The sequence below is a fragment of the Jaculus jaculus genome, chromosome 19 (genome assembly GCF_020740685.1).
Source record: "Jaculus jaculus isolate mJacJac1 chromosome 19, mJacJac1.mat.Y.cur, whole genome shotgun sequence".
Taxonomy (NCBI): Eukaryota; Metazoa; Chordata; class Mammalia; order Rodentia; family Dipodidae; genus Jaculus; species Jaculus jaculus.
Window position 1 is genome coordinate 18,168,826 of NC_059120.1, and position 144,179 is coordinate 18,313,004.

Below are 144,179 nucleotides of genomic sequence, written 5' to 3' on the forward strand. Positions count from 1 at the left end.
TTTTCAATTTTTTTGTTTATTTATTTGACAGTGACAGACAGAGAGAGAAAGAGAGAGAGAGAGAGAATGGGCGCGTCAGGGCTTCCAGCCTCTGCAAACGAACTCCAGACGTGTGCGCCCCCTTGTGCATCTGGCTAACGTGGGACCTGGGGAACCGAGCCTTGAACCGGGGTCCTTAGGCTTCACAGGCAAGCGCTTAACCGCTAAGCCATCTCTCCAGCCCCCCTTGACAGTTTTTAAAACTCTGGCATTAGAAGACAGAATACAGAGGATGACAGGAGGGCGAGCTTTAGCGTTGGGCTGTCAGGGCACCACTCCCGCTGCTGCCACTTAGTGGCAGGATGACTTTGGGCAGGTGACATTACAGTCTACCTTAGGTTCCCTGCCTGCAAACCAGAGAGCGCACTAGTACCTGCATCATAACTGTATGTGAGTGAAGCGAAATAACACATGTAAATGTTGAAAGCCAGCTGGCCTTTAATCCCAGCACCCAGGAAGCCTAGACAGGAGAATCACAGTGAGTCCGAGGCCGGCGGGAGACGACACAGTGAATTCTAGATCAGCCTGGGAGAGAGCGAGACCCTACCTTGCGAAACAACAACAAAATGTTGAAAACCATATCGGACAGGGAGAGAGTCCTTAACAACGCTTGCCAGGTTACCCTGCACCCCTAACGTCACCGTGGCAAGCTGCCAGCCTACCTCCTGGACCCCCCGTAGTGGGGTTCCCAAACCACGATGGTATTCAAAGTCTCTGGACACTTTTCTTTTAAATCAGAACACGTTTCTTTCAAAGCAACTTACCAGAAGCATTCTAACAGAAAGAGCAATTCTGTGTCCTGGCTTAACTAATGAAGGTAGCAGTTTGTTAACTGAGATGAATCAGAACGAGGTGTGAACTGACTGCAGGGTGGCTCTTTCACAAGCTGGAGGACAGTGCGGAGGTGTGAGCGATCAGGTTGTCTTCAGGCTCCTAATGTGGGACCTCAGCTCCTCCCTCTGGTGACACTCTGGTCTTTTCCTTCTTTCTATATTTCTTCTGGAAACTACCGCGACTCAGTGTACATACACACCCTAAGTGCCAATCTCCATTCCTTAATGTAACATGGTACTTTCTTTTAATTGAGGACTTTCAAATTTTTTTTTTTTTTTGAGAACTCTAATATGTGAACATATTGCAAATTGGTCAAATTCCTGTGAGGTTGTACTCTCACGCTGCCTCTCCCCGACCTCCATTCCAATGATGGTCCTCGTCAGTGGGATTCTTAGTAGTCACTCTAGGGTCACGAATGCATCGGTCAGTCTTGGAGTAGAAGAACAAGGCCAAATTGAGTATTCTTTTTTAGTGCATGAATATGTCATATACAGTGGTGTGTCTCTTTTTTTCATTTAAATTTGATTTTATTTATTTGAGAGAGAATGGGTGCACAGGGGCCTTCAGCCACTTCATCTTGTGCCCCTTGGCTTATGTGGGTCCTGGCAAATCAACCCTGGGGCCTTTGGCTTAGCAGGCAGATGTCTTAACTGCTCCAGGCATCCCTCCAGTCCTATGGGATGTGTTTTTGTTTTAAAACAGGACTTAATTAAGTTGCCAAGGTAGGCTTTCAAGCTTTCAGTTTTGTAGCCTGGTTGGTCTTAAACTTGTGTTCTTCCTCTGCCAGCCTCCCTCGTAGCTAGGATTCCAGTCCTGCACCACCAGAATGAACTCGTGCTTTTCTTTGAAATCACATAATCAGAACGTCTTACTGCCTGTGGTCCTCCACTGAATCTTCCTGAGAAATAAGGATGGCGAGCTATCAATGCCACACGTGGTCCGGAAAAGCATTTGGGGGAAGAATGTTCATAGGAAAGAATGAGTAAGACAGGAAGAAAAGATAAGGATACAGTTATCAATGTCTAAGCAGAAGGAAGGAAGAAGCGCGGCATTGTTAAGAAATGTGTTCTGGGACTGGAGGGATGGCTTAGCGGCTAAGGCATTTGCCTGCAAAGCTAAAGGACCCAGGTTTGATTCCCCAGGACCCACGTTTGTTTGCAATGGTTGGAAGTCCTGGCATGCCCATTCTCTCTTTCTCTCTAATAAACAAATAAATAAAAATATTTTAAAAAAACAAATATGTTCTGGGGAGCCGGAGAGATTGCTCAGTGGTTAAGGTGCTCTTGCCTGCAAAACTAACAACCTGAGTTTGATTCTGCAGTACCCACATAAAGCCAGACGCACCAAGTGGTCCATGCATCTGGAGTTCGTTTGCAGTGGCTAGAAGCCCTGGTATGCCCATTCTCTCTCCATCTCTCTACCCTTGCAAATATATAAATTAAAAAGGGAAATGTTTTATGATCAGAATACACTGTGTGTATATATATGGAGGTTGTCAATCAATTTTAAAAAATGTGAAGTCTGCAATTGTACTGATCTTTGAAGATTAAAAAAAAAAAAACCTAATAATCAAGCTTCCACACTTTCTTAGATGCTGGTAGAAGTCATGAGACCCCTGAGTCAAGGAGAGAAGAAAGTTATCTACCCCTACCAACAGCAGTGTCCAGGGGACTAGGATTTTTACATCAGTTCTTAGAGGCTCCAATTCCCACAGAGAGATACAATGAGGGCCAGAAAGTACCTGGTGTACAGGGGATATGTCACAACAGAGGAACTCTGTCTGCACTCAGGGACTATGAACCTTCTAGAATGTGCCTGTCTTTGACTCTGGAAGGAAACAGTGTCCTTGTTATACTGGGCAGCAGATGTGAGATTTCTGCACCAGAGAGAAGGTATCTGACTTTTAAGGACATTCTCAAGTGCTTGAACATTCACTGGGAGATAGGACAGCCAGGGCTGGTTCAGACCTGCAGAAATTCAGAAGACTCACAGTCTTCCAACAGCTGTCTGTAAGCCATTTTACTCCATCCATTTGGGGGCTCAGAATCTCCGTGCTTATCCTGAATGAGTTTTAGCTACATGTTTCCATAGAACCTGGAGGCTAAGAATATGCAAATGCAAGGATCTAGAGAACAAGGCTTCATTCTTCCAACAAGGATGGTGGTTTTTCTTATAGCTGTTGTATAAGAAAAAGAGCTCAAGAAACATCTACCAATGTGCTTTTTCATAGGAGACATTCAAGAAGTTGACAGAGCCTCTAATTCAATATTTTCTTCTTCTTTTTGTTGCCTGTGTGAGCGTACGTGCGCACACGGGTGTGGGCACATATGCAGATGCCCATGCCCACATGTGCATGGAGGCTAGAGATCAACAGCTCCGCTTGACTTCTTTATTTGGTTTTCTGAGGCAGGGTCTCACGCTAGCTCAGGCTGACCTGGAATTCACTATGTAGTCTCAGGATGGCCTGGAATTCACTATGTAGTCTCAGGATGGCCTTGAACTCATGGTGATCCTCCTACCTCTGCCTCCCAAGTGCTGGGATTAAAGGCGTGTGCCACCACGCCTGGCCTTAGTCCCAAATTTTTAAAATTCACATTTTATTTTTGTTGACATTTTCATACATATGCATATTTTTAATTTATTTTATTTGAGAGGGAGAGAAAGAAGCAGATAGATGATAGATAGATTAGAGAGAGAGGATGGGCATGCCTGGGTCTATGGCCATTGCAAACAAACTCCAGATGCATGTGCCACCTTGTGCATCCAACTTTACATCGGTACTAGGGAATTGAACCTGGGTCCTTTGGCTTTGCCACCAAGCACCTTAACCACTCAGCAATATCTCCAGCCCTACGATCACACTCCCCACCCATTGCCTTCTTTGGTCTCCTTCCCCTTCCCCCTCCCCCATCCATGGTGTGTCCCTCTTCTATGTCTTCTTTCTCCTTCTCCGTTACCCCTGATGACACCTCAATGGAACCAATATCATGCAGACCTTGGGCACTATCAACAGCCACTGTGAAGTCATGGATGCAATGCTAGCCTCTAATTCATTTCTAATTTTATTTATATTTATTTATTTGACAGAGAAAAAGGGACAGAGAAAGAGAGAGAGAGTGGGCGCACCAGGGCCTCCAGCCACTGCAGACGAACTCCAGACACATGCGCCCCCTTGTACATCTGGCTAACGTGGGTCCTGGGGAACCAAACCTAGGTTCTTTGGCTTTGCAGGCAAACGCCTTAACCGCTAAGCCATCCCTCCAGCCCCTCTAATTTTTTTTTATTCACTTCTTTCCAAAAAGACAATCTTAGAATGGTTCTGAGGTCGTTAACTCTAGAAAATGGATTCAAACATATTCTGAAGGATTTTGTCTTGGAATGTTGATTGGTATGACAAAAGAAATAGTTCTCTGTCAAACGAGGTTCAGCAAAGCTAGATTTTTTTGTCGTTGTTGTTTGGTTTTTCAAGGTAGGGTCTCACTCTGGCCCAGGCTGACCTGGAATTCACTATGTATATTCAGGGTGGCCTTGATCCTCCTACCTCTGCCTCCCGAGTGTTGGGATTAAAGGTGTACACCACCATGCCCAGCTTAGATAAGTATTTTTAATGCAAAACTTACTTCACATAGAGCTCTAAATATATCAGTGGGCATATGAATCTCAGGGGTGGGGATACAGTATTCTCTAACCCAATTGGACCACCAAGCCCAACTTCTCAGACTCTGTCAAGGATCAGATTTCTACAGCAACCTACCTAGAAATGGGCTCTACCTCACTGGCCACTGGTGATGGGGGTCAGAGGTCCTTTGAGATGGTATTGGGTCACTTGTCTGTCTGCTCCAAACAGATTTTTTTTAAAGATATTTTTAATTTATAAGCAGTGAAAGAGTAAGTATAGGAGTGAGAGAGTGTGTGAGAGGGAGACAGAGAGAGAATGGGTGCACTAGGGTCTCCTGCCACTGCCAACTCAAAACACATGTGCTCCTCTGTGCATCTGGCTGTACATGGGCACTAGGGAATTGAACCCAGGGCAGCAGGCTTTGCAAGCAAATGCCCTTAATCACTGATCCCTCTCCTCAGCTGTCCCCCCCAACAGATTTCTTATTGTTAATAACTACTAGAAATGATGGCTTCCTGGGACTACCTGCTTGGGAACTTTCCCAGATCAGGGAGCTTTTCTGCTTTATTTTCCTAAAATAAACCTTCCTTAATATACAAAGACACACACACACACACACACACACACACAGAGAGAGAGAGAGAGAGAGAGAGAGAGAGAGAGAGAGAGAGAGAGAGAAATGATGGCTTCTTGTTTTCAAGACAAAATGTAGGTGACTATATCTATTACTGACTGAAACTTAGGCAGAAGAAATATATGCTATTTTAAGATCTACATGTGAAATTTTAGCAACAAGCTCTAAGAAATCTCCTAGGCTGCTCCTTCATTTTCAGATGAAGACTGAGGCCACAAAGTAGTAGCAAACTTGTCCCACGTCACAGAAGTGGTCAATGAAAAAAGTCTCTTTCATGTCTATTTCTGCTCTTTTCACTATCAACAATAAAAGTGGCCAGAAATAGTTGTTGTCAAAGGTGCTGAGGAGCAAACTAGTCCTTCATGTTTGTCCCTAGGGACAAATGAGTGAATTCAGTAAACGAGGAAATGAATTCTACAGAGGTTCAAGAAAACACCTCATACAGCAAGATGGAGGCCGTAGGAGACAGAAAATCTGAGCTTGGCCATAGCATTTTCTTTCCTCCCTCCCTTCCCCACTTACCTCTCTTCCCTCCCTCCTTTCTTTATTTCTTTCTTTTAAATATTTTATTTCTATTTATGTATCCAAGAGAGAGAGAGAGAGAGAGAGAGAGAGAGAGAGAGAGAGAGAGAGAGAGAGAGAGACAGGGATGGAGGGAGGGAGGGAGAGAGAGAGAGAGAATATGCACACCAGGGCCTCCAGCCACTGCAAACAAACTCCAGATGCATGCGCCACTTTGTGCATCTGGCTTTTGTGGGCACCTGGAGAATTGAACTGTGGTCCTCTGCTTTGCAGGCAAGCACTTTAACAGCTAAGCCATCTCTCCAGCCAGGCCATAGCATTTTTTTTAACTCTACAGAGCACATGATCATTCTGCAATTCTGCAGAGAGAGAGAGAGAGAGAGAGAGAGAGAGAGAGAGAGAGAGAGAGAGAGTTATACCTATTTGGGTAACAAGAGTGTCTTCAATTTCATGACTCTGGTAAGGTACCTTGAGCACTGATACTCCCAAGAGAAAGGGCAGCGTATCAGGAGAAGAAACAACTCCTCGAGCTTCAGGTGAGATGTTCTTGGGGTCAATGCCACTGAAATGTGAAGTAATTCAATGTTAAGCTGTAATCTGTAAGATTCTCTGGAAAACTAAGAATATAATACCTAATGAGGCAGAATTCTATCTGATGTCATGAATGAGGAAAATTCTACTTGGAATGAAGCCTTCGTACGCCTGTCTCGCTACACCCTCTCTTTCCCTCCCCACCTCACCCCTTACACTTGAGGTTCCCCTATACATTCTCAAGACAGTGCTCCTCCATCTCGGCAGGACCCACTCTTGAATAAACCTGATTCCTTCTCACCCACTCTGGTCTCTCCAGTATGAACTATCACGCAACAAGCAGCCTGGACCTAGAACAAGTAAGGATAGTGGTAACACTTAGGTATAAAAGTTGTCATGAGTGGGAGCTGAGAAGATGGCTCAGTGGTTAAAGGCTCATATCCACAATACCTGCAGGCCAGGGTTCAATTCCTGGGTACCCACATAAAGCCAAATGCACAAATGGCACACACATCTAGAATTCACCTGGCATGCCTAATCTCTCTCCTCACAAATTAATGAATGAATGAATAAATATAATCTTTAAAAAGCCATGACTGAGAATGTCAAACTACTGTTTGTACACTCAACTCTACTATTTCCATCAGTTTTCTAACCAGCAAACATGTGGGGTTTTCCCCAGAACAATTCAATTACATTCTTTAGCAAACACTGACAGGGTACCCTATAATTTACCTCTGTTCTGACACTGTCTATGCACAGATAGCATCAGAGCCCACCGTGTTAAGGGCTCAGCCTCTCAAGAATGCCCCACTCCCCGCCTCAATGTTAATTGCTAGGGACAGGTCCCCCAGGTTACCTACTAATTCTGTCTTGTGGGGCTACAAATTAAAGGTCCTTTGTGACCCCCTCGTTAGGTTCAGTCATTGGCCAGAAAGTCACACAGAACCAAACTAGCTTACCTTCTGGCCAGAAAGGATATATTAAGGGACAAATGAGCTGCCACATGAACAGGTGCACAGGGAAAATCCAGAAGATTCTGAGCATGGGAACTTCTCTCCCATGAAGTTTTCTAAGGCAATACCTTTAGGCACATGGATGTGTTTTGACTCACTAGGCTGGAAACTCTCTGAACCCCATTGTGGTGGTTAATCTTCCTTGTCAACGTGACTGAATTTAGAATCTCGTAGGAGACACATCTCTGGATGCCTATGAGAAAATTTCCAGAGAGGTTTTATTAAGAAAGTCAGACCCAAAGCTAGAGATATGTCTTAATGATTAAAGGCACTTGCTTGGCTTGCAAAGCGTGCCAGCCTGGGTTCAAGTCCCCAGTACCTACATAAGGCCAAATACACAAGGTGGTGCATGTATTTGGAGTTGGTTTGCAGTAGCAGGAGGCCCTAGCATGCCCATTCTCATTATCTCCTTGCAAATAAATATATAAGATTTAAAAATATATATATAATTACTTATTCACAAGGAGAGAAAGAGAGAAAGAGACAGGGAGCGAGAATGGGCATACCAGGGCCTCTAGCTCCTGTAAAGAAACTCCAGCTTCATGTGCCTCCTTGTGCATCTGGCTTTATGTGGCTACCGGGGAAGTGAACCTGGGTCATTAGGCTTTGCGGCAAGCACCTTAACTGCTGAGCCATCTCTCCATCCCCCCTAGATAAGAGTTTTCTGAGAAAGAAAATGTAAGATCCACCCGAATGTGGTGGTACCATCCCATGTGGTGGGAAGAGGCGGGGCTGTTGATTGAATGAAAAAGAAGAAAAAAAAGACAACGAAAAGCAGAATAAAGGGGTGAGCACCGGCATTCATCTCGCTGCCTGATGTTGCTATGGGACCAGCTGCCTGATGTTGCTATGGGACCAGCTGCCTGATGCTCCTGTAACCACAGCCAAGAGCCGCTCTCCTCACCACGCCTTCCCTGGTGAAGGGCTGTATCCCTTCAAACCATGAGCCAAAATAAACCCCTCCCTTCCTTACATTGCTTTTTGTCAGGTATTTGGGGACAATGGTGAGAAGAGTAACTTATATACCCATCCTTTCTGGTTCCTATGGAGGCCTTGCCATATGGACATGATTAGTGAAATTCTTGTCACTGGAGATGGGAGGGGCTGAAAGTTCCATCCTTATTTAAACCATAGTTTGTTGCCATGAAAATAAGCCTCCATCAGTGATTTTCTAGGAGCCTTCCAAAAGTCACCTCTTCCTGGCTAGAGAGATGGTTCCGCTCACCAGTTGAAGATGCTTTCTTGCAAAGCCTGCAGGCCTATGTTTGATTCTCCAGTACTCATGTAAAGCCAGATGCACAAAGTGGCGCATTCATCTGGAATTCATTTGTAGAGGCAGGAGGTTTTGGTGTGTCCCTTATCATTCTCTTTCTCTGTCAAATAAATAAATAAATAAATATTCAAAACACTCCTCTTTAACAAAAATTTGTTTATTATGAATAACACAAGATATTTCTCTTTCCCTTTTATGCTATGTTAGCCCTTTAAGCTATGTTAGAAACTAGGGACAAAATAACAACTTTAACAAAAGATTCCTTTATAAAGTTAATCACACAGGAGATTATAAGTTTGAGAAACTGTGAGGCAAGGAAAATGATTGAAGGCCAAAAATACAAGTTTCATACACGATACCATAAGGTGGTGTTACGTATCAGGTGGAAGTAACTTACTACTGGCTCATCTGAACAAGAATTCTAAGAATGGGCCTCTGCGCAGTAGAGTCCACATTGCGTAGGCTCTCAGAGTCACACACACTTATGCTCACTCATTAAGATCTATTAACAGGCAAGCTGTCGAACCCGGTCAAAGGCACAGCTGGGATGTGGGGCGCATTACTGGGCAAAATGCAAGGGGACATAATTTCCAAAACTACTGAAAAACGACTTGGCTGGCCTTCCTGAACATAGCTCTTTTTCAAAGGTGTGCAACTCCAGAATTTGACTTGCTCTGTCAGTTACTTGCTCATTGCTGGGATAGAATACCTGACCAGAAGCAGTTGATGGAAGGAGAAAGGTTTAATTGGGCTTACAGTTTCAAGGGGAAGTTTCATCATGGCAGGGAGAGCTTGCCAGGCCAAAAAGCTAAACGCAGTCACATGTCACCAGTCAGAAAGAGAAAACAAAACAAAACCAAAAAATAAAATAAAAGAAAAAGAAAAAGAAAAAAAAAGGGCTGGAGAGATGGCTTAGTGATTAAGCACTTGCCCGTGAAGCCTAAGGACCCTGGTTCAAGGCTTGACTCCCCAGGACCCACGTTAGCCAGATGCACAAGGGGTGCACACATCTGTAGTTCATTTGCAGTGGCTGGAGGCCCTGGTACACCCATCCTCTCTCTGTATCTGCCTCTTTCTCTGTCACTCAAATAAATAAATAAAAATGAACAACAACAAAAAAAGAGAAAACAGGAAGTGCTGGCCCACGGTGATTCACCTTCTCCAGCAAAACTCCACCTCCTGAAGGTTCCTCGGCTTTCCAGAACAGCACCACCAGCCGTGGGTCCAGTATCACACACTGCCCTGTGGAGGGGAGGGCCGTTACATGCAAACCACCACGCTTGCCTAGGTTGAAATCCTAACTTTTCCATCCACAGTCATGTGATCTTTGGTAGGTGACCTGATTTTTCAAGGGGCCTGGTTCCTTTTCTCTCAACACTGTCTCTATTTCACGGACAGCGGTGGTGGCTAAATGAGACAGCTTACAATATTCAACTCAACCCACAGGGCTAGCCCACGAGTGCAAGTTCAATATTATCAATTCCAAAGAAAATTTCAGAACATAGTAGGACTAAACCCATCTTGGAATTAGGAAGTGCAAGGTCGATTTTAGAAGAATTTGACCTAAAGATTGGTAGTATCATACATATGTTAAGGACGTTGGGGCCTAGGATCTCTTCTAATGTTATGCCCAGTTCTCGGCGCCCCCAAGTGACCACCAAGGAGAACCAAACACGCCTGCAAAGGCAAGGAGCTTTCTTTCGGGCTTAAGCTCCGACTCTTGACTTCCCCAGCACAGTGGGTCCACGCAAGAGCCCCGAGTAGCGGGAGGCGGGGCTTTTATAGGGATTTGAACAAAGAAGCAGGGGGCGGTTACGTGATTGGCTGGTTTAAACAGTAACTGCACTTTCTGATTGGCTGGGGCAGAGAGGCAGAAGGGACATGTCTTGGGCACGCCTGGACCTGTCTAGGGCTGACTCAGGTCCTCTGCCTAAGCGGGAGTTTGAAACTTAGGCCAAGCCTGGGCATCGCCTTACTGAAGCCTGTCATGGCACCAGTCTGGTTTCTGGGTCTTTCACTAGCACATTCTCCTTACTTTTCCCCATTATCTTCCAGGGACTTGGTGCTTAGAGGTGGCTTTTTAGGGATGGTTTTCTTCTTAGGGATGGTTTTCTTCTCACTCTCTCAGCATTTTATTTTAACAGCACAAACCAGGCATTTCAAAACGGGTTCCAAAGGTGGGCTTCATCTCACAGCTATGAATTCAGAAGGTGCTAATGGTTGCAACAAGCTGAGACTTAAAACCCAGGATGTTTTCTGTTAGCTGGGTTCCCACAAAGCTGGGAGGCAGCCAGGAGAGCAGATGTGCATGAGGTGGGCAGAGCCATGCAGGGCAAACTCTGCTGCTGGTTGTGGCTTAGAACGTGAATTTTACTTTCGTTATTACCAGCCCACATCAACGGACATGGTAAAACAATAACTGCAAGTTCACCGTAAAGAGTAACTCCAGTACTGAAAAATCAGTTGTTAAGGGTACAAAAATTATTTATTTATTTGTTGAGAGTGAGAGAGAGGGAGGGAGAGAATGAGCACACAGGGCCTCTAGCCATTGCAAACAAAACTCTAGACACACGCACCACCTTGTACATCTGGGTTTACATGGGTCCTGGAAAATCGAACCCAGGTCCTTAGGCTTTGCTGGCATGTACCTTAACTGCTGAGTCATCTCTTCAGCCCTTATAAATAATTTTATTATAAATTCTGTTTTAACTAAGATTTGGTTTTTAAATTTATTGTTTAAGTTAGCATTCACAGTAATGGGTTCCATTATGACATTTGCATATGTATATGTCATTAATTATAAATTCTTTCTTTAAAAAAATTGCTTATTTTTAAAATTTATTTGAGAGAGAGAGACAGGAAGAGAGAGAGAGACTGGACATGCCAGGCCCTTCAGCTGCTGCAAGTAAACTCCAGATGCATGTGCCACCTTGTGCATCTGGCTCATGTGGGTCCTGGGGAATCAAACCTGGGTGCTTTGGCTTTGCAGGCAAACGCCTTCACCATTAAGACATCTCTCCAGCCCCTATAGATTCTTTCCATAAAGAGTCAGGTAAAGGATTCAGGTTTTAGAGCTTATTGTTTGTGTTATACTGAAAGTGAAGATCCGTGCAAGAATTTTTTTTGTTTTGTTTTGTTTTTTTGTTTCTCAAGGTAGGGTTTCACTCTAGCTCAGGCTGACCTGGATTTCACTCTGTAGTCCCAGGGTGGCCTTGAACTCATGGTGATCCTCCTACCTCTGCCTCCCAAGTGCTGGGATTAAAGGCGTGCGCCACTATGCCCGGTTTAAGAATTTTTTTTTTACAAAAAAATTAGTATGTGTGGTGTGGTATGTGATTGGATGTGTGTGCAGTATATGCGTGTGTGTGTGCAGATGCACGTGCCCCGTGTGCACATGTGCAGAGGCCAGTGGATCTATGTTCTCGAGATGGAGTCTCTCGTCCAACTCAGTGCTACTGCGCTCACTTTTTATAGTTGTTGTTTCCTTCCTTCCTTCCTAACTCCTCTCTCCCTTTCTTTCTTTCCCTATTTCTTTCTTTCCCACTTTCTTTCTTCCTTCCTTCCTTCCTTCCTTCCTTCCTTCCTTCCTTCCTTCCTTCCTTTCTTTCTTTCTTTCTTTCTTTCTTTCTTTCTTTCTTTCTTTCTTTCTCAAGGTAGGGTTTCACTCTAGCTCAGGCTAACCTGGAACTAATACTACAGTCTCAGGCTGGCCTCAAATTCACAGCAATCCTACCCCTATCTCCCAAATGCTGAGATTAAAGGTGTGCACCACCATACCTGGCTTGCTGTCTTCTTTTTCTCCTCCTCCTTCTCTTCTTCTCCTCCACCCTCTCCCTTCTTCCCCCTCCCTCTTCCTCCCCCTTCCCCTTCCTCTCCCCTCCTCCCCCCTTCTTTCTTCTCCTTCTCTCTCTCCTTCTTCCTGCAGACAGCAAGCCCCACTGACTCTCTGGTCCCCACAGTACTGGGGTTATGAACTCGAGGGACCACAGCCAGATGTGCACATGGGCACTGGAGAATGGAACTCAGGTGGTCACAGGCACTCATGCTGGCCCGGCAAACACTCTTAACCACTGAGCCATCTCCTCAGCCCCCAAATCAGAAAAGTCTTAACCCGAGTCTTTCAACATTTAATACCAGGTCCCACACTGGGCGTGGACCACAGTTGCAGGGCAGAGCAACGCCACAGGCCCGCAGTGGAGAGGCTGCGGGCTGCAGGAGGCGGGTCGTGGACACAGAGACACGGCGCACCTGGCTGGCGTTGACACAGAAGCCCAAGCTGAGAACACGAAGAAGGGAGAGCGACACTTGCCTGGAAGGTGGAGAGGCCTCCCAGACAAAGTGACTTTTGAATTATGCTTTGAAGAAATGATTCAGCCTGGCCGTTTACCAGCTGCGTTCTCCTTGTCTCGTCAAAACCCTAAACTTAGCAGAAGACAATGGTCAGAGACACAGAGACTTAGCTAAGGCTGGGCTTTTAGAGATGGCAGCTGGGTGGGTGAGGGCACTCACTGCCCAAGCATGAGGATCTGAGAGGGAACCCCAGCACCCATGGAAAGTGAGTTTGCCCATACATGCCTGGGACCTTAGTCCTGCGGGAGGCACAGACAAGACACTCACTGGGGCTCAATGGTCAGTCAGTCTGACTGCCAAACAGCAACTCCAGGTTCAAGGAGAGGCTGTCTCAAGAAAGAATGACAGGGCTGGGGAGATGGCTTAGCGGGTAAGTATTTGCCTGTGAAGCCCAAGGACCGCAGTTCGAGGCTCCATTCCCCAGGACCCACATTAGCCAGATGCATGAGGGGGCGCACGTTCGTTTGCAGTGGCTGGAGGCCCTGGCACGCCCATTCTCTCTCTCCCTCTCTCTCTGCCTCTTTCTCTGTGTGTCGCTCTCAAATAAATAGATAAAAACAAAAAATTAAAAGAAAAGAAAGAATGACAGAGGAAGACAGCCGGCCCTCTCCCTTCGCTTGTCTTCCAGCCTCCACATGGGCGAGCAGTGTGCGTGTATCTGTGCGCACACGCGTTCGTACACCACACATACAAGTGATAATAATAAAAATTTTAGCAAAAGAAGCAAAGAGCTGCCTAACCAGCATCAAAGGATTTGGGTCCAGATATATAAGATATAGATGTTTCCTTCTACATGACTTTGGTCTCCTTGCCCTGTCTACAATTACCTACTTCTATCTATTGTAGATCAATCAGTACATACTTAACGTGTATCTATGCAGACTTTAAGTGTGAGAACTTTAGTTTAGACACTAGTAGGGTGTGAACTTTTGACCTAAAGAATTAAGTATAGGCCGGGCGTGGTGGCGCACGCCTTTAGTCCCAGCACTCGGGAGGCAGAGGTAGGAGGATTGCCGTGAGTTTGACGCCACCCTGAGACTCCATAGTGAATTCCAGGTCAGCCTGGGCTAGAGTGAGACCCTACCTCAAAAAACAAACAAAAAAAAGTAGAATTCAGTATAGAGCTGGAAAGCTAACTATGAATGGTAGAGGGCTGGACTAGCGTGTTTGGAACAGTGGGTTTTATCTGAAACCAGATATGATGGGGAGAGAGAAATGAATTACAGAATTGCAAACAAAGTGAAAAGTGAAGGTGTTACCTGTATACTTAGTTGTCAATACCCGCTTGTTTCTCTGATCTTGGACCAAATTTGTGGGTTTTTTTAAATGTAGGGTGTTGATTAGTCTCAGGCTGACCTCAAACTCACAGGATCCTCCTACTTCAGCCTCCCAAGTGCTGGGATTAAGAGTGTGCACCACCATGCCCAGCCACTTTCTATGTTTTAAATATTTTTTAAAATTTGTTTGTTTGTGAGAAATAGCAACAGAGAGCAAGAGGCATACAAGAGACAGTGAGCATGGGTATGCCAGGGCTTCCTGCCATTGTAGACGAACTCCATGTGCCACTTAGTGCATCTGGCTTCACATGGGTCCTAGGGAGTCAAACCTGGGCTGTCAGACTTTGCAAGCAAGTGTGTTTAGCCACTTGGCCACCACTCCAGCCCTTGGGCTAAATTAAATTTGAAAATACAAACTTCCAAATTTATGTTGAACTCCGGAATGAGCCGTGTACTTTTCTGAGATCCTTAGGGCCTAGCATTCCTGCCAGCAGACTGACTACATGTGGACTCAGCCAGGACCTTCGAGAGAGCTTCGTTCACGTGTGACTTGAGTTAGGCTAACCCTGACTGCGACAACTAGATTAAATGAGACAACCAGATTCCGTTTACATGCTATCCACCTGAGCAGCAAAGTGCAGTGACTCTCGGACTAACAACTCTCCAGTTGCAGAATGGTGGTCAGCCCTGGGTAGACCTGGAAAGCAGCGTCTAGAAGGCTTCACTTGCAAGGGATGCTCATCCCGACTCCAAACCTCCACACGGCACCTTCCTTTGCTTTGGGACAATCAATAATGATCACTACAGAACCGGCTCTCATTCAGTGAGTGCTTACGAAGTTCTGGGCAATACCTCCTGATGCCGTAAGAATACTTTTCTAATTCTCACAGCACCCTGCACCGATGACCCATGGAGAGAGGGTAAATGGAGAGGTACCGCCCTACATTTAAAGAGGAAGAGCACGGATATGAGCCTGCTTCACCCAAGTCAAGTATCTCGGGTTCTGTGGAACCTCAGTCCTGGGTAGCATTTCGCGGCTGCCTAAGATTGCACTGGAGGTGTTGATGCACAAGAAGACAGAAGTGCCCTTGGAAGATGCTTGAAGCACAAGGCCCTAGCTTGTGAGGTTGGTGCCCTTAGTAGCTGCTTCTGTAAGGATGGTGTTTGTTTCTTGCAGTTCTTGAACTCGGAACCCAGAGCCTTGTACTGTGTTGGAGCACTGAGCTACTTCCTCAGCCGGTCGCGCAGTTTTGATGCAAGTAGACTATCTGAGTTTGGAGCTAGCTCACAGAGCAGTTTGGCATCTACCAGGTGGCTTCCAAGGTACTTGGGTGTACGTACGTACATACATACATGTATGTATAGGTCTTACTGCTGGAAATGAGTCTAGCCTCTGAGTGGCTTTACATGTGCTGGGGAATTGAACATGGGCCAGCAGGCTTTGCAAGCAACTGTCTTTAATGACTGAATCATCTCCCAGCCCAACTATCTTCATGGGTCCTTTCTTTTGTGTATTCTCTCTTCTCCCTCCCTGTCTTGTCCTCCCTCCCTCCCTCTTTCTTTCTTTCATTTCTTACCAAAGTGTCAGAATCAGCCTGTGTCCTTGCCCCAGAAATGCTCTAAACATTTTCCCACCTGCTGCCCTCGTAGGAAAAAGCCTCACCTTAGGGTTGTGGCTTGATCTCTGTGAATCAGGCTTCCAAGGGAGTGATCTCCTAAAGCTTGAAGAGGGTTAAAGTTGCCTTTTAGAGCCCAAAACAGCACTCGACTTAGGAACAGTGTAACATTTTAGTAAAATTGAGCAGAGAAAACAGCTATGATCTCAAAGAGAACAATTGGACAACCTCTCTTCTCCCTGTGGGGGGGAGGTACTAGTGGAGGACACGGAGAGAGGGGCTGCTGAGGGCTTCTGTGAGATCATAAACTGCCAGTGACTACGGTTGGGCCTTCATGTTTCTGTTTCTTCCACATGGCCAGGACACAGCAATAGTTTCATGGTGATTGATCCCAGCCGGTACTGAACTTCAGACGCATGCGCCCCCTTATGCATTTTGGCTCATGTGGGTCCTGGGGAACCGAACCTGGGTCTTTTGGCTTTGCAGGCAAGCGCCTTAGCCGCTAAGCCAACTCTCCAGCCCCTGCACATCCGTTTCTTTTTCACTAGGCAGGCTTTTCTATAGAGAGAACCGCCCGCTGCAGTTTGCACTTTCCTCCTGCGTGGGGCAGGAGGCACGGGGAGGAGAAACCCAAGGTTCAGAGGGATGAATGGGAGAGGAGCCCTCCCCCATACTCTAAACAACAGGTGGTTCGGTGTGTACGGGTCGACTCCAGTAGGCCTCCGGCTCAAAACCGTAGGCGGAGCTTTCAAACCGGGTCTCCGTGGCACCTGCTGCTGGGAGACCAGAGCCCATCTGGCAGGGTCGTTGTCAAGGGTTCCGGGGCTCCGGGATCCGGGGATACTGGCTTTTGTCTTCTCGGCCTCCTCCTAGCCCCAGCGTATCTCACCTCCTCTCCATCCACCTGCTCCCCTCGGCTCTTGGCAGAGGGCTTATCTCCACCCCGAGCCTGGTCTTCCAGGAGTTCCCCGAAGGGGCTATTTATGGTGGTGGCGGCGGCTCCGTTCCAACTTACCCAGGGGAGGAGCTGCGGTGCCCGTGCGCGCTGAAGCCACCCGCGTGGGCGCAGCGACAGGGATGCGGAGGGGAGGCCGCCCTGGACGCAGGTGTCGGGGGTGAGGGGCCGGGGGATTCGATCCCGCGAAGCGACAGGAGGCTCTCTTGCCTAGTCCTCCGCGGCGGCGGATCCGGGGCGCGGGGTGGTCTCGGAAGGGCAGGAGGAAGTTCCCGGGCACGGCTCGCCTGCGTCACAGCGGGGCTGGCACGGGCGGCGACCCCGGGACCCGGCGCTGGGCGGCGCTGGCTGCCGCTGGCCGGGGTGGCGCGCGGGGCGGCGCTGGAGGCGGCTCCGTCCGAGGCCGGGCGGGCCGGGGAAGCGGGAGGAGAAGGAGGAGGAGGAGGAGGAGGAGGAGGGCCGCGGGGCTGGGGCGTTAGCTGCGTCCCGGCTCGGAGCCCGCGAAGAGGACGGCGAGGAGCCAGGCGGCGGCTGCAGAGCTCCGGACGCAACGAGCCATGAGCTGCAGCCCCCGGGCCGTCGCTGGCCGCCGCTGAACCCGACCCGGAGACAGCTCACCGATCCCCGGGGCACCCTGTCCTGTCGGCATCCCTCCCCCGCCCCACCCCGAGGTAAGGACGGGGGACCCACCCACCCACCCACCCATCCGAGGGATGGAGAGGGGACGGCCCGCGGAAGGGCCACCGCGGCTCGGGGTGCCCGGACTCAGCCGCGCCGCCTCGCCCGGGTCCCTGCCTCCTCCGGGCTCTCCGGATCCGGCCGAAGGTGGTCGCCTGCCCAGCGTGTGGTCCCAGGTCCCTGGAGCCCGCCAATCCCTTACCCCACCCATCATCAACCCACGCCGGGGGTGGGGGGGAGGGCGTGGGGGGGGGACCCGGCGACACCTCAGCCCCGAGCCGAGCTCGGCGTGGCCGCGGCAGGTTCTGGGGGGGCTGGGGGACTGGGGGAGGGGGCGCACGAGGAGAAAACGCCGCCACAGCCCGGGCGATCGGCGCTCCCCGGAAACCCCCGAGACCCCGGGGCCTGTCCTGCTCGCCCCATCACCCCCACCGCACCTCCCTCGCCATCTCTGAACGCCTGAAGTTGGCACTTTGGGGAGAAGAGAGGGGGACATTTGAACATCCTTGGGAGCAACCCCGGTCGGCTCGGCTCACCTGCAGGATCAGAGGGGCTTGGCCCGATCACCCCCCACCCCACCCCGAAGCTAGGTGTCTAGGCCAGAGGAGGAGACCCAGGACTGCTGCCCACATGCAAACCTCTTCCCTGCCTGGTGGCCAGCATCTGGGTTAGGGATGGACGTGGCTACTGAGGAGCCTTAAGGGTGTGCTCGGAAGAAAACAGGGCTTCCCTTTCCACGCGCGCCCCGCCCCGCCCGTGCCCATCAGATTTCAAGCGCTTTCTTCCAGACCTTGGACCGCTCCGAGCTGTGCGGTGGCTGATCACACACCTAGCCCACCTCTGTATGCGGGCATTTCAGAGTGTGGAGGGTCAAACTCAACTTGATTCCAAACCCCTTAAGCATTTAAAAGTTCCAGCAAACCAGTTAGGAAACATCTTCAGGTTCCCATCCTTTTTCAATTTAAAAAAAAAAAAAAAAGAATAAAGAATAAAAAAAAAAAAAAGAATAAAGAATAAAAAAAAAAAAAAGAACCATACTGTATTTGTGGGAGTGGCTGCGTTTGGCACAGAGAGACTTGAATTATGCTGTTTTAATGCAGGGTTGGTGGGGGAGGGGGTAGGTAGAGGAAATCACAGTTTATTTCTCTCACGTGTTTAGTACTGACTGTAGTAGTGTGGGAATTGTAGCCTTGGTTGATGGTCGCATTTGTGGACCGGTACACCGGTTGTTTACTAAAGCTTAAACAAGGGTTCAGCATGGGCAAGGGCATTAGGGTGCCCTCTGGGTGAGAGGGGTATGAGGGATGACTACCCTCTAGGTTGTGAATTGTATGCTGTATGCATTCTCTGTATTTTCTTTTGATTTGTAGAAAACTAGTAAACACACTTGTAATCTGAACTTCATAGACTCGATGTTTGGTGGATGTGTGGTCAAAGATAACAGAGTTTTTAGATTAGTACAACTCCAGTCTATGATGCTTGAATTTCTTGTGACCTGTCTAATGAAGGAAGGCTAAGGGAAGGTGGTGGGGGGAGAGTTTTGTAAGTTAGTTATTTTTTGTGGTTCACACATAGACTGATGGCAGTGGGCCCATCAAACCATTGACGGGATCAAGGTAGCAATCACACATACCGTTTTTCCTTGTTAGTGAAATTGTCAGAGCCTTTGTTTAAGATACTAGTCTTTGACAGTAGACGTTATTTACTGATTTTTGTTGTTTGTTTTGAAACAAGATCTCTTAATAACCCAGGTTGGCTTTAAACTTAGTATGTAGTTGTGGATTCAGCCTGATGCCTCTGCCTCCTGTGGGTCACCATGGCCAGTTTGTGGGCTGCAGGGGATTGAACCTAGGGCTTTGGACATCCTAGACAAGCATCTACTAACTAAGCTACATGCCCACGAAGTGTTTTTTTTTTTTTTTTAAAGGAAAGGCTTTTAGTGAAAAATGCACAAGGAGGGATGGAGAGATGGCTTAGTGGTTGAGGCACTTGCCTGCAAAGCCAAAGGTCCCAGGTTCGATTCCCCAGGTCCCACATAAGCCAGGTGCACAAGGTGGTGCATGTGTCTGGAGTTTGTTGGCAGTGGCCGGAGGCCCTGGTGCACCCATTCTCTCTCTCTTTGTCCCTCTTTCTCAAATAAATAAATGTAAAAATAAAATATTTTTAAATGCACTGAGTGCTGTAAGAGCAATGAGTAATTCTCCAAATATGTAAAGTTTATCTTCCAAAAATGACACGAAGGTAAAAATATTTTTAACACCTATTGTCCCAGCTTTCACCAAAATATTTTATTTTTTAAATAATCTGTAGTATGTTTAAGCACCGGCAACATTATAGTCAAGCCCAGATTTAAGAAGAAAGGAGGTGGAAATTGCACTTATTTTGGCAAGATTTGTTTTGGTGATTTACTATGGTACATTGCTGTCTGAGATAGATGTTGCTTTCCGTCCACATTTTAAGCACATTCTATGACGTATCAAAGACTATGCAGCTAATTTCTGCCTCAATGAATGAGCACTGGCCTTAGGATTTTTATTTTTATTTATTTACTTGTTTTTCCGAGACATGGCATTCCTCTGTAGCATAGCTGGCCTCAGACTGTTGGCAGTCTTGCGTCTCAGCTCCTCAGGGCTGGGGTTACAGGCTTGATCCAGTGCACCCTGCTTGCCTTGGTTTCAGTGATGTGCTTCCTTTCCCACACCCCTCATGATCCACAAGCTTCCTCTTTTTCTACCAGAATTCATTTTTTAACTAGTCCTAACAACTGCATGAGAAAGCTGAAGTCGGGAAAGGGTAGTGACCTGAATCTGGGGCTTGCCATGTTACTAGCATGTAGCAGAATTTGCATTGTGGATCAGGGCCACCCTTTTTCCAAAGCCCATCTTCTTGCATTGGATCTCCGCTGAATGAAGGATTCGAAAGTCACCCGGACCGATTGTTCCCTCCTGCGCACCAGCTATTCTCTTGGCCACAGAGGTTCTCAGGGGCTGCAACCCGTTCCTGAGATTTTTAAACTCTGTCCCTGGAACTGACGGTCTGGTTCTGAGTCACTTATGAAAGGAGGGCTGCATTACGATGGAGGTGTGTCCTTGACTCTACTTAATTGCCTTTAAAACAGAAATTATAGCCAGGCATGGTGGTACACATCTATAATCCCAGTACTCAAGGAGCAGAGGCAGAAAAATCACCAGGTTCAAGGCCAGGCTGTGCTACAGAGTGAGGGCTGGTCTCGAAACAAAGTGAGGACTGGAGAGATGGCTTAGCGGTTAAGGTGCTTGCCTGCAAAGCCAAAGGAGCCAGCTTCAATCCCCCAGGACCCATGCAAAGCCTGATGCACAAGGTGGTGCATGTGTTTCGAGTTTGCAGTGGCTAGAGGCCCTGACTTGCCCCTTCTCTCTCTATCTGCCTCTCTCTCTCTCTCAAATAAGTAAAAATATTTAAAAAAAGAATACATATCATTCTGAACTGGCAGAAGAGCTGTCCAAATAACTGTCAAATCCTGGCTGTACTACACAATAGGAGTAGTTATCGAACCTCTCCGAGCCTTGGCTACTACATGTATAGCCTGCCCAGCTATACTGCTGTGAGTTTAAAAAATTTTTTTTGTTTATTTATTTGAGAGCGACAGACAGAGAGAGGGGCAGAGAGAGAGAATGGGCACGCCAGGACTACCAGCCACTGCAAATGAACTTCAGATGCATGCGCCCCTTGTGCATCTGGCTAACGTGGGTCCTGGGGAACTGAGCCTCGAACCGGGGTCCTTAGGCTTCACAGGCAAGCGCTTAACTGCTAAGCCACCTCTCCAGCCCCTGCTCTGTGAATTAAATGTAACTTTGCAAGGAACAGACAGCTCCTATCACATGGTAGGTGCTCGGTAGGGACCAACATCTCCATATCCTCCTAGCACTGAAGGAAATTTCTTGTTTTCGCTTTCTATGCAGTTTGCAGGCATACAGTGACTCGTCAATGCTACCATGATTCAGTCTTCCTCCAGCTGTACCAGAGGGCTAAGTCACATTTTGGCACCTTTAACTTTTGAATCGTATCCTTTTTTTATTTTTATTTTTTCAATCGAGTTAGAACCACTCACCTTTGTAGTTTTGCCTTTGCCCTTCGTTGCACATTTTTAAGAACTTTAGTAGCACTGTTTCCAGTGGACTGGAATGTGTGGGGTTTGGCCAAACACACACTTTCCTGTTTTCTGCCACTCCACATCTTTCAGCCTTGCTTATCTCTCGAGGCACCATGACAATGGCAATATCTCCTTGCCACACACCTCACCCTGCCCACAACAGCACTACACGCTCAAAGTCTCCGTCTTTGAAACCCTGCTCAATGCTCCCTCCTCCCTGAGCCCGTATGCCGCCCTTTAAACCTTTGTCCATCCATTTGTAATTCAGACCACGTGGGTTCTAATGTTCCATATATATATTTATTTATTTATTTATTTATTTCATATTATTTTCCTAGGTAATATACTGTGGGAAAGTGTAAATTCTCTAAGGACAGGGATTTTGTTTGTTTGTTTTGTTTTTCAAGGTAGGGTCTCACTCTAGCTCAGGCTGACCTGGAATTCACTATTTAGTCTCAGGCTGGCCTCGAACTCATGGTGAGCCTTCTACCTCTGCCTCCAGAGAGCTGGGATTAAAGGCGTGCGCCACCACACCCAGCCACTTTGATGTTTTCTATTACCCAAATGAAAGGCAAGACCTGTGTTTCCCGAGAGATTCTTGCCACATCTAGGAAAGAAGACACCCAGGTTATTTGCTTCTTATGTGGCAGTTGACAGGCTAGTGGTATCTTTTGGATTGTCCGTCCCAGCCTTCTCCACTCGTTTAACTGGTACCACATTTACTGCAAGGTCACAGTTCTTAAATAAAGTCTGGATCCTCATGGAAGATAGCTATGTTTTACCAATCAATTCCTCCCAGGGTGATATAATAAATAATAATAATAATAAAAACCTCATTAGGCTGCCTTTCTGCTGAGCTCCTCGCCACTGGCCTTCTAGATGGGGCACGGTCCAGATGCATTTGTTCAGTTAGGAAGTGGAATTTCCTGACGGAATGGCGCACCTATCTCGGAAGATGTTTGCGGCAGTGAGCCAGGAAACTTTCAGCCACTGTTGTGTCAAATAGGACAGATCATGACGATTGTGCAGGCTACAGTTGGAAGTGACCCTCAGGAGAGAGTGAGGTCAGGCAGAAGGCCCGCAGAGTCTCACCACAAACACAAGGGGTGGAGAAAGAAAGGAACAAATGAAAGATCTGAAGCTTGGATATAGCACCGTGTGATTGAGGGAGGCCGGCGGCATAAAAATAGGAAAGAAGCTGTGGGGTCATGAAGGGCAGGAGAGCACATTCATGTACTGATCCTCACTCCCAGGGCACGCACGGAGAGACGACAGGGTAATCTCGGAACTTTCTTAAGGAAATGGAGAGTACTAACAATTTCCTAAGTATTGGAAAGATAGAGAATGACTAACGTCTTTTTAAATTTTCAATATGAGACGTGAAAAAAAAATTCTGGACCATTTAACTTAGAAGGGTAACACCCTATCATGATTTTTAAAAGTGATTTTTTTTGTTTATTTATTTATTTTTATTTATTTGAGAGTGACAGACAGAGAGAAGGAGAGAGATAGAGAAAGTGAGAGAGAGAGAATGGGTGTCCCGGGCTTCCAGCCCCTGCAAATGAACTCCAGACACGTGCGCCCCCTTGTGCATCGGGCTAACGTGGGCCCTGGGAAATGGAGCCTCGAACCAGGGTCCTTAGGCTTCACAGGCAAGTGCTTAACCGCTAAGCCATCTCTCCAGCCCGCTATCATGAGTTTTTTTTTATGCTTGCATGTGTATGGGTTTGCAGTAGATGTGTTGTATGCACATATGTGTTTCCAGATGCATGTTCCCTGTGCACACGTGTGCAAAGGCCAGACGGGTTCTCCTCTTTTTGCTCATCTGCCCGTTTCCTTGAGAGGCAGTATTTCACTGAACTCAGAGCTGCTGGATTTTAGTCTGGCTGAGCACTGAGCCTCCGTGATTCTCCTGTCTCTGCCTCCCCACTCCACCCCACCCCACCAGGACCTGGTTTGGTGGCATGAATGGCCACACCTAGCTGTTTACATGAATGATGGGGAATGTCACTCAGGCCCTTTCAGGCTTTGATGCTTGTGTGGCAAGCTCTGTTACCTACTGAGCCATTTCCCTAAGTCACCATCAAAGGTGCTTTCTTACGAAGCCTGTCAGCCCTAGCACCCAAATAAAGTGGCACATTTGCAGCAGCAAGAGACCTTAGCATGCCCATACAACCCAAATATATACATATTTATATGTATATATGTAATATCTATATGTAATTTGTAAATATATTTGATATATATATATTACAAAAAGGAGAAAGCTGGGCTGGAGAGACAGCTTAAAGGTCAAGGTGCTTGCCTGCAAAGCCTGTGGACCCATGTTTGACTCTTTAGATCCCACGTAAGCCAGACGCACACATGAGCACAAGGTGGTGCACGTGACTAGAGTTCAATTAGTGGCTGGCGGCCCTGGCGCACCAATTCTCTCTCTCTCCTTCTCTCACTCTCACTCTTGTTCTCACTCTCTCACATTACAAGGGGAAAAAAGAGGCCAGTTTGTTGAGCTTGCCTCAAAAAGAAAAAAAGGAGAAAGTTGCCATGTGTGATGGTGCACACTTTAATCCCAGCACTCAGGCAGTGGAGGTAGGAGGATCACTGTGAATTTAAAACTAACCTAGGACTACAGAGTGAGATCCAGGTCAGCCTGACCTACAGTAAAACCGTACCTCAGAAAAACTAACAAAAAAATCCAAAACAAAACAAACAAACAAACAAAGAGTAGGTTTAGGGGCATTTTCTAGTGTTGGATTAATGTCTTGTTCCTGCTACTGCTATCATTTGAACCCAGGACCTTTCACATGCTAAGCATTTACTCCTACAATGCTGCAGGCCCAGCACCTGTACGTTTTCTTTTTTTCTGTTTTTCGAGGCAGGGTCTCACTCTAGCTGAGCTGGAATTCACTATGTAGTCTCAAGGTGGCCTCGAACTCATGGTCCTCCTACCTCTGCCTCCCAAGTGCTGGGATAGAGGCGTGCACCACCACGCCTGGCTTCCTGTATGTTTTAAAAATGTGATTCCATAGGCTGGAGAGATAGCTTAGTAGTAGAAGACACTTGCCTGTAAAGCTTGATGACCCAGGTTCAATTCCCCAGTAGCCACGTAAAGCCAGATGCGCAAGGTGGCGCATGCATCTGGAATTTGTTTGAGTGGCTAAAGGCCCTCGCGTGCTCATTCTGTTTCGCTTTCATTCTCTTTCTGCTTGCAAATACATACACACATGCACACACGCGCACACATGCGCACACAAAGATTTCCATTCACAAGTAGAGTTTTGGGGAGGGTGGGGCTCCTGAAGTTGTTCTTGGCTGCTTCATGCCTGGTTCCTCGTGTGAATTCCCTAGGGAGATAAGGCTGTGTGTGCAGTGTCAGGGATGCCGGAGGAGCTCATCTTTGACAATCCTGTCAGTTTTCAGCAGTGGGAGGATGGCGTGCTCTGACATATTCCATACATGTTCCAAACAACACAGGTGACTTCTCCTCCAGGTTATTTTGCTTTTTGAGGTAGGGTCTCACTCTAGCCGAGACTGACCTGGAATCCACTATGTAGTCTCGGAGTGGCCTCAAACTCATGACGATCCTCCTACCTCTGCCTTCCAAGTGCTGGGATTAAAGGCGTGCGCCACTCTGTCTAGCTTCAGCTTTTAAAAAAAAAGTATTGAGAGAAAAAGAGAAGGGGAGAGAGAATGGGCATGCCAGGGCCTTAAGCCACTGCATCTGGCTTACATGGGTTCTGGATAATAGAACCTGGGTTCTTAGGCTTCATAGGCAAGCATCTTAGCCACTAAAGCACTCTTCACCCATCCTCCAGTTTTTATTTTAAGCACATTGTCCTCTTCCTTAGCCTTAAACCTCCAAAAATGTGTCTGGTTTCTCCCTATCTTTTTCATATTTAGAATAACAATGAACTATCTAAGAGGGCAAGGCCCTTACGTGTCATTCTCACCACCATATCCACAGAACTTGAGAAGTGCCTGGGCGTGGCTGCTCCCAAACCAGTCATGCCATAAACATATTTGAGTGTGTGTATGCGTACATGTATATATACACACAACATATACATATATGTATATAGAGAGTATGTATGTGTGTGTGTATATATGTATGTATGTGCTATTCATGGGTGAGTCAGGATCTCACTCTATCCCAGACTCACTATGTGGTTCAGGCTAGTCTTGAACTCCTACCTCAGCCTCCTGAGTGCTGGGATTATAGCAGTATGCCACTACGCCCAGATTTTCCTTAATAATATAGTAACATTTTCTTTGCCTACAGTCTTGGAGTATATCTACTCCCTTTTCAGTTATTTTAAATTCCAGTAGTAAAATTGGTAGTATAATTAAAAGTCATTCTTGGGCTGGAGAGATGGCTTAGTGGTTAGGCGCTTGCCTGTGAAGCCTAAGGACCTCAGTTGAGGCTCAATTCCCCAGGATCCATGTTAGCCAGATGCACAAGGGGACGCATGTATCTGGAGTTCCTTTGCAGTGGCTGGAAGCCCTGGCGCACCCATTCTTTCTCTCTCTCTCTCTCTCTCTCTCTCTCTCTCTCTCTCTCTGCCTGTCGCTCTCAAATAAATAAATAAAAATAAACAAAAGTCATTCTTTTTATGGAGACACATGTATATATACATATTTCTAAATGTGATTGAAAGTCAGAGGAAACATCTACATAATTATAAATTTGGAGCAAACATATCAAACATGAACAGGATGTTAAAACAAACCCTAGGTTTCAACTCATGAATCATTCAAATATAGTAGAAGTTTATGAAAGCTAGAAACATGTTAAAATATCTCCTTGTTTTGATAAATGGCAAAGATTAAAAAGTATAAACCCAACTTCTGGAAAAATACTGAATAAATCATTTAGTTGGTAATACCCTTGATTTTTCTGAAGCCTTGAACAATGACTTCATTAGGAAAACACTGTCAGGATAAATTCTATTACCTCCTTGACATGAGCAAGGTCCATTGTGAGGGGCATGCCGTTATAAAAGTGAGGAGATGCGGCCAGCACCCTTGAGTTCCCAGCTGATGCACAGGTGTGGGGATCGTTGTAAGCGAAAGAGGCTGTCAGCGGAGGAACCACCCTCTGTGAGGTTTGGCTCTGACTTGTCTAAATACCTGGATGGCATCTTAGAAAACATATATCTGATATTTCTATAAGTGACCCCCTGACGGACAGGGGGCCTTCGTGCTGAAGCAAGGATTTGAAGTAAGCTCAGAAAATGGAGTCATGGACATTAAAATGGAAGGAATTAGTGAAAAGCAAGCCAATCCGTGAATTGGAGAAAAGTGCAGGTGGTGTCGTGAAGCAAAATAAATTGTGCAAATGCCCCTGAAGCTTGTTTTGACGTTGGTGTCTCACCCAGTGGTTACTCTTTTCTTATGCTCACTGTGAGTGGAGCAAAAGATGAATGAACGCAAGATGTAGAACGTGGGTGACGCGCCATCAGCGTAAACAAACGTTCTCTTCTTAAAGGGATGCTACCAAAAAAGTTGACCAGTTTTTCAAATAACTCATGACAAAATTCAGACAAATAATTCATGTCAAAATTTTAAGTCTTAGGCTGGAGAGATGGCTTAGTGGTTAAGTGCTTGCCTGTGAAGCCTAAGGACCCCGGTTCCAGGCTTGATTCCCCAGGACCCACGTTAGCCAGAGGCACAAGGGGTTGAATACATCTGGAGTTCGTTTTCAGTAGCTGGAGGCCCTGGTGCACCCATTCTCTCTCTATCTGCCCTTTTCTCTCTGTCTGTTGCTCTCAAATAAATAAAAAATAAATAAAAACAGTTTTTTAAAAAAGATGATGAGGGCTGGAGAGATGGCTTAGCGGTTAAGTGCTTGCCTTTGAAGCCTAAGGACCCCAGTTCGAGGCTCGGTTCCCCAGGTCCCACGTTAGCCAGATGCACAAGGGGGCGCACGCGTCTGGAGTTCGTTTGCAGAGGCCGGAAGCCCTGGCGCGCCCATTCTCTCTCTCTCCCTCTGTCTTTCTCTCTGTGTCTGTCGCTCTCAAATAAATAAATAAATAAATAAATAAATAAATAAATAAATAAATAAAAATTTAAAAAAGATGATGAATTAAAAAATATTTAAGTCTTCTATACAGAAAGGTTTTGGTAGGCGCATGTAAGAATTCATTCTTAGGAACATTTGATGAGAGAAGTGGATATAGTTAGACTAAGTTCAAGGTTAGTAGTAAACTCTTAATTGGCAGCTGATGTTTTAGCGGCGGGTGCGGAGGTTAGGCATTGATTTCCAAAAGTATCTTGGCCTCCCATTGAATTTAGTTTAAAATTTGCTTAAGGAAAGGAATGCTCATTCCTTCATAGAAGGGGATTGTGAAAATACCTTGTAAATAGATTCTGTCCCAGATCAAATTTGAAACTGTTTTTCTTTTCTTTTCTTTTTTTTTAATGAGAGAGAGGTCGAGGGAACACCAGGGCCTCCAGCCACTGCAACCAAACTCAAGATGTGTGCCCCATCTTGTGCTCATGTGTGACCTTGCATCATCTTGTGCATCTGGCTTACGTGGGACCTAGAGAATAGAACATGGGTCCTTAGGCTTTGCAGGCAAGTGCCTTAATTCACTAGCCCTGAAACACCTTTTTTAAAATAAAAATTTATTTATTTATTTATTTATGAGAGAGAAAGAGACAGAGGGAATGGTTATGCCAGGGCCTCTAGCCACTGCATACAAACTCCAGACGCATGTGCTCCCTTGTGCATCTGGCTTGTGTGGGTCCTGGGGAATCAAACCCAGGTCCTTAAGCTTCTCAGGCAAATGCCATAACTGCTAAGCCATTTCCCCAGTGCCCCACTTTTTTTTTTTTTTTTTTGGTTTTTTGAAGTAGGGTCTTGCTCTAGCCCAGGCTGACCTGGAATTCACTATGTAGTCTCAGGGTGGCCTCGAACTCACGGTGACCCTCCTACCTCTGCCTCCCCAGTGCTAGGGTTAAAGGTGTGTGCCCGGCGCCCCCCACCTTTTTACAAAAGTATTTATTTACTAGAAAGAGAGTTTTGCCACTGCAAACAAACTCCAAATGCATGTGCCACTTTGTGCTTTACATGGGTACTGGGGAATCGAACCTGAGTCCTTTGGCTTTGCAGGCAAGCAAGTTACTGCTGAGCCATTTCCCCACCCCCTTTAAATGTTTTTTAAAATTAAAATTTTTAAGTTAGCATACAAAATACTGGGTTTCATTATGGCATTTTCATGTATGTGTATCATTATTCAAGAACAAAATATAATGATACTTATTTCTTTTTTCTTAAGTCACTCAACGTAGTTGGTCTTTATAGATCTGTCTTGGACAAAAAAAGGCCACCCATTTTTCTCCATTTTTGTCTTCAGATCACTGAATTTGTTACCTACTCATTCACATTTTAGAGCTCTTCATTTGTAGCATACATTTACAGTTGCGGTACAACATGAAAATACACTGGTTTTCTGAATCAATAAATAATTTCAAAGCACTGTTTAATTATTACCTACTTCATATGGTATGTGGACCTGGGCTTCTATATTCTATCCTGTTTAGCATGTTTAATTTTTCAAAATAGTATTTTTATTTATTTATTTGAGAGTGAAAGAGAGAGAGAGAATGGACACAACAAGGCTGCTTACCACTGCAAATGAACTCCAGATACATGCGCCACTTTGTGCCTCTGGCTTTACTGGGGAATCAAACCCAGGCCATCGGGCTTTGCAAACACATGTCTTTAATTGCTGAGCCGTCACTCTAGTCCCACGTTTTAATTTTAAAAAGCACAGCAAAAAGTGCTTACTAATTTATTTAAGTTGTGTGTTTTTAAGTTTACTGCCACAGGATAGTGAATAATCACCAAGACCACGCAGTTAACGTCTTTGTGGATCTCTTGTTAGATTTTTTTGTTTGTTTCTTTCAAGCTAGAAATGATTTCGGTGTCTCTACTTTCTCTTCTCCCTCGAGGATTCATATCCCCCAAAACTACACTATTGCTGGAAAAGAGGAGATTCTGACAATCATAGCATGCTATCCGGGAAGGTTAGTATAGTGGTTTAAATGTGTGGCCCCAGGCTTGAATCTTGAGTCTCCAATGGGTGCAGCCTTTCTGGGGAAGAGAAATGTCACCGGGGGCAAATGGGACCTTGGAGTCCAGCCCTAAGGTGCGCAGAGAGCAGCTGGAGCTCCGTCAGTGTTTGGTGCTGCCTGTTAGGTGATGTCTCTCTGTAATGATCTGTGGAGATGAGCCAGCTTCTTCCACCATCGATGGTGTTCCCCTGGGATCTGTAAGCCTGAAACAAACCCTTTCCTCTCATAAGCAATGCATGATTGGATGTTTGTTCCAGCAACAGTTAGTGTAGGCGGTAAGCCATATATTAAAGCGTAGCACCAGACGCTTGGTGGTGGGGTTTCCATGGCTGGGGAAATTCATCTCTAGGCGAGGCAGCATGTGAGAGTAGCCTTACTCAATTACCTGCTGTTAAGAAGAAGGACAGACTTTTAATGAACTTACACTAACTGCTGCACTGCCAGGAGCAGTTGAGGATCTCACTGTGCACAGTAATGACTATCATTCCTCATGGCTTTGTAGATGAGACAAATGTGCCCATCACATTTTGTTTTCTATTTTTTAAATTTTAAATGTTTCTCCTTTTTATTGACAGCTTCCGTACTTGCAGACAATAAGCCATGACAATTCCTCTGCATATCCCACCTCCCCCTTCACAAATCCACACTCTATCATATCCCCTCCTGCTCCCCATGAGTCTCTCTTTATCTTTGATGTCATCATCTTTTCCTCCTATTATGAGGGTCTTGTGAAGACAGTGTCAGGCACCGCGAGGTCATGGATATCGAGGATATCAGTTTCTGTCTGGTTGATTGCATCATAAGGTGTTCTATCCTTCCTTCAGCTCTTACATTCTTTCTGCCACCTCTTCTGCAATGGATCCTGAGCCTTGGAAGGTGTGATAGGGATATTTTAGAACATTACTGTGTCATGTATTCTCTGAGCAATGGTGTCTTTTGGGTCATCTCAATGGTCACCACCATCTGAAAAGAGAAGCTTCTCTAACCGAAAGTGAGAGAGTTGCATTAATTTATGGGTATGAACATTAAGTGAAGTGCTTACAGGGCAGTTTGGTGAGCATAATATATGCATTTAGCCAGACAAGAGCAGACATTACACTCCTAATGCTCATGACTTCCCCCACCATAGGCTTTTGATTAGGTTTTCAGTACCAGGCATGTATTCCCTCCCATAGAGCAGGTCTCCAGTCCAATTAGAGAGCAATTGGTTCCCCCCATAACAGACATGCCATTATTACACCCATTGGCTCATTTGGCCTGGCTGGCCAAACTGTAAGGCTTGCAGTGTCCACTGTTTTCACCACTGATGGCTTCTGTCTCCCATAAGGCTGCATGCAATGCAGCTTTTACCAGCTTTCTGTCAGCTGGTCTATAGAGAGAAGGTTTTCAGCTCAGCCCCAATTTGATTTCTCAGTGACCTTGCAGCCCAGGCATGTGGAGTCTTCAGCAGTAGGGTCTTATCATCTATTCCTGGTGGGAAACCAAGAGCCTTGGCAATAGCCTATAAAGCTTTGGGGGCATCAGGGATGTCCTTGGCTACCTCACTGGAAGGCATCCCATCCGTGGCACTGAAATGTTTCTACTAACAGTCTATGGCTTCTGGGTATGTCATTATCCAAAAAAAGTAAGTTATCATGTGGCTTATTCACAATTTCCTGAATTTTGATTACCCCTCCCCCCACACACTCCTTTTATTCAATTATTCAATCTCTTCCCCTGATCTTACTTAGGCCATTCCACCCACAGTAATCTGTCCATCTACTTACATATATACACTATCATCCCTTTACGTCCACCCCTCTGCTCCCTCCCTTTTGAGCTCTTTTCTAGCTTACTGGCCTCTGCTACCAATTTTTACTCCAACTGACACACAATTCTGACCATTTGCAACTAGGATCCACATATGAGAGAAAACATGTAACATTTAGCTTTCTGGGCTGGGTTCCTTCACTTAGTATAATCCTTTCGAGGTTCATCCATTTCATTTTTTTAACCTCTGAATAGAACTCCATTGTATAACTGTATCACATCTTTATTATCCATTTATCTGTTGAGGGACATCTAGGCTGGATTCATTTTTTAGCTACTGTGAATAGAGCAGCAATAAACATGGATGTACAGGTATCTCTAAGTTAGTGAGAAGAGTCCTTAGGATATATGCCTAGGAGTGCTATAGCTGGGTCATACGGTAAATCTGTTTTTAGCTGTCCCAGGAGCCCCCACACTGATTTCCACATGGCTGTACCAGACTACATTCCCACCAACAGTGTAAAAGGGTTCCTCTTTTTCTGTATCCTCGCCAGCATTTATTGTCATTTGATTTCTTTTTTTTAAAATTTATTTATTTATTTATTTGAGAGTGACAGACACAGAGAGAAAGACAGATAGAGGGAGAGAGAGAATGGGCGCGCCAGGGCTTCCAGCCTCTGCAAACGAACTCCAGACGCGTGCGCCCCCTTGTGCATCTGGCTAACGTGGGACCTGGGGAACCAAGCCTCGAACCGGGATCCTTAGGTTTCACAGGCAAGTGCTTAACCGCTAAGCCATCTCTCCAGCCAGTCATTTGATTTTTTTTTTTTTTTTTTTTTTTGAGAGCGACAGACACAGAGAGAAAGACAGATAGAGGGAGAGAGAGAGAATGGGTGCGCCAGGGCTTCCAGCCTCTGCAAACGAACTCCAGACGCATGGGCCCCCTTGTGCATCTGGCTAACGTGGGACCTGGGGAACCGAGCCTCGAACCGGGGTCCTTAGGCTTCACAGGCAAGCGCTTAACCGCTAAGCCATCTCTCCAGCCCTCATTTGATTTCTTGATGACAGCCATTCTGAGAGGACTGAGATGGATCTCAAAGTAGTTTTAATTTGCATTTCCCTGAGGCTATTTTTTTTTTAACCTTAACACATCACACTTTCTAGGGGATCATCGATTCCATGATAGCCCAGTCATCTACGGATCTGCTTTCTGTGCCTTCAGGTGTCATTAGAATAAAGTTTGTGCAAGTGATTGGTCAGGAAACCCAGCTGTGCTCGGAGGGAGTTTCCCTTTGAAAAGGGCATTTGAAGGATTGTGGGCAGGTTTATTTTGACGGTGTTCTCAGCAGTCATTAGTTTGTGATCACAGTGGTCCCTAGGGCCACGTCATGCAGGGTATTTTCCTGCGTGGTGACAAAGCTCTGGAAATGTTACGAGTTCTAAAGAGCGTGCTTGTGCTGGCCAGGAGAATTCCGAGGAGTGCTACCGACCCCTCAGTTTGGGTTCCTCACTTACCTGGTGTTTGTTGGTCTTATGCCAATGACATGGAGCTTTGAGTGCTGATGTGTGCGCATTAAGCATACGTAGTAATCACAGGTGTTTACAGAAGGCTGAGTTAAGGTTTTTTTTTTTTTTTCTAAAAAATATTTTATTTATTTATTTGCAAGGAGAGAGAGAGAGAGAGAAAGAATGGGTGCTTCAGGGCCTGTGGCCACTGGATGCATGCACCACTTTGTGCATCTGGCTTTATGTGAGTACTGGGGAATTGAACCCAGGTTGTTAGGCGTTGCAGGCAAGTGTCTTAACTGCTGAGCCATCTCTCCAGCCCTGCATTAAGGTTTTTAAAAACAAGATTCCCTAGCACTAAATAAACTTTTAATTTAAGGATTAGAAATAATCAAAGGGGAAAAAAAAGAGGACTTAACTGTCTTTGAAAATACAAGAAGTTAGTTGAGAAATAGCTTGTATCAATTAACTTTTAAAATTTTCTATTTATTTATTTAACCTACTTACTAGAGAAACAGAGAGATAGTGGGAGAGAGAGAGAGAGAGAGAGAGAGAGAGAGAGAGAGAGAGAGAAAATGGGTATGCTAGGGCCTCTAGCCACTGCAAACAAGCTCCAGACATGCCCCACCTTGTGCATTTGGCTTACATGGGTTCTGAGGAGTTGAACCTGGGTCCTTAGGTTTCACAGGAAAGTGCTGTAGCCTCTAACCCATCTCTCCAGCCCATAACTTTTGAATACATAAACTCATAAATATTCTTTAATATTTGTATGAAACCAACTCTTGCTAGGTAAAGGAAAGCAACCAAAAGTAAATAGGGAGCTGGGCATGGTGCGCACGCCTTTCTTCCCAGCACTGGGAGGTAGAGGGAGGAGGAATCACCGCGAGCTTGAGTCCTGCCTGGGACTGCAGAGAGAGCCCCAGGTCAGCCTGGGCTGCAGTGAGATCCTACCTTGAAAACAAAACAAAGCAAACAACATCAAAAACAATAAAAGGAGAGGTGGAAGGCACTGATTCTTAGCAAAGGCAAACTATGAACTGGGGAGGTTGCTCAGTGGCTAAAGTGTTCACTGGGCAAACACGAGGGCCTGTGTTCAGATCCCTAGAACCTAGGTAAGGCCGTAGGTGGTATCGTACGTCTGTAATCCTCAACTCCCGTGGTGAGATGGGAGGCAGAGACAGGAGAATGTCTGGAAGCCTGCAGGCCAACTAGCCTGGTGTATGCAGTAGTAAACAAGAAGACAGCTTTCCTCCAAGTGGAAGGCGAGGCCAATACCCGAGGTTATCCTCCGGCCTCCGCACATGCACCGCCCGCCCTCACGCACACACAGGCACACATGCAGCACACACAGGCACACATGCAGCATGCATGCAGACAGAGATTAAAAAAACAAGGCAACTGCTCCAGGGGAGCGTAATCAAGCCACCGTCCTTCTGCAGCTGTCATCAGTACAAAGAAGACACGCTTTAGAGCTTCTATAATTATCATCAGAATATCCTGCGTAAAAATCAATTAACTGATGTGCAAATACACAGGAAAATGTAACCCAACAATAAGATTAAGAATAGACACTAGACATTATCTTCAAGGTGAGCCAAATGCTGAAAAGAGGTGATGACAGTTTTACAGCTGTCGTGACAGCAATGTGAATGGAAGTGGAGTCATAATGAGTTAACAGATGAAAACTCTCGCGAAGAAATGGAAACCGTAAATAAATAACAAAATAGAAATGAGCATTAAAAAAAAATCTATGAATTGCTTAGCAGCACATTGGAGAAAGCAGACAACCTGGAGAATATAGTGATAGGGATTTTTTGTTTATTTTTATTTATTTACTTGAGAGTGACAGAGAAAGAGGGAGAGAGAGAGAGAGAGAGAAAGAGAGAGAGAGAGAGAGAGAGAGAGAGAATGGATGCACCAGGGCTTCCAGCCACTGCAAACGAACTCCAGATGCGTGCGCCCCCTTGTGCATCTGGCTAACATGGGTCCTGGGGAATGGAGCCTTGAACTGGGGTCCTTAGGCTTCACAGGCAAGCGCTTAACCGCTAAGCCACCTCTCCAGCCCAGTGATAGGGATTTTGTAATTGGAAGAATAGCAAAAGGATGGAGGAACTTAGCCAGAGCCACAGTGATCCACAGGACAGTATCAGGTGACCCTTCCTGCAAGTGGCCTGGGGTGATCCGCGAAAATGTCTCACTACTCTCCTGACCCAGAAAAGCACCCCCACAAAAGTCATGAAGCCAAGAGGGTCAAATCTGTGTGTTCTGTTTTAGAACACCCAGAAACTGCCCTGCTATCCAGGGCACGCCTCTTCCCAGAGCTCCAAGTTTCTGAGAGTTGTCACTCTAAGGAGGCATCATGTACCATTGGACATTACAAAGGTGAAGCTGGGAGGTATGCACACAGGCCAGTGAGGCTGGACACAGAGCCAGTGGCCCAAGAAGTATGCTGGACTTTTCAAGATATTTATTTATTTTATTTGTGAGCAGAGAGAGGGGGAAAGAAAGAGACGGAAAGAGAAAGAGTATGGGTACACCAGCGCCTCTTGCTGCTGCAAATGAACTCCAGGCACCTGTGCCACTTTGTGCATCTGGCTTTATGTGGACACTGGGGAATTGAACCCACCTCTGGCAGGCTTTCTAAACAAGCGCTTTTAACTGCTGAGCCATCCCCAGTCCAAGAGCGCTGAAAAAAATATCTATATATTTTTGCTGTGTCTGCTTAAAAACCGGAGAGTCATGCTGAGCCCGCAGGCTTGGATGTCGCTGCTTCCGTCCTTGAACGTATGCAGGTGAGCCCAGCTCCCAAGACGAGACCCACACCGGCAGGGCTCCGGGGTGCCCACGCTCGTGCCCAGGGGTGGGGGAGACATGGAGAAAAGGAACACATTGTTCCTAAGCCTGAGAAGGAGGCTGCAAGGAGAGACAGGCATCCCACCAGCAACTGACTGTGCAAATAAATAAAGAAAGAAAAGAAAAGAAAGGAAAAGACAGGGCTTGGGAAGTGGCTCAGCAGCGAACGGTATTTGCCTGCAAAGCTTGGCCAGCACAGGTTTGATTCCCTAGGGCCCACATAAAGCCAGTTACACGGTGACCCATGTATCTGGAGTTCATTTACAGTGGCAAGAGACCCCGACATGTCCATAGTAACTTTCTCAAATAAATATTTTTAATTTTTTTAAGTAAAGAAAAACGTATAACCATGCCCGAGGGAAAAAAAAAGAGACAGGAAAAATGAAAAAAAGAAAAGAGAAAACAATTGAAGAAATAATGGACATACATTTCTCACATTTGGTCAAAACATGAACTTACCAATCACATATAAGCATATCATGTTAGAAGGTGGTTAGGCACAATGAAATTATTATTAGGTACGTTACTAAACTCTAAGACCTAGTAAGCCAAGAAAATAAATAATAACGTAATAAAAGCACTTGGAGAAAATAAAAATATTCCTATAGGATCACAACAGTGTGGCTAAAGGCTAAGTTTCCTCAAGAAAAAAAAAAGATTTAAGAGGACAGAACGTTATTTAAATGGTAGAGGGTATTCTGTGATCAGAATAAGTTTAATTAGAACTATGTAAGAATAAGATATCTGGAAGATTATCAAATATTTGTATATAAAATGAATAACATCTATGTATTTTGAATTAAAAACAAATTCAGGGAAATTAAAAACACTTCAAATTGAATGATAAAAATATAACATTAAGGGCTGAAGAGATGGCTAAATAAAAATAAAAATATAACGTTAAGGGCTAAAGAGAGTTAAGGTGCTTGCCTGCAAAGCCCAAAGATCCATGTTTGGTTTCCTAGTACCCACATAAGCCAGATACACAAGGTAGCGCATGCATCTGGAGTTGTTTGCAATGGCTAGGGGCCCTGGTGTGCCCATTCTTCTCTCTCTCTCTCTAAATCAATAAATATATAAAATAATAAAGAAATAACATCATAAGCAATAGGAAAATCATGAAATATAGCTGAAGTGAGCTATTTGTGGTTTGGTACATAGTAGATAGATAGGTAGATGCATGCAGTAGCTCTGTAGAGTTCAATGTGCTTAAATCAGAAAAGAATGAATTAGGGATGCAGCTATAGCTCAGTGATAGAGCACTTGCCTGTCATGAGGTCCTGGATTCAATTCCCAGTGACACACACACACACACACACACACACACAAATTGTGCAGGGATCTAGTTTATACCACAGAAAATGAGATTAAACAACCAAAGAAGGGAATAATAGAATCAATAGCAGAATCAATAAACAGAAAAACAGATGGATGATTAAAAAAAAGTAAATAAGCCAGATGTCAGCTGTTTGAATCAATGCTAAGCTATTAGTTGACATCTTAATGGAATGTAACAAGATAGTTTAATTAGATCAATTATTCATCATTATCAGCAACAGTAATTAAATTTAATTTTTTATGTATTTTATTGTTGTTTTCAAAGTATTTTGAAATCTCTACATTTTGGATCAAAACCTGTAGTTTAAGAAATACAGAAGACACTAGGTGTGGTGGCGCACACCTTTAATCTCAGTACTCGGGAGGTAGAGGTAGGAGGATGGCTGCGAGTTCGAGGCCACCCTGAGACTACATATGAGTTCCAGGTCAGCCTGGGCCAGAGGGAGACTCTACCTCCAAAAACAAGAAAAGAAAGAAAGGAAGAAAGAAAGGAAATATAGAAGACAGAGGCAGAGAATTGTGAATTTTAGCCTAACTTTGGCTATTTCAAAAAGCCAAGGCCTGGGAATTTAGCTCCGTGGTAAAGTGCTTGCCTGGCATGCGCAAGGCTCTGACTTCCAGCGCCCCCTCCCCCCCCATAGATAGACAGGTGCTAGACAGATAAGTAGAAAGCAAGCAAGCAGAGGAAAGGAGGGAGCGAGAGAAGGAAAGAGAGGGAGGGAGGGACGGAAGAGTGGGGTCCTGAAAACTGACCAGAAGGCTATGCGTGTACCTTTTCTTCCTTACCCTTAGTGACCTGCACACTATCCAGTTTGGCAAATCATGCATTTTTTTCCCCTTTAAGTTGCGTGTTGAAGGAAGAGGAGTTTTCAGGTTTCCATATTCTAGATGTCTGTGTGTATCAGCCTCAGTGGAGAAACCACACCTTCCATGGGTTTGAAAGACTTTCTAGTCCAGTTTTTCTCTGGAAGGAGGAAAGGAAACTTCTAAAAGGTGAAACAGCTTCCAGGGTTGACATCCTTGTGGCCACTAACTGTGCTTTCTGCCTTGGATCATAATGGAGGAACTTGGACTCCCTTGACAAATTGTAGATTCTTTTTGGGTCTATTGAGAACACACACACACACACACACACATATGATACACACACAGTGTGTGTGTGTGTGTGTGTGTGTGTGTGTGTGAGAGAGAGAGAGAGAGAGAGAGAGAGAGAGAGAGAGAGAATGGGCACACCAGGGCCTCTAGCCACTATAAATGAACTCCAGACACATGCACTGCCATGTGCGTCTGGCTTATGTGGGATCTAGGGAACTGAACCTGGGTCATGAGGTTTTGTAGGCAAGTGACTTAACTGCCAAGCCATTTCTCTAGCCTGAGAACTGTTTTTGTTTTTTCTTTTCTTTTCTTTTCTTTTCTTTTCTTTTCTTTTCTTTTCTTTTCTTTTCTTTTCTTTTCTTTTCTTTTCTTTTCTCTCTTCTCTTCTCTTCTCTTCTCTTTTCTTTTCTTTTCTTTTCTTTTTTTTTTTTTCCCAGTCCACTGTCATCTGCAGACCTGGCAGAAATTTCCTTTAACCTTTTGTCCTACCTGGTACATTTCCCAATTTTCCCTCATTCCGAAGGGAGACAGTGTAGGTCACGAGGTGTTCTCCTGAGACACAAGACCAAGTCCTATGGCCATGAAGCGCTTCCTCTTGAATGGCTCTAAGCACGGGGGAAGCAGCTGGTCTGTTGGGTACCCAACAAACTCATTGACCAGTCTGATGGGGACACATAACTGCTGACTGGCAGGCAGATACACAGACGCTGAGCCAGTTCCTAGCTTCAGTTGTAACTGTTAGACAAAGGCAAATACTCTACGTACATACGCAGCCACAGCAGGCAAAACACAAGACATTTTTGAATAGTGTCAAAGGACAATATTCAAAACATGAACCGTGACTCTTCCACCGGTGTAGATGAGTATATCAGAAATGAACTTGACTCCCAAGGGAGGGAGCCGGCAGAATGGCAAGAGTGGTTCACGGGGTGCTCAAGGAATTCTTTTGGAAAAAAACAAAAGTTAGAATAACATTGCTAGCAAGTATACTTCAAGGAAATAAAAGTAATAAAGTGTTGCGTTTCCTTTTCTGCTGGGCATAAATACAAGTCTGGAGTTTAACTAGAACTAATTTTAGAAGTTCAAATAAGCCCCATTTCCTTAAATACTCTTATGAGTAGGATCGTTAAGCAATTCTTCAATATTGTATGAAAGGGATGGACTCCTGTCTTTGCTTTATTTATTAATTTAAGAGAGAGGAAAAAAGAGGCAGAGAGATAGAGAGATAATGGGCACACCAGGGCCTCTAGCCACTGCAAATGAATTCCATATGTGTGCGCCCCCTTGTGCATCTGGCTTACGTGGGTCCTGGGGAATTGAACCTGTATCCTTTGGCTTCACAGGCAAACGCTTTAACCAGTAAGCCATCTCAAAATCAAGCCTGTTACTTAAAAAAAAGTTTATTTATTTGTTTGCAAGCATTGAGAGGGGAGAGAGGCATCTTGCCATTGCAAACTAATTCCAGACGCATGCACCACTTTGTGCATCTTGCTTTGTGTGGGTACTGGGGAATTGAACCCTGGCTGGCAGGCTTTGCAAGCAAGTAAGTGCTTTAACCTCAGAGCCATCTCCCCAGCCCCAAATTTTGATGTTTTAAATTATAGTTCCTTGCCTTTCCTCAGCTTTATTTTAAAGGGCTTTGGTTACTTTTGAGAAATAATAAACACTTACTTGATGTCTAAATGAGAGCACTGGCCACCAGAGTCTTCATACTTAGCCAAACACAGGACGGAAGGTGAGTTCTACCCTTCATTTTTACATTTCCATTACTCATGCATCTCACTATCCTCATTCTACCCTGGGAAAGAGCTCTGTGTTAACTCCAACCTCAAGTTCAACCCATTCTAAATTGAGAGCCAAATAGCTCTCAATTTGGAGGGCAAATCATCTTAAGCCCCGTCAAGGGAAGTCTTTTCAGACGGCCTTCGACACTGACATTCCTGCGTCCACAAAACCAGAAGGCTGGAATAGAAACAATGACCCTTGGAAGGACGCATGCCCAGAAAATACCTGGATTTAAACTGCCAACAGTTCTGGTTCCCTTGTGGTCAGCAAGTCGTCCCCCCCCCCCCCCGGGACTTCTAAGAACCCTTAGAATAAGCGCTGATGAGCTATGGCATGCAGTCTGGGACTGTGATCTGTTTCTGTATGGGCCACTTGCTGACATGGGTTTTTATATTTTTAAAACCATCTTTTTGCTTTCGTAGTGCATGCAGCACAGAACACGTGACCTGTGAATCCTACCACCTCTCTTTACAAGAAAAGCTCCGAATTCCTGAATTTTTTTTTAAAGAGTGGTAGGTGGGTAGGAATGACATCTTTTTTGTCAATATGTATCTACATTTTATAACTTCCTATTGGGAGAACTTTCTCATCATTTCAGCATTTGCTTGCCTGTTTATTTCTATGTTCGCTGGTTGGCTTTGGTGATTACACCACTGAGCTCTAATACCAACCCCAAAGGTTTGCTTTGGGTAAGCGTACTGAACAGACAAAAAGAGTGTAAGAAGAAGATCATTAGATTAGACTTTGAAAGAAAGTAATATTTGGTGAATGATCGCTAAACTCCTGGTTGATAGCTGGTCAATTCTATGGTAGTTAATTTTTTTCCCCAGAAGAAGTCTCTGCTATTAAAGTTCATGAACAATAAGTACTTAAGCATTTTATTAGGATTTTTAAAAGATTTTTTTCTGGAGGAGGTTCTAGGTAGCACCACACACGCACACTGGTTTGGGTCAGAGTTTTTACAAAGCAGTGTAGTAGTGTGCTGTTGCTGATGTCATAGCTTTCTTTTTTTAAAAAAAAAAAATATTTATTTGAGAGAGTGACAGACAGAAAGAGGGAGAGTATTGACATACCAGGGCCTCCCTGACATTGCACATGAACTCCAGCTACATGGGTCAGTTTGTCCATCTGGCTTTATGTGGTGTGGAGAATCAAACCCAGAACATTAAGCAATGCATGTAAGCACTTTTAACTGCTAAGCCATCTCTTGATTTTATCTATTTATTTATTTATTTATTTGACACAGGGTCTCACTCTGTAGCCCAGGAACTTGCTATGTGGACAAGGCTAGCCTCAATTTGCATTGATCTTCCTGTCTTTACCTCCCAAGTGCTGGAATTACAGGCATGCACCACCATGCCTGGCTCATGGTGATGTGTTCTAAAGGCCTACAGTGGGTGTGACAATGGTCTTCTGAGGCCCCACCCACTCATGCAGCTTGTTTGATTCAGGGCTGCATAATAGGAGGATGTGACACTGAGAACAGACTCTGAAAGAGCACCCCAAAGGAACGAGGCCACTGAGATCAGAACCTCTATGGAGAAATGGAAGGCACTGAGGTGGCAGGAATTGGGAACTTCTTGCTGGAGTATAAAGGGATCTCCGAGCTGGAGACGCTGTCGTATGTCTTTTTCTTTTCTGACGAGAGACAAAAGTGTAGCCTGTGCATCAGGATTGTACCAGTGAAAAAGCAGCCTTTTCAGACATCAAGAAACCAGCCTCTTAGAACCAGAGAGATAGCTCAGTGGTTAAAAGCACTTGCTCATAAAGCCTGATGGCTTGCGTGGCGCATGCATCTGGAGTTCATTTCCAGTGACGAGAGGCCCCGGCATACCCATTCGCCCACTCTTTCTCTCTCTCTCTTGCCAGCTCCCTTCCCCCCCTTGCAAATAAATAAAAATAAAAAAGAAAGAAACCAGTCTCTTCACAGATTTTCATAAAGGCTGGGTCTTTGGGAGAATCTAAGAAAACAGTCAGGGTCCATAGTCATGGGTTGAGTGTGGTCTTGCCCGAAGGGTTGGCTGGTTAATCCCTTGAGATCATCCGAATGCTTATAATTGAAGGTCTCGCCGAGTATAAGCTGCCAGGTCTGGTAGCCTTTGAGGGGACTAAGCATAGCTGCTGTCCCTGAGGACCGTATTCTGAGAGAGTAAACAAATGCACAAGAAACAAACGTGCCACGGCGTCCTCTTGGGAAAGTCGGGCAGCCTTTGCAAGTCTGTAAGTGAATCACAAACGCACTGGAGGGGTGTTTCCTGGGTTAAGTGCTTGCCACACAGGTACGAGGACCTGGGTTCACATCCACTAAAATGCCTGGCACTGCAGAGCACACTTGTATCCCAGCTCTGGGGAGGTGGAGACAGAGAGTCCCACAGACTCACTGTAGTAAGCTCTAGGTTCATGGAGAGATCCTGTCTCAAAAAGAATAAGATAAACAGCCAGGCGTGGTGGCGCACGCCTTCAATCCCAGCACTCGGGAGGCAGAGGTAGGAGGATCACTACAAGTTCGAGGCCACTCTGAGACTCAATAGTGAATTCCAGGTCAGCCTGGGCTAAAGTGAGACCCTACCTCGAAAAACCAAACCAAAACAAAAATAAATAAGATCAGCAATGACTGTGTACGTGTATAAGCATGCAGACACACGTGCATGCACACCACACACGTGCACGTGTGTGAAAAGTGGGGAGGACACAGCTAAAACTAAAGCTCTGCCTTCCAAGGTAAAGACCTGGAGGTGAGGAGGAAGCCGCTGTACCTGAGGGAGGAGCGTCCCAGCAGGGGGACAGTAAATGAAAATGTCCCTCCCTTCCACAAAGGAGCTGCAAGGTCACTGGTGTGTGGAAGACACTGGATAACGGAGAAAATAGTAATTATTAAGAGAGAGAAGCAGGGAAGGAAGTGTCTTCTGCCCCGTTCTCTGTGACCAGCTCATTTTCAAATAATGGATCTAGAGCTTGCATGTCTATTTTTTTCTTCCCCACTTTCTTTTTTTTTTTAATATTTTTTGTTCATTTTTTATTTAGTTATTTGAGAGCGAGAGGCATAGAAAGACAGATAGAGGGAGAGAGAGAGAATGGGTGCGCCAGGGCTTCCAGCCTCTGCAAAGGAACTCCAGACGCGTGCGCCCCCTTGTGCATCTGGCTAACGTGGGACCTGGGGAACCGAGCCTCGAACTGGGGTCCTTAGGCTTCACAGGCAAGCGCTTAACCGCTAAGCCATCTCTCCAGCCCCCCACTTTCTTTTTGTCTTCTATCAAGGTTCATTCCATCAGCATTTATTAGGGCCCAACTGTTAAGATGATTTTTTTAAAAAAAGTTATTTTTAACTTCTAAGCTTTTTATAAAAGAGTCTTTTTATGAATTTTATGAATCTGTCAGTTCTCTGAGAATATTAATAAATTAGCTTGGAGCTTTAATACTTTGAGCCCCCATTCTCTGCTTTTGTATGTTTCCTCTGCATTTCATTTTTCTGTGTGTTTGTGTCTAAGATGATGTGTTTTTCCTATTTAGCCTGGGCATTCAGGGTGGATGAATCCCTCAGGGTCTAAAACTGTGTCTTCGTATGTCTGAGAATACTGAGGGGGAATGTATAATGAACGGACACGTGTTGGCTGACAGTTGGATGTTGGGAAGTCCAACATTAAGATCCTGAGACCTGGCAGGGGGCTTCTTCTGTGTCGCGCAATGATAGGAGAAATTGCAGCAGAAGAGCAAAGGGGAGAAGGCAAGAGAGAATGAGGGCGTTCATGGCAACAGCCATGGACTCCCTACACAGAAACAGTATTGTTCATTTCATGATGGGAAAGCGCCTCTTAAAATTCATGTCTAACTTCTGTTTTAACAGCAATTACGTTCCAATAGGAGTTCTAGAGAGACACTCAAGTCGTGGCTTCATGGTGAAGCCTGGAAGAGCTGTTTAGAAGGTCTGTGTGGGCCTCACACTCTCAAGGCCTTCAAGATAGAGGTTCAGATCAGCGGCAACCTTTATTTATTTATTTATTTATTTGAGAGCAACAGAGACAGAGAGAAAGACAGATAGAGGGAGAGAGAGAGAATGGGCGCGCCAGGGCTTCCAGCCTCTGCAAAGGAACTCCAGACGCGTGCGCCCCCTTGTGCATCTGGCTAACGTGGGACCTGGGGAACCGAGCCTCGAACCGGGGTCCTTAGGCTTCACAGGCAAGCACTTAACCGCTAAGCCATCTCTCCAGCCCCAGCGGCAACCTTTTTGTTGAATGACCCCCAACTTGATGTCATTGCTATAGGCGTATGATTCCTCGCATCTCATTGTCTTCCAAAACCATACCTAAAACATCTTTATCATCATGTAACCCCAAGGTATATATACACATGGCAATATATTGATTAGTCTTTTTCATATATGACACTTTTGCAAGGCACAGGAGAGACTTGTATAGTATGTGTTATCTTCATAAATGGGATTGGTTCTAGACCTTGGGTTTCCTGTCAAAGATTATTCAAGTAATGCACACGTTTTCCATGCACTGGGGCCTTCCTCACAGTCGAAAAGTTTCTCCACATAGTTTAGGAATCTTCTAAAATTTAATTTATTTGGAGGAGAGAGGGAGGAATAGAAAGTGTCTGGAGAGATGGCTTAGCAGTTAAGGTGCTTGCCTGCAAAGGACCTGGGTTCGATTTCCCAGGACCCACATAAGCCCGATGCAGAAGGTGGTGCATGTGTCTGGAGTTTGTAGTGGCTGGAGGCACTGGCATGCCTATTCTCTACCTACTTATCTCTCTCTGCTTCTCTCTCTCATAAATAAATTAATAACTAAATATTTTAAAGTACTATTTTCTTTTTAAAGGCAGAGTATGGGCATGCCAGGGCCTCGGGTCACCTGCAAATATGTGTCATTTCGTGCACCTGGCTTTACATGGGTACTGGAGAATCAATCCCAGGCTGATAGGCTTCATAAGCAAATACTTTAACAACTGAGGCATCTCCACAGCCCATATTTTAGGAAATCTAAGGTCAGAGCTAGAAACATTATGCCCCAAAACTTTCATCTAATATATTTAAAAACTTAAAAGGACATCAAGTTTATAATTGATGCTATATCCTTGTTGATGTCAATGGAATGTTTCCTTTTAACCCAAAATTTTTGATAAAAGCTGGCACACCAGGAAAGTCTGCCCTGTAGATGCCATTACCCTTCTCCTCCTCCTTTCACTGTGGGTGAGAATGAATGCATGCCCCTGGCCCTGTATGAGACACACCACTTAGATGCATTGTTCAGATGCTCTCAGAGGGACTTATCGCTCCACCCACAATGTTAAGAGTCTGGCCGTGATCATATGACGGCTTGGCCCATGCCTTGATGTCTCACCATCCCAACTACATCCCGAGTAAGAAGTGGAGATTTGGGGGTCCCCACAGGCACTCGCCTCGACCAGCAGACAAGGGGGCCATTTTGAGAAGAATCCTGAAGATTCTCAAGAGAGAAGTCTAGCTGATTTTTGTTTTTTTTTTTTTTTTTGAGGTAGGGTCTCACTCTAGCTGAGGCTGACCTGGAATTCACTATGTAGTCTCAGGGTGGCCTCGAACTCATGGCGATCCTCCGACCTCTGCCTCCCGAGTGCTGGGATTAAAGGCATGCGCCACCACGCCTGGCTTAGCTAAATTTTTACTAAGTAAATAATGAAGTTAAATTCTTCTATTGACTACCAGGGACATTTCAAAGTGTGAGAATTTAAACAGGTTAAAAAGACATGCCTGGGTCTATTAGCTAGTAAGTCTAGAACTAGACTGCAAGGCTAGGTTTTTTTCCGGCTGTGAAATTTGCATTGTAATCCTTGCATTGTGTTATACAAGATGGTAAGTAAAGATGACTAACGCTTATTTTTATTTTTCAGATTATTGTGGCTGCTTATGACTCAACACAGAGTTCGGGGAATGCAGATGTTCAATGAGATAACACACATATATAAGGTAATCATAGAAGTATTAGCAGTTTTTTAAAATTAGGTTTACCCTTGTTCTATATTGTTTTGGATAGAGAGCTGCTTATCACTTCACATGTGAGAAGCAACTGTAACCAGCTCACAGAGAGGAGAATTTGTACAGATTACCTTTAAGTTGTATATTAAATGCTATTAATATGATTGTTGGTTCTGTCTTTATGAATGGTGTGCTGAACTGTGGTCGTGGGCTCAGTCTGCCCCGGCCACTGTGGTTTAGAAAAGACTTAGTATGGCCACAGTTTGTTTCTACAAAACTTGGTGGGACCTTTAATATCAGGGGAAAAAACAAGGTTTTAGATACAAATGGGGTCATGCACAAAGGTCTCTGTCATAGTGGAATATAGTCTACATATTTGGAGTAAGACAACATGGTGCATTATTGATGCTAAGCAGGTCTATTTCTGGAACATCTGGGGAATGTAAATGTATAATAGAGTATCCTTACATTCACTCAGCTGGACAGATTCTCTTTCACTGAAATATACCATGCTTTCAGAAACCCCCCCTTGGGCCACATCCAGATAGGAGCATAATAGACCCCTTATATGTAGAAAACACTGGTGTACCTTGATGGGCTTTGGCCATGCTTGTATGTGGTTGGCCTGGCATTCCTGGTAATGGACTCGCTTGAACCTCGAGGTTGGTTTGCTCAGAATTTTTCTGTTTCTGCCAGACCCCTTCCTGTTGATTCCTGTTTAATTCACTAAGTCAAAATTATCTGTGTGACATCATAAGCATTTAAGTACAGCATCTAAAAACAGTCTAACGCTCTGATGTATTAATTAATCTATTTGGGTGTGTTTGCCTGGAAACCTGGAATGAAGCCTGTTTTAAAACATGTTTGTTTTTAAAATGTAATCTGAAAAAGACGAGAAAATGCTGAACCTCATTAAGGTTTTCAAATAGTCTTTCTGCTTATCTAAACGCCTCATATTCCATGGTGGTTTATTTATTAGAAGTGGAAAGGGTGGCGTGAACCTATGTGTGATTCTATGGCCTTATTTTAGGAAAAATTATTCCTAAGCCCCGTCTGTTTTTATATTGGGTCTGTCTATAAGCAAGATGAAAGAAATCCTTAGGCTTTTTCAAAAACGAAGCAGTTGACATAAGAATTGAACTTGTGTGTCATTATTTTTCACACTGAGCCATAATGACATTTACTAGAAATATGCATATGCACAGTGCTGAAAATGCCAGAGTCTCTTACTGATCCCATCGCTTCTCATTCTCTCTGCTGGCTGCTCCTTTGTGGCACATGGCCACGTATGAACATGCCCGGCTCTTTCATTGTGGGTTTGGGAGATCTGAATTTGAGAGGCCTCTTATGTCCTCACGCTTGCTCAGCAAATGACAGCCTCTGAGCCATCACTTAGTGATAACTCTTCAATTTCACCCATAAACATAAGCTTATAGATGCTCAAGCCTTGGGACATCGAGGGGTTAAATGATGTAGTACATTTAAAGCGCCTGTCCCTATGTACATACACTGAAAACCTTGGCACATGTTCTAGGGTTTTCCTTTCTGCACAAAGAGAGATTTGTAAATTAAATCAATATTGTTACCTTTAACGCAGAAATATGAATTCTTGTCGGGCGTGGTGATGCACGCCTTTAATCTTAGCACTCGGGAGGCAGAGGTAGGAGGATCACCATGAGTTCGAGGCCATCCTGAGATTACATAGTGAGTTCCAGGTCAGCCTGGGCCAGAGAGAGACCTACCTCGAAAAACCAAAAATAAAAATAGAAAAAAAAGAAATATGGGGGCTAGAGAAATGGCTTAGTGGTTAAGCACTTGCCTGTGAAGCCTGAGGACCCTGGTTCGAGGCTCGATCCTCCAGGACCCAGATAAGCCAGATGCACAAGGTGGTACATGCATCTGGAGTTTGTTTGCAGTGGCTGGAGGCCCTGGGGTGCCCATTCTCTCTCTATCTGACTTTCTCTGTTTGTTTGTCTGTCGCTCTCGAGTAAATAAATAAACAAAAAAATTTTTTAAAAGAAATGAATTCCATCAGAACTACAGCTCTTCTGTCCACATCATCATCTACATTCAACAAGTGTTCGGGCGCGGCGGGAAGGGAGTTAAGCCGTGGCCACACGTGTGGAGTTGTGTGTCATGGGAACCGTCACTGCTTGTACAAGTAGGTCAGAGCCTACGAGGATCCAAGCGAGCATGCGGTGTCTGCGCTTCCCGGTGACGTGTGGGAGGGGAGATAAATGAGATATAAATAACTCGGGTCATGGACGAGTGACCAGAGCAGGTAGGGAAGTGTTGTTGGACAGCATACGAAAACACGTAGCCCCAGACTCCCAAAATAGGACACTGTAGATATGGCCCAGACCCCAGCAAATGCTATTCAAGCAGCATTTTCTACCTCCGAGTGGGTGGGGGGCGTGGGAGAAACCTGTCACTCCTGACGTGGGGTGAGGGCAAAATTTAACCACAGATCCGATACTAATCTATAGGAACTTGGGGTGGAGTTCAGTGTTAGGACATGTGCTTACCATGCGCAAGGCCCTGGCTTCGTTCCCCAGCACCCAAAATAACTGAAGTCACTGAGCACAGAAAACATTCCAAGTAAGAAAACTCTACCTTTTTCAGGGCCAGATAGAGCTCTGGGCTTTCCCGAAGACACATTAGATGCGTTACTGTTTAATTGCAAGAAGAAGAAGAAACACATGTTCCTAGGGAAAGGCATCCCAACCCCAGAACCTTCTAAAACCTCACATTGCCTGGGTCTCACTGGATGGGTTTTGATGTAGCTGCATCCAGGCATCAGTATCGTTCAAGCTTTCTAGGTGACTCTGATGTGTGGTCAGGGTTGAGAGCGAGCCCTCTATCTGCCCTGGGGTAGATCCCATGAGACTAACCCAGCTTGGGTCCCGTCACCAGGCTGTCCATTGGGAAGGTCCCTAGCCAGGCCATCCACAAGTGAGCCTGTCTACGGGTGAGTGATGTCTGCTCTTGGAGTGGCCCCAGGCCCCTAGCAGCGCAGCAGGGACCTTGTCAGGTAGCGCCTGCCTCCGGAGAGGAGCACTCACCGTTCAGTTGTAATCTGCTGCCCTGTTTTTCACATAGTCATGGCAGGGAGCTGACCCGTAGGTTTATCCTAAAGCTTTTCTGCTGGTCATTTAACCATCACCCCATAGGTTTGTTCTAAACCTTTTCTGCAGGTCATTTAACCATCACCCATAGGTTTGTTGTAAACCTTTTCTGCTGGTCATTTAACCATCACTCTCTTCCTAAATTTTCCAGTACCAAATGGAATCCTCTTGTTGCTTACTAGTCAGGGCGTTCTGCATGCAGCGCTTGAGTTTACGCATGTCCTGCTTGGCTCTTGGATCATCTGTGTTCCCCTTGGCTTATCTTGACTTCTGTAGCATTTCTGTATAGGTTCTTCTAGTATTTTATTCTTTTATTCAATAAATAGCTCCTGAAAGATAAACCCTGTGGGCCAGGCATTCTCCTGAATATGAGATATAAAACAACTTCCACATCAGGTAAAAATCCCTTCCTTGCCTGGTGGACTTATACTCAATTCAAAGAAGACAGAAAAGGAAATAGCAGTTAACAAATGTGTGTGTGTGTGTGTGTGTGTGTGTGTGTGTAAATGGGCATGTATATATGTGGCATGTTAAAGTTTTGAACACTATGGAGAAAAAAATAAGACATGGAGGGAGGGAAAGTAATGTGGATCGTGGGGTTTAATATGAACTCAGCTCTGCAGTATTGTTCAAACAAGTAGTGACGTCTCAGACCTCAGAGATGGTGACAGAGAAGGTAAATAAAAATCAGTGAAGTCTGGACAAGATTCCACACGGCTAGAAGGTGAGAGGTAGAACCCTGTATATTACCAGGAAGAGGAGAATTCCAAGCAGAGGTGTTGTGAGTGTAAAGGCCCCGAGACAGGGATGGGTGTGGGGTGTTCCAGGCACTGCTGGAAAGATCGGTGTGGCTGAGCAAAGAGAATGTGTAGGACAGAGCTGGGGCTCGTAGGAGGTAGGAAGGAAATGGCATAAGACTTTGTAGGATTTTTGTAATGATTTTGGCTTTTTCCCTGCATGAGATGGAGAGTTATCGGGACACTTAGAGCAAACGAGAAACCCAGTATTTTAACAGGTAAAATACTGTTCAGTTGAGAGTCACCTGTGGACATCATGGGTGGAAGCAGGGAGATCAGCTAGGACGCTGCTGTCGTCATCTAGTTGAGATGTGGTCATAGGGTAGACCAAAGTCACAGCTGAGATGCGTCAGGAATGGCTGGTGGTTGGCAGAGTGCTTTCTTAGCATGCATGAGGCCCTGAGTTCTATCATTGGGGGTGGGGGGATGGAGGGAAAGAGAAAGAGAGAAAGAGAGTGAGAGAGAGGAGTTATTGAGATTTTGAAGAAATGGAATATTTTGATTTCCCACACTCCTTTTCTATAGAGCTCCAGTAAGGAACCTAAACATTGCTAGTTACAGCAATAAGTTGACTTTATGACTCTTGAATACTACAAATATAGTATCTTGTCTATTTGATTTTTTAACTTTTTAATTGACAACTTCCATAAGTATAAGCAATATACCATGATCATAATCCTCTCTCACCATCCTCCCGCTTCCCCCAAATTTCCCCTCCAGTGAATCCCTTATTCTTTCCAACTTGTCTGTCTTCTATTTTAATGTCTTCATTCTTTCCTTCATTTTTTTTTCTCTTTTTGTTTATTTTTATTTATTTATTTGAGAGCAACAGAGAGCTAGAGAGAGAGAGGGAGAGAATGGGTGCGCCAGGGCCTCCAGCCACTGCAAACAAACTCCAGACGCGTGCGCCCCCTTGTGTGTCTGGCTAATGTGGGTCCTGGGGAGCCGAGCCTCGAACTGGGGTCCTTAGGCTTCACAGGCAAGCGCTTAACCGCTAAGCCATCTCTCCAGCCCCTTTTCCTCCATTTTGCAGGTCTTGTGTAGGTGGCATCAGCCACTGTGAGGTCATGAATATCAAGGCCACTTTGTTTCTGGAAGTCAGTATTGTAAGCACACCTCCCCTTCCTTTGGCTCTTACATTCCTTCTGCCCCCCCTCTTTTCCAGTTGTCTCTGACCGTTTGAGGGTGTGGTAAGAAATGTTTCTTTAGTGCTGAGCACTCCACTGTCACTTGTCAGCACTTTGGTGAGTTTTGAGTGACCCTGGTTCTCAGCACCATCTGCAAAGAGAAGCTTCAGTAGCACTATTATGTGGGTGTAAACTTACGTATTTAGAGAGCAGTTCAGTGGGTATAATATATCCATTTAGCCACATAACAGTATGCCTTTTTTTTTTTTTTGGTTTTTCAAGGTAGGGTCTCACTCTGGCCCAGGCTAACCTAGAATTCACTATGGAGTCTCAGGGTGGCCTCGAACTCACAGCTATCCTCCTACCTCTGCCTCCTGAGTGCTGGGATTAAAGGCGTGCGCCACCACGCCTGGCTTAACAGTATGTCTTTTTAATAAAACAAACTACACTATTACTGACTCACTCCACTGTGACCCTTCATGATGTTCCACGGTCATCATACCCCTATTTTGCTGTACCTGCTCCTTGCAGACCATTTGCCATTAGGAGGTGTGACCTGGACTTGGGATGAGCTCTGTTACTTAGTAAATGCCTAGACTTCTCTATGGAACTATTTACCTCATTCCAAGACATGTCCCTGGAAGGTGACTGAGATAGGAATGAAGGACGAATGTGATGTTCTAATTATACTATCATAATATATACTACATATATTATTATATAATAATATATTACTCATATGTAATACATTACATATATGTTATAGTATTATAATAATATATTTTATTATTATATTGTATATATTATTAATAATAATATAATCATGTTTCAAAATAAACCAGGCCAAGAACACCTCTTGTCCCCTTTTTTCCTTCTCCCCATCCACATGCAGACCTCGCTGTAGCTTCTTGGCCCATCTTGCTTCCCGTTGCAGCATGGTGGGAAAGTAGAGCGGCGCAGAGCAATCTGATGGCTCTCTCCTCTCACAATGAAGTGCACCTTCTTTGAAAGTCTGGGAGTCACATACATATTTCTGCTATGCATTTTTTTGGGGGGGGGTTCATGATAGGGTCTTACTCTAGCTCAGGCAGACCTGGAATTCATTATATGTCTCAGGGTGGCCTCGAACTCATGGTGATCCTCCTACCTCTGCCTCTCAAGTGCTGGGATTAAAGGCGTGCGCCACCGCGACCAGCTCTGCTGTACATTTTTAACAACTGGGAGAATTTCCAGATACGTGTACACTCATGTTCGTCGTTCACTCAGCAGTTATTTACTGAGTACATGTGTGTGCTGGGCACGGGGAGAGAGGAGTGAGCAAGGGCACAAGCCCTGAGTCCCAGGAGCTGACCTCACCGTGCAGGAGACAGACCACGCACAAGACCAAGCATACGTGTAAATCACACAGCCAGTAAAGGCAACGCTGTGAAGAGAGGCTCAGGGGTTAAGGCGCTTGCCTGCATAGCCTAACGACCTGGGTTTGATTCCCCAGTATCCACATAAAGCCAGATGCACAAAGTGGTGCATGCATCTAGAATTTGTTTTGCAGTAGCTGGAGGCCCTGGCACACCCATTCTCTCTGTGTCTCCTATCTCTCTGCTTGCAAATAAATAAATAAGTAAATAAATAAATATATATTTTTTAAAGAGCAGTTTAGGACCATGAAAAAGGGAATGCTGGCACCGTATACGGCTATCACTCAGCCAGAGCACCTCCAACTGTGACATTTGAGCAAAAAGACCAGAAGGAAGTGAGAGAAAAATCTTCATGCCCATATTTAGAGCAAAATATTCCCTGTTTCAAGAAGTCTTTATGCAGTTCTTCTGTCTGTATTTGTCGCAAGTGTTTTCATCCTGTTCCGTGATTTTAACTAACCCTTTCTATGCCCTAATGACCCCCAGGGTTAGCTGTAACCCGGATCTTTCCAGATGCCATTCTAGCATAGCCAGCTGCTCATGGAGTCCTCACTCCACTTGGATTATAGCAGCTCCCCACCTTCCCCTCAGGAAACCTGCTCTTTTTGTCATCTCCATTCTTCCCGTTTCTTTTTTATTTATTTATTTATTTATTTATTTATTTGAGAGTGACAGACACAAAAAAGACAGATAGAGGGAGAGAGAGAGAATGGGTGTGCCAGGGCTTCCAGCCTCTGCAAATGAACTCCAGATGAGTGCGCCCCCTTGTGCATCTGGCTAACGTGGGACCTGGGGATCCGAGCCTCGAACCGGGGTCCTTAGGCTTCACAGGCAAGCACTTAACCGCTAAGCCATCTCTCCAGCCCCTCTTCCAGTTTCTTAAGTCAAAGTGTTCCATATTAAAAAATAAATAAATAAAAATAAAAAAAGGTTGTGCTTAGCCAGGCAAGGCAAGATGTGCACTTCTTTAATCCCAACACACAGGAAGCAGAGGTCGGAGGGTTGGTGTGAGTTTGAGACCAACCTGAGATTACATAGTGAATTCCAGGTCAGTCTGGGCTAGAGGGAGGGAGACTCTACCTTGAAAAAAAAAAAAAAAAAAAAAAAAAAACTCACACAAGCTTGTGCTTGTGGGGTGAGGAGAGCTTGTTCTTATTTTGACTTTTTAGAGCTCTGAATCCAAGCCATAGCTGGATCATGAGTTACATATATCGAGAAAAACTTAAAAATGAAGGGCTGGAGAGATGGCTTAGCGGTTAAGCGCTTGCCTGTGAAGCCTAAGGACCCCGGTTCGAGGCTTGGATCCCCAGGACCCATGTTAGCCAGATGCACAAGGGGGCGCACGCGTCTGGAGTTCGTTTGCAGAGGCTGGAAGCCCTGGCGCGCCCATTCTCTCTCTCTCCCTCTATCTGTCTTTCTCTCTGTGTCTGTCGCTCTCAAATAAATAAATAAATACTTTTTAAAAAAATGAAGAAATTGAGGTGAAATAGAAAGCAGAGCAGTAATACAGGTGCCTACAGGGGAATGAATATCTGATAGAACAGTGAGAGCCAAAGGTAAGGGTGAGTGAGCCTGGAATTCAGGGGGTGTGACATCACATCTTACGTCATAATGCCTGAAAGAGTGGTTGGTCCCCTCTGTGTCTCAGCACAGCGGGGTTAGTTGACAGAGTGGGGGCTTGTAGCCCCGGGGATTCAGAAGAGACTTATGGGAACAGTTTATACAAAGTCCACCTGAAGTATTTTCTATTCCTGGCCTCTGGAACCATTGTGGAACCTGGTTGGACATCCAGAGACATAACCATCATATCAAAAGGAGAAAAGAAGAATGAACAAGCCAGTGACTATTCAAACTGCTCGTAGACAAACTAACCCTCTTTGTGGATGTATCTATAGTTAAGCAAAACATTTGACTGAAGTGTTAGGAAAGGGAGGTCCAGGGCAAGAGACGGGTAAGAATTAAATATCCCAACCAAATTAATTTTAACACCAACAATGGAAAGGAAGTAAGTAGTCAGTGTCCTTCTATTTTAATTTCTTGTAAGTTTCCCAGTATTCAAATCCTCAGTACAGAAGGTTCTTGCTGTTTTGCTCAACTGAGTTCCTGGAACTCACATGTAGATCCCCTAAATCAGGAGATCAGAAATCAGAACAGTACAGTGTTTGGGAACTGTGTTCTCCACCCAAGGGTTTAGCTTTGAACAAACAGCAGGTGTGACCTTGAGCATCGTTTAGAAGTGACTGTGGTCCAGTTCCGCTTTTCCAGCTCTTTATGAAGGGTAGGTTCCACGCTAGTGACTACTGCTCTGTGGGATCATCCCCCAGGCTCTCCGTGCTAGGTTGTAGGATGTGTGTTCCAGTCACAGATGGGAGTCACAATTGTACCTCAGTACAAACCTGAGATGCCTAGTTTTCCAGCAGATATTTTGCCAATGATGTCAAGCCTGAATTTCCCATAAAAGTGGTTGCTGGAGACTGAACAATTTTCCTTGTGATGTGGAATGAGCTTGGACGTTGGAATCTGACAGACCTGCACTGGAATTTTCACTCTGCTGTTCACAGGCGTTGGAACCTTGAAGACATTATTTAATCTGTCTGCAGATTTTATTTTCTACAGAGCAAGCCAATACCTACCTCTTGAACTTAGTGTGGAGGTTCAGCAGTAATGTACTTATTGCCTGGTAGTCAGTAGACACACTAGCAATAACAATCAATTGTTAGATCTTTCCTTTCTTTTCTTTTTTTTAAATTTTTTTTGTTTTATTATTTATTTATTTGAGAGTGACAGAGAGAGAAAGAGGCAGAGAGAAAGAGAGAGAGAGAGAGAATGGGCACGCCAGGGCCTCCAGCCACTGCAATGGACTCCAGATGCATATGCCCCCTTGTGCATCTGGCTAACGTGGGTCCTGGGGAATCAGCCTCAAACCGGGGTCCTTAGGCTTCACAGACAAGTGCTTAACCACTAAGCCATCTCTCCACCCAGATCTTTCCTTTCTTGTTTAATACAAATCAAAGACTTGGCTCTTTCCAACTTTTTTTTTTCTTTTACTTTTTAAAGGCATTCTTTTCTTAGTGTGGTACCTCCAGTTCGGCTCCAAACACCAGTAAGTGAAATGTCCCCCCATCAACATGCTTCTGAATCTTATATGTGTGTGTGTTTTTTTCTTTTGCTTCTTCCTATATCAAATCAGAACATTAGAGTGAGTGGTACTTCTGTCATTGGAGAAAAGTGAGTAGTTGGAAATGCTACCTTGCAATTAACCTTGTATATCATTGAAGATTTGAAAGGAAGTCTCATTTGACCCCAGCAAGCCCTCTACATTGCTCCTATATAATTCTGAGTTAAAGAAAAGAGACAAAATATAGAGTTGTTGAATCCTCATTTGATTACGTGTGTGTGTGTATGTGTGTGTGTGTGTGTGTGTGTGTGTGTGTGTGTTGCCGTGGTAAAGCTCATTCCATGATGGGCGAGACCTTAGTGCCGAGGAAGGTTTTCTTAATGTTAAATCTTGCATTTTCATTCCCACATTTTATCTTGGTGTTACCAGGGCAACCCAAGTATATAATTTCATTTTCTCTTTGAAGTTGATGCCTGTAAGGCTATTATACCTCATGCTGACTCACTGAGGTTCTTATAGTTATTTTCTAGTTTAATTCCTGCAGCTACTTTCCTGGGGTAGATGCTTTCTGCATTGGGTTCTGTAATTACCACAGCTGGTCTCTGCTGGTAGAGAGGTTAACCATTTGAGGGGATTATAAATCCCATTGATAATTAGGAAAAAAAAAAAAAGCTATGGATTTTCTTAGCAGATAAGTGCCAATTTAAGAAATAGTGATGAAAAATGTTGGCTGCTTCTGCGTGAGAATGAAAATACTTAGTAGCAGAGGCCAGTAAGTTGAAAAGGAGACATAAAGGGTGGAGAAAGGAAGGGAGGAGGATACTTAATAGGTTGATATTGTATATATGTAATTACAATGATTGTAATGGGGAGGTAATATGATGGAGAATGGAATTTCAAACGGGAAAGTGTGGGGGTGGGGAGGGAGGGAACTACCATGGGATATATTTTATAATCATGAAAAATGTTAATAAAAATTAAAAAAAAAAAAAAAGAAAAATGTTGGCTGGATAGAAGTTGTTCAAAAATTTCTTGTCCAAATCTCTCACTCCTAGGATTTGAGTAGAGCTTGAAAGAGTTGGGCATGACAAAGAATCTACGGGAAAGAAAGTCTAGTTCCAAGTTCTGCTTAGGAGAGTTACATCTGTTTATCTCCAGTTTCCTTGCTTCATTCCCTGGCAATTTTGTGCTTCTTAGATTTATATATTTATTTTTTAAATTTTTGAGGCTATTTTATTTTATTTTGATCTTGAGACAGGATTTCATGTAGTCCAGGCTGGCCTCACATTCACTATGTAGCAAAGGCTTGCCTCAAATTCCCAATCCCCCTGCCTCCACCTCCCTGGTGCTTGGATTAGACCCTATCCTCTCTGAGGGACATTGGAAGACTGCTTGTCATGCGCCTCTGTAAGAGCGAGACTGGCTCAGACAAACCCTTTGAGTTTGAGTTGGTGTGAAGAGCTGAGGACTAAAGAAAATCTAGTCTCCTTGAATATGTCTGTTGCCCCCATGTTCTAACATAGCTTCTTATTTATCTTTGATTCCCAGTGACAATGACTGGTTTTAAAAATATGGAAATAGCTGAACATGGTGGCACACGCCTTTAATCCCAGCACTCGGGAGGCAGAGGTAGGAGGATTGCCGTGAGGTTGAGGCCACCCTCCATAGTGAAACCCAGGTCAGCCTGGGCTAGAGTGAGACCCTACGTCGAAAAATCAAAAAAAAAGTATATATATATATACTTTTAGTCATTATACACACACACACACACACACACACACACACACACACACACACACACTAGGCATGGTGGTGCACGCCTTTAATACCAGCACTTGGAAGGCAGAGGTAGGAAGATCATCATGAGTTCAATACCATCTTGAGACTACGTGGTGAATTCCAGGTCAGCCTGGCCTATAGAGAGCCTGTACCTTGAAACAACAACAACAACAAAAAAGCTGAACTAGGGAAGGAGAAGGAAGGACAGAAGAAAGGGGAAAGGGAGGAAAGGAGGGGAAGGAGGGCAGCAAAGGAAAGGAAAAAAGAGAGATGGAAGAAAGGAGGAAGAACTAAAGGAGGAAAATAAAAGCAACATGGATGAATGTCATAGGAACGTGAAGAGAAGTAGCTGTGCATAGAAAGAAACGTAAAGGAATAAAACCAAGAGAGTCCCAGCATGTAGAAACGATATGAACTGGACTGGTGTTGTAGCTCAGTGGTAGAGCACTTGCCTAACATGTCTAAGATTTTGGGTTCAAGCCCCAACACCACCCAAAGAAAATGTGCACTAGGAAGATGACTCAGTAGTTAACGTGCTTGTTTGCAAAGCCCACGACCCAGATTCAATTCCCCAGCCACCATGTAAAGCCAGATGCAAAAAGTGGTGTATGTGTCTGGTATTTGGCATACACACACACACACACACACACACACACACACACACACACGTGCATGCACGCAAATGAATAGATTAAAAAAAATTAAATCTGTGGACACAGAACATATAGATATATGCCAATCAATTTTTTTTTTTTTGATTGTTCAAAGAGTGGATTTCTATGTGTAGCTCAGAAGTCATTTCCCAGGGGGAATTCTAGATGGCTTTTGAGTGAGGTCACTGTGGCATTTGGACACATGCGGTGGATAAAAGCAGTCTTTGGCCCTTACTGTCAAATGTGTTCAGTCTCAAGAAGGCACCAGGCAGCCCTTTGGGAAGGCCTGGCTCCCTGAGATGCCAGAGTAGCTTGGGCTGCTGAGGTACGGCGTTGATGTCACACTGACCTGGAGTTGAGGTGCTGGCGAAGGCCAAGCTAGTGTGGGTCAGGGTTGGCTCACACCATCTTAAAGGCAGTGTGCCTCAGTGACCACTTGTCAGGTCAGGGTGAAGGCATTCAGCCCCACTGCTGCGCGGTGGCTTTGGGTTGATTTTCATACCACTGGGAAAGGCCTGTGGTGATTGAGCCTTGATAACGTTTTACCAGTTTACTCTCAGAGTGTGTCATCTGCTGCCCTCCTCTTGGGGCATCTTGACCAGCTCAGTCCTGTCCTTACGTCTCTAGAGATGACGGCACATTCATTTTATGTACCAGAAACAGAACATTTATAATGCACTGTGGAGGAAATATTTAAACATCCGGAGAGAACTAGAAAAATTTTTTCACAAATCATACCTTCAGCATCCAGAATATTCTCCTAGCCCCCGGCCTCCAGCCTCGCCTCACTTCCTCTACTTCACCCTTCCAAGTAGGAATGTAGAAATCACTTCCTCAAACTCGATAGTTCAGGCACCTCCGTGGACCACCAGAAGCGTACTGAATATCCTTTCCATCTTGCTTGTTACAGTTGAGAGTAGATGAGAGAGAGGGTGTGTGTGTGTGTGTGTGTGTGTGTGTGCGTGCGCGTGTGTGGTTTTTCACTCTGTCTTTCCATCATAGGGCAAGGTTCATAAAGATGGAGACTGTCTTTCTTACTGCCTTACGCGAGTGAGCTCAATTCCTTGCAGACCGTGGTGGTACTTGTAGCTGGAGAGGTGGCTCAGTGGCTAAAGAAGCTCACAAAGCCTGCTGAGCTGGATTGATTCTCTGGAACTCACATACGGCCAGATGCACAAAGTGACACAGGCATCTGGAATTTTTTTTTTTTTTTTTTTTTTGCGGTGGTAAGAGGCCCTGGCAGCCCATTCCACACACACCCCTCTCTCTTTCCTTCTCTCTCCCTCTCTTTTTCTCTCCTCACAAATAAATACAAATTTTTTGTTTGGTTTTTGAGGTAGGGTCTCAGTCTAGCCTGGGCTAATCTGGAATTCAGTCTGTATTCTGAGGGTGGCCTTGAACTCACGGCAATTCTCCTACCTCTGCCTCCTGAGTGCTGGGATTAAAGGCGTGTGCCACCATGCCTGGCTTTAAAAAAAAAAAAAAAAATTAAGCTACTCCATGCTTGGCTCTCTGCCAGGCACTGTGGCAGGGTAGGTGTTGGGGATCGGAATGTTTTTAGACACTTTGTCAATCCCTGACACAGGAGCAACTGTCTCCCTTGCTAACCGGAACCCCTTGCCTCCGGCCAGGGAGAGGGAGGTCAGGCAGTGTGGGATCTTGGGGCTTCCTCTGCCCCATTTCTTCCAGTCCTCCTTTCCCACAGTAGTCCCTGATCCTGCTGATAGCCAAGGCCTTTAATGGGATTGAACCCATCTGTCTTTCCACCTCCTTCCGTGTCTCTGTTGAGACGACATCATTTACTAACGTTGCGGGAACATCTCTGCGCAGTCGTTTTTAGATCCCTAAACCAGTGATGGGAACCAAAGAGGACAAACAAACATCTCCGTAGCTGTTCCCCAAACTGGCTTTCCTCTTGGCTCTCGGCCTGTTTTCCACCGCCCGAAAGATCGTCCATTAAATTCCTAAATTCCTCTTCAGAACTTCCGAAACTCTCTTATCTCGGAAGCATTTGACTTTGAAAATTAATTTTATGGGGCTCTGGGGAGTGGCCTAGCGGGTAAAGTATTGCCATGCAAACATACGGCCCCAGGAAGCGCGTGGAAATGCCACACGTGGCCACGCTTGCCTCTAACTCCCGTGCTCTGGAAGGCAGACAGGAGGGTCCCAAGGGCTTGTGGATTAGCTAGTCCAGCTGATTGCGTGAGCTCTGGCTTCAGTGGGTCCCTAGCTCCAAAAATAAAGAAGAAAACATCTGAGAAATCCGCCAAAGGCAACCTTAGGCCTACACATGCATGCACACATGTCCACACACACACACACATGCACACCTCCCACATACAGTACAATAAAAGTGGGGTTTTTTTTTCTTATTTCTGTCCTACTTTTTATCTATGAAGTTTTGGGTTTGAACTGAATTCCTGAGACCTTTCTATGCTGTTTTTTTTTTTTTTTTCATTTTCAGTATATTTAGAATTAATAACTCTTACTTGTTTGTTTGAGACAGGGTCTCTTGTGGCCCAGGCTGGGCTGAAACTCACAATGTCACCAAAGATGACCTTGATCTTGGGATCATCCTGACTGTGCCTCATAAGTGCTGGGAACAACTCTTAAGTTATTTTCATTCTTTCCTTCCTTTGTATCCGTTTTGCTCTTTATGTGTGTGTGCGTGTGTAGGTGCATGTGTGCGACAGCATGTATGTAAAAATCAGAGAACAACCTCAGGATACTGACCCACACCTTACACCGTGTTTAAGACAGCCTCTTTCTTGTTTTGCCCCTGGAAAGGTTCAACTAGCTAGCCTGGAAGCTTCGGGATGCTTCTGTCCCTGTCTCCTATGGCCAGAGGCTCCTGGGGACTCCACATACGTGTGCCACTATTTGTTCAACTGGAGGTCCAAACTCTGGTTGGCAGGTTTGCAGAGCAAGTGCCTTTAACCACGGAGCTATCTGTCCAGCCCCTGCACCCGCCTTTTCACCCGGTTGATAAAGTTGCTGAACAAAAGCAGTGCTGAAACTCCCTGCACGTCCCCATGCCAGCTGACGTGTTGCTAGGGATCGGTACCTTGTTTTTTAGGTTTTTCAACCACTTTTAAAAATACATCTGGCAAAGTTCTAGACATTTTTAAGATTATTTTTCCCCCTTCAGGAAGACCTCATCTAGCCCCAAGCCAAGTCTGTTACTAAAAATAGCAACTGGCAAGTAAACCATCTGAGAGTATTTTACGGTTTTTCTATAAAGATGGCAGGGCTCGGTGGCCCAGGCCTATAATGCTAACTACTTGGGAGGCTGAGGCAGGAGGAACATAGGTTCAAACCCTGTCTGAGCTACAGAGTAAGTAAGGCCAGCCAGAGCAAGTCAATCAGATTCTGTGTCAGAAATTTAAAGAGGAGGTATAGAAAGATGGCTCAGCAGTTACAGGCACTTGCTTGCAAAGCCTGCTATTCTGGGTTCGATTCCCCAGAACCCACATAGAGCCAGATGTACTAAGTGACACATGTCTGGTGTTTGTTTGCAGTAGCGAGAGGCCCCTGGTGTGCCCATTCTCTCCCTCCCTCTTTCTCTCTCTCTCTCTCTCTCAAATTAATGAATAAAATATTTCTTTAAACTTTAATAAAAAGGTTGGGGGTGAGATGTAGCTAAATGGACAGAACATGCCTAGCATGCACTTAGCTCTAGGTTCAATCCTCAGTATAGTAAGATGAATAAGAAAAGAAAAGTTTAAACAAGGCTGGGAAGTTAGCTCAGTTGGTAAAGTGTTTGCCTTGCAAGCATGAAGACCCAAGTTTGACCCCTGAAAAAAATACCTGGTGTAAGTAAGAGGCATGTGCTTATAATCCCAGTGCTGGGAAGTGGAGACAGGGATCCCTGGGGTTCATTGGTCAGCCAGCACAGCCTAGCTCGTGAGCTCCATGCCAAAGAGAAACCTTGTGTCAAAAAAGGTGGATGAGGGGCTGGAGAGATGGCTTAGTGGTTAAGGCAATTGCCTGCACAGCCTTACGACCTGAGTTCAATTCTCCAGTCCCCATGTAAAACCAGACGCACAAAGTGGCATTGCATCTGGAGTTTGTTTGCAGTGGCTAGCGTCTCTGGCATGACCATTCTCTCTCTCTCTCTGCTTGCAAATAAATAAATTAATTTAAAAAAAAACAACAGGTAAATGACATGCTTGAAGACAACACTTGGGCTTTTACCCTGGCTTCCACATGCACACACACATACAAGGGCATCTTCACACACACATGTACACACACACACACACACACACACACACACACACACACACACTAAATGACAAATAGGGGCTGGAGAGATGGCTTAGTGGTTAAGCGCTTGCCTGTGAAGCCTAAGGACCCCGGTTCGAGGCTCGGTTCCCCAGGTCCCATGTTAGCCAGATGCACAAGGGGGCGCACGTGTCTGGAGTTTGTTTGCAGAGGCTGGAAGCCCTGGCGCGCCCATTCTCTCTCTCCCTCTATCTATCTTTCTCTCTGTGTCTGTTGCTCCCAAATAAATAAATAAAAAATTAAAAATAAATAAATAAATAAATGACAAATAGTTGTTTGTATCTTATTTAAAATTAGCTGATGACAGCTGGAGAGATGGCTCAGCAGTTAAGGTACTTGCCCACAAAGCCTAAGGACCCAGGTTCAATTCCTCAGTACCCATTCTCTTCTACCCCTCTCTCTCAAATAAATAAATAAAATATTACAAAATTATCCGACGAACTTTAACCATTTTCCTGTATCTTCTTTTGAATGACAGAGGGTTAAAGTGAATACACCCACAATCTTGTATTTGGACTGATCTTGAAATTTTGTTTAAATTATTCGATTCTTCATTCAGTGACTGTATATAGAGCCCCTATTATGTGGCAGACGCTGAGGCATTGGGAAATAGTTCTGAACAAATCAGAAGGTAGCCCTGCCTCTGGGACTCATAGATTAGGTCTGGGGAGATGAAAGCTCAGAAACACCACTAGATGAATAAATAAATGAAGAGTGGCTTTGGTGGCAGGTGGAGGAGCATCCGAAGCACCCGGGAGCCTGCCATGCTCGGCCCTGCCCTGCTGTGGGCATGGTTTTGGAAAGCCAGGGGCGCATGTAGAGAACATCCCAGGCACAGCACTGGTGAGGGCCCCAGGACCACTCGTATGTTTACCGTTTCCTGTGAAGACTTTTCAGGAGCCACACCAATCACTTGAACTTGGCCTTGGCCATCATATAATCACCGGGGTTCACTATGTCTTTGTGGGGGAGAATCAACCTTGAGACAATTCCCCTGCCTCAGCCTCTTGACCACAAGGATTAGAAGCATGAGTTAACACACCTCGTTGTCTGTTTGTCTGTTTTCATCTTTTTAAAAATATATATATTTATTTTATTTTATGTTATTTTATTTGCAAGCAGAAAAAGATAGAAGAGAGAGAGACAGAGAAAATGGGTGTGCCAGGACCCCCAGCTACTACAAACAAACTTTAGATGCATGCCACACCTTGTGCATTTGGCTTTCTGTGCTGGGGGAATCAAACCCAGGTTGTTACTATTTAACCACTTAACAATCTCTCTAATAACCTCCGTTTTTAAAAATATTTTATTTTTATTTATTTATCTGAGAGAGAGAGAGAGATACAGAAATAGGCAGGTAGACAGAAAGAATGGGCACACCAGGGCTTCCAGCCACTACAAACGAACTCCAGACACGTGCGCCCCCTTGTGCATCTGGCTAATGTGGGTCCTGGGGAATCAAGCCTTGAACCGAGGTCCTTAGGCTTCACAGGCAAGCGCTTAACCGCTAAACCATCTCCCCAGCCCCCCTGTGTTTTTTAAAAAAAATATTTTATTTTTATTTACTTATCTGAGAGAGGGAAAAAGGGGAAGAGAGAGAGAGAGAAAGAGAGCACACCAGAGATTTCAGCCACTGCAAATGAACTCCAGATGCATGCGCCCCCTTGAATACCTGGCTTACGTGGGTCCTGAGGAATCGAACCAGGATCCTTTGGCTTTTCAAGCAGGTGCCTTAACCGCTAAGCCATCTCTCCATCCCCCCTTTTAAAGTAGAAACCCCATGTATATACCTATGGGATCTATGGATTCATCATGTGTTGGTACTACCATTTACCTCCTCCCTGCCCCACTCCACTGTTTAGCCCATTTATATTTTTTATATATCTTTTTAATTGAAAGATTTTTCATCTTCAGAAACAGATGGATTTTCATCAAAGGTTTTTTTTTTTTTTCTTACAAATCTTTAGCACAATCTACATGTGAGAGGCCAACAGCCTTTGACCTTCCATTAGATCTTTCACTGAAAGAAACCATTGTTGCCCTCCCCAGTTTCCAAAGTGTGTGACTCTAAGAGTGGTGAATACTTTCATCATCAAGGTTACTTGTGAAAATGAAACTCGAAAGAGAGAACTCGTATATGAAACTAGGAAAAGATGACCATTAAATCAATGTTACCTTTAGAGCCCAGCCTGACGGGTTTTTATCGTGTGGATACAAAGCTTTACACACACTCGTTAGAGGGATGAACAGAGATCTAATACCGTAGTTTTCAGTTGCCTTCGCTTTGGTTTTAATATTCTGACAGTCAGAGTTTCAGAGTTATCTCCTCCCGCAGAGCTACTTTTGGTTAGAAGTTGGAGGACCTAAACCACTTTCTTCCATTGCGGACTTTACAGAGTGTATGCGACAGGAAAGCCAGATCAGGAGCTGCCTCCAGATGTGAGCAGCCTCTAGGTGGCCCAGATGCTCAGCGGGTGGCAGCTTCCTGCCGTCAACAGGCATCCCATGGCCCTGACACTACAAGCGAATTTTGAGTCATTTTTTTTAATGTGCGTGCGTGTGTGTGTGTGTGTGTGTGTGTGTGTGTGTGTGTATGAATGATAAGTGTATGGGTGTGTGCAAGCTACAGAGGATGTGACAGAAGAGAGAGAGGGAAAGAGCGTGGGGCACCAGGGCCCCAAGTTTCTGCAGATGAACTTCGGATGCATGCGACACTTTGTGCATCTGGCTTTACGTGGGTACGAGGGAATTAAACCAGGTTCTGTAGGCTTTGCAGGCAAGTGCCTTAACTGCTGAGCTATTCTTTAGCCTACGTGACTTTTTTGTTTGTCTGTTTGTCTTGCTCTAGTCCAGACTGACCTGTGTTCTCAGGCTGGCCTTGAACTCAGTGACCCTCCTACCTCTGCTTCCAGAGTGTTGGGATTAAAGGTGTGTACCACCATGCCTGGCTGTTACTTTGTTGTTAATACAACTGGAAATTTAAATTTTTAACCCTATTCTTTTTTAAAAAATGTTTTATTTATTTGTTTATTTGAGAGAGAGAGGGGGAGGGGCAGAAAGAGAGAATGGGCATGCTAGGGCCTCCAGCCACTGCAAACAAACTTCATGTGCTCCCTTGTGTATCTGGCATTCATGGATCCTGGGGTATCAAACTGAGGTCCTTAGGCTTCTCAGGCAACACCTCAAAAACAGGGGAGGCAGACCACATGGAAAAGGTTTTTGGCCGACAATTGCTTTACTTTTCTGTCACACTTGTGGCTGGCTGGTCCTTACTAGCCAGCCATCCACGTGTCTGGAAACTAAGTTCTGCTTCCTGTTGGAACAGAAATGACAACTTTCTCCTAGAGAATCTTTAAGAATCCAGCCCAAGGGCTGGAAAGATGGCTAGTGGTTAAGGCACTTGCCTGAGAAGCCAAAGGACCCAGGTTCAATTCCCCAGTACCCATGTGAAGTCCAATGCACAAAAGTGGCGCATGCATCTGGAGTATGTTAGCAGTGGCTAGAGGCGCTGGCGCCCATTCTCTCTGTCTCTACTTGGGAAGAAAGAAAGAAGGAAGGGAGGGAGGGAGGGAGGGAGGGAGGGAGGAAGAAGCACAAAACGTAACTTTTGATGTTCTGCAAAGGGGGAGAGTCTTCCTGACCTCTCCCTTTTTTCCTCCCTTCTTTCCATCTTTGGAAAGAAAGCAGCTTTCAAGATGGCTGTGTTGGTCAGCCTTGTTTGGCCTGAGTTTTCTGTCCTGTCCAGTGGAATACTGTGTGACTTCTTCTTAGGCCTCATGTGTCCTCTCTGCTCAAGGAGGTGGATCTGAGTTGGGGACAAACCTCATTCTTTCCCCTGGAGGGGACACTCTTCAGAGCATCATCACAGACGCACGCAGGTGAATCCTAGGCTTAAGTTTTCCAGGTAGAGACTGATAAGGCGACCTGAAACCTTGTCTCCACCACAGCCATTGATAAGGAGGGTTGGCAGAAAACACACAGCCTTTCCAGGAGGTTGGCCTCCCTCTAGACAGTGTGTACACAGTCACTCTGTGGGAGATTGTGTCTGGTTTAAGGAAAAGAAAATGAAATACAAAGGTTAATGAACTACAGAAATCTGAGCCACACCGCAGAAGGTTTGCAGGTACATTCAGAAAAACAGGGATGAGGAAGGGAATGTCTAACGTGATCATCTTTTATGGTTAGGTTGTGAAAGGCTCTTGGATCACAGCTTAGCCCCACTTCAGAAAGGATTTCTGAATTTAAAGGTACTTGAAATATTCAGAATAAGGTCTGGATTCTTATCAGCATCATCTAATGTATTTGAAGCTATTTGCCAAACCCACAAAGAGATTAAAGCCATCTTCTCAACCTCAGCAAGGTTTGGAAATGAAGGTTCCAGACCAGGATATTGTTAACAAGACTTTTACCTGTAGGTCTGTTTTCTGTCAATTGTTTTGTAATGAAGTAATGTTCTGACAAGAATCATAATACATAGCCATTTCCTTGCGTGTGAGCTGAGAGCTGAGATCTGCAAAAGTATTATCAATCAAAATGTCTTCATTAGCTTTAATCACTTGTTACAATATGGATCTACATGTTATGGCATACTTTCATTTATTAGTATATTACATTTTCTTTATTTTTTGCTTATTTTTGTTTGAGAGCAACAGAGAGAGAGAGTCAGAGAGAGAGAGACAGAATGGGCGCGCCAGGGCCTCCAGCCACTGCAAACGAACTCCAGATGCGTGCGCCCCTTGTGCATCTAGCTAACGTGGGTCCTGGGGAATCGAGCCTCAAACCGGGGTCCTTAGGCTTCACAGGCAAGCACTTAACCGCTAAGCCATCTCTCCAGCCCTTACATTTTCTTTAAAATATGGGTGTGGGTGTGCGCGCGTACTTGCACTGTGGCATGTGTGTGGAGGTCTGCGGACATCTCTGTCTGTCCTCTCCTTCCTGCTTTGAGACAGGGCTGCTTGTTTTGTGCTCCATGTGCAGTCTGCTTGGCCCATGGACTGCTGGGCCACTGCCGCCTCCCATTGCTGGAGGCTCACTGGGATCGAGGACATACATACCACTTTGTGTCTGGCTTTACCTGGGTGCTGGGACTCAAACTCAGGCCGGCAAACTTGCAAGCAAGTGCCTTTAACCACTGAGCTGTCTCCTCACCCCCAAGATTTTTTTTTTTTTAAGAAGATAATGAGGTAATAGGAGGGTTTGGTCTTTACTACAAACTGCTCATCTGGACGGTTGTATCTGTAGATATGTGAATATATGTTTAGATTTACTTTGATTAAACAAATATGTATTGAGGGCTTCTTCTAAGATGTTTTCCATTTCCTTAAGATTTTATAAACTATTCAGAGACTAGCCGGGCATGGTGGCGCATGCCTTTAATACCTGCACTGGAGAGGTAGTAGGTTTGCCATAAGTTTGAGGCCAGCTTGGGGCTACAGAGTGAGCTCCAGATCAGCCTAGGCTAGAGTGAGACCTGACCTCAAAGAATCAACCCCCCCAAAAATAAATAAAATATTCAGAAGCTAACATAAAGGGTTTTTTTTAGCTTTATATTGACAGGTTCCATAAATATAAACAATAAATTATGATAATTCCCTCCTTCACCTCTATTCTCCCCCTGTCAAATCCACTTTCCATTGAATCCTTTCTTTTTTCCAGGCTGTCTTTGATTTTGATGCCATCATTTTTTCCTTCTACTATGAAGGTCTTGTGTAGATAGTATCAGTCACTGTGAGGTCTTGAATGCCAAGACTATTTTGTGTCGTAAGCAGTCCCAGCCTTCCTTTGGCTCTTACATTCTTTCTGCCACATCTTCCACAATGGGCCCTGAGCCTTGGAGGGTGTGATAGAGATGACTCAGTGAACACTCCACTGTCACCTATTCTCAGCACTATTGTGACTTTTGAGTCACCCCAGTGGTTACAGCCAACCTAATGTAAGTTTTGGCCTCAGTGAAACAAATCCCTTTGTGCCATCAGCAAAGAAAATATGACTTCATATAATAAATTTTCCCAGAAATATGTTGCCATGTAGATGCTACATAATAAAACACCATCCAGAATCAGATAGACTATTTTATGTAATTGAAAAACAGGTGCCTTTTTATTTTCATCTTCACACTACTAAAGGAAAGCAATGGGGCTGGAGAGATGGCTTAGTGGTTAAGGGCTTGCATGTGAAGCCTAAGGACCCCGGTTCGAGGCTCGATTCCCCAGGATGCATGTTAGCCAGATGCACAAGGGGGCGCACACGTCTGGAGTTCATTTGCAGTGTCTGGAGGCCCTGGCGCACCCATTCTCTCTCTCTCTCTCTCTCTCTCTCTCTCTCTCTCTCTCTCTTTGCCTCTTTCTCTCTCTGTCTGTCGCTCTCAAATAAATAAATAAAAACAAAAAATGTTTCTAAAAAAGTCCTGGGGATCTAACCTAGGACTTTAAAAAAAGAAAGGAAATGTATTTTGTGAGGGATGTTTTGAGCAGATCCTAATGATTTGGTTTGTGGAGTCTGGCATGGCGGGAAGAGTCCCAGGATGGAAATCCTGGTGGGCTGGGCCTTTCCCTTTGCACCGTCTCTGTATTGGCCTCTGCAGGGCTGTTGTCCTGGCCCTGCACGGAGGGCCCTCCTCCTAGGACATTACTCCTATATACATGTTGATTTTCCTATGACCGTGGCTAAAGTTCAAAGCAATTCCACCCCTCTTCTTCACTAAAATTACAAATATTCATTAATCTTTTCATGAAGTAGTGTTGTAATCGCCTAGCGTTCTTTCCTAGGGATTTATGACTCATCTGCGAGCAGAACAGGAGAGGCTGGAGAGATGTCTCACTGGCTAAGGCGCTTGCCTGCAAAGCCGACTGCCCATAATGACCAGGTTTGATGTCCCCAGTACCCACGTGAAGCTGGATGCACAGTGTGGCACACGCACTTGGAGTTTGTTTGTAGTGGCTAGAAGCCCTGGCACACCCTTTCTATCTCTACGTCTTTCTGTGTGTGTGTGTATGTGTGTCTAAAATAAAACTGGAAAGAAAAGCCATGGTTGATAGAGAATATTACATTCTGCTTCTAGACAAGAAAGGATCAAAAATGTCCTGGAGACAGTTTTATCATACAGTTTTAGGAGGAAGAGAGAAAAGAAACTTGATGTCTGCACATGACTTTATCAACTTCTTTACCAGAGAGTTGGTTGTTATTTTTATTATTTTTAAAGATTTTACTTTATTTATTAATTAGAGACAGAGAGAGGGAGGGAAAGAGAGAAAGAGAGAGAGAGAATGGGCACGCCAGGGCCTCCAGCCACTGCAAACGAACTCCAGACACGTGCGCCCCCTTGTGTGGTTAATGTGGGCCCTGGAGCATCAAACTGGGGTCCTTAGGCTTCGCAGGCATGTGCCTTCACCACTAAGCCATCTCTCCAGCCCCCTTGGATGTTAGTTTTAAGAAGTAAATGTTGTACATAGAACCATTGAAGTGGACTTTTCTGTTTTTATTTTTAATTTGGCACTAGGGAGCAAACATAACACCTTGTACACGCGAAGCATATGTTTTACCAACGAGCAGCTCCTTCAGTGTATACTACAGGATTTTTCCCATTTCCTGGGTGGGGTGGGGGGACCTCTTGCAGTTACAAATGAACATTAGACACTTGCCCCACTTGTGCATCTGGGTTACACGAGTGTCTGGGAAACTGAACCTGGGCCAGCAAGCTTTGTGAGAAAATACCTTTAACTGCTGAGCCATCTTCCCAGCCCCCAAATTAGTATTTTTTTTTTAAAGAAGAAAATGTATTGCGGTTTCTTTGAAAGGGAAGAGAAGCAGAGATATAATGTAAACGTTTACATTTCTAAAATTAGAATATCTGGATCTTTGAATAATTTAAAATACCTTATTTCCAAAGACATTATGAATGATATAAACCAAAGTCCTTTGTAACGAGTTGGAAATTGGGGTCAGGGGAAGTATAAAGATAATCATTTACATTTCTAAAATAGGAAAATGTTTAAATAGGAATTACATTATGTTGATTGATCTTTATCCCTTTAACCATTTAAACCAAGTGGTTTATTCAGAGTGGGTTTAAAAAAATTTTTTTTTGTATATGTGTATGTCAGGTGTGTGTGTGTGTGTGTGTGTGTGTGTGTGTGTGAAGTCGGCATCAGGGTTCCTCCTCAGTCACTCTCCACCTATTCTTTTGAGACTGAACCTAGAGCTCACTATGAAGCCAGCTATCCAGTGGGTCCCAGGGACTTCCTGTCTCTACCTCCCCAGCCCTGGGATCGTAAGTGTGCGCCGTGACGCCTGACATTTTACGTGGGGTCTGCATGGAGTCCAAAGGTCTGAGCTCAGGTCCTCATGTTTCTGCTGCAGTTTCTACCCACTGAGCTATCTCCTCAGCCTCTGGTATTTTTTTTTTTCTTTATTTAATATTTTTATTATTTGAGACAGAGTGAGTTTGGACATTCCAGGGCCTCTTGCCATTGCAAACAAACTCCATGCACCTCTTTGTGCATCTGGCTCTACTTGGCCCTGTAGAATCAACCCAGGGCTGTTAGGCTCTGTGCTAAGAGCTTTTAACCTCCGAGCCATCTGTCTAGCCCCTGTTTTTGCTGCTGATGTTGTTGTTAGTTTTTTTTTTTGTTTTTTTTTGTTGTTTTGTTTTCTTGAGTCAAAGTCTCATGTAGCTCAGGATGTTCTCAAACTCGCTATGTAGTTGAGCGTGACCTTGAACCTTGATCCTGGGATTGCAAGTATGAGTCATCAAGTCCAGCCAGAAGTGGTTCTTTGTGCTTGCAGTGAGGGTTTTATTCATTTTATCGTAGTTTTTCGAGACAAAGTCTTGCTCTAGTCCAGGCTGAACTAGAATTCACTATGTAGTCTCAGAGTGGCCTTGAACTCACCTTGATCCTCCTACCTCTACCTCCTGAGTTCTGACACTAAAGGTGTGTGCCATCACGCCTGGCACAATGACGGTTTTAAAGGACAGTGATAACAAGAGAGAAATCCCTACAGTTCATGACTTTGTTAGAGATGCTGAGAGTTGTAGAAGAAGAATGCAAAACGTTTTCAGTTAAGCAAACAAAAAGACCAGTCTACCTTCTAGTTGGGAGATTTATCATTCAGCGCTCCCTACTTCCTTTCTTGTATTGAAAATATTAATAATAAATACTGTGCTGGACATTGGCTTGCAACTTGTGATATGACAATATGTGATATGGTATTTTGTATGTTCATGTGTGTTTATATGTAGTATATATGGACACATAAACACACAGAGACATATGCTCATTAACTCAAAAGCGTTTTAAAGTTTTATTTATTTATTTTAAATAATTAAAAAATTATTTATTTGAGAGCATGAAAGAAGCAGAGTGAGAAAGAGAATGGACACACCAGGACTTCCAGCCACTGCAAACAAACTCTAGATTTATGCACAACCTTGTGCATCTGGCTTACATGGGTCCTGGGGAGTCAAACTGAGGTCCTTTGGGTTTGCAGGCAAGCACTTTAACCGCTAAGCCACCTCTCCAGTCTGAAGTTTTATTTTTTTTAATGTGGTGGAGGCACATGCCACAGTGTGCATGTGGAGGTTGGGAGCCAACATTGGGGTGTCTGGGCTCCACCTTCTTTGATAAGATGGTCTCTCGCCACTGCAAAGGAACTGCCAAACTGAAAATGAGAGTTAGTTTAGGGCTGGAGAGATGGCTCAGAGGTTAAGGCTTTTGCTTGCAATACTTAAGGACCCAGGTTTGATTCCCTAGGGCCCACATAAAACCAGATGCACCAAGTGGTGTATGCATCTGGAGTTCATTTGCAGCAGCAAGAGGCCCTGGCATGGCCATTTTCTCTCTGTCTCTCTCTTTCTGCTTACAAATAAATAAACAAATAATTTAAAAACACTATGTGATGAATTGGGAAGAATGCACAGAGCCCTTCTGCAGACTCCACAATACAATGACATGTTGCAGGAAAGCTTTGTAATGTTCAAATAGAAATTTTAACTACCTCCTTTATCATCTCACACTTTTTTCACTTGAATAAAATTACTGATTATTCGGGCTTGGGCATGTGGTATATGTTATGTCCTGAAAATGAATGAAATAAGCCTAAGGCCTTTAGGAGAACATCAAATAGTTGTTTATAGTGACAAATTCTAACTTTTGTTTTGTTTTGTTTTTTGAGGTAGGGTCTCGCTCTAGCTCAGGCTGGCCTGGAATTAGTCTCAGGGTGGCCTTGAACTCACGGCAATCCTCCTACCTGTGCCTCCCTAGTGCTGGGATTAAATGTGTGCGCCACCATGCCCGGCTTCAAATTCTAATTTTTTAAGTGTGGAGTTTTTGAGAATGTACCTCTATCACCATTAGCTTGAAAAATTCCCAACTCTTTAAAACTTTTGTGATGATAGCAGGGCTATCATGGTGAGGCTAATGAATTTCTTCTCTTTTGCATGTGCAGTATGTGCGGGTGTGGGTGTGTGGTGTACGTGCAGATGCGTGCATGTGCAGCGGCCAGCAGAGAGCATCTTGCTCTACCTCTCATCTGTATGTCTTCCCTGAGAGAGTCGCTCGCTGACCGACAGGCCCTGGGCTCCAGACACGGACCATGAGTGGGTACAGTTGTGTCACACCCGACTGGTTTTACACAGATGCTAACATCCAACTCAGGAGACTTGGCCCCATGCTTGTGTGGCAAGCACACTTACCCACTGAGCCATCATCTCCCAGCCCATGAATATGATTTTTAAATCCTTTATGATTGAGGTATGAGTACTTTGAAGATTTCTTAGCTCAGTGATCCTTGTTTTCCAAATTACAGTCTGTGTGGTTATAAAATCATGGCTGGGAAAGATTCCTTCTAGGTACAAGTGCATTGATAGCTTTTAATGTAAAGCTTAAAGAGTTCATTGATACAATGTCCATTTTGTCAGTAAACTAGCCAAGGTTTTGGTACCATCTCAAATGTAAATATCCACAAGGACTAAACTGGGCTGGAGAGATTTCTTAGCAGTTAAGCACTTGCCTGTGAAGCCTAAGGACCCCAGTTTGAGGCTCAACTCCCCAGGACCCACGTTAGCCAGATGCATAAGGGGGCGCACACATCTGGAGTTCATCTGCAGTGGCTGGAGGCCCTGGTGCGCCCATTCTCTCTCTCTCTCTACCTGCCTCTTTCTCTGTCTGTCACTCTCAAATAAATAAATAAAAATAATAAACAAAATACTTTTAAAAAGCACTAAATTTTACTGACAAGGAAAAGGCTATTTTTAACCATGTAGTTTTTTTGAGGCATGTTTACTATCATGCCTTTCAACCCAAACAATATGTCAGAATATATTGAATGCAGAATATATTGAATCTGAGAATACAGCTGTCTTCTGTATTGGGATAATATTAAAGACATGTGCAAAAATATTTTAAAAAGTACCATCATTCTCATTAATTTTTTTGGAAAATTTTGTTTTTTTAATAGCATATGTTAAGATGTAATGGGTTTGTTTTTCATAAATTAATGCATTTTTAAATTTTCTAACATGGCAGATACTTGAAGCACTACTGATATAAACACTTTGTGGTTCTCATGTTATATTTTGAGCATGAATGACTGGAGAAAGCAGAAAGATTGAGAACCACCACGCCACACTGGTACTTTTTTCTTCATGAAATCCATCTGCTGCCTAACTGAATATGCTTACTTCTTTGTTTTGTTTTGTTTTTGTTTACAAATTAGCCTGTTTGGTTTTTAAGGCAGGGTCTCACTTGGTAACCCAGACTGGCCTGGAACTCACAGTGATCCTCCTCCCTCAGCTGGGATTAAAGGCATGCAAAAGGAAGAGATAACCAAATCTGTTAGATAACAAAAGACTTCAGCATGGGCTTGCTGGTTATCTCTGTCACTGGAGCTGACCAGGGTCACCCCAGCTCTGAGGAGAATGGGCATCTGAATGCTTTCATTCATTTGTCCAACAAACAACGGTTCGGTTGGGGATCTTGTTCTCTGGGGATCATAACTGGTGCTCTGAATGTAGTCTCTGAAGCCAAACTTGTAAATTAAGCTGAGGAGTGCCTGTGGCTGCTCCTCACAGAAGTGACCAGGCCACCTTTGTGATGGTGAGATTGTCATGAGGTGCTGAGAAAGCAAGCCGCAAGGTGTCAGGAAAATCAGAGTGTGAGCTAGTGACTTGTTTAGCTTGGGTGGCTTACCTGCAACCTTTGCTTTAAGGACAACAAGAGCACAAGAGACTGGACTGTCAAGATGCTTGCATCCTAGTGGAGTAATGGAATGGAGTGAAATTTGTGTGCCAGTAACCCGAGGAAATCATATCAAATGTTGGGCGGCTACCAAGTAGCTAGGTCATAAGCAATCACCTTTCCAGGTGCTGAAATTTCCAACAATGTTAAAGAACAAACCTAAAAGGCAAGCAAATTATTATTTAAGAAAAAGTCATAAGGCAACAAGACAGAATGAACAGCGTAATATTTTTCAAAGCTGTAGCCACCTACAAATTCAAAGACATTTTCTTCTACTTATCATACAGTCCAACAGCATGGCTGCAAAGAGGAAATGAGTGGAGAGGTTTCCTCTGCGGCCGCCCTGGGACACCCTTATTCCTAGCTGTTGCAGCCCGCTTCTTATTTCTGGGGACAAACATCCAGCCAAAAGCAGCTGCGGGAGGAGAGGGTTTATTTCAGGCTTACAAATTCCAAGGGAACACCATCAGTGCTGGAAGAAGCTGGCCCAGTTCCACAGAGCCAAGCACAGAGACCTCACCCACAGCCGGAGCTCCAGCTGCACTCCACACATCTTAGGGATAGACTTAAGATCCACCGTCAAAAACACCTTCGGGGGGCTGGAGGGATGGCTTAGCAGTTAAGACTTTTGCCTGCAAAGCCAAAGGACCCAGGTTCGATTCACCAGGACCCACGTTAGCCAGATGCACAAGGTGGTATATGTGACTGGAGTTTGTTTACAGTGGCTGGAGACCCTGGTACGCCCATTCTCTCTCACTCTGTCTTTCACTCTGTCTCTCTCACTTTGTCAAATAAATAAAATAAAATATTTAAGGGCTGGAGAGATGGCTTAGCGGTTAAGCACTTGCCTGTGAAGCCTAAAGACCCCGGTTTGAGGCTCGGTTCCCCAGGTCCCACGTTAGCCAGATGCACAAGGGGGCGCACGCGTCTGGAGTTCGTTTGCAGAGGCTGGAAGCCCTGGCGCGCCCATTCTCTCTCTCTCCCTCTGTCTTTCTCTCTGTGTCTGTTGCTCTCAAATAAATAAATAATAAAAATTTAAAAAATAAAATAAAATATTTAAAAAAGCAACACCTTAAGGATGGACTCCAAGATCTGCCCCCAGTGACGTATCTCTTCCCTAGTAGTGCTAAAACCCCTGGAGACTCAAGATTCAAGCCTAAGTCCATGGGGCCATACATTTAACCACCCTACTTGCCATGAAGTAAGACTATGTCTTCTCATAGTGGCAAGATGATTAACTTGCGTTTTGGGTCACAGTAAAGGCAGTGAGAATGGGAAGAAGGAGAAAGCAGAAAATGCCCTCAAGAAGTGCCTCATTGCCTCAAGTGCTACCTGTTTTTGCTACTTGGATTGGGATAGGATGTTCAGATTCATTTTGTGTCACTAACGAATACCTGGAGTAAATCAACTTCAGACGCAGAAAGGTTTGTTTTCAGTTCATGGTTTTAGAGGCTTCAGACTGTGGTCTGTGGCCCATTGTCTTGATGTCTGTGGTGAAAAATTTCATCAAGAGTTCATCAAGCTTGTGACAGAGAAAGCCTTTTCACCTAATGACAGTGAGAAAACAGAGACTGGCAAGGGACCAGGGTCTCAAGAGTTCCTTCAAGGGGTACCCCAGGGACCTAACTGGGTCTGACATCTTAAAGGTTCCAACCCCTTTTCAGGAGCACCACAGGGTGATGAACACATCCTTGGGGAGCTTACCCAAACTATAGCAGATTTCCAGGACAAACTAATTCCTCAGAGGAGAATATCAGGATAAGCTTAAGTAATTAATGAGAAGATTTAGAAGCAGAGAAAAGAAAGATTAAAAAAAGAGACAGAGAGAGACAAAAGTGCTAAGGGTAGGAAAAAATAGGACACTCAGATCCCCCACCATCAGCGTCCTCTTTTGATTTTTGAAGTATTTTAATTTATATGCAAGAAGAGAGAGAGAGAGAGAGAATTAGGCACACTAGTACTTCTTGACACAGCAAACCAATTCCAGATGCACATACCACTTTGTGTATCTCGCTTTACGTGGGTACTAGGGAATTGAACCCAGGCTGTCAGGCTTTGGAAGCAAGTGCCTTCAACTACTGAGCTATCTCTCCAGTCCCTCTCTTCTTTCTTTTTCTTTTTCTTTTTTTTTTTCTTTTTTTTTTTTTCGGTAGGGATCTGCTCTAACACAGGCTGACCTGGAATTCACTGTATAGTCTCAGGGTGGCCCTGAACTCTCCTACCTCTGCCCTCAAGTGCTGGAATTAAAGGCGTGTACCACCACACCCAGCTAACCCTCGATTCTTTCTAGAGCAGAATGGTTATCCTAGGCCGGGGAGCTGGCTTAGTCTGTAAAGCACTGGCCATGCAAGCATAAGGAGCTGAGTTCATATCCCTGGCACCCAGGTAAATGCCAGGCATGGTGGCACACACCTGTAATCCCAACAGTTGTAAGGTGGAGCCAGCTAGATCCCTGGGGCAAGCTGGTTTGCTGGAATAGCTCAGTCAGTGAGCTCTGGGCTCCACGAGAGACCCCCTCGTCAATAACTCAGGTAGAGAGCAATAGGGAAGGGTGCGAGGCATTGACTGCTGGCCTTCACACAATGCAGTCTCTAGGGGAACAGAACCGCTAGAATGAATGATATTGAAAAGGGAGATTAGTTTATGGTAATCCAATAGCAGGTGCAAGCCCAAGAACCAAAGAACCCCATAGCTGCTCGGTTCACGTGGCCAGATGCCTCAGCAGTCCAGATCTGGCACTGCAGGCCTGGAGGCATCCTGAGGAGCCACTGGGGTTCGATCCACACGGGTCTTCAGTCCACACTGGTCCTCAATCCGTGCTGGAAGGCAGAGAGCAGCTCTGGCAGCCAAGTGGAAGGAAGGAAGGGAGGAAGGGGCTCTTTTCACCCAGAGCTTCCTTATATGAAGTTCCCCTCTGAGAGGGGCCACCCACTCTGGAGGAGGGGCTCACCCTGGGAGAAGAAAAGGGATTTCTGTGGATTACTAAACAGATCAAGTTGACAACACCTTAACCATCACACACGTGCATCCACACACGTATGAACATGCACATTCACACACATGCACGGTACACAGTCAGAAAAGAGGCTGTCTTGTGCTCCTTCCCTAGGGAGTAAGAAAAATGCCTTATAAGTAGGGCTTAGGAAAGCATTAACACAAATGAGTATTGCAATGATGCTTAAAAAAAAATGACAGTGTGGGCTGGAGAGATGGCTTAGCGGTTAAGCGCTTGCCTGTGAAGCCTAAGGACCCTGGTTCGAGGCTCGGTTCCCCAGGTCCCACGTTAGCCAGATGCACAAGGGGGCGCATGCGTCTGGAGTTCGTTTGCAGAGGCTGGAAGCCCTGGCGCGCCCATTCTCTCTCTCTCCCTCTATCTGTCTTTCTCTCTGTGTCTGTCGCTCTCAAATAAATAAATAAATAATAATAAAAAAATGAGAGTGTTAGGAGGGCAAGAGAGAGCAGAGACATTTGGACACGCAAGCTCTGGTTTTGGTGGCGTCTTTGAGGGAAGTGAGTCTAGGAAATCCATAGGCCATGGTCTGTCTGTCTGTCTCACTGGAATACAGAGGGAGCCTGACTACCAGGCTCTATGTCAGTAAAGGTGGCTCTTTCTTTCTTCCCGCAGGGTGATCACTCTCCCCTCTTTGGAACCCCTGGTCTGCCGCAGACCACTGCTCCCACTGGGTCCTAGCAACATTTCGAATGTATTAACAATGGCCTTTTTTTTTTTTTTTTTTTTGTGAAGGTTTTTGAGGATAAATTAATTCACCAGCCATCTTTCCTTTCTCAGAAACATGATTCCGGTGACGGAATTCCGGCAGTTCTCTGAGCAGCAGCCTGCCTTCCGGGTGCTGAAGCCATGGTGGGACGTGTTTACGGATTACCTCTCCGTGGCCATGTTGATGATTGGTGTGTTTGGATGTACTTTACAGGTAGGTGTCGGACGCAGGAGGGCAGGGAGGCCGGAGCCACATGTGAAATGAATGAAACCTCTTAAAAGAGCTCGCTCTCAGCCGGGCACTGTGGTGCATACCTGTAATGGTAGCACTCAGGAGCCTGACATAGAAGGATTTAGCATGAGTTTGAGGCCAGCCTGGGCTACATTGTGAGGTTCAGGTCATCCTGGGCTAGAGTGAGACTGTGTTTCAAAAAGAAAAAAAAGAGTTGGCTGTCCTGAACTGGGGGCTGTAGCTCATTGGTAGAAAATGCTTGTCTGGAATGCACAAGAATCTCTGGGTTCTGTGCCCAGCTCTGCAAAAGAAAAGAGACAAAGAGCTGACTGTGTGATGTCCTTGTTAGCCATGTAAATATTAGTTGCTAGTCTCTGTTGGTATATGAACTTTGTAATCATGACAGGGGATCTGAAATACTTATTTACAAGGCTTTCATAATTAAGCTAAATATAGTACTTGTATGATTTCAATGAGGGCAACTGCTCAAGTAATGTTTGATGTCATTACTATCAAGAGGGTTGATATCTGTCAGAATTGGTTTTATACTGAAATACAACACATATATGAAGCATAAATTCACTCTGAAGTAAGTATGCTCATTCACATTGAAGTCGATAGCATGTATATTCATGTTGAAGTACAGTATATGCATTCATACTAAAGTTAGTATATATATATTCCCTTTGAACTGAATAACACATACATTCACATTGGAGTCTCATACATCATGTACTCACGTTGAAGTATGCTAGTTTGATTCACGGTGCTATTTTCATTGTCAAATAGAACTGTTGCTCCTTTTCTATTTCTTTCTCTTTTTTTCATTATTAGATATGGATATATTTTGTATGTAAACATCACACGTTGGTACCATTCTTTCTCTCCTCCCTTCCCCTTTCCTGAAGAGGACTTCCTCATTGGGGATGCAGGTCAACCCCATGGGGATTGTGGGTCATGCATTATGGGGGCAGCAGTCAGTTGTGGGGGAGAGGCAATGTCTCTGTGCAAAATGTCCCAATTTGTGCCTCTAACAATCTTTCCGCCCCCTCTTACGCAAGATTCCCCAAGCCATGCTGGGAACATTTTAAGTCTAGTTCATTGGTGGCACTTAGGGGCATCTAGATGTCTGGTTTGGTAGGTGTTGAGGGTCCTCAGTATCTTTCTCCATCACCCTTGTGCTGATTTCAGCTTAACTAAGAGAGCAGCATTCTTATTTCCCCAATTCTTCTGGTTTCAGCTGGGGTCAGGGTGGAGTGTGCTGGGTCATTTATCTCAAGTCCAGTTCCCATCTGAAAAAGAGAAGCAGATTCCCCAATGGAGAGTGAAGTCAGTATAAATTAAATGGGATAATCATTATTAATTTAGAGAGAATTAAAAGGGTTTAGACACTTTTATAGTGTAGGGTTAGTGGGAGCTTGACAATGGAAAGCAGAATCATTAGCTGGATATGATTCTGACTTGTTTCTCAGTTCCAGATACGGTTTCCTTTCCACTGAGCAGATCTGTTAGCCAATCCAAGAGCAGTTGGTTTCCCACCATGGCCGTGTGCCACTATTGCCCTTGTGTGAGCATCATGTCAGGTCATTTGCTTCTGAGATGCTTAGACTTTGAGTTGCTTGAATAGATGTTGGCTCCTTTCCCCTGGTAGCTCATGTAGCACCTTCCAGTACCAGATGGGGTAATTATCTGAGGACTGGCTCTCCCCTGGATTCCAATCTTGCTTGGTTGTTGTTGTTTTTATTCATCTTTTATATTTAAGCTTAACTTTTTGCAGCAGGATTCCTATTTTGGTGAGTTATCAGAATTTTACCCAATGTTTAGTTCTGAATTAAAATATAACCCAATCAGTTATATTTTGTATAAATGCTGTGATGTTGAATCCAGACATATTTTACATACCTTGGAGGACATGGTTACCTGCCTGTGTGTGGTCCATTTCTAGAGGAAAAATAGTAATCAGGAGAAATTGTGTTGCAGAAGCCATGGGTCAGAAAGGGGTGGAAAGGAGGGGACTTCATGTAGCTTACATATCATGGTTGTATTAAAACTTGGAGAACAAGGGCTGGAGGGATGGCTTAGTGGTTAAGGCATTTGCCTGCAAAGCCAAATGACCTAGGTATGATTTCCCCAGGACCCACGTTAACCAGATGCACAAGGGGGTGCATGCGTCTGGAGTCTGTTTGCAGTGGTTGGAGGCCCTGGCACACCCATTCTCTCTCTCTCTCTCTCTCTCTCTCTCTCTCTCTCTCTCTCTCTCTTTCCCTCTTTCTCTGTCAAATAAATAAATAAACAAACTTGGAGAACAAGCTGAAGCTAGTTTGGGAAGCAAGGGCTGGAGTAGGAGATGGTTCTAGAAAGAGAAGGGGGTGCTCCCAAGCATGACTAATGAGGACTAACACAGCATCCTTGGGCAGCCGTCAGTAGGGCTGGCACAGGCTGCGTGTTATTAGCCAGGAAGTCGTGTCGAGCCTGTGGCAGAGTCAGCCACGGGGGAGGTGGAGAGCTGTGAGGAGCAGCCGTGACAAGACTGTGTGGGCACGGGGGGCTGGGCTGCAGGAATAGGCGGGCACCAGAGTGAGGCGTGTGTCCCAAGCTGAAGGAAGGTGTGCTGAGTGACAGCAGGCAGTTCTCCACCCACTCACAGACTAAGGAGAGAAAAGTAGCAACTGAGCCCAAGAACTCTTAGTCTCCATGGTTAGAAAATTGAATGGAAGTTCAGGTAGAGGCTGTGGGTGGATATGACGTTCAGGAATATCTGAATGCCTGGAAGAGGAAATAGAAATATCTAGAGGCATTAGTGTGAAAATAAAGACCTTTTAAACGTGGATATTAATAACAGCTACTGTGAGTTGGCCTTTTGTCCTCACATCAACTCTTAAATACAAAGGCCGTTGTTATCCTGAGGTATAGAGAGATTAGGGAAAATCCCTCAATGTGGGTAGCAAGTCCTTTACTCAAAGCCAGGCACTTTGGAACCAGAGCCCTTGCCCTCAGTCCCTTACACCATTCTGTCTTTTCTTTTTTCTTTCTTTCCCTCCCTCCCTTCCTTCCTTTCTTCCTTCCTCCCTCCCTCCCTCCCTCCCTCCCTCCCTTTCTTTCTTTCTTCTTTTTTATATAGGGTCTTGCTGTAGCCCAGACTGACCTGGAATTCACGATGTAGTCTCAGGGTGGCTTTGAACTCTTGGCAATCCTCCTATCCCTGCCTCCAGAGGCTGGGATTAAATGCATGCGCCACCACGCCCAGCTACCATTCTACCTTCTAGTTGAGTGGTAAAAACATTTTGCTGCCAGACATGATGATACACACCCATGATCAGCAGCAGAGGGACAGTGGAGGCAGAAAGATCAGGAGTTGAATCCCAACCTTGCTACAGAGCAAATTGAAGGCAAACCTGGGCTACATGAGACCCTATCTCATAACCAAACAAAAACGTTTTTTCCCTCTTCCTGCACCAAAGAAAGGATTCCACGGAGAAGCCAGTCTGGAAGAGAGAAAGAACTCCAATTTATCTGAACAGAAAACAAGTGTCGCTCTGCTAGGAATTATCAATAAAATGAGAAAAGATGAAAATGTCTATGGGCAAAGAAGTGAATAAAAGAAGTGAAATCAGTAACTGACATGCAGCAAGGGGCTGGGAAAATGGCCCCATTGTTAAAGGTTCTTGCCTGCAAAGCCGGCCGGCCAGATTCTATTCCCCAGTACCCATGTAAAGCCAGATGACAAAAATAATGGCAGATGAGTCTGGTACTTGTTTGCAGTGGCAAGAAGTTCTACCAGCCACCCATCAACCCCCCCCCATCATAATAAAATAAGTGTAACATTTTCATTACATACAGTGGTCTCCTGGGATTGTATTCCAGGACTCATAGTAGATCTTACCAAACCCTGGTTTTCTCTGTTTGTTGTGACTCACCATGGATCTCTCAGCAACCTCCGCAGATGAATTTTTACAAGCAAGCACCTTTGAGTGCTGAGCTGTCTCCCCAGCCCAGCATATGATTGGTTTTTCTTTCTTTCTTGTTTAAGTCAAGAGCTTTTACCTTCTCTGTTCAAGGAGGCACTTACTTTCCCTTTGATATATCCCAGTTGCCAGCGTCACTGCTCCTGGTGCTTTGAGGCCATTGTTGAAGTAAGAGTTACCGGAAGAAAAGGCCTGAGGTGCCCTGAAATCGTCAACACGGAAACCAAGATAAATTATTAAGTGACTAATATAATGCTGTTCACCATGGCATGTGATTTAAAATGTATGAATTGTTGGTTTCTGGAAATTTCCACTAAATATTTTAGTGGCCCACTTGACTGTGGGTAACTGAAACCACCCGAGAACTCATGGATTAAAGGGAGCCCTGTAATCCACATGAAAGTGAAGGCAACGGGACAAGGTGTGGCTTTCACTCAGGAAGCTGAGGGGGCTTTCCAGGATCGGAGCCTCGGGAGCCAGGGCACAGACAGACGCAGGACATTGAAGGACACAGGACACGGGACAGACACAGGAAGCTGAGGGGGCTTTCCAGGATTAGATCTTCGGGAGCCAGGGCACAGACAGACCACAGGACCCTTCACCTTCCTGCAGAATTTTACTCCTTTCCTTCCTCCTCAGCCTTCTAGCTGTTTCCCTGGAGATCCAATAAAGGTAGAATGTTAACTGTGTTACTAGGCAACATTTTCCGTGATACACACGGCCACTGGTTGGTCAGCTTGTGTTAGGTCCGAGTGATAAATGCGTGGGAGGAAGCTACTCGGTTAGCTGTCTGTGATTTTGGTGGCGTTTGTATCTCGGCATATCCCCCCTCACGTGTCAAAGATGTGTCTGGGAACCTACAAGAGATGGCCGGCGTGGAAATGCTCCCTGTGTCTGCGTGGACTGGCAAGGCAGGTTGGCCGTATGGACCATCATGGCCAGCTGAGAAGGTTTTCTCAGGGGAGCAGAGCCGATGGCACAAGCTGTGACCGGTGAGTTGTCGCCCTACTGATGTCCGTGATTCTGATACCACATGAGGTTCATGTCTTATGAGTCTGAGTATTGAGGTGAATGTAGGATGTCCATTGATCACGTTCTGAGCCAGCAGGGGTCTCCTGGGATGTTGAAAGTGAAGCCAGATGAGACCAGTCATAGATGAGGACGCAGCGAGTCTGTGTTGGGCCTGTCAACCCTGGAAGGTGGCTTTACTGAGTGACGCTGGACACATCCAGAGCATTTCCAGCAGAAGGTTGTCACCCTCTGATGTGTTAACTAGACCACTCCAGCTGTGGAAAGCGCACCAGGCACCGTAGATGGTACATGTCTGTAATCCCAACACTCAAGAGGCTGAGGCAGAAGGTTCATGAGTCCAAGGCTAACCTGGGCTACACAGCAAGTTCCAGGGCAGACTGAGCTCCACTGAGAGACCTTGTCTTATGAATCCAAGGATTGGGAATGTAGATCAATAGCAGTGTGCTTGCCTGCCATGCATTCATAAGGCCCTGGATAAAGGGGTGGGGGAGAGAGAGGGAGAGAGAGGACACACAGTATGGGGTGGAAGCAAAGAGATTTGGAATGCTAGTTCAATTATCAAGGCAAGAGAGAAGCCAGGGTGCCTTGGACCAGGGTGGAAACAGTAGTTCTGTGTGCATTTCGAAGGAAAACCTACCAAGATTTGCTGGAAGACTGATTGGTAACTGTGAGAGGCAAAGAAACAATAAAGGGCTAGAGAGGTTGCTCAGTGGTTACGTGAACTTTCTGCACAGGCGTAAGGGCTTGAGGGAGCCTGAAACCCAGATAAATAGCTGGGTATGGCCAAATGTGCCTAGAATCCCAGTCCCATAAAGGGGTGCAAAGAAGAGGGAAGCACCCTGGCTCACACACAAAAAAAAAAACCCTCAAGTTTCAGTATTTATAAAGAGACTCCAGCTCAAATAAGAATGGAGGTAAGAATGGTGGGACAGAACACCTAATGCTCTGCGCTGTCCACCACAGGGGAGTGTCCCCCAGCACAGGCAAGGGCACACGCTTGTGCATACACCACACATGCTACGTGACACACACACCCAGCAAAACATACCAAAGGTGACTCCAGTGTCTTGAGGCCTGAGCGACTGAAAAGATCTGTTTTTGAGCATTTATGTTTGAGATGGATGTTAATTAACCATTTAGGATGAAATATTAAGTAAGTAGGTAGATATCAGACCCTGGGGTGGGGGTGCCGTTCAAAGGTAGCAATGCATGCTTGTCTCTAGGATAAAGAGTGAGATGGATCCAGGATCCTGGTGGAAGGTTTCCTGCTTGATCTGGGGGAGGACAGCTACCAGAATGCAATGGTGACTACTGATGCATTTTATTTGGGAGGCAAAAAGATGGGAGTTGGCCTGGAGAGAGGGCTTAGCAGTTAAAGTGCTTGCCTGCAAAGCTTAAGGACCCAGGTTCAGTTCCCCAGCACCCATGAAAACCAGATACATAAAATGGTGCATGCACCTGGAGTTGGCTAGAGGCCCTGGCATGCCCATTCATTCTCTCTTTCTCTCTCTCTACTTGCAAACAAATAAATGAATATTATTTTTATATATGGGAGTTTATGTCTTATAGCTTCTGATTTTGTGCATAGAAATAAACATACCTGCTCAGAGACTGTGAGGCTGTGGTCACAGAAAATGGCAGCAAGGAATGCAGTGTCTGAAGAGCCTCAAGAAAAAGGACAAAGATTAAGAGGACAAAGGTGATATGGATCCTCAGAGGACTGTAAATCTCTGTACAAACATGCAGGGCACCATCACTGGTGCAGGACCTGCCCAATAAGATCAAGGGCTCATTTCTTATGTCCATATCCCAGGGCAGGAAGGGATGCAAAAAAAAGAGGAAGGGCGCAGAAAGTCAGTAAGGACCCGTGGTGAATTTGGAGCCAGAGGAATGAAGAGAGAGAGTACCTTCAGCTGTGCTATTGGGGAACATAATGCGGGCGGTGGGTCTGCAGGGAGCTCAGGAGGAATGGAGCACCTGACAAACCTCCTTTTCTCTACCTACGTTACCTTATGACACCCAATCAGAAGCAGCCTTATGGCAGGAAAGGGTTTATTTATTTCAGGCTTGCAGTTTCCAAGGGAAGCTTCATCCTGGCAGAAGACACCGGCTCACTTCCTACATCCTCAACCGAGAGCAAGCGAGCAAACACCAGCGAGCATGAGCTGACTCTGAACACACAGGGCCGGGTCAGCCCCAAGGTCTACCCCTGGTGACACTCCCCCCAGCGGGGCTCCGCCTCCCAAACACTGCCCCTAAGGCGGCCTGGAGAGATGACTCACCAGCGAAGGCCCTTGCCTGCAAAGCCAAACAACCTGGGTTCGATTCCCCAGTACCCATGTAGGGCCAGATGGACAGAGTGACGCATGCATCTGGACTTTGCAACAGTTGGAGGCCCTGGTGGGCCTATTCTCTCTGTCTGACTCTCTTCTCTCTATGTCCCTCTGCTTGCAAATGGATAAAATAAAAATAAACACGTAAGGCTATGAGGACATGAATTTAAACCACCACAGCACTCAAATCCATCCTCCTGTCTCTGCTGTACAGAAGTCCTACAGCCACCCTGAGGCCACCCAGCCCCACCCTGTTACCTCTTACACTAGACAGATTACCCAGCTAGGCCCTTCACCCAAGTGGTTTTATCTTTACAGCCTTAAAGGGGGAAACTGATGCCAATGTCTGGATACAGAAAATGTGTATGATGTCAAGGATCTGAGAAGAAAGGAGAACATTGCCTCTGAACCCAAAGGCTACAGGGCTCAGAATTCAGGCAGGACTGGGCCATTCCATTCAAACACCCATTCTCATCAGGCACTGTGTGAGAGGCTCGGTTTGGAACAAACACCTTCGTGGTTCCTGAGAACATTAGGTGTGATAACATCACCACTGCCCCTGGAAGTTAGGGACTCGAGAAGATGACTGATAACTGAGTGACGGTCTCAAAGAGTATATATAGCAACCCCAAAATGTGTGAGAGTGGAAGGAAAAAAGCAACATCACCAATACAACATTTCAAATGATCATTTCACAAACCCCTCACTGGGCCATGCAGTCATGGAGGCCACCCATTTTAGGGGGCGGAGTCAGGAAGGTTAACCATCCAGGGCCACACAGCAGAAGAACGCTCCTAGGCAGCATGTTAACAGGGCCTTCCCCTATTAACCTATTAGCCCGTGCTAGAATCTGGATGCACTCCCTTTAGTTCCCGGAATGAACCCCCGGAAGGAGAGCAGTTCCATGTTTCCAGATGAGGTTTGGGAACTGTAGAAGGAGGGGTAACCTGTCCTAAAGCCAAGAGGGCTAAAGCCAGGAATCAGAACTCAGACAGGCTCTCCAGCCTGTGCCCGTTTGACCTTGCGCACGCTGCTGTGGTACACTAAGGAACCATTACAGTTACACAGCTTCTTTTTTTTTTCTTTTCAAATTTATTTTTTTATTAACAACTTCCATGAATATAAAAAAAAATCCCATGGTAATACCCTCCCCCCCACACTTTCCCCTTTGAAACTTCATTCTCTATCATATCCCCTCCCCATCTCAATCAGTCTCTCTTTTATTTTGATGTCATGATCTTTTCCTCCTATTATGACAGTCTTGTATAGGTAGTGTCAGGCCCTGTGAGGTCATGGATATCCAGGCCATTTTGTGTCTGGGGAAAGCACATTTACACAGCTTCTATAGCTAAAGTTTGGTGTGTAAAACAATATTAGAAACAAGGTGTAGGGGCTGGGGAGGTGGCTTAGTGGGTAAGAACACTTTCCACATGAGCATGAGGACCTGAGTTCAATCCCCAGCCACCCATGTAAAAAGCTGGGTGTGAGGCTGGATGGATGGCTTCACAGTTAAGGCGTTCGTCTCCAAAGCCAAAGGACCCAGGTTCAATTACCCAGGACCCACGTTAGCCAGAGGCACAACGGGGTGCATGCATCTGGAGTTCCTTTGTTGTGACTGGAGGCCCTGGCGCACCCATTCTCTCCCTCTCTCCCCCTCTTTCTCTGTTAAATAAATAAGTAAATAAATAAAAAACATTTTTAAAAAGCTGGGTGTGGCCGCCACACCTGTAACCCCAGTCCTGTGGGGAGCAGAGAGAGGAGAATTGCTGGGGCTCACTGGTGAGCCTCTCTGACTGAGCACCAGCAGCTCCAGGGTTGGTGGGGGACTAGCCTTCTGAATGGAATGGTCCCCCATGAGCTCGTATGTTTTTGAATACTCGGTCCCCAGCTGGTGGCAATTTGGTGAAATGGCTGGGCCTTTGAGAGCTGGAGCCTTGCTGGGGGAGCTGTGTTGTTGGGGGGTGTATTTGGCTAGCCCTCCCCCGCATTGGCAGGGCTGACTCCCTCAGAGGACATCCTTCCTGTGGGTGTGGAGGTGTGACCCTGGCATCTCGCTCAGGCCTGGCATGCTTTCTCCACCATGATAAACTTCCCCTTGAAGCTGTCAGCCTGAAATCAACCATTCCCTCCCATACACTGCTTCTGGTCCAGCGTTTTGTCCCATCCACAAGAAGGTCACGGCTGCACTCTATCTCAAGGAAACAACATGAAGAGTGATAAAGGGGAACTCAGCACATGTCCCACAGGACAGGCACGTCCAAACACACACGTGTACACACGACACGTGCACACAAAAAAAGCAAGTGCAATAGGACTGAAGGGGAAACTATAAAGTGACAAATGTTATCAATTTGCTGAGTTTCTGAGTATATTTATTTATTGGTTGGTTGGTTGTAAGTTATTTGCAAGAGAGGAAGGGAGGAAGAGAGAGGCTGACTGAGTATGGGCACATCAGGGTCTCCTGCTGCTTCAAATTCTAGACACATGGGCCACTTTGTGTATTTGGCTTTACATGGGTTCTGGGGGATCAAACCAGGGCCAACAGGCTTTGCAAGCAAGTGCTTTTAACTGCTGTGCCATCTCCCAGATTAGGTTTTTTTTAAAAAAAAAAATGTCACTATAGGGCTGGAAGGATGGCTTAGCTGTTAAGGCATTTGCCTGCAAAGCCAAAAGACCCAGGTTCAATTCCCCAGGACCCACGTTAGCCAGATGCACAAGAGGGCACACACATCTGGAATTCATTTGCAGTGGCTGGAGGCCCTGGCGTGCACATTCTCTTTCTCTCTCTCTTTCTCTGTCAAATAAATAAAAATAAAATATTTAAGTACTAGTGATCATTATTTTAAAAAAATTTTAAAACTCACTATATACCTGACACAAAACTTCAGTACTAAGTATTAAAGAAACAAGAAATAACATGGCATAAATTACTAAAGAAAGTCAAAACTGCCCAGGAGCCCTATTGCAAATTCAAATGTTGTCCCTTAGGAAAGGAATGCAAGCTCTTAGTTCTGCTGATAATCCCCTGAAATTGGCTTAATGACTGATAACTTTGAAACACAAAGGGTTCTCTGTGAAGCTCCAATTCCTTCCCCATTTCTAAGGCAATCTTAAAGTGGTTAAGATATGTTTTATAATTAATCCTTAGATTTGAAAACACTGGATGGCCAGAGCTCAGGTAGAGTCCCAGACATTCAGGGATGATAACATGGTGATCCTACAGCTTGAGTATTTTGAAAATTGCCTTCCCGTGTCCAGCCATCTTTAGTCATCTGCGTACCTCGAAAAGGGGGCGCTCACGTCGGTTTAGCACAGTGAAGCTCTGGAAACACGGTGGAGGTTATTTAAGAAAGGGGTTCAGTTGTTTTTTGTTTATTACCTCAATAGGAGAAAATTACACTCAGCACACTGGTCTTACACATGTGACAAATATTTGCACATTTCTAAGCACATGGCTATTTTCAAATCTTCTGTGACATAAAAGCATGTGTAAAGAACATTCTTTAGATGACATGAGTCCACGTACAAAACAAATATCAACCCAGCGTAAGTGCATGCCCCGTTCCCCTACAGTCATTCACCCCCCAGGGACCCAGAATAAACACCCAACTTTATGCTATAAACAATGCTATTCTGAAACAACACACTCAATAAAGTAGACTAAATCCTGAAAGGTCAACTTGTTGCTTCCTGGAAAAGATCCGATTGCTTTAGATCTCTGCTCCATGGCTGTAGGTTATCTTACGACCAAATCCACAGCCGCCCACAGGCAGCCTGTTGCAAATATAGTTAGCAGTTAAAAGCCAGAAATAAGAGGATGGAAGCCCCGGGAACCTGCCTTGAGATCGTGGCACACACAGGATGGTTACTTCCTGCTTTATGAGTTGGGGAGGGAGGGGAGAGATGCAAGAGAATTATTTCAATGACTTGAGACCATCTACACACAAAAATAAAATCTCTGTGGATTTAGCCAAAGAGCCAACTAACTGGTCAATAGGGCCATGCGCTCCGTTTGGACAGCTGGGCTTGCTGGTCAGGGCTGTTTTCACCATTCCTATTGCGATTTAGAGCTATCCAAATCAGCCGTTGGCAAATGGCTTCGGGTGAAAAAATGCTCACAGGCAACTCACTGAAAAGCATGGGCAAGAGAAGTTATGGATTTCAGAGGGGTTCGTTGCGATAATTTGGTGCCCTGAGTTCTGCTTGTACTGTAAGCAAGGGCCCAGGACGTCCAGCATGAAATCTGAGTTTCAGACGATAGGCAGCGTCCTGGTGAAACCGCAGCCGACGCCAGTGAGAAGACTTAAAGTGAAGATCTAGGGCTTGGGGCTATGGCTTATTTCAGGAGAGTTGCTTGCCTAACATGTACAGAGCCCTGCCTTAAATCCCTAGCACCACACAAACCTGTGAGATCAGCCTTGAATGATGAGACCTGTCCCCAAAAATAAATAAAATAAATAAAAAAGACCTCAACTGAATAAGGTGACTCATGCCTATAATCCTAGCACTTGGGAGATGAGACAGAAGCTGGCCATGAGTTTGACCACAGCCTAGGGTTACAAAGTAAGTTACAGGCCAGCCTGGGTTACAGACTGAACCCCTGTCTCCAAAAAAAAGTATACATAAATAAAAAGAGATAAATAGATGGATAATCTTATCTCATCTAAAATGTTTAATGAAGTTTCCCCGCATGCACCAAGCATCTCCATTCCACTTGGATATTTAGGGAATGTGAAAGAAACGTCGTTTCTCTTGGGAAAACAATGTTGAAGAGCCTTCAACACTAAAACAAAGGATATACATTCAAAGAAACACCTACTTACAAAATTCTGCCTCAGTCTGGACCTCTTTCTCACAGTGGCTCATTCAAAGTTCTTGTCATCTCTCACCCTGACAATCTAATGTGCCGCATGAAGTCTGGGCCCTAAGAATACTACTTAAGCTGCCTTCACCTCATCCGTGGGTCTGACACAGGGCATACATTTCTCTGCTATTCTTACCTCCTCTGCTACCATCGAATGCCAGTCAGTAAGTGGGAACATTTCTTTTTATCCCACCACTATGGATTAATGTGGTCTTGTTGCCAGCTGACTGACGCCACATCTTTTCCCTCAAATAACAAAACATTGACAGTACCAAGTGTTCTCTGTGTGGAACAAGTGAGATTGTTTTATGTGGAGGAAATAACCTATCATAGACTGTATTTTTGGTTTTAATTTTTATTTATTTGTGAGATAGAGAGAGAGAGAATGAAAGACAATGGGTGCATCAGGGCCTCTAGCCTCGGCAAACCAACTCCAGACACATGCACCACCTTGTGCATCTGGCTTATGTGGGTCCTGGGGAATCAAACTTGGGTCCTTTGACTTTGCAGGCAAATGCCTTAACTGCTAAGCCGTTCCTCCAGTTCTGTATTTTTTGTTTTGAATGAGTGAGTTTGTTAAAGTAGAGCAAGAAAAGGTAAAAGAAGAAATGGCAAGTAGCAGAGAATGAATAGATCTCCAACTCAGGTGCTGAGCAGCACCCAGCCATGACTGGAGCAGCCGCACTAAAAAGTGGGGACAAACGGCCATGAGCGGAAAGGTGACAGAACGCTGGATCGAGCCTTTGCCAACACCCAGCAGAAAGCACTGGGGAAGCCCATTAAAACCAGTCACCTGGAGGCATCCATCAATCAAGGGTGCTGCCCTGGCATGAGGCTTCCAATAAATAGTTGCCACCACAGGCATTTTAATACTATGGCATAAACAATAATTACCTCTGCTCGCGTCTTAAGTTTGAGAGGGGGCACCAGGCAGCCTGGGCAATGGCCTGTCTTCCAGCTGTTCTCAGTGTTTTTTCAACCCTTGGGCTACAAACATGTTTGCATCTGAGATGGAAGGCAGGGCTTAGCCTGTACCCAGAGTCACCTCGCACAGGCTGGGACAGCTTGATGGCTTACCAAGATAACTTATATTGCAGAGATCGATGATGTAGATTTTGTTTGTTTGTTTTGTTTTGTTTTGTTTTTTGAGGTAGGGTCTCACTGTAGCTCAGGCTGACATGGAATTCACTATGTAGTCTCAGGGTGGCCTCGAACTCATGGAGATCCTCCTACCTCTGCCTCCCACATGCTGGGATTAAAGGCGTGCGCCACCACGCCCGGCAAGTTTCTTTTATTTTTTTCTTCCTGTGTGTACATCTTCAAAACTCGTGTTTAAAGAGCTGTGTTAGGCAGGTATGGGTGCATGCCTATGATCCCAGCATTTGTGAGGCAAAGGCAGGAGGATCATCAGACATTCAGGGCCAGCCTGGGCTACATAGTGAGACCCAGACGCAAACAGAAAGTGCTACATTAAGTAAGTTTACTAGGGCCTGAGATTTCTAAATCCTCACATGTCAAGCAGATCTACCCTTCCTCTTCTGTCCGAACTTGGCTCCTCTCAAAGTCCTCTCTTCCTTTCCCCTGGGAACACTGGAGACTCTTGGCCACCCTCAGCCATCAAGACTCTGTGGGGAAGGAGAGGCTAACACCGAACTGCTCTTGGATTGGAGGCTGGGACGTTTGTAACCTATCTAGAGCCTGTTGTTTAGGATGATGCCTGTTGCTGTTTCTTCCCTTACATTTTTTTGTTACATTCACTTTATAATTCCTAGCATTTTGGAGTATCTCACATTCATATGTAAAAATATACATAAAATAAGCAAGACGTGATAGCATACGCCTGGATTCCAGTACTCTGGAGGCTGAGGCAGGAAGATCTGAATTTCAAGGCCAGGCTCCTACGCTCCTTTGAGAGTTTGAGGCCAGCCTGGGCTACATGACACTTTGTATGGAAAAGGAATAATTAATTAATTAATTAGCATGCTGTTGTATGCTTTCTCATTTGCTGGTTCAATATACCTAACAAATATCAGGCTAAGGAAGAAAGGAAGGACTAATATGGCTGACACTGAGGGTCTAGTCCACCAGGGCAGGGAAAGGGCAGCCGTGAGAGTGACGCATCCCCAGTCAGGAGCCATCCGAGAGCAATGAGAGCGAGTGCTTGGTGGTTTTCTAGTTACCCTGGCCTGAGGAAGGGTACTGCCACAGCTCAGGTGGGTCTTCAAACCTCAGTTTATCCAATCAAGATGCTCCCTTACACTCATGCCCAGAGGTTAACTTAATGTAGATAATCCCTCACACTTATGCCTGGTGGGGGTTGGGAGGGAATAACCTAACCTAAATAATCCTTCCCAGGCAGGCCCACAGGATAGTTTCCCAGTTGTCAAATTGACAATAAATAGAAACCACCACAACTGCCCACTGGAAAGATAAATACCAACTAAAAAGCATAAAAGGAAAAAATAAAATATTATTGAGAATGGCAGAAGAAACTAAGTACCCAGGAATTGAACTAACCAAGAAAAGACCTTCATAGGAAACATTTAGATGTTTAGCAAGTGACATAAGAGGTGATTTAGCTAGGCATGGTGGTGCACACCTTTAATCCCAGCACTTGGGAGGCTGAGGTAGGAGGATTGCTATGAGTTCAAGGCCAACCTGAGACTCCATGGTGAATTCCAGGTCAGCCTGGGCTAGGGCAAGACTCTATCTTGAAAAAAAAAGTTTTTTAAAAAAGATAATTTTAAGAAATAGAAAGATGTTGCATGTTTGGAGTAGCACATAATGAATTTATAAGTATGTCAGTGCTTCAAATATTATTTTATAAATACAAAGCAATATTTTTAATTCCAATAAGAATTTTTTGAGAAATTTATAAACTCCCCAAATGTATATAATGAATGTCCAGTTATGGTAGTGGAGGAGAAAAAAGCAAACATGAGAAGTAAAACATGAAGGAAGCAGAGGAGGAGGGCCAGGGTTTACAGAAACTGACAGTAATAATGCACTTTCGGTAGCCCTGAATTTCCCCTTTACCAGTCATACAAAAGTGCACATGTGGGGCTGGAGAGATGGCTTAGCGGTTAAGCGCTTGCCTGTGAAGCCTAAGGACCCCGGTTCGAGGCTCGGTTCCCCAGGTCCCACGTTAGCCAGATGCACAAGGGGGCGCACGCGTCTGGAGTTCGTTTGCAGAGGCTGGAAGCCCTGGCGCGCCCATTCTCTCTCTCTCCCTCTATCTGTCTTTCTCTCTGTGTCTGTCGCTCTCAAATAAATAAATAAATAAAAATTAAAAAAAAAATTTAAAGTGCACATGTGCATGCACACTTGCGCACATGCATGCACACACACACACACACACACACTTAAAATGATTGCAACCCTATGAGCTAATCCTTCTACTTTCAAGAATATATATTATATGCTTTCACACTGGGTGTGGGGGCACACGCCTTTAATCCCAGTACTTGGGAGGCAGAGGTGGAAGGATGGCTGTGAGTTCGAGGCCACCCTGAGTCTACAGAGTGAATTCCAGGTCAATCTGAACTAGAGTGAGACCCTACCTCAAAAAACAAAACAAAACAAAAGGTTTAAATTATATGCTCTTTCCAAATCTTTTCTCAAGTGTAAATTATACAACGCTCTAAATAATTTGATTAAATCAGATAATTAATTTGATTCACAAGTGGGAAACTAGTTAACTATAAATTTCACAAGAAAGCTCTGAGACGTATCAAATCTTTTTATTTTAAATACAAAAAAATCTACTAAGTGAGGTAACCCAGGCCCAGAAAGCCAAGCGCCACATGTTCTCTTTCATATGTGGATCCTAGCTACAGATGATTGGGCTTCTGCGTGAGAAGGAAAATACTTGGTAGCAGAGGCCAGTAAGTTAAAAGAGAGATATAAAGGGAAGAGAAAGGAAGGGAGGAGGATACTTAATAGGTTGATACTGTATATATGTAATTACAATGATTGTAATGGGGAGGTAATATGATGGAGAATGGAATTTCAAAGGGGAAAGTGTGGGGGTGGGGAGGGAGGGAATTACCATGGGATATTTTTTTATAATCATGGAAAATGTTAATAAAAATTTAAAAAATAAAAACATGGGTCATGAGGCTTTGCAGGCAAGTGGCTTAACTGCTGAGCTATCTCCCCACTCCTCCAAATGCATCCTCATCACTGGGAATCCTAACCCAGCTCTCTTCTGATCCCCAGCCTCACCACCACCACACATGCCCTTGTCTGATTTCTAAGATTATAAGATACATGGTCATTCCAGTACCATACACCCAGGAAGAGAACCTATCCTTCAGTCCTGACATAAACATTAAAAAAGTGAATTTTCAGTAAAGAGGTAAATAGGAATTTAAAATATATTATATGAAGCTGAGAAGATTGCTCAGTGGTTAAAGGTACTTGCTTATAAAGCCTGCCAACCTGGGTTCGATTCCCCAGAACACATGTAAAGCCAGATGTACAATGTGGTGCATGCATCTGGAGTTCATTTTCAATAGCAAGAAGCCCTGGCACACCCACAGTCTTCCTCCCTCTCTCCCTCCTCTCTCTCTCATTCTCTTTCTTTTGCAAATATATAAATAAAATGTATTATCTGAATTTTAAAAAAAATACAAAAAATCTGGTTGGAAGAGTTGTTAATATATAGGATCGTGACTCTGTAAGGCCAGACTCGTTTTGGGAGTCATACCTGTATGACTAGAATTGGTAGCAGCCACACATAAATGATCAGAAGAATCAATTTTAGGAAATGAGTGGGCAGAGCTAAAATGCTAAAATGAGACATTGTAACCATGACATACCTATATACATACGTATATACACATACATGCATACATATATACTGATATAAACTGAGCATTCAATACTCTTGGAAAAGAGTCTGGAAACCTTGAATTACAGAGATCTATATTCACACCCCAATTAGCTCAGTTTCTACAAACTGGCCCACACCTCCTGAAGTTCCCGTCACCAGCTCCGTGAGATAACGAACCCATCCACAGATGAGATCAGAGCCAGGCACGTCCTAAAGGCCCCACCTCTAAACACTCGTAAACTGGAGACCATGCCTGCCACGCAGGAGCTCTTGGGAGATTTCAGATCCAAGCCTTAACAGGCATCCATCCCGAGGCAAGTTCTAATGCCTTAAGCCTATTCCATGCTGACTGGGAGAGCAGTAGACCCAACAATGACAGGAGAGTTAGCAAGGAATGTCTTGGCTCAATGCAAACCCAAACTCTCCGAAAGGCAAAACATTTCTGAAAATGTCATGTCAGACCACAAGTTTCCTGTTATTGAAGATACCTTTCCAGAAGTGGGTTGAGGGACCAAGGGGAAGGAGACTGCAGGAGCAAGCTGTGTGTCATGAGGTCCGTTTTTTCTTTGCATATATGAGCTCTAGTCAGTGGAGTCAAACTGTGATAAAAAAATAGATTATCCAGGGGCTGGAGAGATGGCTTAGTGGTTAAGCGCTTGCCTGTGAAGCCTAAGGACACCGGTTCGAGGCTCGGTTCCCCAGGTCCCACGTTAGCCAGATGCACAAGGGGGCGCACGCGTCTGGAGTTCGGTTGCAGAGGCTGGAAGCCCTGGCGCGCCCATTCTCTCTCTCTCCCTCTATCTGCCTTTCTCTCTGTGTCTGTCGCTCTCAAATAAATAAATTAAAAAAAAAATAGATTATCCAAATGCCAGCATGAAAACTAACAGATACGCTTCCAGACAGAAGTCCTTTGGAACAAATGAAGCAGTATGAGGAGAGCAAAGGCGATCCCACGTCCAAGCAGCATCACCGTCAAGGAGATAGGGCCGAGGGAGGACGACATGCGGGCAGTTAGGCAGGCGCATTCCAGGCAGATGACCAAAGAGGCAGTGTGGCACCCAGAAGAGGGGCCCCTTTGTTTCTCTAGAGTGAATCTACTTGGTGAGGCAAATACTGACTCACACTGAGTGCCTGCCACACACTATCTGTGTCTCCACAAATTCCAGGTGTCTTGGATTCCTGTGCTCAGCTCTACATCTGGCTTTTCAGAAGTCAGACAAGAGAATTCAGCCCTGCACTGTGTTGGAACCTGGGCCCACTGGAATTACCAGAGCAACTCTCATGACCTCTCCTTTGGTACTGAAGTGGGAACAATGTAGGGCGGAGAATGCTAAGAACTTACCTCATTGTTCCTACACAATGTCAAGTTGCTTGCAGGCAAGATTCATGTCCTCCTGGATGCCTTCTTAAATGGTGGGTCATGACCCCTATGGGTGACCACCTAACAGAACGTGAGGATCACAACAATTACAGCAACAGTTAAAGGCTTCTGAATGCACAGTGACCCAAACTTTACTCAAGATCACACAAGGATGGATCTGAGGACTCACTCCCTCACACATGGTGCAACTTCCCTGCAGCCTCTGTTCTGAACGCAGCAAGCATCTTTCACACTGAACATGCCATCATACCACACGATGCCAGCGAACACTGCCTGACAGCTGGAATCCAAGATATCGTATGAGGTGCGGTGTTTGTGCTGTACATACAAAGTTTTTAGCTCTTAGAGAAACATTATCCTTTAGGGCTGGGGAAATGGTTTGGTGGTTAAGGCATTTGCCTGTGAAGCCTTAGGACCCTGGTTCGATTCCCCAGTTCCCACATTAGCCAGATGCACAAGGGAGCTTACATGTCTGGAGTTTGTTTGCAGTGGCTGGAATCCCTGGCATGCCCATTCCCCCCCCCTTTCTCCCTCCCTCCCTCCTTCTCTCTGTCACTCTCAAATAAATAAATATAAATAAACAAAAAATTTTTTTAAACCAGCCATATTAAAATACTGCTTAGCCGGGTGTGGTGGCGCACGCCTTTAATCCCAGCACTCGGGAGGCAGAGGTAGGAGGATCGTCATGAGTCCGAGGCCACCCTGAGACTACATAGTGAATTCCAGGTCAGCCTGGGCTACAGTGAGACCCTACCTCAAAAAACCAAAAAAGAAAACAAAAGAAAGAAAATACTGCTTAACATATAACATGGAGCGATTGGGGAAAACTTAGTGTGTGATATGTAATTAATAAGTCAATGAGAAAATTCAGACTTCCCCAGAAAAAATTATAAAGTATAGATTATACAAAGCGACCTTCCTTTGTAATACGAGAGAGTTGGCATAACCCTCTGCAGAGCTGGATAGGAACTCTGAAGGCCTCGTGCTTAGGAATATGCACATAAAGCAGTACCAGAGAAAGAGACAAGGTCTGAGAATTGAGGAACTAGAAAAAAAAAATCATTTGATGATATATTTGATGATACCCCAATAACATAGTAAAGAACAACAAAATCTGCTATAGCAGGTATAAACCCTATTATGTGCCCTCAAATATTGGAAAACTATGGCCAAAATTTCTGTGGGAAAAAATATACTGTTATGGCAAGGAAACTTAAATTAGAAATTGAGGCACCATCATCAGGCAGGCTGGCATTATTTCAGTGATACCAGCGGGATGCATTTTAGAATTGAGAATCTGTTTTGGCTTGGCCACATGTGGTTACTTAATAATGAAGATTTAGATGTCTGGGTGAGGCAGCCTTTTCTTGTCTAGCCTGCCCATCTTTAATGGTTGCCGGCTCAAACTGATGCTGTGTGAAGTGTACTCAAGTAGATCTTACTGTTAGAGACGCTAAACTCCCATAGCAATTTCATCACAGTTGGAGCCGGCTTCCTTGCAGCTGAGGGGACTCTGGGCACTGCGCTGAGAGTCTATAACCTGCGTCTCTTTCTGTGGGGAAGTGTTGCTTTCATTCCAAACCAATTTTCCAATGAGCTCTTAGGGCTTGTTTTAGTTTGCTTTGTACTCAGGTCTTTCAGGGATTAAAGCTTGTCCATTTCAACATCAGTGATTTTTGGATAACGATCTGCCATGTTCACTGTTTATTCTTATCCACAAAGGCTGTCACGCAGTAGTTAAATTTCTTTTTAGAAAGCAGCATGTGGGGATGAATAAATGGCTTAGCCTTTAAAGGTGCTTGCTTACAAAACATGACAGCCCCAAGTTTGATTCCCCAGTACCCATATAAAGCCAGATGCACAAAGCGAAGCATGTATTTGGAGTTTGTTTACAGGGGCAGGAGGCCAAGTACATTCATTCTAAAATAAATAAATAAGTAAACAAGTAAATAAATAATTTTTTTAAAAGAAAGTGGCTGGCAAATTTGGAAGAAAATTTAGAAGGAATTTAGTGAGAGGCCAGTCTAGATCTCACTTCTTCCTTGACACATAAATCTATGTAACTTTTCCTTGAGACTATCTGGGCATTGAAGAATTCTGTTTCATGAAGTTTTTACTATGAAACTTCAAATAAATCAGTACACACTATGGAATGTTGACTAGTTTCCCAGGGCTCTGTAGGCATTCTGGGGCATACAGGATAATTTAAGACTCCATTTCTGCTCCAGTAGGTCTTGGAGAGTTGCAGAAGAAAAACAATATATACATTTATTCATTGCATCAATTTATTCTGTACATTTGTAAGCACTATACTAGTTTCTGATGACACAAAACTTGGTTCAGTCCTAAAATACTTAAACTGTTGCAATGTAGATATTCCTATACTCATAAAAATACATAATTGCTACAGTGATTATCTATAAATAAAGTGCAGTGGTCACAAAGGAGAAGAAATGATTCTGGAAAAGTCAAAGTCACTAGTATTCTATATGATTAGAGAAATATAGGAATAAATTAAATTCATAAAAAAATGTACCAGGGCATATTAATGGATGAGATTTATGAACAAGGTTAAACATGATTTTATAAATTCCCACATGAAGATTTCTAGCAAATAAGGACTTTGGATATACACATGTGTGCAGGCATCTATGTGCACTGCCTGTTTCCAAGAATAAAGGCTCCAGCACTGGAGAGGTAGCTGGGCAGTTAAAAGTGCCTGCTTTTAATTTCAAAGCCTGCTGACCCAGGTTCAGTTCCCTAGCATCCATGTAACACCAGATGCAAAAAGTGGCACATGTGTCCAATGTATGTTTGCAGCAGCAAGAGACCCTGGCATGTCCATATGCACATGTGTGTAAAGAAATACATAAAAATCAGTGACTCTTGGGCTGGAGAGATGGTTTAGTTGGTAAGGCGCTTACCTGCGAAGCCTAAGGACCCATGTTCCACTCTCCAGATCCTGCGTAAGCCTGATGCACAGCAGTGAGGCAAGCACAAGGTCACACATGCCCACTAGGTGGCGCAAGCATCTAGAGTTCAACTGCAGTTGCTGAGGCCTTGGTATGCCAATTCTCCCTCTCTCTCTCTAAAATAAAAACTTAAAAAAATGTTTAAAAAAATAAGTTGAAAAGGAGACATAAAGGGAAGAGAAAGGAAGGGAGGAGGATACTTAATAGGTTGATATTGTATATATGTAATTACAATGATTGTAATGGGGAGGTAATATGATGGAGAATGGAATTTCAAATGGGAAAGTGTGGGGCTGGGGAGGGAGGGAATTACCATGGGATATATTTTGTAATCATGGAAAATGTTAATAAAAATTTAAAAATAAATAAATAAATAAAAATTTTTGTAAAATGGTGACTGCATCATGTACCTTCAAGTTCAATATGCTAGCTTTCCTAAGAATTGTTGGGAATACTGGCAATATTAGTGGATTCGTTACTTGTCTCATTGCCATGATCAAAGAGCTGACCAACAAAGCAGTGTGAGGGAGGAAGGGCTTGCCTTGGCTTTCAGTTCCAGAGGACACACTCCCTCCTGGTGGGGAAGGCAAGGCAGCTGGTCACATTGAGTCCACAATCCAAACGCAGAAAGCGGTGGATGCCAGTGCTCAGCTCTCTCTCGGGTCCAGGGGACCTCAGCCCATGGCGTAGTGTAGTCCATAGTGAGGGCAGGTCTTCCCACTCTATTAACCTAACCTAGAAACTCCCACATAGACAGGTCGATATTTGCCCCCCAGGTGATTCTAGATCTTGTCAAGTTGGCAAATTATTCGTCACAATTAGGGTATGTGCTTTTAAAATAGAATTGACAGGAAGGAAAGGAGGAGGATACTTAATAGGTTGATATTGTATATATGTAATTACAATGAATGTAATGGGGAGGTAATATGATGGAGAATGGAATTTCAAATGGGAAAGTGTGGGGGTGGGGAGGGAGGGAATTACCATGGGATATATTTTATAATCATGGAAAATGTTAATAAAAATTAAAAAATAAAATAAAATAGAATAGAATTGACATCTCTCGGGTTTTTTTTTTAATATTTTTATTTTTTGAGAGAATGAAAAAAAAGCAGGGAGAGAGAGAGAGAGAAAGAGAGAGAATGAGTGTGCCAGGTCTCCAGCTGCTGCAAATGAACTCCAGACACATGCACCACCTTGTGCATCTGGTTTATGTGGGTCCTGGGGAATCGAACCTAGGTCCTTTGGCTTTGCAGGCAAGCGCCTTAACCACTAAGCTACCTCCCCAGCCCTAGAATTGACGTCTCTTTACACAGGCTATGTAAGTCCTGAAGAAGTGGAGGAGGATCTTTGTACTCATATGCAAAGCTGGAGTGATATGAACCTAAGACCAAGTATCTTAGCTCATTGTTATGTTGATGATAAATTTTATAATGTAGGTGCTACATATTTGCCTCAGAAAATGCCTAATGCAATCTGTGAGGCAGAGGAGTGGGGAGGGGTATTTACTTCTGAAACCTAATACCTATGTAGATACTAATTAGGCCTTTTTTGTTTGTTTGTTTTGCAAGAAAGGTTCTCAATCTAGCCCAGGCTGACCTGGAATTCACTGTATAATCTCAGGTTGGCTTCAAACTCATGATGATCCTCTTACCTACGCCTCCTCGGTGCTGGGATTTCAGGTGTGCAGCCAGCATTCCCTGCTTTAGACACGCATTTTTAGAATTTCTGTATGCCAACTGTCAATCTTTTGTCTAACAAGCAGGCCATCAACCACAGCAAATTTCTATTCTGTAGAAACCTCATATGCTCACCAGAAACACAAAATTTTGGTGTCTTTTAAAATATAATTTCAGCTAACTCAAATCAATTTCAAGAGAAAAGTCAAATCTTTCTCCAAAATTGCCAGCAGAAAATATGGGGTCTACTCTAAGCTTTGGGCAGGATTTGACTTTTTTGAGCCCCAAGTTTGTAAAATGAATGGGATCAGAATTTCTGTTTCACAGATTTATTGTGAATAGAAAATCATAGTAAAATAGAAATGTATTATTTTTAGTCTCTTTAACCCCAGACTTTAAAACACCTCCTTATTCTTCATGTGGGGAATCCCCATGTTTACGTTATGTGCACTTTGGTATCTGTCAGAGACCGAGGGAGGGCAAGGATCCAGGGCCATACGCCCAAATGCTTCCCTCCACCGTTATCTGCCTGCTTTCTTCTTCCGGGAGCAGAGAGGGCAAAACCAGGCAAAGTATATTTAACTGAAGGTAAGGCTTTATTCCCAACCATCACCAGCAGTTCTCATGAGCTGAATCAGACCTCATAAGTCCGGAGGACATTCTCCAGAGGTCCCAGAAGGGGACAAGGGCTGAAAGAAGTCTTCCTGGCTTCTGCGTCGTCATCTCTGCCAGCTTGGTGCAAGAGAAGGAAGAAATACACAAGGAAGCAGGGGGATTTGGTAAAGGAAAGACACAGGGTCGAGGGAGACAGAGTAAGAGAGGCCAGAAGCAGCTTGGCATCCTGCTCATCTGAGTCATTCCCCCGGCCCCCATCACCTTCTGGGACAGAAACAGCACCAGCTCCCACCTGCTCACGTCCACCCCAAGGAAAGAGTCTTCAAAATGATGACGCCCCCACCCCGGGTTGAAGGTTGAAGGCTCAGTGCTGGAGAGTTCATGCACCATGCCCCCCAGCGTACCCACAAAGAAATGACTCCAAACGGAAGCTTTCAGGAGAGTGTACAAATAGGCTGACCTCAAGGCAAAGCTTCCCCACTTAGAGTGAACCCCTGCTGACACAAGAGTTCAGTCTCCCCTCTAATGGTTGCCATCTCTGTTGACCCTGTTTCTCCCTGGGAAGCAGGGGGGCGGGGGGAGGGCCTCAAGAATAGGCTGGAATTGTGCGCGCAGACCATCGCCTAGCTACTTCCATGCATACCTGCTGTGATGTCACCGTGACTGACGGCGGTTCTCCTCCTGAGTCATGCGGTCTACATCTCCACTGTACTCCCTACTATGGAATATTCTTGAATCCGTTATGGTATATTTCTATAATCATCATCATCTTTGAAAAACCCTTTTGAAGTTATTTTCCCGCTCATGGGTTTATTCAGATGAGTCTATTAGTTAGAATTCTACATCTGTGTACTGTTCAGACAATGCGAGAAAACCAAAGGATTTTGTTTCTTTTTGAATATTTCTCATTTCTCGTATGCTAGTCCTGATCACAGACTGGGGCTGAGTGCGGACTTCAGTGTCTGCACATTACTTTCCAAAAATGCTGTTCCTTACAAGAGCATAATTATAGATAGGGTTGTTTTTTTTTTTTTTTTTTTTTTTTTTGGTGCTTTTTCAAGGTAGGGTCTCACACTATCCCAGGCTTACCTAGAATTCACTACATAGTCTCAGAGTGGCCTTGAACTCACAGCGATCCTCCTACCTCTGCCTCCCGAGTGCTGGGATTTAAGGTGTGTGTCGTCATGCCCGGCTAAATAAATAATTTTAATTCTTCAAATAAGTTAACCAGATGTATTTGTTATTTCTCATTACTATGACCCAATACATGACCAGAAGTAACTTAAAGACAGAAAGAGTTAATTTTGGCTTATGTGTATGTAGAGAGGCTGTAGCCCATCATGGCAGGAAGGCTTGGTGGTGGAAGTGGAATGCCAGCTTGTTACATTGTTGTCAGGAAGCTGAGAATACGCAGGAATGGGGCTGGGCTATAAAACTTCACAACCTGCTCCCAATGACCCACTTCCTCTAACAAGGCTCTGCCTTCTAATGGCTCCATGACCCTTCCAAACAGAGCCACCAGTTGGAGACGAAGCATTCAGACACATGAACTTAGGGAGAACATTTCACTCAAACCACAACGCTAGATAATCTTTACCATGCACAGTGTATGTTCCTAATGTTTATCCTTAGTTTTTATATCCATTTAATTTTCTCACAGGGCTTTTACTTTGAAATGCTCTCTACTTAAATTTCCATGGAGCCAATAATTCCCAATCCACTTGGTTTATAGGAAAATGCCATGAAGTAGAACGAGAAGCGACTGCTTTGAATCTTACCCATTCCTTCATTGTTTAATTTTGTTTTGTTTTTACCTCTAATTCCTTGTCCATCGTTTATTTCCTTCAAAAGAGGAAAATGGAGCTGGAGATATGGCTCAGTGGTTAGTTTTTGCTTACAAAGACTGCTGGCCCAGGTTCAATCCCAGTACCCATGTAAAGCCAGATGCACAGAGCGGTGCATGAGTCTGGAGACTGCAGTGGCAAGAGGTTCTAGAAGGCCTGATTCTTTCTTTCTTTCTTTCTTTCTTTCTTTCTTTCTTTCTTTCTTTCTCTCTCTCTCTCTCTCTCTCTCTCTCTCTCTCTCTCTCTCTCTCTCTGTCACACACACACACACACACACACACACACACACACACACACGGGGGAACAAGGAAACAAAAGCAACGTAGATACAACCAAAATATAGGAGAGAAAATCATCCCAGATGGCTGCAACGTGACAGGCCAACCATGGGTTAAATCCTTAACAGCAGAATGTATTGTCACCCCGGAAACATTTGTGTATCAAGGTCTACAGTGACAGAACTGTACCAAATCAAACCAAGTATCAAAATGTAGGGATGATCCTAGGGTCCATGCGATTACTTCTTTTTTCCTCAGGAATAAGCGAACAGGGCCTCCCCGGTTTGACACTTTCTTGGTGGATTTTGAGTGAGTCAGCACTTAGCTCTGGCTTGAGGAATCGCTGGGCTGACATCACTTGGCATTTCGGAGGATGTGTGGAATGAAATGTTTCATCTCAGAAGAAGATAGCTAAAAGCTAGACGTTTCAAGATGTTCCCTGGCCCTAGAGATGTTCTAATTCTAGGAAATGTGTGGGCTTGCTGTCCGTTGGAAAAAAGATAGTACTTGCTTACCTGATACACATGGCATACCTATTCAGTGTCCCCGTGAAGTCAAAACATGGTGCCTGCCTTTAAGGAGTTTATTGTCACTTGGTTGAATAAGTGTGTAATAATGACTTGGGAAATGCTACCACACTGGTGGCATTTAATACTCCTCAGACATAGACATTTCTGTTGCTGTACAACCCACAAGATTTGCTTGATGTTGGGTTTCAGTGAAACCTGCAGGTGTGTGCTGCTGTTTTTGACTCATCCCTTGTATGCCCGCGTCCACCCCAGGACATAGAGTCCATGCCGGGATCTCTCCATGTAGGATTATCAGTTGTAACAAACACACCCCCTCTGTGAGGGATGCTGATAACGGGAGAGGCTGTGTGCATGAAGTCAGGAAGTACATGGGAGAGCTGTGTATGTTTCATCTTTTTTTTTTCTGTGTTTTGACTACCTGGTTCTAAACTTCCTCTTTGTACATTGTGTGACTTCCTGACCATCTTGCAAGTTTTGAGCATTGTCACTAAAAGAACAGAGTCAAGGCCAGGCATGGTGGCGCACGCCTTGAGTCTCAGGAGGCAGAGGTAGGAGGCTCGCTGTGCCTGAGACTACACGGTGAATTCCAGGTCTGCCTGGGCTACAGTGAGACCTTACCTCAAAAGAACACAGTCCGGACAATAGACTGACTGTTCTCCATTGCCTACCGGGTGCCAAGATCATCATCTTCTGTCCTCTTCTTCTTTCTTTTCCTATTGCAGCTAATGAAAACATTATTATATTTTTTTTACTCAGTCCTTATGTTTGCGTTCTTGTATGAAGGGAAGAATATTAAATTCAGGGCCTTGTACATGTAAAGTAGGGGATCTACCACTGAGCTACACCTCCAGCCAGTCCTTGTGTTTATTAAGAAGCACCTTAGAATTTAACGGTTTGCTTTTAACTATTTTTCTCTCTGACTGTCTGGATCTAGTCTTCCTCTAGGGATTGTGCTGCTTCCCGGCCCTCACATACATTTCAAACATCATCACTAAGGAAGAGAGAGTCCAGACAACAGATGCTGTGTAGTACTATCTAGAAGAAAGTGAAGGCTGGAGAGATGGCTCAGCGGTTAAACGCTTGCCTGTGAAGCCTAAGGACCCCGGTTCGAGGCTCGATTCCCCAGGACCCACGTTAGCCAGATGCACAAGGGGGCGCACGCGTCTGGCGTTCGTTTGCAGTGGCTGGAGGCCCTGGAACACCCGTTCTCTCTCTCTCTATCAGCCTCTTTCTGTCTGTCACTCTCAAATAAATAAATAAAAATGAACATTTTTAAAAAGAAGAAGAAGAAAGTGAGCTATCAGACCACGAAAGCACATGAAGGTGCCTTAAGAGGCTCATTGCTAAGTGAGGGAAACCAGTCTGAAAAGCCTTTATTCAGTATGATTTCAGTTAGGGGGCGTGTGGGGAAATGCTGAAGTGTGTATACAGTCACGATATTGGTGATTGTGTGGATGTGGGGAAGAGAGGGATGCATAGACCAATCACAGAGGACTTGGATGGTAGTGAAACTGCTTTGCAATTGACTATAGTGATGATAAATACCATATGGCTGTTCAAATTCAGAATACATAACACCAAGAGAGAACTCTAGTGTAACCTGTTGGGCTTTAGGTGATAGTAAGTCAATGTAAGTTCTCCAACTGTAACCGCTGTTCCAATGTGCGGGGAGTTACTACCAAGAGGCTATGCATGTCCAGAGCCAGAGACACATGGGACGCCTCTCTGCGGTGCTGTGAATCTAAAGCTGCTCTAAAACAAACAAAATCAAGTCAGGGCTGGAGAGATGGTTTAGAAGCTGGGGCACTTGCCTGCGAAGCCTAAGAACCCAGGCTCAATGTCCCAGTACCCATGTAAGCTAGATGCACAAAGTGGTGCATGCTTCTGGAATTCATTAGCAGTGGCTAGAGGCCCTGGCATGCCCATTTTCTCTGTCTCTCTTCTCTCTCTCTCTCCTTGCAAATAAATAAATATAAAAACAATTTATAAGCCGGGCGTGGTGGTGCACACCTTTAAATCCCAGCACTTGGGAGGCAGAAGTAGGAGATTCGCCATGAGTTCAAGACTACCCTAAGAGTACATAGTGAATTCCAGGTCAGCCTGGACTAGAGTGAAACCCTACCTTGAAAAACCTAATAATAATAATAATTTAAAAGAAAAATAAAGTCATGAAAAAAAGGTATTGTATATGTATAAGCAGAATGATTGAGATGGGGAGGGGATATGATGGAGAATAGAATTTCAAAGGGGAAAGTGGAGGGGGGGGGTATTACCATGGGATATTTTTTATAATCATGGAAAATGTTAATAAAAATTGAGAAAACAAAAAAACAGAAGGAAAGATAGTGTGCGCTATAAAGGTGCCAACATTTTGCCACACTACCTTGTGATTCAGGTGTAGTCCAGAGGCTGTGGCTTATACCTGGAAAGAGAGTGTTTTCTATCTTAGCAATGGCAAGTTTGATCCAAGCTGGTAATGTGGAACCACAAAAAGGTAGTGAACTATATAAAGTGATGAACTTTATATATATATATGCATATATATATACATACACATACATACATGTATCAGCTGCTTCCACAGGTACCAGACTTACCCCCAAGTTGACAGAGCAACCCAAATTATCCCAACTAACCTAAGACTGATGCAAGAGAAAGACACTCCAAAGCTCTCCTCTTCCCGGTGGCCTGGTGTTAAGGACAGACTGCAGGAAGCTAAGAGGCAGAAGTACTACAGGAGGCAGGAAATGATGCCACACACTCAGTCCTGCCTTTCCATTTCCTCTGGAGACAAAGACCTTGCTTGTCTATGACAGTGACGTAGCATGTATGTTTCTCACGGATGTCTATTTTTGTTCTTCAGGGTGATGGCCCCCAAATACACAGGGTTGAGCTTGGAGGATAGCAAGACTTGTTCTTTCTTATGTGTGGCAGAGGCATTTGCTAAGCCCCAAAGCATTTTGGTGTTCATTCCTATAGAACCCATCTCTTTTGCCTTTCTAGTTCCTTGTCATTCTCAACAGGTTTTGGTCCTTGCAAGATTTTCAGTAGGCTTGTGACAAAATCAACGTTTATCGGTGTTCACAGCATCCTGACAGGACGGATCCGTGCCTTGGACGGTGACGCTGTCCAGGCGTCTGTTTCTGGGGGAGGTGCTCAGTGCAGTGTGTGTCCTAACTGATCACTCAAGGACCTGAGAGAACCTCCTTTCTGTTCTCCTCCTTTTATGTGGGAGATGTGAGTCTACCCCTCAGCGACTAAAGAATGACAGTCCATCTTTCCAATCTGTCTCCCAAAGGTCCCCCAAAGCCTTTTGTTCCTGCCTCTGGATCCCACAGGTGTCTGACCTGTCCTTTACCCCATGCAAATCCAAGTGTAGGAGCTTCAAGACTCAGAAGTCACGCGTCTCCCACGAAGCATAGCTGCTCAGTGCACGCCCACATCTTCCACGCACACCACTCACGTGGCGATGTACTGTCTTACTGATGCTCTTTCATTTTTTTTACTTTTCGGTTTTTCGCGGTAGGGACTCGCTCTAGCCCAGGCTGACCTGGAAGTCACCATGCAATCTCAGGATGGCCTTGAACTCATGGCAGTCGTCCTGCCTCTTCTTCCAGAGTGCTGGGATTAAAGGCGTGGGCCAGCGCGCCCAGCTCTTACTTACACTCTTGTTTGGCCTTTTCCATGGCTACTTATGTCTCTCTGACAAGACTGAATCGTTCTCAGAAGAGCAAGTAGTATGTATGCCTCTTATATTCCTGCAGTCTGTCCTTAATACCAGGCCTCGGGGAAGAGAGATTTGGGGTGTCTTTCTCTTGCAACATTCTTAGGTTAGTTGGGATAATTTGGGTTGCTCTCTATCAACTTGGGGGCAAGTCTGGATATCAGCTTCAGGGTGAATGAAACCTGTGGAACCAGCTTTATGCAAAGCTGTGGAGTGGAGGGAGGGTGAAGATTAAAGCTAATCACTTTATATACCTCCCTAGCCTTTTTGTGATTCCATGTTACAAGCTTGAATCAAACCTGCCATTGCTAAGGTGAAAAAAAAAAAAAAAAACCAACCACTGTCTTTCCAGATATACACCACAGTCTCAGGAATACATCTGAATCCCAAGTAGGTGTGTCGAAATGCTGGTACCTCTTTAGCATATGGCATATTTTCACCCTCACTTCCTGCTTCTATAAGAATAGTCATATACTCATGGTTAAGGCTTCTTTTTCCCCTAAGGCTTTTTAAAATTTGTTTTGTTTTTGTGTTTGGTTTTTTTATTTGTTTGTTTGCTTTTTATTTTCAAAGTAGGGTCTCACTCTAGCCCAGGCTGATCTGGAATTCTCTATGTAGTCTCAGGGTGGCCTCGAACTCATGTCAATCCTCCTACCTCTCCCTCCTGAGTTCTGGGATTAAAGGTGTGTACCACCACACCCTGCTCTGTTTTGGTTTTTTTTTTTTTTTCTTTTTTGAGGTAGGTTCTTATGTAACACCCCCCCCCCCAAGCTGGTCTTAACATAGGTCCCTGTGTACCTGAGGATGACCTTGAACTTCTCATCCTCCTGCCTCTTGCCTCCTGAGTGCTGAGATTACATGCATGTGCTAACCACACCCAGGTTACGAGGTGCTGAGGTCAAACTGAGGGCTTTGTGTGTGCTAGGCAAGCACTCTGCCAAATGGGCTACATCCCCAGTTCACAACTATGAATTCATAGCTCAAACTGAAGAAACAATATTTAGGTTATAATTTGTAGGAAAAGAGCCATGAAAGATATTGAAGATACTGGGAAATAAATATTCTCATATGCTGTTGATGGGAGGTATATAAAACCTTTTGGGGGGGGGAGAAGTGCCATGGCCTGGCAGAATAAGTTTATTTTGTTTGACATTGCCCAAGCTATGCTTATTCCTCATAATGTTAATTTGTCTTGAAAAAAATTATATTAAGAGATGACAGAGGAGGCTGTAGGGTGGCTCAGCAGTTAAGGTGCTTGCTTGCAAAGCCTAATGACCTGGGCTTGATTCTGCAGTACCCATGTAAAGCCAGATGCACAAAGTGGCGCATGCAACTGTAGTTCGTTTGCAGTGGCTAAAAGCCCTGCCACGCCCATTCTCTCTCTTTCTCTGCTGGCAAAAAGATAAAAATATTTTTAAAAGCATGATGACAGGGCTGGAGAGATGGCTTAGAGGTTAAGCACTTGCCTGTGAAGCCTGACGACCCTGGTTCGATCCCGGCTCAAGGCATTTCTGTGGGACACAAATGGAGGGCTGAGTGGGGCTGAACCAACTGTCGCCATCATCCACAGTGACCAGGAACAGCCAGAACCCCAGCTCCTGCCAGTAAAGGGAACAGTACGTGCTGCAGACAAGATAAGAGACTCAGTGACCAGAGCCTGGCCACTGTGTGAAGCCCAGGCCTCTGTGCCAGAAAGGAAGCTGGAAAGAATGGCCAGTGACCGGATATTTCAGCTGATACTTGAAGGAAGCTATCTATAGACGTCTCCCAACCAGGGCCCACTGTTCTCCATGTTTGGACCTGGGAGACACTAACACCCCAGGGAAACGTGGAGACGTCACGGCTCGGTGATAAGGCCGAGTGGCCACTCCTGAGCTGGCATTCACAAAAGGACACGTTCCCAAGCACACGTGAGAGGTGGCAGAAAACAGCATCACACACAGAATGTGCCTGCATCAGCGCACACGAGAAAAACTGTTCAGACAGGCTGGCAGGGGGCCTGGAGAGATGGCTTAGTGGTTAAAGCACATGCCTTTGAAGCCTAAGGACCCAAGTTCGATTCTCCAGGTCCCATGTAAGCCAGATGCACACAGTAGCACATGCATCTGGTTTGTTTGCAGTGGCTGGAGGCCCTGGTGTGCCCATTCTCCCCCCCCCCCACGCTCTAGTAAATAAATCTTAAAAAAAAAAGAAAGAAAGAAAGAGAAGAGAAGAGAAGAGAAGAGAAGAGAAGAGAAGAGAAGAGAAGAGAAGAGAAGAGAAGAGAAGAGAAGAGAAGAGGAGAGGAGACAGGCGTGGAGCATATGCCTAACCCCAGCAATCAGGAGGCTGAGTAGAAATAGTCCAAGTTCAAGAGCAGCCTGAGTCCCTGCCTCAAAAGAAAACGAAGGGGCTGGAGAGATGGCTTAGTGGTTAAGCGCTTGCCTGTGAAGCCTAAGGACCCTGGTTTGAGGCTTGGTTCCCCAGGTCCCACGTTAGCCAGATGCACAAGGGGGCGCACGCGTCTGGAGTTCGTTTGCAGAGGCTGGAAGCCCTGGCGCACCCATTCTCTCTCTCTTCCTCTATCTGTCTTTCTCTCTGTGTCTGTCACTCTCAAATAAATAAATAAATAATTTAAAAAAAAAAGAAAAGGAAGAAGAAAGGCTTGTCATTAAAACTAGAAGTTAGGGCAGCGATCCACTCAGGATGAAATGAAAATCTTAAACTGCAGGTTCAGCTAGAGGGCTGAGACACATGGCTTCTGCGGGGCAGCAAGGTTTCTTCTGAGATTCAGAGCCGGGGGTTGTTTAGATGGGAGGGGAACGGGAACACCAAACCAGGGCCAAAGGGCCCAGGGAATGCCAAAGCAGACTCTGAACCAAGAAGTGGAGGGAAGAGAGAATGTTAGGGTGGAAAGAATGGGGGAAGGGGGTGAGTGCAGCAAAGAGAGAGAGAGAGAAGCAGCCACACACCTTAGATCAGGAAGAAGCTGGAGAGAGAATGCACAAGGTGCCGGGCCTTACAAGCCTTGGGTACTGCAGAGAGGGACGGTTCAGAGTCCGGAACTGCACGCGGGCTAGATTCCGCCCGGGCTAGATTCCGCCTCCTCCCCCGCCCACACACACCTCCATTGTATGCTTTTGGAGGACTGAGACCTTTGAAGTCTCAATTGTGGCCTGTTTGGAGCAGGGAGACAGGAAGCTGGAAGGAAGGAGTTCTGAGATACTTACACAAATAGCTAATAATGAATTTAAAATTATATTGAGAGTGGTAAGAAGAGATGTCACCATATTAAAAATTCAGCAGACATGACAAGAGCAATTTGATATGAAAAGTTTTGAAATATTGGAAATTAAAAAAAAAAATTAATGGGGGATGGAGGCATAGCTCGGTGGATCAGCATAGGCTGAGCAACGCACAAGGGCCTGGGCTTCAACCCACAGCACCAGAACCAAGCCAAGAGCTGGACATGGTGGTTCGCTCTGGAGACTGAAGTAATGGGATCACTGAGTTCAAGGCCAGCCTGGACTGCAGAGTGAGTGCCAAGTCATTCTGGGCTAGAATGGGACCCTACTTCAAAGAACAACAAGAACAAAAACAAGTTACAAAAATGAACATTATAAAATCTGCATCCCACTTGGCTTCAGAGAGAAGTAATGCATTAGAAATATTCCCCCTTCCACCTTTTGATTGCCATAGTCAGCAGTTGCCCCAGCTTTATAAACTGTGTAGGGAAACACCCTCTCTTCCTCCAGCCTTGTTTCTTATTTGCCTAGGATATGGAAAGCGGTACGTTTTGTCCCTGATATGGGAATTACTTATATAGGATAATTTGTTATTTAGAACAGAATCAAGCTGAGATCCTTTGGTTTAATCCTAGAAATTCAGTTCAGTAAAGTGGGAAGGTGGACTCGGGGTCTGGGTGGCCTTGGGCTAGACAACATCAGTCAGGTTGACCTGATTTCAGGCCTCAGTGTCTATTGTAGTTTCCTTCTCGGTGCTGGAACAAAGCACGTGACCAAAAGCAGAGGCTGGGAGGAAAGGTGTAGTTTTGGCTTACAGTCGCCAGGGGAAGCTTCGCGATGCCTGACCCGAGCAGAGGCTGGGTATTACAATCCGACACTGCAGGTAGAAGACACCAGCAGGAGAGTGAGCCAAGATCCGGCAAGCAGGAGCTGCCTACAACACCCCAAAGCCTGCCCCAGGAACACAACTCCTCCAGCAAATTTCTGCTTCCCAAATTGCTCCCCGCTGAGGACCAAGCATTCAAAAGCCTTGTTTATGGGGGACACCTGAATCAAACCACCACACATGCTATACAACAGGTCTGCTCTTCGTGATGAGTTCAGTTTCCATTTCTATAATCAGCGTAGAGAACTTTAATGGGGAACTTTGCTCCTGGGGAGTCACCAAACACTGCTGCTTCCCAGACACTTGACATTTGAAGGTACAGCTCGACCTTCCATGAGGTGCGAATTCTGGATGTTGTTACTGTGTGCTTCTTGGTTATTCTTCCTTTGAACAATTGCTTATTGTTCAAGTCTTTCCATTTGCTTGAGCTCTTTGTGGGAGTGAGCCCTCCAATTTGATTCAGGAACATGCCATCTCGTCCCACCTCCTCAGAAAGCCTGTCTTTAAAGTTGCAGTCCTATGAGACTGCCTGGCATTACTCCATGATGTTCTTTTCAACAAATCAAAACATTGATAGACTAACAGAGGTTCTCAGTATTACTCACAAAGCTAGCAAATTTAGACACGAACAGGTTGCTATTGAACATTTCTGGATTCTCTCATCTCTTTCTAAGAGCTTGGGAAAGCTTAGTAAAATCCCCACTATTTCATAATCCTTCTGTTAGTCTATGTGTATAGTCTAGGGTGTGGGTAGAAGGAAAGGGAAAAACAACAAAGCTAGAAAATTTTTTTTTCATCTTCTTTCCAAACCTTTTATTGCTCATACATCAACTAATGTAGTATTGGGAGCCATCCAGTTCCAGATAGAATCTGGTAACTTCCTAGATCAATGATTGATTCTCCCAGGCTGCTATGAGAGAAGAAATTCAAATACTAAAAAAATATATTAGGGGGCTGAAGAGATGGCTCAGCAGTTAAGGAGCTTGCCTGCGAGCCCTAAAGACCCAGTGCCCATGTAAAGCCCGATGCCCAGAGTGTGCCTCTGGAGTTTGTTTGCAGCAGTTGGAGGCCCTGAAGTGTCTATTCTCTCTGTCTTTCTCCTACCTCTCTCTCCACTTGCAAACAAAGAAATAAAAAAAAAAATTTTTAAATATACTAAACTGGGCATGGTGGTGCACACCTTTAATCCTAGCACTTGGGAGGCAGAGGTAGGAGGATTGCCATGAGTTCAAGGCCAGCCTAGATTGCATAGCCAATTCCAGGTCAGCCTGGGCTATTTATAAATTTATATATATATGTATGTATATATATATATATAAAATGCTGGAGTGTTCAGGAGGTGGAAACTGGATCCCTGGGGCAAGCTGGCCAGTTACACAAGCTAAATAAGTGACCTCTGGGTTCAAGTGAGAGATCTTGCCTTAGTAAATCAAGTGGAGAACAACTGAGGAAGATACCCTATGTCAACCTCCGGCCTGCATCACCCGCTTGTGCACACACACATGCACATGTGCCGACATGCGTGTGAATATGGATATATACATGGATGTACGCCACACACAAAGTGGAAAAGAAAACAGATTGAATGTTTTCTAACTATTCACTTTGTCCTGGCAATACCACTGCTTGATGTTGGGCTTTGATCTGGTGAACAAAATCGGATGTTTCATTGTGCTATCAGATGAACTAAGAATAAAATCTCGGTGCTGGAATTGAACATTATATTCTCCAGGCCGAGGAAATGGACATTTATTGGATGTTATTGTTGCTTTCTTCACCCTAATAACATTACGAGAGCTCTTGGGGTAATATAATTTGAAAATGTTCTTTCTGTCTTTCAGGTCATGCAAGACAAGATCATCTGCCTTCCCAAGAGAGTGCAGCCTGCTCAGAACCATTCGTCCCTTTCCAATGTCTCCCAAGCAGTTGTGAACACCACCCCGCTACCTCCACCTAAACCCTCTCCTACCAACCCCACCACCGTGGAGATGAAGGGGCTGAAGACGGACCTGGACCTCCAGCAGTACAGTTTTATCAACCAGATGTGCTACGAGCGGGCCCTGCACTGGTACGCCAAGTACTTCCCTTACCTCGTGCTCATCCACACCCTGGTCTTCATGCTCTGTAGCAACTTCTGGTTCAAATTCCCGGGCTCCAGCTCCAAAATCGAACATTTCATCTCCATCCTGGGCAAGTGCTTTGACTCTCCGTGGACCACGCGGGCTCTGTCCGAAGTGTCCGGGGAGGACTCGGAGGAGAAAGACAACAGCAAGAACAACATGAACCGGTCCAACACGGCGCAGTCGGGCGCCGAGGGCAGCCTGGTCAACTCGCAGTCTCTCAAGTCCATTCCCGAGAAGTTCGTGGTGGACAAGGCCACGGCGGGCGCCCTGGATAAAAAGGAAGGCGAGCAAGCGAAGGCCTTGTTTGAGAAGGTGAAGAAGTTTCGGCTGCACGTGGAAGAGGGAGACATCCTCTACGCCATGTACGTCCGCCAGACCGTGCTGAAGGTCATCAAGTTCCTCATCATCATCGCGTATAACAGCGCCCTGGTCTCCAAAGTCCAGTTCACAGTGGACTGTAACGTGGACATTCAGGACATGACCGGCTACAAAAACTTCTCGTGCAATCACACCATGGCGCACCTCTTCTCCAAGCTCTCCTTTTGCTACCTGTGCTTCGTGAGCATCTACGGGCTGACGTGCCTCTACACCCTGTACTGGCTCTTCTACCGCTCCCTGCGCGAATATTCCTTCGAGTACGTCCGTCAGGAGACCGGGATCGACGATATCCCGGATGTGAAGAACGACTTCGCTTTCATGCTGCACATGATAGACCAGTACGACCCTCTGTATTCCAAGAGGTTTGCCGTGTTCCTGTCCGAAGTCAGCGAGAACAAGCTGAAGCAGTTGAACTTGAATAACGAGTGGACTCCTGACAAACTGAGGCAGAAGCTCCAGACCAATGCCCACAACCGGCTCGAGCTGCCTCTCATCATGCTCTCTGGCCTCCCGGACACCGTGTTTGAAATCACCGAGCTGCAGTCGCTGAAGCTTGAGATCATTAAGAATGTGATGATTCCCGCCACCGTTGCCCAGCTGGAAAACCTGCAGGAGCTCTCCCTGCACCAGTGCTCGGTCAAGATCCACAGCGCGGCGCTCTCCTTCCTGAAGGAGAGCCTCAAGGTGCTGAGCGTCAAGTTTGATGACATCAGGGAGCTGCCCCCCTGGATGTACGGCCTCCGCAACCTGGAGGAGCTCTACCTGGTTGGCTCCCTGAGTCACGACATTTCCAAAAACATCACCCTCGAGTCTCTGCGGGATCTCAAGAGCCTTAAAATCCTCTCGATCAAAAGCAACGTTTCCAAAATCCCTCAGGCCGTGGTGGACGTCTCCAGCCACCTGCAGAAGATGTGTCTGCACAATGACGGGACCAAGCTGGTCATGCTCAACAACCTGAAGAAGATGACCAACCTGACGGAGCTGGAACTGGTCCACTGCGACCTGGAGCGCATTCCTCACGCCGTGTTCAGCCTGCTCAGCCTCCAGGAACTGGACCTAAAGGAAAACAACCTGAAGTCTATAGAAGAAATCGTGAGCTTCCAACACCTGAGGAAGCTGACGGTACTGAAACTGTGGTATAATAGCATCACCTACATCCCAGAGCACATAAAGAAACTCACCAGCCTGGAGCGACTGTCCTTCAGTCACAACAAGATAGAGGTGCTCCCTTCACACCTCTTCCTGTGCAACAAAATCAGATACCTGGACCTGTCCTACAATGACATCCGATTCATCCCACCCGAAATCGGGGTTCTCCAAAGTTTACAGTATTTTTCCATCACTTGTAACAAAGTGGAAAGCCTTCCAGATGAACTCTATTTCTGCAAGAAGCTGAAAACCTTGAAGATCGGCAAAAACAGCTTATCAGTACTCTCACCAAAAATTGGAAACTTACTATTTCTTTCCTACTTAGATGTCAAAGGCAATCATTTTGAAATCCTCCCTCCAGAACTGGGAGACTGCCGGGCTCTGAAGCGAGCTGGGTTAGTTGTGGAAGACGCTCTGTTTGAAACTCTGCCCTCTGATGTCCGGGAGCAAATGAAAGCCGAGTAACTTATTTTTCCTTCAAGTATGACTGAACCATGCTTCTACCAAATACAATATAAATAATTAGGTAGTCTTAATGCCTTTCCTATTTTATTTTTAGGTTTTTTTTTTCTTTTTCACGCAAAACAAAATGTACACAATGATTGAGTAAGGAGTATGTATTTTTTAATAAAAATTTAATTGTATTTTTTCAATATTAATATTTTAAAGTTTTATTTGTCTGGGAAGCTAATGTAGCAATTATTGTTTTCTACTGACAAGAGCAAATGGTTCTATCTGGCTTGGGGTTTGGTGTTTTTTTTTCTTTGTTTTTAATTCATTGTCATGAAAGGGAGGGAATTATAGAATGCATGTATTTTGTGCATATTTTAAATGGATACTTTGCCAAGGCTGTTTCTAGCTTGCTTACACCTGCACAGGATCCTTGCTTTTGTTTTTGTTGTGAGTACCAAGGAGTCTGGGGTAATTACTTTTATACCGACTTCCTTTCTTCATCAGCCAGGTCTTTCCATTCTATAGAAAACCATTTTCCAGAGTGTAAATTCATGTAAGTGCATTGCCAGAGTATCATTTCAAATTTTTGACTATTTCCAACACCTAAATTGTGTCATTCCATATATGGGACAGTTATAATTATCTTAAGATGAGGATTTCATAAGTGAGTGAAGAAAGCAGCCCATACAGTTACATCCTGGAATTTCTCATCAACATTTAACGTTTTAACCAACATCTTTAAAAATTTTTTAAAGCTCAATACAGAAGCTCCACCCCTCCCCCTCCTTCAGCCTCAATACTGCTATGTGGTACTGGCAAACAACCTTGGGGAAATTAGATTTATTTTAATATTCTAGTAGATAATTAAATTTAAAATCATAGAATTAGAAGCCTGTTTTTGAGTAATTTAATCATTTTTGATATCTTAATATGCGGATGCATCAGATGGAAAAAAAATTTTGCTACTAAAGTGCTCTGTTCAAGAGCTGATATATTCCACTCAGACTTCCCTTCCTCCTCCGGCCCTGTGGCTGTGATAATCGATTCAAGTCAGCTGCTGAACAAAACCTCCCACATACATGTATTCATTTTCCCTAAGCCTGCCCTGACTGTGGATGCTAATGATGCAAGCATGGGGCTCTTCTGCTCTCTAGCTTAAAATATGCATCTCACTTGGGATGGTCTTGTTACTTTTGCAGAAATATAAATACACTGTTAAGTGCGCTCACTTACCAATAATTCTTGCCTAATGGACAGCGAAGCTTTCATTGCCCATTGTGTTCTTAAAATCCAACATAAAAGTATGAAGAATTGAACTAAACAGTTCACGGCGTGATCTAAGAAAGTTCACCACTTAACAGCGAAAGGGGCTTCAGAATGCTGCCTTTGACAATGTCTTCTTGGTCCCGTTGGGTTTGCCCAGTGGCACTTTGTGATCTATGCCAGGCAATGCTGGGAACTACCCAGCCACGTGGAGCTCACCCATGCTTTAAACTTTAAGGTTCAGCAGAGGACTGTGTGGGTGTGGCTCCGGGACAAAGTAAATGCTAAGCATACTCCAGGCCCAGGGTTCAGATCCCAGCCCTACAAAATAAAAAAGAAAGAAAAAAAAGAAGGAAGAATGGGGCCAGAGAGATGGCTCAGCAGTTAAGTGTGCTTCCTTTGCAAGCATGAGGACCTCAAGGGGTCCGGAGGGTGAGTTTGAATCCCCAGGTCCCACGTAAGCAGCTGGGTGTGGCCATATGCTGCTGCAATCCCAGTGCTGCAGGGGAGCAAAGACCCAAGTGTCACTGGAGCCTGGCAACTCCAGAATCAGCAGAGACCGGCTCAAAACAGACAGGCACAAGAATGATGGAGCAGGACACTTCATGATCCACTCTGGTCACCGGGGACCTGTGGGGTGCCACCACGCATCACACATTATTACACACACACAGCAAAACAAGAAGAGAGATAGGTCACAAGGTGTGGATGAGATTTAACAAGCTAATGACATAAACCAAGTACTTCACATTTTCTGTCCTGTTAGCTTCTAGCATGGTGATTTATTACAACCTGGAATCAAGACAATACTATTTTGGAATAATAACTTGGTTATAATTCTTATATAGAAAAATGTTAAATTCCCAAAAATTGGGATCTTAAATACAAGCAACATGTTGTGTTTAGAAACATGGCCCTATTTGTCAACAGTTTGTCGGCAGGTTGCCTGCCCGTTACCAAGCATGACTTGGCGTCCAGTATTGAAAAGTAATCGTGATGATAATGTCCTGTATTTCTGGATGAAAATTAACCACTGCTTTCTATATCACCCTTCAAAAGAGATCTTTTCAGTTTAGATATGGGCTACAATCTTAATGTGAAGCCGGGTGTGGTGGCGCACGCCTTTAATCCCAGCACTCGGGAGGCAGAGGTAGGAGGATCGCTGTGAGTTCAAGGCCACCCTGAGACTCCTTAGTGAATCCCAGGTCAGCCTGGGCTAGAGTGAGACCCTACCTCAAAAAACCAAAAAAAAAAAAAAAAAAAAAAAGAATCTTAATGTGACATTAACAAATAATCTTGTATGGGTTCGTAAGTGAAATAAATTACCAATCATTCAATTTCACCACTTGCTCAAACTTCCAGCATAATTTGATTTGTTTTCATAATGATTTTGGCAGGCTGAACCCCAACCTAAATTGCAATTAATGTTCAGTAATTCATTATAATTCTATGACTTTAAATTTGAATTGAGAAGGCTTCATAGATCTTTCTATTAGATTTTTTAAAATTTCAAGGCCTCGAACTTAACTTTGAAGAGCCTAAATTTTCTGACTCTGGCCCTTTTGAATATTGTACGTTTTTGCTCACATTCTTAAGTAAAAAGCGTTCGATTAATATACTACTTAGCCTTGAAGTGGGAAACTCAGGTAAATGAACTACTGACTTTTCTAGCATTCTTTGATCTACTTCAGTGTGTAGAGCTTGTTTGCCTAATTGCTTTCTGTGTTTTCCAAGTGCTCTTGCGAAAAAGGCACAATTAGCTCTCTTGTCCAAACTTGGAGAAATCGCTGTCTAACTAGAAACGCGCCATCTGTGATCTTAACGCCACTGTCCACCCGAGGCTCAGGATAGATGCGGTTTCTTGGCGAGGTTTCATGATAAAGTACCCAGAGCTGCAATTGTCTGGGGCTGATGATCGGGCTGACAGGAAGTAAGTAAATCCTGAAAGAACCCACCTCAGAAAACGGTGACGTTTGCTTACCATGTGTTGGATTGGGTGTGTTTTGCCCTCAATGTGGCAATTTGAATATCGGTGAAATCTGTTGTCTACAATTTTAGGTTGCCCTTCCCATCCCCTCCCCGCTCTGACTTTCCCAGCCATTTGAGCTCTTTGCAATGTGCATGGTGTCACCTGAGAAAGATGCCTGTCCTAAGTATTGTGCTCCTGGCCTCCTTGGAGGTACGTGAGACAACCTGGAATCTTCCTTGAAATACTTGAAACAAAGGCAGTCCAATTTCTTACAGTATGCTGGTTTATGATTTCTAGTATTAAGAAATAATAAACAAACTGTCTGTATCCATTATTAACATTTCCTCCGGGGGGGGGTTGCTATTCTTTATATCCTGCTATAAATCCATTCTTTGGCTAATTTTGATCTCTAATTTCCTATCAAATACCAGATCAATAGCAATGACATTGATTTGAATTGTGAACATTTATGGCCATCACTATACAAATTATTAGTAAGATTCTTAGAGATAACATAATGGCCCATAGAATTTCAGTCTTTTGAGAGTAATTAAGACTGAATTAACTTTCGATCATGTGTGTGAGGAAGCGGTCCACAGTTTATATTCAAGGTAAGAGCTCAAGACTTGGGTTTAATATTGACCTCAAGTTAGCAAAACAGCATAGGTCTTAGTGAAGATGCTGTCTAAAGAGTCTGAGTGAGCCAGGTGTGCTGGCATACACTTTTAACCCCAACACTCACGAGGCAGGGGTTGGAAGATTAATGTGAGTCCAAAGCCAGCCTATGACTAAGAAATGAGTGCCAGATCATCCTTGGCTACGTTGGGAAAAAAACAAAACAGCTGTATGATTTTCGCCTCTTTTCTTGCCTATTTAGAAACACAGCAAGAAAATTTGGATAGAAAAAAAAATTAAAATTTGGATAGTCTTGGCGAGACCTGCCGTGACTTTTCAAGTTTATCTCCCACTATCATGCCGATGATACCACCTTCCTGTTTTCCATCCTCCCAAAGTCACTCAGTGAAAAAGACGACATCCTCATATTCATTTTGGGGAGATAAAGGGGGGCCTCCCTCTGTCCCAAGGTATTTCTTTTTAATCAGAAGATATTGCCATGGGTTATATAACCTTGGGCAACAATTTTTTAGCCAGACAACAGTGCTTGTGCATGTTTTGGGTTGGGTTTGATTTTTGTTTGCTTTTTGAAACAGGGTCTCACTGTATAACCCAGGCTGACCTTGAAATTGGGATAGTCTTGCATCAGCCTCCTGGGCACAGGGGATAGAGGCATGCACCACCACACCTGGGCTACACGGTTTCTAATGTGGTAGAAATTTGTTTCTTCATTCTTCCACCATCCTCTGCTTATTTAATGATTTTTGTTGTTGTTTATTTGTTTGCTTGTTTTTCGAGGTAGGGTCTCACTCTAGCACAGGCTGCCCTGGAATTCACTCTGTATTCTCAGGGTGGCCTCGAACTCATGGTGATCCTCCTACCTCTGCCTCACAAGTGCTGGGATTAAAGGCGTGTGCCACCACGCCCAGCTTTTATGAATATTATTATTGGGGTTGAAACTCCACGCCTTATGTACTTGCTCATTTGTTCCTCCTTGGCTCTCATTGAGCCACTGTCTGTGTGTTCAGATTGTTTCCAATACTGGCAAGGACTGTCAAGAAAATGCCTGAAAGTTGGTTAGTCATAATGCATATTCGTGGAGAGAAAAAAAAAAAACAACAAAAAACATGTCTTAGTGTTATTTGGCTATGTAGTGCATAGGAAGAGAAAATAACTTAAATAAAGTCATTTTTGTAACAACGTGGAAAGCCGTCTTTTTCTTACTTATTTTTAGACATCGTGTTTATCTCTTGCATTTCTTAAACCACTGCTCAGACTTCCTGTGCTCTGGGGGAAATAGGCTCTCTTCATTCTTTCACTTTGCACGGAGCTAGTTTCTGTAATCGTGACTAATTGTTTCCTTCCTTAATTCACTGCGCTGCCTCTACCTACAGTTCCCCTGGAGGTTCATTTGGGTAATTAGTGCCTTAATATATAATCTGGAGTGCACTTCTTGTGCGCTTGCCAGCTCAGCCTGTACAACAGCGGTCCGCCTCCGCTTCGGTGAACGCCACTGTTTACTAACGGCTCTGGTGACAGTGATTCCTAGTCAAGGAATCCGCAGGATGGCCAGGAAGACCTCTTTTGATTACCCACATGCACACCAGGCTTTCTCAAGCCACTCCCAAGAATATTTATATATTGCTTATCCATAAGAAAATTGTGGGGCTGGAGAGATGGCTCAGTAAATCTCTCTTGCTTGCTTGCAAAGCCTGACAGCCTGGGTTTGATTCCCCGGTGCACATGTAAAGCCAGATGCAGAAAGTGGCCCATGTGTCTTGAGTTTGTTTGCTGTGGCAAGAGGCTCTGACCCACACATTCTCCTCTCTCTGTCTCTCTCTTCCCTTGCAAATAAATGTGTGTGTGTGTGTGTGTGTGTGTGTGTGTAAATTGTATCTAGCACTGGGGGAATGGCTCAGTGGGTGAAAGGACCTGCTGCCTTCACGTGATGACTCAAGGTCAGAGTCCCAGAACCCACACCAAAGCCAGACACACCAGCCCGCACACCTCTCTGATCCCAGTGCATCTGCAGTGAGGTAGGAGACAGACAAGAGAATCCCAGGAAGCTTTCTGGCAAGAGTCTGGCGAATGCAGCAGTGAACAAGAGACTGTCTCTCAGTCAAGGTGGAAGTGTGGGCCAACACCCAGGGTTGTTCTCTGACCCCAGCGTGCAAGCCATGACATGTGTACGCTGCTGTCACACACAGACACACACATGCATGTGCACACGCCAGGATTTATTTTTAAATTTCAACAACAAGCTACACTGTCAATACACTTTTTATTTTAATTTTTTTTGTTTAATTTTATTTATTTATTTGACAGCAAGAGAGAAAGAGGCAGATGGAGAGAGAGAGAGAATGGGCACGCTAGGGTCTCCAACCCCTGCAAACGAACTCCAGATGTGTGCACCCCCTTCTGGCTAACGTGGGTCCTGGGGAATCGAGTCTCGAACCAGGATCCTTAGACTTCACGGACATGCGCCTAACCACTAAGCCATCTCTCCAGCCCATACTTTTGGTTTTTTGTTTTTTTTTTTCAAAAAAAAAAAATTTTAGAGCTGGAGAGATGGCTTAGCGGTTAAGCCCTTGCCCGTGAAGCCTAAGGACCCCGGTTCGAGACTCGATTCCCCAGGACCCACGTTAGCCAGATGCACAAGGGGGCGCACGCGTCTGGAGTTCGTTTGCAGTGGCTGGAAGCCCTGACGCGCCCATTCTCTCTCTTGCTCTCTATCTGCCTCTTTCTCTCTCTGTCACTCTCAAATAAATAAATAAAAAATAATTAAAGTTTTTTTTTTTTTTATTTATGTATTTGCAAGCAGAGAGGTAGAAGAGAGGCGGAATGGGCACGCCAGGGCCTTCAGCCACTGAGAACTCCAGGTGCCTGCGCTGCTCGGTGCATCTGGCTTTACCTGGTTAATGGGGAATTGAACCCAGGTCCTGAGGTTTTGCAGGCAAGTGCCTCAAAACTGCCAAGCCACCTCTCCAGCCCTGTACTTACTTAAGATACAGAGTTTGATTTCGTGGTAGTCAACTGGAGGATAATGGAGACGAGGAAGAATGGTGAGTACGGTGGGAAGGGCCATCGGAGACTCAGAAGCTTGCCTTGCATGAAAGCTCTAGAGAACTTGTAGAGACAAGATCGGGACAGGATAGATTTGGTACATCTGGTGGCCTCAGTGCATTTGCACACAGAAGGAAAAGACTGCCTCCCCCCGCCGCCCCGCCTCCCTCCCCCCATTTTCATTCATATGGATAAACTGAAGCTAAAGAAATGGAGTCAAATATTTAGTACTGCTGGCTAGCAAGATGCAAGTATTTTGTTTGAGGAAACGCGAATGCCTAAGCTAAGCTGGCAGTCACTACTGTTCATTTGAGACTCGGCACGTGCTTCTCCTGTCTTCTCACCACCTTGAGCATTTCTTAATGTAGGTTGGAGTGTCGTCCTTAACATCCAGAGGAAGATGTGAAGAGGTGTTCATTAGCCGCATTAATCTTCGTGTGTCAAGCCATGAGTATAAATTATACTTTAGGTTTCATATTTAAATAGCTTGGAAAAGCCAGGCATGGTGGCTTATACCTGCAATCTCAGGACTCAGAAGCCTGAGGTAGGCGGATTGGATTGCCACAATTTTGAGACCAGCCTAGGCTTTCACGTAGTGAGTTCCAGGCCAGTCTTGGCCACAGTGTAAGACAGTGTCTCAGAAGGAATGGAGGGAGGGAAGGAGAGAGGAAGGAAGGAAGGAAGGGAAGGAAGGGAAGGGAAGGGAAGGGAAGGGAAGGGAAGGGAAGGGAAGGGAAGGGAAGGGAAGGGAAGGGAAGGGAAGGGAAGGGGATAAGTAAATTTTAAAATACATGTTTGGGTCTTATTATAAATCTCAGGTAACACAGATCTTACAACACATAAGTATTGCATTTTATTTATTTATTTATTTTGGGTTTTTGAGGTAGGGTTTTTCTCTAGCCCAGGCTGACCTGGAATTCACTATGTAGATTCAGAGTGATCATGAACCCACAGCAATCCTCCTACCTCTGCCTCCCAAGTGCTCCAATTAAAGGAATGCACCACCACACAGGACTATTTTAAAATATATATATATAATACAAATATATGTAATATATTAAAATATATGTATATTATTTATATACAAGCATAGTGAGAAGAAAAACAGGCAGAGAGAAAGAGAATGGGCATGCCACAGCCTCTTGCCATTGTAAACAACTCCAGACTCATGTGTCACCTTGTGCATCTGGCTTTTAACTTGGGTTCTTAGGCTTTACAGGCAGCACCTTAACCATTGAGCCATCTTTCCAACGCCAGTTGTGCATCTTATATTATATCCATGGTTCTATTAGAAAAGTCAGCCTTGGGCTGGAGGGATGGCTTAGTGGTTAAGGCATTTGCCTGCAAAGCCACAGGACCCAGATTCAATTCCCCAGGACCCAAATTAGCCAGATGCACAAGGTGGCACATGTGTCTGGAGTTGGTTTGCAGTGGCTAGAGGCTCTGGCACACCCATTCTCTCTCTCTTTCTCTGTCTGTCAAATAAATACATAAAAACTTTCCAAAAAATTTAACCTTACGGCTGGAGAAGTGACTCAGTGGATAAAGAAAAGTCAGCATCCCAGAAGCATTTCTGACATGACCATAAAATTGTAACATTTCCTCAGTTGGAGTTGGGGCGTTTCTGGGACTCCCATCAAAACTTCACACAGATAATATAGGATGATTTTTATTAAAACCATACTTCTAGTAACATTTGGGTAACGTCAAACATTTTTTTAGGCTGATTTAGACCAAGAATAACTAAAAGCAATGCAAAAATGACATACTCTCTGTGTTGAGAAATAAATGTTGAAAAGTTTATAAAAAATTTTGACAAATTCCATTTATGCCTGCTGACTTGTTTGTATAAATTATGTCGCAGTGATTTAAATTTCTTTATGAAAAATGCTTCATGGTGTAGACAACCTACACAAAAATTCAAAAGGCTATATACAGTGATCTCAAAACGGAAACTGAATTTTTTTGGCATGGGGGCAGGGCTTTTCTGTGAGTCTTGGTAACAGGAAGCCAATTTGTCCAAAATTAGAAGATTGCTTTTTTTCTTAACTCACCCCAGGTTCTAGCCTCCGGTGGGGTGACTCATAAATTTTCCTGGTAGTCACACTCTGAGCATTAACAATATCAACGTGGCAACAGACTCGGTTGTTTTATGTATCCAGAAACAAAGACAGGATGTTGACAATCTCTGCTTTGGTGAGGAAATATTTTAAGTAAATTCATAACTGTGAAATTAAAAGCTAGAAGGTCAGCTTCAGTCAAAAAAAACCACAGTCTAAAGATATAGTTATATGCATGCTTTGTTAAGTCCAGGTAATCTCTCAAAGAAACGGAATTTATGTTGGATGAGAACACAAATGCCAGCAGAAAGATTAAACACCTGCTTTATATCAAATAAGGCTGCTGTTTGATGAGGCTTGGGATGGTTTGTTCACATTGTACTAACATTCAAGTGATCAAAGGGCTGGAGAGATGGCCTAGCGGTTAAGGTGCTTGCCTTCAATGACCCAGGTTCCATTCCCCAGTACCCACATAAAGCCAGATGCCCAAGTGGCACTCATGCATCTGGACACCCTGGCATGCCTATTCTCTGTGTCTGTCTCTCTTCTCTTTATCTCTCTGTATTTAATAATTACATAAATGAAATGATCACATGTCAAGTACAGTAAGCCAGCTAGATAAATATTGTCATATAACTTCCCCTAACTCAGAAATCGTGAGTGACTTTTGAGTTCTTTAATGATAAATCTGATTAACAATTTGTATCAGGAGCTAGAGAGATGGCTCAGTGGATAAAGTGCTGGCTCAGCAACTCTGAGTGCCTGAGTTCCAGTCCCCAGATCCCACATAACAGCCAGAAGCTGTGGTGGGCTCCTGGTGCCCGGTGTACCTATAGGGAATGGGAGGTAGAAACGAGAAGGTCTCAGGAGCTTAAAATTGGGCTGTGAACTCCTTCTCACACAAAACAAACTTCTCTTCTCCCCTCCACACACATGCCATGGGTACACACACGTCCACACACATACACAAGCATGCACGTACACAATTAAATAAATAGGTGCATACATACTTTTATAAAGAACCTGCATCAGAAATGAATGTATACAAAAAAAAACCCTAATAACATAAAGATTTAAAATAAAAAGCTGAGGGCTGGAGAGATGGCTTAGTGGTTAAGGCACTTGCCTGAGAAGCCCAAGGACCCAGGTTCGATTCTCCAGAACCCACGTAAGCCAGATACACAAGGTGGCTTACGTGTCTGAAGTTCGTTTGCAGTGGCTGGAGCACCTAGCGTGGGCCTCTCTCTCTGCCTCTTCCCCACTCCCCCTCTCTCAAAAACATAAAAATTTTAAAATAACTGAATAAATAGAAAGCTGAGGATGAGGGTGCATGGCTGTAATCCCAGCACTCAGAAAGCTGAGACAGGAGTAGCCCAAGCTTGGGGCCAGCCTGGGCGACAGAGCAAGCCAACAAATCCTTGTCTCCAAAAACAGACAAGAGGTCTGAAAGTAACTCCAGATCCTTAAGATAACTCTGAAGGGTTGTGTTTAGGTAGTTATTTGTGTGTGTGTGTGTGTGTGTGTGTGTGTGTGTGTGTGTGTGTGTGTATGCCACAGCATATGTGTGGGGGGTTCAGAGGACAACTTTGAGGTGTCTGTGCTCCCCCTTCTTGGAGACAGGATCTCTTGCCCACTGCAAAGGAAAGGACAGACTGCACATGAACATGAGACTGGGGTGTCTTGCGCTTGGGAATCTTCTGGAAGGCCCTTCCGTTGCCACAGGCACGGAGGAGACCACAGATGTGTGAGCCACTTCACATCTTCATGTGAGCACTGAGGAATTGAGCCTGGACCAGCAAGTTTTGCAAGCAAGTACCTTTAACCACTGAGCCATCTCCCCAGCCCTGATGATGTTACTTTTAGCAGCATTGACCATTCTGTGGTGAATAGTTGTAAGATATAGGCTGCATTCTTTTCTAAAGGTTGTTTTAGACTATTTAGAATCATATACATTTTTATGAGTACCAAGAAGAAAAGCATGCAGAAATTTATCCAGGACTCCATAAATGCTTTAAATAGGTCCAACAGTAAAGGAATCACACTTACTCTGTTTGTGTCCTTTAATTAGACAGGGTACACGGAGTGCTAGGTATTCATAGAGACGCCTCTTTTAGCCTCAGCTCTCTCTCCAAGTCCAGTTTTGGGACAGGGCTCTACTTGTAGCAAACTCATAAGATTTTTTTAAAATATTTTGTTTATTTATTTATTTGACAGAGAAAGAGGAACAGAGAGAGAGAGAGAGTGAGAGAGAGAGAGAGAGAGAATGAGCACGCCAGGGCTTCCAACCACTGCAAACGAACTCCAGACATGTGCGCCCCTTGTGCATCTGGCTTACGTGAGTCCTGGGGAATTGAACCTGGGTCCCTTGGCTTTGCAGGTAAATGCCTTAACTGCTAAGCCATCCCTCCAGTCCAAGATTTTTTTTTTTTAATTTTCTACTCATTTATTTGCATGTGGGGGTGGGCATCAGGGCTTCTTTCCAGTCACACCAGTTTTTATGTCTAGCTTAGATGGATAGCTTGGGAATTGAACCCAGGCTGGCAGGCTTTACAAAGAAGTGCCTTTAACCACTGAACCATTTTCCCAGTTCTTCTGAGATTTTTTAATATTTTTTTTTATTTATCTATTTTCAAGCAGAAAGAGAAAGAGAGATAGAAAGAATGGGCACAGGCCAAGGCCTCTGACAGCTGCAAATGAACTCTAGATGCATGCACCCCTTTTGTGCATCTGACTTTACTTGGATCCTGGGGAATGGAACTCCGGTCATTAGGTTTTGTAGGCCAATGCCTTATTAGCCGAACCATCTCTCCAGCCCCTTCTGAGATTTTTTTAAAGGAGTTTAAAACATAGTAAAAAAAAAAAAAAAAAAAAAAATTAGGCACCTTCAATGTGCCTCATAACCTAGGCTACTTTGTGCTGATAGTGTGATTTTAGGCTCGATCCTCTCTCCTTCCAGAACCCATGACTGGTCTGCACTTCCCTACAGTGTGGACCCCTGTGGCTTGTATCAGGTGAGCTCCTGTTGCAGTCACCTTCCCACTGCTGGTACAAACAGCCAACCAGCAGAAGCTTAGAGGAGGAAAGGGCTTATTTCTGGCTTACAGCATCCAGGGGAAGCTCCATCGTGGAGGAAGAGAAGGATCGCTGAAGCATCCCCAGCAGAGAGGAAAACCACACCAGCAATCACGAGCAGCTCGAGCCCAGATGATCTCGGTGCACCCAGTAGGGCTGGATGGAGATCACCCAGTGACACGCTTCTTCCCCAGCAGGGCTCTGCCTGCTGGAGACTTAAGCAGCAAACTCAACCTGAATCAAAAATACTTCAGAGGGGCTGGAGAGATGGCTTAGGGGTCAAGGCACTTGCCTGCAAAGCCAAAGGACCTCGGTTCTATTCCCCAGGACCCACGTAAGCCAGATGTACAAGGGGGCACCTGCATCTGGAGTTTGTTTGCAGTGGCTGAAAGCCCTGGTGCACCCATTCTCTCTCTCTCTCTCTCTCTCTCTCTCTCTCTCTCTCTCTCTCTCCCGTTCCTTCTATCAAATGAATAAATAAATAAAAACAAAATATTTTAAAAAGTCAGGTTATAGGGGACATGCATTCACATTCAAACCATGACAATTTCTCATAAAATACAAAACAGAACTTCTGAGTCAGTCAAGGGACCTAGCTGAATTTACTCAGAGCATGGAGTCTTGCTCACACCCCTGCCTGAGCGAGTTTCTTAGAGCTACCGCAGTAAAGTGACATCAACTGGGTGATATAAACAGAAATTTAATGTCCTTACAGTTATTTTTGCTTTGAGACAGTTTTCTACGTAGCCCAGGCTAGCCTCAAGCTAGCAGTCCAGCTGCATCTGAGTGCTGTGAGTGAGGATTTAGCCTGTCCCTTTTGCTGGTCTTCTGTTGGCTGGCTGGCAATCTTTGGTGATCCTTGACTTGTGGACACGTCACCCCCATCTGTTTTTCTTTCTTTCTTTTTTTTTTTTTTTTTCGAGGCAGGGTCTCACTCTAGCTCAGGCTGACCTGGAATTCATTATGGAGTCTCAGGGTGGCCTCGAACTCACATCAAACCTCCTACTCCTGCCTCCAGAGTGCTGGGATTAAAGGCGTGCGCCACCACGCCTGGCCATCACCCCCATCTGGTCACTCATTTCCATATGGTCCTCTTCCAGTGCTTATCCATATGTCCAAATTCGCCCTTTTACAAGGACACAATGATTCTTGATTAGGTCTCATTCTAATGACTTCATCCTACCAGAAATATCTGAAGGACCCTATTTCCAAATAGGTTACCTTCTTAGATATAATCTTAGTGGAAGGATCAAAGAAATTATGGGTCACCTTCTTGGGTATAGGAGCTTAGAACTTCCAACATCTGGGGGTGGGTGGCAGAATTGAATCTATAACACTGGGCACAATATTTCCCTTCCTTGATGACTCTATCCAATTCTAGGTTTATTAGGAACAGAAATTGGGCACAGCATGGTGGGACATGTCCATAGACCCAGCACTCCAGAGGCTAAAATAGGGGGATTACTATGAGTTTGAGGCTAGTCTGGAGCTACAGAGTGAGTTCTAGATAATCGTGGGCTAGAGTGACGCTGAAAAAGACTACAGTCTACACTGAAAAAGAAAAAAGTAGAGAGAAGCAAGGATGGAGGGAAGGAAGGAAACAGGAAGGAAAGAAGGAAAGAAGGGAAGAAGGGGAAAAAAGGAGGGAAAGAAAGAGAATGTTAAGACTGATTACTCAGAAAGTTTTCAAATAGTGTTCCAAGATGCTCTAACTCTTCAAAAAAGCATCTTGGGCTGGAGAGATGGCTTAGCGGTTAAACGCTTGCCTGTGAAGCCTAAGGACCCCAGTTCGAGGCTCGGTTCCCCAGGTCCCACGTTAGCCAGATGCACAAGGGGGCGCACGCATCTGGAGTTCGTTTGCAGTGGCTGGAAGCCCTGGCGCGCCCATCCTCTCTCTCTCCCTCTATCTGTCTTTCTCCCTGTGTCTGTCGCTCTCAAATAAATAAATAAAAAATGAACAAAACAGCATCTTGGGAAGACCTAAGAAGTATGTAGGGCTCCTGGTGTTAGATATGTTCTAATGAACAAATATAAATTTTTATCTATTTTCTTTCTAAAAATATTTTTTAAATGAAGAATGTTTGTTTACTTATGAGAGAGGCAGATAGAGAAAATGAGCACTCCAGGGTCTTCAGCCACTGCAAATGAACTCCAGACACATGTGCCACCTTGTGCATCTGGCTTATGTAGGTCCTGGCAAATCAAACCTGGGTCCTTCGGCTTTGCAGGCAAGCACCTTAACTACTAAGCCATCTCTCCAGCTCTTAAAAGTAATTTTATTTATGTATGTATGTATTTATGAGCGAGATTGAGAGAATTAAAAAGGGCTCTTTGGGGACCAGGGAATAGAACCCAGATCCTTAGGTTTTGCAGGCAAGCATCGTAATCGCTGAACCATCTCTCCAGCCCTATATCTATGTTATGGTTTTTTATATAATAAGCCAGTCCATAGTTAGTGGTGCAAAGCAATTATTTTATGACACTTAGATTCTGTGGATAAGGAATTGGGATAAGCCTGATTGCACACAGCTCACTCATGCTGCGTGATATCTGGGAAGACAATTGTCAAGACTAGATGGCTAAGAGCTAGAATCATCTGCGGGCACCTTCATTCTTGATTCTGGTTGTCTGAAACCTTGGCGAGAATGACCAGCCTGAACCAGCCTCTTCCCACAGCCAGGGCTTCCTCTCAGAAAGGCCATTCCAGGGTGTAAAACATCTTTTGACAGCTAAGGGCTCCAAAGAGACAGTCCCAATAGATAGAAGGGACAGCTTTGTCCCCCTTGATGGCCACATACATCACTTCTGCCATTCTCTGTTGGTAGAAACCATCATTAATCTTGTCCAGCTTTGGCACAGAGCAGAGGTGGTATAGATCTGAGCTTTCCACGGGAGAAGTGCCAGTGGAGCGGAAGACAGAGTGCCCATGTGTGAAAAATGCAATCTGTCACACAATTTCACCCCAGCCTCTCCAACCATGGCACCAACATAACACCTTCAGAAGATTACTGATGTAATGACCCCTATCATGATGTTGACTAACATTTATAGGTAAGTGTGGTGCCCCAGAGAGTAAGTTACACTCAAGAGTTTCATATCTTTCAGCATACTCACTGATCTTTGTAGAAAACCAGAAAATTGCCTGGTGTGGTGGTGCATGCCTTTAATCCAGCACTTGTGAGGCAGAGATAAGAGAATCACTGTGAGCCCGAAACTACATAGTGAATCCAAAGTCAGCCTGGGCTAGAGTGAGACCCTACCTTGAAAAACAAAAACAAAAAAAGTAAGAAAGAAAACTAGAAAATTAAAAAGCCAACATTTTCTTAACTTTTCCTTTGGGACAGGTGGGAGAGCTGGCAGAATGTATGTTATAAATATATAAAATGGGCCAGGCGTGGTGGCGCACGCCTTTAATCCCAGCACTCGGGAGGCAGAGGTAGGAGGACCGCCAAGAGTTCGAGGCCACCCTGAGACTTCAGAGTGAATTCCAGGTCAGCCTGGGCTAGAGTGAGACCCTACCTCCAAAAACAAAATAAATAAATAAATACATAAAATGTATAGATAATAACTCTAAGGAAGACATGAGCCCATTATTAAATTGTGTGCATAAAAAAATGTTTTCATTTATTTCCAAGCAGAAGGAGAGAGGAAAGAAAGAAAACTAATAGACATTCCAGGTCCTCTCGCCACTGTAAACAAATTCCAGATCCATATGCCACTTTGTGCATCTGGCTTTATGTGGGTACTAGGGAATCAACCCAGGCAGTCAGGCTTTGCAAGCAAGCATCTTTAACTGCTGAGTCATCTCTCCAGCACTAAATTGTGTGTTTAAAAGTCATCTTTTGCTGGGTGTGATGGGCACACCTTCAATCCCAGCACGTCGGGAGGCAGAGGTAGGAGGTTCGATGTGAGTTCGAGGCCAGCCTTGGGCTACAGAGTGAATGGCAGGTCAGCTTGGGTTAGAGAGTGAGACCATACCTCAGAAAAAAACAAAACAAAACAGAAAGTCATCTTTTTCCATGTGAATTTAGTTAACTCTTTCACAAATGCCATTTAACTATCATTTGCTTCTTTGGATATGAGCCAAAAATCCTCTCCCTTGCTCAGACATGCGTGTGTTGCAAACATATGCACAGATGCCTTTGTGCCTTACGCACATATTATTAAGAGGAAATGTCTCAATGTTCTCAGCGGCAAGATGGTGGGGAGAACTGGGTGGCCTTGGCCAAGCCCCTTCGCGTCTGTTCTAATCCCAACATAGGTGGGCAGGCCCTTCTAAGGCTGACTGCCCTGTCTGACTTCGGTGAAGGTCACAAGCCCTCACAGTGACCAGGACAGGCAGAGCACACAGCTGAAGTGACAGGGACCCTTTGCTTGGCAGCGGGCTTTCCGGCCGGTCACACCCTTCCAGCTCATGAGGAAGGGTTGAGGCTTGTAAAAAAGTTTTCTAGGAAACTATTACTCACGAGCAAAGGGACGGGAGAAGTCCTAGCCCATGTCCAACAGACGGCTCAAAGCAATGACTCGCGAGTGGGCAGCCTGCCCCATTCCCATTGCTCCAAAGCCTGGTGGCCAATGCCACCGCAGCAAGGCCCGCCTTCTCCCTCCTCCTGCTGAGCCTTCCGAGCCCTCTGCTGGGGGCTTTCCTGCCTCGTGTCCACGCTGATGGAAACCCACCAGCTCACCTGGCTCATGCAGAAAGAAGAACTAGTCCGTAGCATGTCATCCATGATAAGGTTGCACAGCAGATGTCAGCTGGAATGTGCTTGACCCTTAAGATTCCGAGGAAAGTCACCCCATCCCCTTGCTGTGCCCCACCCACCCACCCACCGAGTCACAAATTCCAGCTGTGCACCTGTTTCCACCAGAGGACTTTTGGTCACTGGCTGGTGGGTCCTCAAGCTACACCCCTTCCGAACACCCCCGAGAGGAGTCAGCCTTCCTTGACCTCCCTCAATTGTCATACGGGCCTTTGTCCACGTCAGAGACTGGTGGTGATTTGGAACCACAGCGTAGCATGCACAGAGCAGCTAAACCCTGTGGAGCCCCGAGTTTGTGGACATCCTTTCCCCTGCACCAGCCCTTCCCCTTCACCCCCGTCTGCCTCACAGCCCCTCTCCAGCTCTCCACTTCCATGGGCAAGACGGTTTAACTTGTTCTCATTTCCTGGTCTCCATCGTCTACTTCCTCATTCTCTTGTTCTTGTCACTACAAGAATCGCAGGGTCAGCCGGGCGTGGTGGCGCACGCCTTTAATCCCAGCACTCGGGAGGCAGCGGTAGGAGGATCGCCCTGAGTTCGAGGCCACCCTGAGACTACATAGTGAAAATTCCAGGTCAGCCTGGGCTAGAGTGAGACCCTACCTTGAATCCCCTCCCCACAAACAAACAAACAAAAAAAAAAAGAATCATTGGGTTATTTTTATTTTTATTTTTATTTATTTACTTGTGTGTGTGTGTGTGTGTGTGTGTGTGTGATAGAGGCAGATAGACATATAGAGTGGGGGTCGAGGAAGAGAGAGAGAGAAAAGGCACACTCCAGGGCCTCTAGTCACTGCAAGCAAACTCCAGACCCATGTGCCACTTTGTGTATCTGGCTTTATGTGGGAACTGAGAAATCAAACCTGGGTCCTTTGGCTTTGCAGGCAAGCACCTTAACTACTAAGCCATCTCTCTCCAGCCCTGTTTTTCCTTTTTTTTTTTTTTGTCTTTGAGGCAGGGTCCTTTCCAGCCCCAGTAGTCAGTCTGGCCACTGACTTAGGCAATCCTCCTACCTCAGCCTCTCAAGTGCTGGGATTAAAGGCGCGCACCACCATGCCTAGCTTTATCAAAGGTTTAAAAAGTAGTTTTGCATGTTTACGGCATTCATGCATATATGTGTGTCTGTGAGTGCATGTGTGTGTGCAGGTGCATGTGTGTGCGTCTGTGTACATGTGTAGGGGCCAAAGATTGATATTGGAGGTGTTCCTCAGACCCTCTCCACCTTATGTTCTGAGACAGGGTCTCTTGCTGAACGTGGAGCTCATGGATTCAGCTGGAGCATGCAGCCAGTGAGCCCCAGGGAGCCCTGGTGTCCAGTCCCCAGTTCTGGGATTTCAGGCACCCTCCACATGCCCTGCCTGTACGTGGGTGCTGGAGGTCCATACTCAGAGCGTCAGGCTTGAGCTGTGATCTCAGTTGCCTGCGGAGCCCTCCCCAGCCATGGCTGGTTTGTTTTTGTAGATAGCCTTGCTATGATACCAAAATTGATCTTGACCTTGTAGACTCACGAGACCCCGCCTTTGGCTCCAGGGTAGTGAAGGTTATAGGCACCTGCTTCAAATTTTCCTCAATATACACCCTGGTCCCCAGGGGTCCATGACTGCTAAGTAATTACCCGGCCGATGACAAGCCCCTGATGGGCCTGTTCCTCCCTTATTGCTCCTGGCTTTCCACAGTTCTCCGTCTGCTCCTGCCCCATCAATATTCCCAATTCCAGGCTCATTCCTCAGCCTTCAGTGCCTTTTTGTTCTTCCTTTGGTCCTTGGTGACTTCAATTACTTGTTGAGCTCTATCTGCATTTTTTTCCCCCTGTGGCAAGTCCCAGGTTTCTGCCTCTGGTTAACACCTCATTTCTACCTTCCAACTCACCTGCCTTCTAGACATTTCCACGTGTCCTCTCAGGCTTAATGTGTTGAAAGCAAATCTGTTGTAGCATTCCAGCCCTAAACTGCCTCCCCGTAAACAGTTCATCCTTCCACCCTACCCACTTCCTCTCCTTTTCCCCAGCTAGCTTCCTCAAGTGTAACCTGCCCCCCAAACCCTCTGATGGTGTGCTTGATAAGGTCCGTGGGCTTCACTGTGAGTTTCCAGGTCTACCACACACTAGATTTGTCCTGTGTCACCAGCACAGGCTCTGGGATCCAAAAAAACGAGAGTTCAAATGCTCACTCTCCAGTTCCCTGGCTGTGACCTAGAGCAAATGAATTTGAGTGTTCCAGCTTTTGTTTATACTAAGGACATCCACATTTGGCCCTTTGCCAGTGACACGAAAATGCTACCTATCCAAGTGCCAGTGACACTCCAGTTTGGTCCTGACTAAATTGTAAATTTCTCCTCCTGGTGTACCATCAGTCTGTTTCCAACCGAGACGAAGATGTCCGTGTTCCTGGTCGCTTTCCTGCTGCCTCGGCCACAAGTCACAGCTATGTTTCCCCTGTGTGCAATAAGAAAGTGAAATTAACTAACAATGAAATAACATGTCATCGGCCAAGAGATGACTGGCCCGCAAGCAGCTGGAGAGGCGGTGAGGAGAACGGAGTGGAATCTAGACAAGGCCTTGTTCTCTTTCTCTCAGAAGCTCAAACCCCAGCAGGGAGCTGAAGAAATGAAGAGGGTGAGAGCGAGCACCCAAAGGTCTGGCTGCAGCATCCAAGCCAAGAGGGCATCTGAGATCACCTGGTCACTGCACATTCAGACCAGTTTACACCCCCCATCTCTGCTGCCTTTGGATGTGTGTACTGGGGGCAACCTCTAGCTCCCTGAGGCACAGTCTCTTCACGTATAAATGGGGATCCACCTTAAAAGCTGCAGTCATGATTAGTCATGTCACATATTTGACGTGCTTAGCTCTCAAGAAACCTACCTCAGGGTTGGAGAGATAGCTTAGTGGTTAAGCACTTGCCTGTGAAGCCTAAAGACCCCAGTTTGAGGCTTGATTCCCCAGGAGCCACGTAAGCCAGATGCACAAGGGGGCACATGCCTCTGGAGTTAATTTGCAGTGGTTGGAGGTTCTGGTGCACCCATTCTCTCTCTCTCTCTCTGCGCCTCTTTCTCTCACTCTCTGTCTCTCTCAAATAAATAAAATAAACAAAATAATAATAAGAAACCCATCTCAGATCAGGATGGCTAGAGCCTGGGCTCTGGGTAATGTAAAAGCAACATGCATGTAGTATTGCACGCTTTCCTATTGTCAACACTTAAAGCCCACAGCGTGCTGGGCGCTGTGTTACCAGCACTTCCTTTGAACCTTGGCCTCGAAGGAGCTGGAGCATCATAGAGGAACCACAAGCAAAGTCTCCACTGGGCAGTATGACAAGCACGGTGGTTAGAAACAGATGTTCCCCATAGACCCGTATGTTTTAATTTTAATATTTTATTTTTACTTATTTATTTGAGACAGGGAAAAGGGCAGAGAGAGAGAGAGAATAGGTGCACCAGGGCTTCCACCCACTGCAAACAAAGTCCAGATGCATGCGCCACTGGTGCATCTGTCTTATGTGGGTACTGGGGAATTGAACCGAGATCCTTTGGCTTTGAAGGCAAGCGCCTTAATCACTAAGCCATCTCTCCAGCCCCAACCCATATGTTTTGAGTACTCAGTCCTCAGCTGGTGGCAGTTTAGGAGGTGGGTCCCTGTTGGAGGAGGTGTGTCACTGGGGACAGAACTTGAGGGTTTCTTTTGGTTTTTAGAATATTTTTTTAATTTTTACTTTTATTTATTTATTTGAGAGAGAGAGATTGACAGATGGAGGAGAAATAATGGACCCATTAGAGCCTCCAGACACTGCAGATCAACTCCAGACACATGGTACCACCTTGTGTATCTGGCTTACATGGGTCCTGGGGAATCAAACCTGGGTCCTTAAGCTTTGTAGACCAGCGCCTTAACCACTAAGCCATCTCTCCAGCCCAGACCTTGAGGTTAATTAATCCAGCTTCCCCCTTGCCAGAGCTCCACTCACACTCTTTCTGCTTTCTGCCAGCTGCTATGGCAAGAAGTCATGTCCGGCCTCCACAATACCATCTTCCTCCTGCCACATTAAAATAGCCCCATCAAACCGCCCTCTAATTGGACTGGAAGCCCACTCCATGGGAGGGAATACAACCCTGATACTGAAAACTTACTACAGGGGTAGTCATGAGCCCTAGGGCCCTGCTGCTGTCTGGCTAAATGTATATACTATGCTCATCAAACTGCTCAGTAAGCACTTCTTAATGTTCATACCCACATATTAATGCTACTCTCACTTTTGGTTAGAGAAGTTTCTCTTTTCAAATGGCAGTGACCTTGGGATGACTCAGAAGGCACCATGGTGACAAGAAGAAATGAGAGGAGTGCTCAGCACTGCAATATTTCTATCACACCTTCTAAAGCTCAGGGTTCATTGTGGAAGAGGTGGTAGAAAGAATGTAAGAGCCAAAGGAAGGGTAGGACTCCTTACAACGTGCTCCCCCCAGACACAAAATAGCCTGAATATCCATGTCCCCACAGTGCCTGACACTGCCTACACAAGACCACAATAATAGGAGGAAAATGTGATGACATCAAAATAAAAAGAGAGACTGATTGAGACAGGGAGGGGATATGATGGAGAATGGAGTTTCAAAGGGGAAAGTGTGGGGAGGGCATTACCATGGGATATTATTTACAATCATGGAAATTGTTAATAAAAAATAAATTAATTTTTAAAAATATTTAAAAAATTATAAAACTAAAAAAAAAAAAAACCCAGCCCCATCAAGATTGTAAGCCAGAATAAATCTTTCCTCCTATCAGCTGCTTTTGATTGAATGTTTGACCCTGTAACAAGAGGGTAACTACAATAACAAACGATGTTACGTACAAATTAATTCCTTGCAAACATACATGCTTTCTTGGTTAATTAGCATGTTATGACCACCTTTTGGGAACCAGGTAACATTCTAGGTGCTGAAGGATCAAAAAGTAATAATGTGGGCTGGAGAGATGGCGCAACAGTTAATGCACTTTGCTGCAAAGCCTAAGGACCAGAGTTCAATTCCCTAGTACACATGTAAAGCCAGATGCATAAAGTGGTGCATTGTCAAGAGTTTGTTTGCAGTGGTTAGAGGCCCTGGCATGCCTATTCTATCCTCTCCTCTCTCTCTAATAAATAAATAAAATATTTTTTAAAAACTTAATAATGAAATTCCTGTTGCAGAAAGGTTGAGAGACCTGAACACCCCTTGTATCTCACTCAAGGCCCAGGCGAAACCACAGAGGAAGTGGGGAGAAGAGCAAGCATGATGCTTCCATGGTGGGTCTGACAATCAGTGCCAGGGTGAAGGAGACAGACCCAGAGGATACTCAACACCTACCAAAGCAGAGATCCAGAGGCTCCTAAGAGCTCATCACTGAAGTAGACTTCAAACTCACCCACCAAGGCTCAGGGAATTTTGCAGAAGAGGAGGTAGAAAGATTGTAAGAGCCACAGGTTGGGATGTCTTGACCAGAGTCACTGTCTCTCCCACCCCCAATAACTGACTGATCACATCTCTATGGGGAATACCTGCAACCCCGCTGAGGAGGGACCCCTGGGGAATGGGGAGAGGGAGGAAGGGAAAGATGGTCCCAACACATAATGTATCCATACAAAGTATGTTTTTAATTAAAAAAAAAAAGGACTCCATAACCTAATAGGAAAAGAGTCACACATTCAAATAACTACAATGTGTCTATCACAAAAGCTAACCTGCAAGTCTGCGGGACCACGGTCATGGTCACCCGGCCAGAGGAAATGTTCCAGGGGTGAACTTGGGCTGAATCTTGATGTGAGGGACTCACCAGGAAAGCATGAGAAGGATATTAGGCTAAGTATGTCCTGGATAGGGATCTGGGGAGATGGCTCATGGGCAGAGGCATTTGCCACAGGCATGAGGGCCTGAGAGGAGCTGAGACCACCGGAGTTTCATTCCTAAAGACCCAAATAAACAGCTGCTCATAGCCATACATATTCAGTGTTTTGGGAGCTGAATGAAGAATTACTGAGGCTTGGGAAAAACAGAAGTTCTGTTCAGAGAGAGACTCCAACTCAAGAAAATAGGTGGATGAGTGAGAGAGGAAGTATACCCAGCATTGATCTCTGGTGTCCATGTGTGCACACACCCATACATACATACACACACGTGCATATGGTGCACACACATACCACCATCACCATCACACATAGTACACATGCAAAAAAAATAATAATAATAAGGGGCTGGAGGGATGGCTTAGTGGCTAAGGCACTGGCCTGCAAAACCAAAGGACCCAGGTTCAATACCTCAGGGCCCACATAGGCCAGATGCACAAGGTGGTGCATGCACCTGGAGTTCATTTGCAGTGGCTAAAAACCCTGGTGTGTCTATTCTCTTCCTCTCTCTTTTTCTACCTCTCTCTCTAAAGTAAATAAAATAAATTAAAAATTTAAATATAAATAAAATAAGATAAAATTAAAAACACACACACAATCTCCTGTAAAACCCATGGAAAAATACCAGGAGCCAAAAACAGCCCCCAGATGCAGACAGGCAAACAGCCTTGTGACCCCCAGATGCAGACAGGCAAACAGCCTTGTGACCCCCAGATGCAGACAGGCAAACAACCTTGTGACCATAGCTTGACCATTAACCCCGCCTAATGTACTATAGATAACCCTGTCAGGATGTTTCCGAAAAAAAAAAAAAAGAGGATCCCCACCGACTCCAAGTCTATTAATAAGTAACCAGTAACCAGTGCTGGGACTGAAATCATGCTTCTGCTTCTGTAAACCTGCTTCTGTTCTCCCTAACCCTATAAAAAGAGACCCTTCCCCTTGCCCGGCGCGCTCAGCCTCTCGAAGGACTGGAGTGCCCGCAGGCGCCTGTGTGAACAATAAAGCTGCCTCTTGCCTTTGCATCCAGTGGCTCGGTCTTGGTTCTTGGGCGCGGGTCTCGCACCACGGAAGGTTCCCCCTCCCCCGGGAATCTTACACTCCTGGATGGGGACAGAGTCCTAAAAGTTTTGTGGTGTCATTAAAGAGTGTAGGGCAAGGAAAAAAAAGTTCAAGAACCATCGAAATGGATAGCAGACAAAGATGGGCAAAAGGGTTGGGATCAATTTGAGGGTGCCATATAACTGATCCCCACAGTGGAATGCTTTTTATCTTAGCCTCCCAGCAGCAGGGGCTAAAGAAAGTACAAGGAAGCCCTTAGCCATGTTCAAAGCCAGGATACTCTTGCAAAGTCTCACTGACCTTCCTCTGTGTTTTCCAGTCCTTGTAAAAGGAAAGAGCTGCCATCTGGTCTTGCAAAAACAAACGGGGGTGGGGGTGGGGGTGGGGGGGGAGCAAAGGCTGCCTGAGTAGCCAGATTCCACAGATTAACAATGCCCAGAGCAAATTTCATTGTGTGTAATGAGACTCATAAACACTAACGTGCTGTATCAACTTGCCCTTGGCGTTACCAGACCCCAGCAGACTCATTCCTCTCTGTCTCTTCCTCTTTTTTCCACACTCTGCCTTCTGCCTTTGTTTTGTGCCATTGTTTTAAGAGGCCAGCTGAAGGTAAGACATTTGTTCAGTTTAGAGTCTGGAAAATGAGAAAGGAAACTTCTCAGGTAAATTGAACTCTGTGGCTTCACATTGCTGGCAGAAAACACCCGACCCAGAGCAGCCTGTGGGGGAGAAAGAGGTTTATTTTTGGCTTTCACCTCCCAGCCAACATCAGGTGGACAACAGCAGCAGGAGAGTGTGCCAAACACTGGCAAGGGGAACCTGGCTATAACACCCATAAATCTGTCCCCCCAAATTGCACCACCTCCAGGAGGCTCCAATTCCCAAATTGCCACCAGCTGGGGACTTATTATTCAGAACACCTAAGTTTATAGGGGACACCTGACTCAAACCACCACAAACTCTGTCATTGTATGAACATGTGTTTGTGTGTAATATGTGTGGTTGTGCATGTGACGGGGGCGCCTGTGTGGACAGAGTCACGTGTCCTTTATGGAAGCCAGAGAAGGACCCCTAGAAGTAGACATTTGGAATTCTTCTCTATCATTCTTCTGCCTTATTTTCTCGAGACAGGATTTCACTGAACCTGGAACTCATGTCATTTTGTTTTCAGCTAGACTGTCTGACCAGAGAACCCCCCAATAATCCTCTTGTCTCTGTCCCACGCAGTGCTGGGGTTGTAGTCATGCACCGCCGTGCCTAGATATTTATGTGGGTGCTAGAGAATGAACCGGAATCCTCAAGCTTGCGCAGCAAGGGCTCTTCACCACGGAGCCATCTCGCCAGTCCCTGGGGTGTGCACTGCTGAGGAGGCTTTGTCCTCAGGGCGTCACTGTGCCTACATAGGTGGCGTACCCGTCCTTTCTGAAGCCCGTTGCTCAGCGAGCCCAGGCTGTCGGCTGTGGGTGAGTACTCTGAACAGCTAAGAGCAGGAGATGCAGAGAAGTCATGACCAGCTGAGTCAAGTGTCCCCATCTGGCCTCTTGCTCTTTTTCTATCCCTGAAGGAAAGGTGGAGCCTTCCTGACCACAGAACTTAATTTCCTTTTCTCATTCTTCATAAGGCTGCATTCTGGCCCAGCCCTGCCCTCCAGGGAAGATTTCAGACTTGAGTTTTCTTAGTAGAGTTGGCTTTGCAGAATTTCTTGGTTCTCTAAATAAAACACTTTGATGGGGCCATTGAGAGAAATGACAAACTCTAGAGGTCTTATCTTTCCTCCGGTGACATCATGTCTTGGTGTATGTTGTAGCCCCTTCCTCAGGCTCTGGCAAGACCAGAGTGAGCCCACCACAGGGATGACCACAGCATCTCTGCCACCACCCAGCGAGCCCCTGACTCCTCCTATCACTTCACAGCCTGAGATAATCCCCCACTATGGTCTTCCAGAAGGACCCAGAAGAGATCCAGCCTAGAAGAGAAGAGCAAGCCATGTCCCAGCTTGTGAACTTGGACCAAAGGGAGAAAGAAAATCTAAGACAAGCAAGCGTTTTCTCCTATGCACACTCCCCGGGTTACAGATTCTCATAGTGTTGAGTTCTCTGCCTCTCACCCATGAAGAAGTAGACCCACAGAGGATGAGGGGTTGAGTGAGGCACCGGAGACTTGTTGAGAAAAGGTGGAAAATCCCCAAAGTGCCAGGAAAAGCATGCTTAGGGTTTCAGCTGGCATCTGAAGAGGAAAAAGAAAGGAGAAAAAGAAAGGTTCGCTTTTTTTTTTTTTTTTTTTTTTTTTTTTTTTTGAGTTAGAACTCAGAAAAGCAGACAGGCTCAGCAGTGAGAGTCTGTGAGTAACTGTACCAAGAGAGAGAGGCTTCCAGAAGTAAAACTACGTTATCTCATTAAGTGGATAACTATTGAAAGGATAAAAGTTGCCATATTTCTGCTGCTCTGTTTTCTAGCTGCTTTGCTAACTTGCCTTTTTAAGCTTCTGTAATATGGCTTGCTTGCTACTGCACTGAATCACAGAACTGCCATTTTGCAACTGCCTCCATTTTGTAAAAAGTATGCAACTACCTCCATTTTGTAAAAAGTATACCATAAGGACCTGGCCCTTTGTACGCCCTACCCAATCAGAGGGACCCTCATGAGTCCGCCTCGTGGGCCCCACCCAATCAGGGGAACCCACGGCTGAAAAGCCCCTATGACTCTGCATACCTATAGTTTTCAGCCTTTATAAGCTGACCAAACACGTGGCTAGGGGCTCTTCACCTTTCCTCCTGCGAGAGGAATCTGTGTTGAGCCCCGATGCATCGGAATCAATAAACCTCATGCGGTTTGCATTGAGAGCGTCCTGCGTGAGTGTTCTTGGGGTCCCATAGACAGCCCTGAGCGGGGACCCCTCCGGGGAACCCCACACTATTTCTCCTTATGCTTTTTTTTTTTTTTTTAATTTGTAAGCAGAGAGAGACAGACAGAGGGTGGGACTGTGAGATGAGTGTGCCTCTTTGTGCACCTGGATTTATGTGGGTACGGGGGAGCTGAACTAAGGTCCTTAGGCTTTCCCATCAAGGACCTTAACTGCTGAGCCGTCTCCCTAGCCCCTGTCTCTATTCTTCAACATGTCTATAAGTGGGGGTCGTCTCTTGGCCAGGTGATCAATAGGCTCAGTTGGATTAACTCTTAACAGTGAGGACCATAATTTAGGCTTTGGGTAGTTTAGAATGTCACATCTCCACCAAGGATCAGAGGGAAAGCTCAAATTAGCTTTCTGTCAACAAAAGCTCTGACATGTTTGCTCTCTTCCCCTTTAAATGGAATTTGCAATCCTGTGGAGGAGCCTTTGTGATGTTTTTTTTTCTCCTGTTACCAGGGAAATAGAGGTTGGGTCTGTCTGTCAATGAGCTCGAAGCCTCGTGTCTGTCTAGCCGCCTATCACTAGGCTCAGTGGTTTGGTATGTCCATCTAGAGATGTCCCATTAGACAGTGTAGGGGTAACAGAACCCCCTGAAAGTAAAAATGGGGAGTGTCCTTAAGCCAATAAGGGAGAATCTTGCCCCGCTTTATCTCCTTCTGCCTAAAGGGAGTCCTCACAGCCTCCGTTTCGCTAGAAGCCATAAATGTAGGAAGGGTCTTTCCTTATCACTTCTCTACAGGAGTTCCCATCTTTCTAGAAGAATTATTGCCTCTCCTGGAGATTAAGATTTCTGGGAAGGTTTCCTCTCTCCCAAATAAACCTGACCTTCTACTTAGAAACCTGGTGTTGGGACAGGACCAACCAGATCAGCCCCCATTCAAAAAAAAAAAAAAATGCCCCTAAAAGACCCCAACCTGGGTCTCTAGGGGGACTTTCCTGTTTCCAGGAACCCTG

General features: G+C 45.0%; 1 protein-coding gene across 1 annotated transcript; it reads left to right on the top strand.

The window, feature by feature from the left end:
* The first annotated feature begins 17,178 nt into the window (after positions 1–17,178).
* On the top strand, positions 17,179–118,959 carry Lrrc8c (leucine rich repeat containing 8 VRAC subunit C). Its single transcript, XM_045138302.1, has 4 exons — positions 17,179–17,337; positions 45,750–45,825; positions 78,156–78,297; positions 114,318–118,959. The coding sequence occupies exons 3-4, from the start codon at positions 78,160–78,162 to the stop codon at positions 116,589–116,591; spliced, it is 2,412 nt and encodes an 803-aa protein (XP_044994237.1). The 5' UTR covers positions 17,179–17,337; positions 45,750–45,825; positions 78,156–78,159; the 3' UTR covers positions 116,592–118,959.
* The last annotated feature ends 25,220 nt before the right edge of the window (positions 118,960–144,179 follow it).

Excerpts from the sequence above, each read along its gene's own strand:
- Lrrc8c (XM_045138302.1), top strand. The coding sequence starts at position 78,160 with ATGATTCCGGTGACGGAATTCCGGCAGTTCTCTGAGCAGCAGCCTGCC. Across the intron at positions 78,298-114,317 it reads TGTTTGGATGTACTTTACAG|GTCATGCAAGACAAGATCAT; the intron begins GTAGGTGTCGGA and ends TCTGTCTTTCAG.